Genomic DNA, 139,016 nt, shown 5'->3' on the forward strand with positions numbered 1-139,016 from the left:
GTGAATGAGGCCGGTGTCGTGTATTTTGCGCAACCAGTGGTATAAAATGTCAATATGCTTGGAGCGCTGTTGAAAGATTGGATTTGTTGCTAAGGCGATGGCACTCTGATTGTCGACAAAGATCTCGAAGCGTTTGGTATGTTTGATTGATAGACTGGTGAAGAGATATTTCAGCCATACAGATTCCTGAACTCCTTCAAACATCACCCTGTATTCTGCTTCAGTTGTTGATGTCGAGACTGGTTGCTGCTTCTTAGAACGCCATGATAGAAGGTTGCCCCCAAAGAGGGTCACGTAGCCGGAATAGGATCGACGGTTGTCGGTGCAGTTAGCAAAGTCTGCATCTGTGTAGACCGATACATCTTGCAAGTTGCTTGTTCCTTCTAGTAAAATTCCGTGAGATTTTGTGCCGGCGAGATACCTGAGCAGGTGTTGAACTGCTTTCCAGTGGGAAATCCCCGGCTTTTTGAGGTGTTGAGAAAGTTGAGAGACGGTGAATGAGATTTCCGGCCGTGTTGAGACGGCTATATAGTTGGGCAAGCCCAGCGCTTAGCAATAGTTGATTTTGAGCTGCAAGAAGGATTGATGCTGCCTGTCCAACCTTTTTACCAAGCAAGTTTTTTGAACCATGGGCGTCGAGGTTGGGTGGCAGTTCAACAGTCCGTAATTTTCCAAGATTGATTGAGTGTAGGTTTCCTGGTTGAGTAGGATGCTTGATTTCATTGGTCTTGATAGTTTGATCCCCAGAATATGCTGTGCTTCGCCAAGATCTTCCATGCAAAATTTGGCTGAAATAAGATTTTTGAATCTATTGACATCATGACTGATGATTATCATGTCGTAGTCATAGACATGAACGAAGCATTCCCATCCCTCCACTTGGGAAGTGAAAAGACAGGGATTGGCAGGACAGGGTTTGAAGTTGATGGAGACAAAAAAGGACTTCAACTCCGCGTACCATACTCTGGGCGCCTGTTTTAAACTGTAGATAGCTTTGTGTAGTTTCAGACAGTAGCCTTTGGGAATGTCCAGCCCAGGTGGAGGTTGCAGATAGACTGAATCTTTGAGTTTGCAGTTAAGGAATGCATTTTTTGCATCCATCTGGTGAATTGAGTATCCCCAAGATAGTCCAACAATGAGGGCGGCTCTCAGACTTGTAGAACAACCGGTTGGCGCATAGGTGAATCCGTAGCCTTCTTTTTGTTGAGAACCCTGCGCGCAGAGCCTTGCTTTGAATTTGAAGACAACACCTTCTGAGTTTTTCTTCTTCCTGAAGACCCAGACTGTCCCAAGTAGGGACTCGTCTCCAGGAAGAGTTTCAATGGACCATACTTTGAGATCCTTCATCGCCGCTAGTTCTGACTCCACCGCATGGGTCCAGGAGGACGCATCCAATGACAGCATTGCTTCTTTGTGAGTTTTGGGGATATTTGATGCCGCAAGGGCCATTGCGAGGTTAGCTCTTTGTTTTGTGTGAAGAATGTGGGAAGGATCAATGTTCAAGCTGATGTTTTTCGGGACAACGTTGGAGGTAAGCAGAATGTCGTATCCTGGACGAGGCGGAGGAGGCGCAATTGGTTGAGGCGGTGGGGCAGGTGGCGGATCGGTTTCTTGAAGCCTGTCAGCTTGCTTGTTGACTTCAGGGTCGTGGAAGAAGGAGTTAGCGTCTATGAATGGAGGGTCAGGGTCCAGTTTGTCTTCAGCGGATCTCCAGTCGAGGACGTCTTGCATTGCAGTTGTTGAGGGAGATTCGTTGAGAGGTGGCTCTTCAACAAGTTCATCAAAGTCTGATGGAGTGAGAGGATCAAAGTGGGAAGATGGATCAGCTGGGGAGAAGGTGGAGACTCCTGGGAAGTCTGTCACGTTGAAGGTTACGTTGTGACAGCGCTCCACTTTCCCCCCTGGGAGGAGGACATGCTGTAAGACTCAAAAGTGGTTGTGAAACCCTTTTGCTGAATGGAGCAGGGGATGAAGGAGGTGCAAGCTCTGCCCTTCTATACTACCAGCTACAAGACCCACCAAGGTAAGCTTGGCAAGTTTTAATAAGTGATAGGAGTGGTTAGCTCAAGATAAGTTTCTCGTGACACAGTATAAAAAGGTTGTTATTCAGTATGTAAGAGTTGTTATATGTAAGTGAGAGGGTTGAGTGGGTACGTAAGTGTTTTGGGTGATGGGTGAGTATAAAACTTGATGAGTAATAAACTGAGGAACTACAAATGGGGGGGAAGAGAGCTCCTTATATAGACAAATGTGAGGGATTTTGGCTCCAGGGCAGCCCCTGAGTGAGGTATTTTAGCTTGCCTGGACTGTACAACATGAGGGAGTTAAGAGTGAGTGGCTGTGTACAATTTATGCAAGGGGTGCATACATGAGGAGGGGCTGTGCCAGATGATGTCATAATTTATGCAAGGGGTGCATAAGCTGTGCAGGGAATGATCATGTGATGTAATAAGACCAAACAAAGTGGAGTTAGAAGGAACTAGAATGCGGGGAACCATTCAGTTGAAGGGGCACAGCCTGCAGGGGCAGTGCTGCATGATGTCATGTACATAACAAACAAAACCAAACCAATATATGTAGTGGGGATAGAATGGTGCGGGGAATGTGACTTGAGGCGCCTGACAGGTGGTTGACTGGGTGCTACAGGTTGTCCAGAGGGTCTAACTTCCAGTGTAGTGGGGCTCCAGTGATGCTTCCAGTGGGGAATAGGGGTTACTTTAGCCGTGGAGTCCATTTATGGTGTCGAATGGATGGTATCTTGAGGCCTTCTGTATGTACACAAGAAAAACTTTTGATTTTTTACATTTTTGCGTACCGCAACGCCAGTTGTGTGTCCCCAGCTGATAACCAACAAGTAGGCCCTTTTTTGCAGTGTCGCCAAATTTTCTGTTGCAAAGTTGTTTTGGAATATTCACGTAGGCTTGGCAACCGAAGGGTTTGAGACGTGAGATGTTGAAAGGAGAACCAAACCACAGGTTGTGGGGCGTATCCCACTTGAGTTTGCGCATGGGAGTTATATTCTCAAGTAGAACCGCCGTTGAAACTGCTTCTCCCCAGTACTCAGACGGAAGCTTCGCCTGTTTGAGCATACATCTGGCTTTCTCTGATGTCAATCTGTTCCCGCGTTCAGCAACTGAGTTTTGTTGGGGCATGTATGGAGCAGTTACTTGCACAGTGATTCCTTTTGATTTTAAGAAATTGAGGAACTCATGTAGAGACTGTAAAATGAAGATGTGTCTGGTGAGAGTCGAACTCACGACCTCAGCTATGCTGAGACACATACTAGAGTGCTGCCTTTACCAACTAGGCTACAGACGCTTGTGGCTGCCAGCTGGGTGGTTGGTTGGTAGTGCTCATGGGTCGATCCAACAGCCCTCCATACTGTGGTGATACATCATGGTAGCAGACTAACAGACAACTCAACAACTCATTTGAGTTGAATTCCCCACCACCGTCAAAGATGATAGTTTTGATGTTGCGAGAGTGATAATTTGTGACTTCTTGGTAGTATTGCATGAAAAATGAGAATGTTTTGGATTTCTTGGAAAGCAAGTACAGATGACTATATCGGGTGTAGTAGTCTGTGATTTTAAGATAGTATTCCTTGCCTCCAAACAAAGGTGGATTGATTCAACCGCTGAGGTCCATGTAGACGTACTCTAGTGGTTGTGAAGCTTCAGGAAGAGAGCCAGGGAATGGCAATCAATGAGATTTAGACAAAGAACAAGCTTCGCAGTTAATCCTTGCGGCTTGGATGTTAGGGAACATCTTTTTCAAAGCCTTGAGGTTTGGGTGGCCAGCAGATCTGTGGAGTGTGTTTGCGTCAACTGATGTTGCTTGTTTGGCGAATGCTGGATGAGGAGACTGACCTTGAACGCCAGGGGCTAGCTTGATGTTGCAAACTCCTCCTAACACTGCCGCTGAAAGAATGACAGCGTTGTTGCGAACTAGATCAAAGGTCTTTGGTCCAGTTCTTGACATGTCACAGCCTTGTTTGAAGAGTCGTCCAAAGCTGATCAGATTTCCCGCTAGATCAGGCACATGGAGCGCTTTCAGCTTGAGGGAGGAACCATCGTTGGCAATGATAGATACGTAGCCTTCACCGGCGGACTCAAGTGTATTGCTGTCGGTAAGAGAGATGAGGGTGGATCTAGTGTGGTAGTCCGTGAATCTGGATTGATCACTGAACATGTGGTGACTTGCTCCGCTGTCAAGGAAGCAGACGTCGGTTGATTTTACTGCGGCGAGGGCTTGACGGATGCACAAAAGCCCGCTGCTTGTGGTGCTGACCAAGGAAGAGTCCTTGTTGTCTTGGGGATTCGTAGAGGTTGCTGCGTTGGCAGCCGGCTTCTTCTTCTTGAGTTGGAGACACTCGGAGGCTGAGTGTTTGGTCTTTGGATTGTGGAAGCCAGGAGAACAAACCGGCCAGGAAGGTGCTTTTCCAGACGATGAGGAGGGAGCTTTTCTGGTTGATGATGCCATAAGATCTGATTCCTGTTTGATAGAAGGAGCTGTGGATGACAATGAAATTGGTGCTTGGTCTCCTTGTTTTCCTTCTAGAAGATCTTGAAGAATATCCAGAGTGAGGGGACGCTTGGTGATGAGAATGTCTTGAAGGTTAAGCAACAAGGGTAGTCGGGATAGCCGGAATTCTGACATCCATGTTTCATGGAGTGTAAATTCTACTGGAGCTTTCACGATTTTAACTCTGACGGCTTTGATGCTGCTGAGGCAATCATTGAGGTCGGTGAGGAATCCAGCGACATCGTTTAGCGTTTGAATGTGATCGAGAAGAACTCCTGTACAACCTTTGCTTGATTGTCACCTGTCTTCGCCTCGAAATGAGCTTTGATGAGGAGCCAGATGGCTCTGGGATCATTCTTGTTGGTAGGCTTGACAAACTGGGTGCAATACTTGGTTCCAAGGTAGAGAGATAAAATACCAGCTGATTTTCCCATCTCTTTGCTGTAAGTGAGTGCGGCAGTGGCTTTGGTAGGTACAACAGTTGTGTTGTTGATGTACATTTTGAGACCTTGTACTTGGAGATACGCCTTAATCTGTCCCTTCCAGGTAGAGAATGGGACGTTGTCGAGAGATTGAAGGGCATTCTTGTGTTTGGACATGATGAAGGTGTCGTTCTGTTGTTGCTCGTAATAGGTCTGGTTACGCTTCTGGGCTCATAACCTAATGGAGACTAAGCCGGGCGACCTGAGACAACAGCGTATGAGCTGTGAGCACGCGAATGAGCAGACACGACGACCAGTGGTGGATGCACACCTGAGACAACAGCGTATGAGCTGTGAGCACGCGAATGAGCAGACACAACAACCAGTGGTGGATGTACACCTGAAGAACACAAAGAATGAGATGAGAACACTAGAAACGGGGATGAGAGTGATAGAAGTGAGTGCATACCTGCAGACAACTGGGAAAGGGAGTTTGGAGTGAGTGGGTGAATGATATTGTAGAGTAGTGATGAATAGAGTACAACGTGGAGAGTGAAAGTTGAACTAAATACATCATGGTTAGGTTTACAACATCATGGTTTGCTCCGCAGTAACTAACTCCGGCGGCCGCGCCATTATGTGCCTCAATACAACTTGACCTTTTATTTTGTCGGCCCGCTTCCCTCAAATGGCGAACTCAACATGATCCTTACGTGTGTCTGCAGGGTATCGGGGCTCGCAAAGTTCATTCGGTTTGAACAGGCTGATGCACCTGAAAAAACAGCCAGCCGCTTCTTCGACAGCTGGATGACCGCATTCGGAGCTCCAACCACCTTGATATGTAACCTTGACGAAACCTGGAAATTTCGATTGTCTGAAACCCTTCTGAACAAGCATCAAGTGAAAATTCACATGTTATTGGCCCCTCCACAAGCCAACAGGTCCAAGAACGGTGGGACAACAGTCAAGAAAATTGTGCAAGACTTCACAGCCAAGCGGCAAAGCAACTGGCTAGGAACTCTACCTGCTTTAACATTTGCAATCAACACAAATATCAACCTTGCTACGGGGCTTAGCCCATTTGAGTATGCTTTTCAAAAAGAGCGATCTAAACCTCTACTGCGACCCGCCGCCGCCCCCAAACCTCCGCTCCCAAACCTCCGCCCGCCAACTCACTCGCTCCTCAACCTACCATCGCCAGCCCAACCGCTTCAGCCTCTTCACCTAGCTCGCTGAACCTCTTGACTACCTACTTACAAGCACCAAACTCCTTAGCACCAGCCTCCTCGGCCACACTGGCCGCCCCTTTGTCCAAAGACTCAGCCCGTTCAGCCTCTTCACCTAGCTCACCGAACCACTCAACTACCTACTCGCCGCCTGTACTTCCTCCGCCACGTACCCTATTGCCCATCATGGCAAAACCTGCCTCCTTGGCCGCACCGGCCACCCCTTTGTCCGTAAACCCAGTCCATTCAGCCAACCAACCCGTTCCCAACCTACCTTCCATGACAGTTGTTGTCAACTCTGACACTGCGCCATTGCCCTCCCCAGTCTCAATTTTCTCGCCTCGCCGGTGTGCCTTGCCACCATTGTCTGACTTGGCCCCTTCCTCTCCTTGGCTGTTAGCTGCTACACTGGCCATATCAGCGACCTCATCAACTCTGTGCATCCAACATCGCTCGCTGACCCGTCAAGAAGTTGGCTCACTGCCTCCCTCCTTGCTCCCATCAGTCTTCCCTTCTCCTCCATCCTTGCGCGTTGCATCCCGTCAACTTCACCCTTGCTGCCCCTCAAATCGCTTGGCCTTTGCCAGAACTTCCTCCACCGCTGCCCTTACTCCCAAAACGCCGTTGATCTCATCCACACTACCGTTGAATGGTTGCTTTTCAAAACCGTTCGCCATTTTTTCACCACTCCTACAAGCAACGGGACCGCCAAATCTTGACAAAATACCGTGTTCTCCTGATCTGCTCCCATCTGGTCTTCCAGATCCGCCCAAGCCACAGGACTTCCTTGTCACCACTGACAAGGACCGCAATACCAACCCATTGAAACCCTGCCGCACCTCAAACAGTCTGAGAAACCTTGAACAATGCCTCTTACAGATACGAATGCTCCTCGGGGACCGATTTGACCGGTGCCACCCTCCGCAAGCAGCACACACCCCACATGGTTCTTCCGCCCTTTTACCGCCAATATCTTCTGCCCCCCTGTCTCTGACCTCTTCTGCTTCACCTCCAACGGTGGGCTGATACACTAACTGTATTGTTAGTTTTTTCCACTGCACTACACAAATAATACTGTTATCCTTGATTTTATTGCAATAACAATACATCTTTTTGATGTTATTCTTTTTGGCTGTTATTGTATTGTTAGTGTAGCTGAAATATGCCAGGTTAACAATAACCAAATCCTAGTTTCATGATTGTTATCTGTTGTTATTCCTGATAACAAATACAATAACTGTTGGTTTATCTCTGCAATTAATGATAAAATTACTTTCAGTGTATTGATATTTTTGGTAGTAAAGTTGGTTTTGTGTTACAAAAAAAATAAATCTGGGACATGATGTTTTATAAATCATTTTCTAGAGGCTAAAAACCATGAAATAACAGATACTGTAGTGCAGAAGATTGTGATCCTAACTCTTATACACTAACTTTCAGGGAAATGTTGGTTATCCAAAATAAATACACTACCAGTTAGTGTATTTTGAGTGTATTCTGGATAACAATACCCAAGATCTTCAATGAGAAACTTTGGATACACTAACTTTTAGTGTATTGGGCTATAATTGGGGAGAAAAATACCCCAATTGTCTCGCCAAATAACCACGGATACACTAACAGATATTGGCCCGTAGCGTAGTGGCCCATTGTTGCTCCCTCTGCCCTTAAAATGACACAACAAACTCAACTCCATCCTGCCATTCCACACACGAGTCCCCCCTTTCCTCAATTACCCTTTTTGCCTTACCTTACCCCTTGTTTTCAACCATTTCTTTTCCCTCCTTTTTTCTTTTTTATAGGAGGGGAGACTGTGAGAACCCTCCCAAGGTGTCACACAAATATCACAAGACACAGAGCAGGACCCTTATAGTCCCGGCTCCTCCTCACCTACCTAGCTCTGCAGAGATACTGATATCTCATTGCTAGGTATGTACTCTCTCTCTCTCTTTCCCTTTCATTCTTCCATTTCCACCAGTTGTAGATACAGAGAGATACTGATCTCTCATTGCTAGCTCATCCTTATCTGCAATTCAGCATAGTTGGGCACTAGAACCTTTGAGAAGAGTTCTCTGTGCCATCCAGTCAGCCTTCAGTGAAGAGTCCAAACGGGACTCTTACAATATGTATCCAGCTTGGCTAGGGGACTCCTCTCCAGCTCATCAGGAGGTTCTTAAGCATCCGCAAGCTGGATACAATATATGTATCCAGCTCCGTGGGAGGAGTCCCCTTGGCAAGATGGATACGCCGAGAGGAATCCTCCCAGCTTACTGGGAGGCATTTGCCAAGCTGGATCTACCAAGTCCAGGCTCTCAATCCCCCGGTGTGGTAGACGGAAAAGTGAAAAATCAAAAGTTTTTTCTCATACATATATTTACTCACCCTAGGCCTCAAGATCCCACCAAATAGACCTCATAAATGGATTCTACGGCCAATTTTACCCCTAGTCACCACTGGAAGCGTCACTGGAACCCCGCAGGATTGGAAGTTACACCCTCTTGGACCCTCATGGACATGGCCAGCCTCAGTCATTAACCTGTCACACCCCTCAAGTCACCTTTCCCAGGTATACGCATACTCAGCCCCAGAAAAACACATACTCTTTTCTATCCCTCTTATCTCCACTGCATATGCAGGGGACCAACCCCATTTCTTCTGTATTTGACATGTCCCCGCTTCATTTATGCACCCCTTGCAGCTGCATGCAGTCTTCTGACCCCATTTCTGCACTCCTTGCATTAGTCTGACACCACTCATGCACCCCTTGCATGAAGTACCTCTGTATTTGACATTTCCCCGCTTTGTTTATGCACTCCTTGCATAGTATGACCTCATCTTTCATTTCTCACCCCACTTTTTGTCTGTATTTAGTATCTTCTGACACCACTTGTATGCAGCCCACCAGCTAAAATCCCTCATCCAGGGTCCCCCTTGTAGCTAAAATCCCTCACATTTGTCTATATAAGGAGCTCTCTCCCCCAGTTGTTTTTCCCTCAGTTCAGTACCCACCAGTTATACAGATATCACCCATTAGCCTTTATCATCACCCTTACACTTTATAACATTACCATATCATCCCTCTCATCTGCAATAACCACTGAGCTCACTCTCATATTCTCATACTCTCATATCTTCTGGTTGCATATCACGCACCTGTCACGAGTTACCCGGTTCTTGGTTCAACACCCAACTGAGACATATACCCTTCTCAGTCCAGACACTCCTCTCAACTTCTTATATCACCCTCTTGAGGACCTGTGTTCAACCCCCACTGGAAACATCAAGTCAACTCTCACCCTTTCTGTCATCATAAACCCTCTCAACTCTCACATACCTGTCATCAAACAACTTCATCTGGAACTAGACCAGACCTATCACTTGATTAAAACTTGCCAAGCTTAGCTTGGTGGGTCTTGTTATCTGATAGTATAGAAGGGCAGAGTTTGCACCTCCATCATCCCCTTCTCCATTCAGCAAAAAGGGTTTCACAACCACTTTTGAGTCTTACACCGGGGGGTGGGAGGTACTTGTAGGCAGTACCCGGGTACCGCACCGCTTTCCGGCCAAAACCCGGTACCTAGTACCGCACCCAGCACCGCTGCTTGGGTGCGAGGCGGGTGCAAGGGGGCACCCGCCAAGCGGTACTAGGTACCAGCCGCGGGTACCGAATGACTATCTCTACTCCTATTCTTGTATCCTTTTTTTCCTTTATCCTTTTTCTGCCTATATTTGCTGGTTTGCACTTGTGTTGGAATTTTTGTAGTCCTTAGGGGCATCCTTTATAGTTAGCTCAAGGCGTGTCTTATCTTTTTTTGGTACCTCATAGTGCGCAATGTCAAATCAAACTGCACTTTGAAAAAAACATGGTGCAGGTCCTGTTTCAGGAACTCCAAATTCAGGAAATTGGTGCAACTGCAAGACACCCACATACATGGTCCCAGTTTTACCCAAAAAACATGCAGAAATAATTCAAAAATTCTTTGTGCAGGAAATTTGTTTCCCTGGATTTGGTTTCCTGAACTGGGACCTGCGCCATGTTTGAAACCCCCTGGAAACCGCACTACAGCTTGTAACAAATTCATTGAAAATTTGGTTCAAATAAGGGGATTCATGTAAGGCTGATTCCAAGAACAGAAATCAAGCCTTGCTCAATAATGGTGGGCTGTCCATGCAGCTCAATGCAAGAAGTGCAAAACTGGGCTGCTATGCTAAAGTGGCAGTAGCAGGTGCTATCTGCTAGTTTAGTGTTGAATAGCTCCTGGCACAATACCATTAACAGGAGTGCAATGACGCTACACTATGCCAATGGTTTCTAACAGAGCTAGCTTCTTTTTTAGTGGTTAAATAGCACTGCTAGCACTGATAGCACAGTGTAGACCTATGTTGTGACACTGTCTTAGATCTCAACTGCAACACCTGCCACAGGCTTTGTACATAGATTAGATAAATCTCTTGTATCACTTCTGAGGAAAATCATCAGTTTCTCCAAGCTCACTCTCCAAAAACCTACTCAAAGGGGAGAATAGAGTGTGGAAGGGAAATTTTTAACTACACTAGTACTAATGTAAGCTATGTGAAGGATTAGAGAATGTCAAAATGGACCCGGGTATATTTTACACCGCCAGTACCCGCGTGTTTTTTTCCAAAAATAGGCACCCGGCACCGCATCCGGCACCGCCTGGCGGGTACCAGCGGTCTTTTAGGCGGGTGCCAGCGGTACCCACCAGCTTTTTTTCATCAAAAACGTCACCAAGAGGTGTCCTTGATGACCGGAATGGACGCGTCATCAAGAGGTCCTCCCCTTGATGACCGCAACAGGTCGGTCATTGAGGGGAGGACCTCTCAATGACAAGAAAAGCAATGACCAACCTGTTCCGGTCATCAAACAGGTCGGTCATGGTCATTGAGGGTGCTCCCCCAACGACCAGCACGCACTTGTCATCGAGGGGAGTGACAACTCCCCTCGATGATTGCACCAGGGACCGTCCTCAATGACCGGTCCTGGCCAATGACCAGTCTATTGTTGGTCATCAAGGGCAGCTCAGAGCGGGCCAAGGGCCGGGGGTCTGGGGGTTACCCATTTAACCCGGCGGGGGAAAGCAGTACTTGGGGGCGGTACCCGGGTACTGCACCGCTTTTTCCGAAAAAACGGGCACCCGGCACTACCGGTTGACATTCTCTATGAAGGATGCTGATATAAGAGTTGCCTTCCTGACTAATGCTGGTGGGGATGAGTGTGACATGCAGAAAGAAAAAAAATTGGATGTACTTTGCGCACTGAAAAAAACTTGTTGGGCACTGCAGAGGGCGTCCACTCAACATCCCGGCCACAGTGTGTGGTAGCGTAAAACACTTTGCGCACTGCAATACAAAAATTTTTAATTTTCAAAGTTTTTTGCTATCATCCAGCAGATGAAATTTTTCTCCTCCTTCCCTTAATTTTTAAGAATTTTTGGAGCCCTCTGTTTGATGCAAAACTAAGGGGAAAAATAATCTGAGTGCCTTAATGACGGGCTCCTGCTCCCCCAGTATCACCCCCTGGGTATCTTTAACCTGCCAAAACTCAACTGGTTGGGTATGCAGCCCCTTGAAAACAAAGTTTGAGGGGCAGAAGCTCCGGCTACACCCCAGCTGCCCGGACCGGTTGGTCATCAAGTGGAGGTTCCTCCGATGGCCAGTGTGGTAAGCCAATCCTGAACATGGCACCAAAATAAAGTCTTTTCCCCTCTGGACTATTCAAGGCCCCACCTCTCTCAAGGACCAAGGCCAGGACAACTCATACCCATCAACAGGCCCCCCATTCTCTCTGTTGAGATTTGAACTCAGCCAACTGCACAGAGAGAAGAGCTTCTGAGAACAGTGCTCAAGAGAGGGGCAGTGAGGATGGGGAGCTCACCGGATGCGGCTCAAGGTACGGCGCGGAGTGAAGAGAGGAAGAACCAATGACTGCATTGCTTTAGAGATAGTCATTTGGTACCCGCGGTGGGTACCTAGTACCGGTTGGCGGGTACCCCTTGCACCCGCGCAGCGGTGCTGGGTGCGGTACTAGGTACTGGGTTTTGGCCGGAAAGCGGTGCGGTACCCGGGTACTGCCTACAAGTACCTCCCACCCCCCGGGGGATTGAGAGCCTGAACTTGGTAGATCCAGCTTGGCGAAGGCCTCCCAGTAAGCTGGGAGGATTCCTCTCGGCGTATCCAGCTCGCCAAGGGGACTCCTCCCACGGAGCTGGATACATATATTGCATCCAGCTCCCGGCCGCCAAGGAACCTCCTGATGAGCTGGAGAGGAGTCCCCTCGCCAAGCTGGATACATATGTATCCAGCTTGCCGAGAGGAATCTTCCAAGGGATCTGGATGTGTCCAGCTTGCCGTGAGACCTCCTTAGCCGAGCTGGATATTGTGTATCCATCTCGGCGAGAGATGAGTCATCTTGGCGAGCTGGATACATATTATGTATCCAGCTCGGCGAGGGATGTCCACCCGGCGAGCTGGATGCATAACCAGCTCGCTGGGTGGACTTGCCTCTTTGACCAGAGCCATTCCTCCGGTCAAAGAGGTGTACATGCCTCCAATCAGATGGATCAATTCCTCCTCGACCGGAGGGGATTCCTCCGGTCGAAGAGGAGAGCCAGTGCTTGCCGGGAGGAGTCCCTCCCGGCAAACAGTGGCTTGTTTTCCCTCCAGCTCGTTGCAAAGGATGGCAACAAACTGAATGGATCAAGCAGGACAGCAGGACGCTGCCACACCAAAAAATATCACAGGCAGTACCCACGGTACCCGTGGTACCTCCCAGGTGGTGCCGGGTGCGGTACTAGGTACCTGGAATGGTCCCAAAAGTGGTGCGGTACCCGGGTACCGCTTGGTACCCGGGTCCAGAATGACTATCTCTAGATTGCTTGTATCAGGCTAAACTAATATAGACTAGATACAAGAAATCAATTTGTGGTTGTGACCATAATGAATATAAAAGAGATTGAATAGAAGATTCTCAAACTCTGAGAGATATCACAAATGATTCAGGACTGTCACAAGCAGAGCTTGCACACATCAGAGAATAAGGGTAATTGGGAAAGATTGATAATCTAATCTTGGCAGGGAACAAGGCCACAAGGCAAGTACAGATACAATCATGACCACTAACTCCACCAGATCATAAGATGTGATTGAACATAAGAAGTGAAAGAAGGTGAATCATATGGAATCATTTGAGAGATAACTGTGTATTGCAGAGTCCAGGCTATCGTTTCCAACTTCCCACAGGAACAATAGACCGAGTAAACCTCTTCTGTGCAAAACGTGATTCGTACTGCCAGACGCTATATTGTAAGTACCACTCAGCGAGCCAGCGTATGGGCCCGTTGAAGGATGCAGAGAAAAACATCTGGTGCATGGGAAGGAGAACGGTGAAAACCTATGCTGCAAACATTTCACAGACACAAACCCATCTTGTCCCGTCCAGGGGACGACCTGCTGCACTGCACCGACCACCGGGGCCAGTGATACCAAAGTATTCAAATATTAAGCCATTGGAGTATCAAACAAAGCAAAAGAGAAAGTTAAGAGTTGGAGCACACATTTCAAAATTTATTCATTCTCCGGCAAAGATGAAAGCTCAACTCAACCATTCTTACCGGCCGGCTCATCCTTTGGAGCCGTGTAGTTGTTGTCATATTACATACCAAACCAAAACTGCACCTGAAGGTTCAGAGATAAGGAGTGGAGAAAAGTCCTTATCCATGAATGTGAGAGTTTTTGTCCGAAAAAAAGCCATGCGTTATGTACAAGGATAATGGGCCGAGTTAATTAGTCGTGGGTTCCCTGCCCCCCAATCGATGGCCTAATTTTCTTTTAGCACTGCTCGACTATGGCTTCATGCAAGAGCTGCTAGCTGGGATTTAACTGCATGTATTGACCCCACCTGACCCCACCAAGTGGAATTCCCGCGTGCACTCATAGTCTCATCCCGAGCAATCATCCAAGTGTACGTATTTCCATGTTCATTCATCCTGATGGTCTGATCACCGCTCAGCTATAAGTTCAACCAGCTACTTACATATATGTCTGCGCGTGAGCAGCTCTGAAGGTGTTATGGCACGCGCCAAAAATATGAGTAAACCACCATCTACCCATATAAATTTTTGCAAGAGTTGCGGTGCTATGCTACTCAGCTAGCTGTCGGCGTCGATTACATATGAGACCCGTCGATAGTGGAGAACCCTCATACCTTTCAAGCCCCATGATCCTTGATTTTGGATGCAAGATCCGACTCTTGTGAGCCAGTCTGAATTGGTTCCGCAACTCATGAGAGTCTTGGCAACAGTGACAGATCACCTGTAGAGTCTACATACTCCTTCTGCAGTTCAGGAATTCAAATACACTTTAGTTTGCTTTCGGATCGGACTTTCAAAAGCTTTCAAATCATCGAAAGATATTTCTTCTTTATACTCAATTATTTCTAGGATGGACATCCGTGACGATAAGAATGCCCAGTTGGATTCCGAAACCTCAGACCACTTCATGAGGGAAGAGGAAAAGTCGCACAGTATCCCGGCCATCAAAACACCACAGCAAAAGCGCGCCTTACTGAAATTGGATCTATTGTCAGTTGGAATCCCATTCTTACAACATTTTCCATAGTGGGTTCATGGAGCCATTCTGACTTCTTTATTATTAAGTACAGGCTAATCCCTATCTTGGGTCTGTTCTACTTCCTGAGTTTCTTGGATCGATCAAATCTTGGTGTGTTCAGTTTGATTTGACTGGCTGGCTGAAAAAAAACGAAATAATCTGCAATTCACTTACAAATTTACTTACCTTGGATCGGAAAAAACTAGGCAATGTACGAATCATCGGTGCGGTACCGCTCAATCTATCAAATTCCTGTGACCTGACCGAATGCAGATTGCCGACTAACTCTTGCCACCTCATGACACTAGGCCTCCAGAAGGATCTTAAAATGACCGATTATGATTTCTCAATGGCATTGACTATAACATTCATGTGATGTTTTTTTCATTTTTATGTCCAGTGCACGATTGAAACTCCTGATGCATAACTGTATCATTTTAAGGCTCACATTTTCTTTTCTCTTTTTCCGAATGGCATAACAGACCTTACATAGTTGAGTTAATTTTTTACCTCAGATGAAGAATGAATGGTAGACTTACAGGTCTCCATTGGGCACAGCTTATCGAGCTCCCTTCAAATTTATTGGTTAGTTTGCGAAAAAAAGAAGAATCTCAAATCCTGACGTATTTTTTCCCCTGAGCTTACGTCTGAACGCTTTATGTCTGTTTGTTTTGTTTTGTTTTTGTGATACAAAAGGTAAAAAGAATTGGCGCTGGTATTCTAATCCCACTGATTGTTACCATTTGGGGACTGATAACTTGCTTACAAGGCTTGGTTACTAGGTAAGCACGAGCTAACATTGCCCTCCAGTGTTTGATTGCGATTTTCTCATGTATTTATGTCGCTGGCAATTACTTCGGCAATCAGTTATCAGGGACTTCTTGTGTCCAGGTCAGTCAGCAGTTTCAAGTTCAAGAATGAATTTCGAAGTAGTTGTGTATGATGTGGAAAGGGGAAGTAACCAAAAGAACTGTTATTTCCACTCTAGGTTCTTTTTGGGCTTGGTTGAGGGTGAGATCAGATTTAGAACAACGACCATGGCACTTGAATTCTGATATGTTTTGTACACCTTGGAAGGTGGACTGTATCCGGCTATTATACTTTACTTATCATCATTTTACACCAGGTCCGTATAGCTCTGTCTAGCCTGGGCGACTGATAAAGTTTTTCATCATCATATCGTCTTTGGAATCCTAGGACCGAGCTACAGTTTCGTATTGCCTTGTTCTGGGGTACAATCTGTATAGCTGGAGCGGCGTCAGGATTGCTGACATTTGAGATCATTAAGCTGCACGGTCGTTGGGGGCATCCTGGTTGGGCTTGGGTATTCCTGGTAAGTCTCCACAAACTGTCATCTTCGCCTGCATCTCACTCAATCTGTTCACTTGATTTGGGCAGATCGAAGGTTTTGTGACAGCGGTTTTTGGCATACTTGGATTCTTCGTTCTGCCATCACGCATTGAGAGAGTGTGGATTTTAACAGAAGCAGAAAAGGCGTCAGTTTTCATTGGTTGTTTGAAGTGGTTATACAAAGCCTCTGAAGCGTTTATCTTTATTCACAACTGCCTAGCCATCTTTTATCGAGACTAGAGACGGCCTCGTCGTCTAGTTCCAGTCTGACGCTTTCGAATTCCTTCATCGAAAATTATCCCCCCAAATCAACCGGGCGCCAGGTCTGGGAAGCTTGCAAAAGTCCTCATGTTGTCCTCCTGAATGTCGCACAATTTGCATGCGCAGGTAACATCTATAGTCTGGCTTATTTTACACCTACCAGTAAGTAAAATTGGTTTATGTTCATCAGGCAAACTCTTCAAACTCGTTGACATGCCTGGTTCATTTAAATCTTTGCAGTTGTCAATTCAGTCAGTTTCTATCGCCCAAGTCGAGAGTGTTGCCTATTGCAGACTGACTCAACAGCTTGTTTTCAATAGTTCGGTTACTCTCCCTCAGCCACTCAGTTGTTCTCGGGTATTCAAGCTCTCCCTTTGGATTTCATGACGTCAACTTCATGGAGTCCTCGACTAATGATTCTCGTTTGAAATCAAATCGCAGTCCCACCCTTTGCGGTAGCTTTCGTATTCCTCCTCGGGTTATCATACTGGGCGGACTCCCGACAGTCTCGGGGTGTCGCGTGTAACATTAGCGCAGCACTTTCAATTGTCGGGTTTGCAATCTTTTATGTTTCTGGCCACGAAAAAGTGAGGTATGGATCCTTGTTTTTATCGGTTCCCGGAGCATATGGCGTGTCACCAAGCCTGTCGGCTTGGACGGCGGACAACAGCGAACCCCACATGCGCAAAGCAACCGCTATCGCCTTAGGAACCATGGTGGGAAACTCAGGCGGACTCTTCAGCGTTTGGGCGAGTCTGCTCTTTCCTTTTTTTCCCCTTCAGGATTAGGTGGTTTAACCGCAAAAACATTTTTCACTGACTTCAATTTTCTTGTGGACGTTAGATTTTTGTTTTGGGTCACAAGCCAAGATACTACCTTCCGACAGCAATAAATCTATTCCTGTAAGTCAGACTATTCGATTAGGAATTCAATGAACAATTACGTCTTCAAATCCAGCTGATGCAGCTTGGCCGTCACGATGATACAACCAGTGGAGTGTTGATCATAGCCTGCTCCATATTGAACATGGTTTGGCTCAGTTATGCTCAAAAACAGAAAGCCGCCAGACGGAACGACATTCTTCAAAAGTTTAATTCTGGGGAGGCCGAGCCGCAAGACACAAGCGAACAGGACCTAGCAGCTGCCCAAGCATGGGACCATCTGGGTGACCAACACCCAGATTTCAAGTACACATATTGATTCAAGTGAATAATTACAACTGATGTTGGCCATTGACTGTGAATACGTGATTTTATTACAAATGTTATGCAGAAAATTGTACCACTTGAACCAACATCCACTCTCATATCTCACTTGAATTTTGTAATCGCCCTATCTTATCTCCTGCCTGTTCTGACCTGTTACTTGTCTTTTATTCAAAGTTGCTTGAAGTTGTGGGGGAACGCAAGGAAGTAGGCCCAAGGCAAGTTCTTTGCACTGACGTGCTCTCAGTATTTCATCATCCAAAGCCTTTTCAAGGCCCAAGGGCCAAGACTCAGTTTCAAAAAAGGAACAAAAAAAACAAGTTTACGAGTACGTTGTGCTCGCCATCCATCTCACTGCTTTCAAAGTTCGAAAGACCCTGGCCACCAGTCCCTATCAACTGTGAATCTATAGGGTTATTGTCTCAATGTCGCTTGAGATCCCGAACCCTTCAATTATACCATCAAAAAGACTGTTAATTACGGTTTTCAAAATTGAAAACTTCAGAAGAAGAAACGGGCTTCTTCCGACAATAAGGCAAAAACATACTGATTGGATTTTTATGACCAGAAAGTAGACCTGTGCATGAAACAAGCAAAAGTTGGATTGCTTTCAGTGTTTGACGTGATGTGACCATCAAAGTCATTGGAGTGGAAATATTTGTGTAATGTTTTATTTTCTTCAACGTAAATATGTAAATAATTGACAAATGTCTGCTCTACTTGATTCATCTTCCTTTGCTGGTATGATTCAGAGAGGAGACTGATACCTTGAACAATCCAAAGAGAAATGAACCATTTCCCTCCTCAAGGAAAATTACACGTCCAATCAAAGTGTAGCAATAGAGAAAACAATTAGAGAAATGTACCAATCCAGACGCGCTTTGTGGTATTCTGTGTCAACCTCGTAAACTCATATACATCACGTTTACCAGCGTAAATCTGTGTAAGGTCTACGGATGCATGGTAGGGAAATTGTCGGTACATTCCTCATCCATCTCATCATTTTCTGTGGACGACGAGTAATGAGCCCATGTCCCTGAGATGCGGTGAAAGGTCTCCCTTGAGGTAAAATTTTACGATGTGCAACAAGTACGTTGTAAGAGAAAAAGAAACAGGTATTTAGATATATGTGTATCATATGTATAGGGGGGTTATTCTTATTTGTTTTTGGCGAGAGCAAGTTTGTTTTAATATGTATATTAAGACCAAGCTGTGTAATAGTAACAGTATAATAGTAATATCTGATAGCGATAGGATAAAAATGGAAGCAAAAAGAACGAAGACTAATAAGACAATTTTTGTGTTTTTGATGTGCCTGTGTTTTTTATTATTCAAGAAAATTTCACAAATCATCATCATTAAGAGTAGACGAAAAAATAAAGAAACTCTGCTTGAGTCAAGTCGAGTGATGATTGGGATACTCGGGTTGCTTGAAAGAAGGGTAGAAGGGGTTAGAACCGCAAAGAACAAGGTGTAGAAAAGGATAAAGTGATGGACGAGCTGGCTACAGTCTTGCCGTACGAGCCTAGTGAAAAAGTATAAGGAGACAAGCGGACTGAGAAGGAATGGAGTCATCCACCGGCACCTTCTTCCTTTTTCATCGCGTGAGAGGAACCCATCTGACCCCAATGTGAAGCTGCTACGAGGGAAGATGGAATGGGGGTTAGGAATGATTCCCTCTTCGAGCAATACAAGGAGCGGGACGGCAGGGGTCGAGGGATGGGTGAAGAAGAATATCACTGACCTCCATTGCTATTCTCACTCATATGCAGGCCACTTCCATTGGGCCTGTTCTGACTGTTGATCCTCGGCCCACCCCGCGCCGAATCGGCACTACTGTTACTGATCTCTCCGGACAGGGTGGCCATAGCAGATCCACGGCGAGCGGGGTTGTTGAACTGATAGCTCGAGTTCGGGCTAGTCGATGCCGGGGGGTAGAGGAACGAGCCGGACTGCGTGCCAGCGGCGGAGGAGGCTTGGCCGGAAGAATTTGTAAGCGAGTTTGTCGAGTGGGACGATGAGCCGTACGCGTGGTTTTCACGCTCCGGCAGTGCAGACCCGCCGGTGGTCCCCCGGAATGTGTTGTCCGCCACCGCCGGCGAGAGATAGCCACCGTAGCTTCCACCGTGGCTGCCAGTTGCTGGTGATAATCTACTGGTTTGTGGCTGGTTGGAAGAGCCTGTGAATTGATAATCGCCAATCGTCCGTGTCCCTGTGCTCGAGGACGGCGAGCCCGGTTGGCCGCTGGCGCCGAGCCGATTGATCGATGGCAGTCCATACGAGGGTGGTGGGACTGACGACGATCGGTGTGAGTTGTTGGCCGGGTCAGTGATAGTATACTGGGTGTAGAGGCACTCACCCCCAACATTAGTCGAGGTGGCGGGTCGATAGGTCTAAGGCAAATTAAAGATTATTGGACGATCAGTATATCTTCACAGAAAGTTGTGTTGGTCTACTGGCGGCTTCTGCGCGCTAACTCACTGCTGATTCGTCATAGCCACCAACTTGCCCAACAGACTCCAGATTGCGACCGTCGTTAGCTGAAATTATGAAGTGCCCAATCAAACTTAGTCAGCACTTCAGGTTCTGAAAAAAAGAGTATCACGAAAAATCACCAACCCGATGAATCATTACGGGTATTACGATTATTGCCCGGTTGTTGGTCTGAGCCAACGAGTGGTGACGCGTGGGAGTCGGAAAGAAAGGAGTGAGTTGAATAGCCGTTGAGACCACCTGTGGTTTGATTTGGGCTGAAATAGTGCACTGAAGTCTGCTGATCGGTCATGGTACTGTTGGTCGTAGATGAAGCGGAGAGCGGCGGAGAGCGGGCGGCTCGAGGGTAAGGCTCGTATCGAGTCGAGGAGGCTCCGCTCATTGTGGATGACCGGCCAAGGGGACCGGAACCGGATGATGTGGACGTATTGTGGCTGTTGTGGACGCGAGGAAAGCTGGGTCGGCCTCCGACGGTGTTCATGACCGGGCTGCGGGGTGCAGCACCTGGGTTGTTGAGATTAGACGTAGATAGAAGAAGAAATGAATGGGGTGATGTGGGTGATGCGGCACTTGGTGAGCCGGTCGAGCTGTCCGATGAGCCTGGCCGGGAGAGCGCGGCGGAGGTGATTCCCTCTGAAGCGTCGGGGCGAGCTGGTGGATGCGTGGTGCGAATGGCCTGAGGAGGATTAGAAGAAGTCGATCCAGACGCAGGCAGGGGCAAGGCACCATGCCTGGGCACGTTGTGGAGTGACGGAGCGGCGGAACTGACGGTGCTAGGGATCGATGTGGTCTCTTCGGGGCCTTCTTCTTGGATCCATATACGCCCGTTGGACATGTAGTATTGAGGAGGGGCCCTATAAAAACTTGGGTTGAGCAAGTGCGCTACGATCTGGATGTGAAGCATACTCGCATGGGAGGTCGGGGTACGCAGGCGACCAGAAACTACGTCATCAAGCTTATAATAGCTGATCATATGCATCCCAGCAATACTGATTGTCTTCTTCACCAGACCATCCTGGCGGAATTTGTAGGTTGAAGTCAAGCTGCCGACCAGAGATCGTTCTCGTTCACGATTCATTGGGCGTTGATTTGAAGCTGGTGGATCTGAGTTTTCACCAGCTGCAGCTTGGGTTTGCTCTTGATTCTCATCCTTTGGAATGCTAGACTTGGAGTCCAAAGACGAATGTTGATTGGAATTGCGGTTTTCAGTCTGACTAGCAGAGTGGCCAGCGGGATTGGTTGAATGATGGCGGTTATACTGAGAGTTGGATTGGGATGGTCCGGCTGGATGGTGGGAAGCGGCAGAGGTGGTGGCGCTCTTGAGGTGATTGCCACTGTCTTCTTCATGTTTGGGGGCGGTATTGGTGGTTGGGGCGGAAGTGGTTGGAGGGGGGCCAGCGGTAGAGCTGGAAGGATTGCTAGCCGAGCCGCCGGGGTTATTAGTGTTGGCGGTCGGACGTTTCTGGTCGATCTCCCGATAGACCAGAAAATTGTTGAGGATTCGGGATGGGCTCCAGACCCGGCCGTCCGTCCAGCGTTTGATTCCAGCCTTGGTCTCGTCGAAGACGTAGACGGACCCCGAGCGGATGGAGCGCCGCTCGCGTTCGTGCAGCCTGCGAGAGACCATGGGGAAGTCGCCGAGATAGCAGCCGCTGAAGATGATGAGCGCATCATGGGTGCTGCCGATGTAGCCGCTGTAAGCAGGTTCTGCAGAGCTCTTATAGTGTTCAATGTTCGATCGCTGTTGCTGCTGGCGGTCTAAGGGGTCGCGTATCGGGGCGGGATTTGAGGGGTGCTGCTGATGCTGGTGGGACTGATGGGGAAGATGCGAGTGGGCAGGAAGGGTGTGAGCGGGGGGAAGGTGGGTATGGCTGTGGAGGGGATGGAGAGAGGGTTGCAGTTGGGAGACCGAGTGGGAAGTTTGATGATGCTGGTGAATTCCCGAGGGATTGTTAAGGTTAGGATTCATCGTCACACAAGATCTCGATGGGTTGACTACAGCGTGCAGCTAGTCAGAGATAGGGGGAGAATGGAGGTGTATATTTTTTGCTTGTTCTCTGTATATCAAGGTTCCAGGCCAGGGACAGAGAGAGAAGAAGAAGTCGATGATAGATCGTGTTTAGCAGATTGTAGTGTGACGAGAGTTTCTCCGACAAGAAGGTTTCCCCGCCGCCCGTCTGCTCGGTTTCTGAGGAATTTGTCGGAAGTTAGTTGAACTGAGGTATTTCTGTTAATGCAATGAGCCCAAGTAGACGACGCCGACGCGCTGGAGCAGTGGGTTTTGGTGCCCCTTTGGCCACGGTCGAGCTAAAAACAGAAAGCGGCAAAGGAGCGCGTTTGGTTAGTGATGATTGGCCAGGGAGTGGACATGAGTGAACATAAGAACCGGATCTTGAGACAGATGCGAGAAACAATGGGCGGGGGAAGATGAGAAGATTGCGGTATTCCGCGAACAGAAAACGCCGAGATTAGATGGATGTGATGAGAATTGGATGAATACGGCACAGAAAGACTATCGTATTGTATATAAATCAATATGCATCTTTATCGGCACGTACGTAGCTGATCGACCAGAGCCTGAGGTGATGGCAATGGGGGTACGTAAACACAGGAATTAGAAAGACGCTCTCTTTCGCACAACGAACACCTTCCCGGGAACACAACCTCACCGGGAGCGCAAGGCACGTCGGAGTGTAGATATATGCCCGCTGTGAAAAATGGGCAGGCTGGCTGGAGGTGGCAAAGGGAGGATGTGTGCAGAGTATGGAAATAAGATGAAATGAATATGCACAATCAACTTTATATTTTTATTGATGTACCCTCTACAAGTCTCGCAAATTGATGCAGACCTGGTTTCAATGTGCGCGCCAGTCTAAACGGTGCTGGGCTAGGAGACGTAGATCCGAGTGTTGAGGTTTGTGAGAGAGCGAATGGATCCAAACTGAGAAGACGAGACGCGATTAAAAAAAAGGGAAGATGCGGAAGTTTAAAAAAGAAGGTGCAGAAGTTTAAAGGAACAGAGAGAGAAAAAAGTCAAAGGAAGCTTCAGACGGATCGGAAGGAATTGGATGGTGGCGGAAACGATTATTGTGTGGATATGGGGAGAGAACAGTGTGACAAGCAGCTTACAGGTCCCTTTGGGAAAGGTATTAGAATTAAAGTATTACCCCAAATTATTGCCTCACTGTGGTACACTGTTCAGCCACTCTGGAGAGTCTCGAGTGTAGACAATCGGTGTTGATAGGTATTATGGATATATGTATAATAGAAATCGCGATAGGTTAGGTTATATTAATGAATCATCAGCGTGGCCGACACAAGCTCATGGAAAGTGGGGTTCTCGGGGTCTTCTCTGTGACTGTGAGGGGTAAATAAATATGTTAACGAGCACAGTCGATGATCTGGTCGATCAGCTCCAAACCCGAACCCTGGAACAGACACCATCCCATCAAATTCATCGACGCCAGTTTCCCGCAGCAACAGATATGAAGCTCCCGCCAGGGTCAGATGACAGGACTGGGTAGATGGCTATGTTCAAAATAGCTGGGAGAATCAACTGATTCGTGAAACTGATGGGTAGATACCATAGCAGCAGATGTACCGAGGACAGCAACCAAGTCGGCGTCGGTGCGAGCCGGAGGCTACGACCCAGGGTAGAGGTCCTCTTGAGGCGACGGGTATCGAGCAGATGAGGACGAACCGTATAAGATATATTCATATAAACCGAGAGAATGCGTTTGCAGAGCGGCTTGTACAAGAGAAAGGCGAAACAGTGAGAGCGACGGTAACAATCTTTGTAAATTGTAGGCCTTTGCGCAGACTCTCCGGGGCAGTTGATCAAGTCTGCATGGCAGAGGGTTGGGGCTGTACCACTCCTTGGATGTTTCAAAATCCTACACTGCAATCGATAAACTGGAGCATGCTATTGAGGATTTCTGAGACAAACTTCAGAGCATTTGCGCTCAATGTGATCTGTCTGTATCGTGGGCGAAGGCCTCGTCGAAGGGAGCTGAATCAGGCTATCGCACCGGGCGTTCCTCATGTCCATCCAATTCATATATTTAAATATATAAATATTTATTCAGACTCCCAGTCTTGTTTCAAGACCTTCAGCCAACGTCAAGTGCATGTGCGGGTGTCAATGGGGGAGGGAAAAAGGCCGGAGGGAGGCAGAGCGGCCGAGAATGGGGAGAGGGGTAAAGCTGGACTGTGCTCGACCGAAGAAGAAAAGGAAAGGGGAATTGAAATCGGACTGTTAAAAAAAACTGGTTGGCCGCCGCAGTGTTCTCGATGGCAAGACTCGCCCCGCCCTCGGGCATTTTCCGACGCATACATTCAATCATCGGCGCTCGACTTGACGTAATAGCGCCCCTTGCCAAGAATAAAAGCATCGGCAGACAAACACACAGACCCACTCCAATAAAAAAGAGAGAGACATGGGTGTGAATGGTATGTACCTTCCGCGGTAGATCCGATGTACATCTGCTTGCCGAGAGGAATCATCCGATGACCATTTGAGTGTTGAAGAGTGCACACCCAAGAGGACATCGAGGGAACCAAGTCGCTGGGCGGAGATACCAGATTGTCTGGCGTGCGTCGTCACTTGATCACTCGGCAGCGCCGACGTGGGCCTTGTGAAGTACCACACCGAGCCAGTGGCAAATTGGGAAGAGGTTGGGCGGAGAGGTTCGGGGTTGTGGATGCTGGCCAGCATGTCCTATCTAGCTGGCCTCTCCCGAGCTGGGAAGCTCTGGCTGGAGGCCGATCCTTAAAAAAGGAAATTTGCTCGATGCAGGAGAAGCCAAACAGCCCAACCAAGTTAAATCTGGTGCATGGGGTGAGGATTGGCGTGACGAGTGGGCGAGGGAGGAGTGGAAGAAGACAAGAGAAGAAAAGGAAGGATGAAGATGAACAGATGCGTGTAAATCAAGAAATATATGATAATGAAGATTGGCATATAATCAATCATGAAGACTTCAATCAACCTAATCTCTGGGCAAGAAAGTTCAGAGGAATCCTTCAATCTCTTAGGTTACAGTTTTCCTGCTTCCGGCTCAGATTCGACATGATCATCGCCACCCCGGCTGGATCAAAGTGGGCGGCATACATCCAGCGCAATGGATAGTTGCAGGATATATGCTCCAGTTTATGATCATCATCATAAATGAAGCAAGAAATTCACAAAAACAAAGGCAAGAAAGGGTATCCAAAACCGTAAAGAAGCCAAGGAAAGAGGAAATATGTAAAGAACTCTGATCAACAACTTACAATTTTTTAGATTCCGCGCGAAAAAAAAGTTTAGTAAGTGAGTCTTTCCACTTGGGTTTCGGATTAAGCTTTCCTGATCAGCACAAGGATTTCTCTGCGGCTCGGAGGCAGATCAGAACGCCGGTCAATCGATTCCAGACAGCTTCCTCGGGCGCGTTGAGATGGCCTCAAGCCGGGTGACGATTTTCTGGGAGGGTCGCTGGATGGAAGAAGGAATGGAGGGCGGAAGCAGGGAGAGACACAGACCGTCAGAAGCCGCATACACACAGAAAGAGAGATTGAAGAGCGAAGCAGAGAGAGAGAGGTACAGTGAAAGGATAAGAGGTATACGAAGACAAACAGGAATCGATGAAGCCGGACAGAGTTGAAAGCTTGAGGTTAATGGTGGTGATGGATTTGGGAAAAGGGATTTCTGGGATAAGGTATACCGTAGCGAAAGGGAAGAGAGAGAGAGATATAGTAGTATGAGAGAAGGGAAGGTTGAAATCTTGATAGCAGATGGAAACCAGCAGATATATCCACAGGAGATATACTCTGGGTCCAATTATCATGCGAAAAAAAAGAGCACCATGCAATTGAAAATTTGGGCCTTCTTTCTGGCGAACAACTATTTGGCATTTGGATTTGGATTGGCTCATCAATCTCTGGATTCTAGAAGGTATACCCCCCAATAAGCAACTGATAAAGTTGATCTTCAAAGTACCTCGAAGCTCAAACTGTGAAATCAATCACAAGATCTAGAGCGCACTTGGCCTTGCAGTGCACATTATAGGGGGACGAAATCAGGGCGAGGGCTGACTGCCTATTATATAAGCACCGCACTGCCAAAAGACTGACGTGCTGGCAAGATCCTCAGTGAACCCACCACTCGGACATTATGAGCCGCGTCCCTCCAAGATCATGAACAATCATCGTTCGCGAAAACGCAGAGATACAGCCAAAACAGGCCCCAAAGGAGTTGTGTGGGCTAGAGCGTTGTTCAGACACAGCAGCTGGGGTTGGATGCGTGGACCCCTAGAGGCTTGAGCCAAGCCCACAGAAACTAACCTGAGCTGCGATCGAAGTACGTGATTCCGGACGGCCGAAGAGCCCCAAGATGCTGGGGGAGCGGGGCGCGCTGGGGAAGATTACGCGTCGGCTCGCGCTTGCAAAGACGCGTTTATCGAAGTGCAGCGACTTCTGATTGAGTTGAGAGTATGTGTGATGAACTCAAACGGGTGATTAGTAACTAGAGTTTATCCTGGAGCTAGAGCTTATGCTGGGCGTCCAGCTCGAGTCTAATCCAATAATCATCAATGTATTTATTTACCTTTGTCCGGAGTCGTGGGTGTCTCGAAAAAGGCAGCTCTGCGGACTGGGATCAGGGTGCAGGTTGTTCGCGAGACGCCGGGGTGGGGAGGGTAGGAGGAAGCAACTTCTGGCAGGCCGAATCGAACGGGGTCCAGTGATCGAGCGGCGTCTACAGCGTTTAAGGCTGTTTGGCAGCGGCGCTTTCAGCGAGCAGCAGCTGCTGCTGCTGCTTGCGTGTTGAGTTCGAGCGACCTGCGACGGGTGTGCTGAGGATTCAAGCTTCTGACAACTCTGACAATGACGGCGACACTGGGCAAGACACACGATTCATCATCGAGAGAGGAAAACCGGCTGGAGTGTGCTCATGTCTCGGAAGCTTGGTGATCATCAAATCCCAAGGCTCTGCTCATCCTTTATAAGTCCAACGCATACAAATATTCGTTTGTGCATAAATAACGATTTATTTATTTACAAGCTATCGTTCCATTTTGGGTGTGCAAGATTGGTGGCATGCTCAAGAGGATGATGTGAGCTACGAGCAACGTTTTACCCACATTCATTCAACATGATTGTTGTAGATGTCATCTCATTACGCCACCTATCAACAAATTCTTTTCTCATAATAGCCCCTCTGCAGAACACTCCCAGTCCGTGGCCGGGCGCCCCAGCTAATTGAGAGGGAGGCCGGCGCGGCCTGGAAACAATGGCCAAAAGCGCGCTGCTGCACATGGTTTATAAACGTCACTCTGCAGAGGCACACAAATGTGAGAAAAGTCGGGCAGTCATTTAGTTATGTGAATATATGAGATGCACTCTCAGTGGGGTGGGGCCGGGCGATTGGAGCCTCGCAGCATCTCTCCTTTCATCCAACGTCGGGACTGGATCCAGAAGAGCGGTATGGATTGAGTTTTTGTTTTGTTTTCTGCCCCCTTGAAGGAATAAATTGTACAAGTCTCCATAGGAGATCAAGGCCTGGAGAGGCCGGAGTCAACAAGGCCGGGCACGCCGGACGCACGAGGACTTGAAGATAGGTGGTCTGGTTGCAAACAAACATTCGTGTGTGTCACTGTGGTGGCCGGTGCCACGAGTGATCTATGGGAGACCTAGCGATCACCTCATGAAGTCTGAATCCCAGATGTCGTTTATAGCCTGCGCATGTTGATACATAATCATCACTGAGCTGAGAGTTTTTCTAATTCGTCTACTCTGCTTCTCTGCCGGGCCACCAGTCCACGCGCGTGTTCCTCGCTCGCGCTGGCTATACAACAACAATCTTGATAGTGGTGGATTTGGGGACTGGGGTTTTAGCACACACCCTGCGCGTAGGTCCGCATCTGGATCCGGGATGCAGCCGAGGACTTGGTCGAGGACACCGATCTTGATGGATGATCGCGTTTTACGCGGTGATCGATGGCAGCCGTCGATATGTCAGGTCAGCCTTGCCGAGTTTGCCGGGCCTGTTGACGCCACTGACTCCGGGACCTCTTGGCGGTGTTCTCTCACCCTTCGATCTGCCGAAAGTCGTGGGAACCGGTGGTATCAAAGCGGCAGAGAGCGCTGGCTGGGAAGGAGAATCCAGTGAATCACAAGATCACGGAATAATGGGGCCCAGAGAATACCAAGTCGTCGATCAAGGTGTCTAACTGTCTTGCGAGTAAAACTTTGAGCCTGGGAATAGGAGGGGCGTTAACAATGAATGCGTGCCAGGGTCCTGTCCAATGTCCCGTGCCGGCGAGGCCGCGCAAACCCCTCAGCGTTGTGTCCATGTTCTTGTAGGACAGTCGTGCATGGTATACCTGAAATTTGAGGCCGAGATTCGAAAGCAAGGGCTGGGGCGCAAAAGTGTATTTGCTCTATTTCTTATGATATATTATTTATATAAAATGGGCATCAGATTATGCATACTTATTGAAGTTGACAACAAAGCGCACAAACTGGAATACCGACTTCTACTACTACTAATATAAATTGCTTACTTTTGGGGAATGTGTGAGTGTATTAGAAAGACTAGAGATAAGTGAGTGAGCAAGCAGGAAGAACTGAGAGGGGACCCAAAAAAAAAAAGAGAACGAAGATTACAAAAATAATAATAAAAAAAAGAAAGGAAATGAAAGAAGATTGCATAACATAAGGTCAATAATAATATGGTACATATTTATGCTCAACGATCACAGACAGACACACACAAACACACGGAGAGAAGAGTGGGGAAAAAAAAAGCGGAATAATCGTACAGTTAGAAAAAGGAAAAAAATGTCCATAAAGTAAAGGTAAGAGAGATAGGGAGGGGGTGGGAGGTGATTCAAGACTCAGAAGGCCCGACGGCCAATTCGACGATCAATCTACACGCACACTCCAGGAAGAGGAAAGGTGAGCTCGTCGCCCCGCCGCCCATGCTCGCCGCCCGTCTCCTATTGGCCGCAGCCTCTTCCCGGGTCGTCGCTGTTTGGGCCGAGGGTTCGATCGGCTTGTAGCCCAGATTCCTGAAATCAACGAGGTAGTTGTTCACTTCGATTTGGTATAGTTGTAAGTCCATCCTCACCTAGAAATCATTCAAAGAAAAGAGAAAAAAAAAAAAAAGAAAAACCGTGTTGAGTTAACAAATAATCAAGTTGGGGTCTGCTTAGGGTCGTGTAAAGACTGACTACGACATTGTCTAATCTGCAGCGAGTCTCGATAAAGTAAAGATCTTGAGCTTGTTTGACTTTCTCTTCCTCGGCCTTCCTTCGTCTCCTCCTTTTCTCGCCCTCGCTTTCAGCTGGAGCTTCTTCAGGCGGCTCTTCGAGCGCGCTAGAGTGGAGATCCTTGCGCTTGAATTCGAATCCGAGAGTCTGCAAGGTGCGATAGATCTCCAACATGACCGTCATTGGGGGCGACTTGGAGCGGATGCCGAAGTGCCATTTGGTCTTGGGTGCCTTCTTGACCCTCCCGCTCCCAGTCAAGGTGCGATGGGAGCTTTCGGCGACCCGATCGGTCGGCCGTTTGCTGGGCTCGGCGGGTGTGAACGGTTTATTGAGATTGTTGAGGGGCGAGGACTGGGTGTTCATTAAGCTTTGCTTCAAGCGTGAGAGGCCGTCGCCTTGTCCAGACACTGCTGTCGGCGGCAGCGTATGGGGAAGGATTCGGATATGCGAAGGTCCGGTGTCCTCAGGCAAGTCCAGGGACGCATTCAGTGGGCATTCGCCGGTCGTACTACTTTGCGACTGGGGAGCGTTGAGAGATGTCGAGAGTCCGCGGCTTCTGAGCGAGTTGGAGCGTCCCAAGGGGGCCTCGTTTGAGTGTGCGACATCGTCCATGTACGCTGTGCCTTCCTTCATTCTTCTGTAATCTCGAGCAAGCTGGTATGAAATCTTGATATTCTTGTCAAGATCGTTCATCAAGGCATTGTAGATATCATCGGCTGTGATCCTGTCGCCTATCAAGTTACAGAGGTCATTAATCACCCTCGGATCGAGGATTCCCAGTCCAGGTGCACGGATCTCATTTGAATCGATCGGGCTGGTATCTTCAGGTTCGTGTTGAGCTTGGTGGGAGGGGTCGGGCGTGTCGGAGATGCTGCTTTTCCGGGATTCGTCAAGGTTGACGATGATGGGTCGCGCGGTTTGTTTGAGATACTCTGGAAGATCCTGTTTGAACCAGTCAAGTTCGCGAATTTCGGGGATGGTGATCCGCTTGTTGACGTCGACTACTAGCATCCGACTGAGCAAATGTCTTGATCCAGATGAGAGATGAGGGGGTAGTGAGTACAGTCCACCTGTGTGTGTATACATATGTGTGTAGATTGTAGCAGATCGTTTATCAGTTGTAGCTGGGCGGGTGGGTTAGGGTCAGGGTGACGACTCAACTGTTAATTTTTTTGAACAGCATCGGGATATGGTCGTCATCAAACGGGAGCCTCCCACATAGCATGACGAACAGGATGACCCCGCAGGACCAGATGTCGATCTCGGGGCCGGCGTATAACTTGCCACTGATCACTTCGGGTGCGGCGTAGTTTGGGGAGCCACAGCTTGTCTTGAGGAAATCACCATCGCGCATGATGTTCGACAGACCAAAGTCGGCGATCTTGACGTTGAGGTTGTGATCTAGTAGCAGGCTGAACAGCAGATCCCCTGAATCAATCTTGATGGCTGATCAAGGAGGGTGTGATGAGGAGAGATCAGACCTACTTCTCAGGCTTCAAGTCGCGATGGACGATGTTGTGTAGATGGCAATATTCGACAGCACAGATGATTTGTTGAAAGAACCGCCTGGCATCGTGCTCGGGCATTTTGCCCACCTGACATAGTGCTTGCTGGTGAGCTTCTTCTTGTTTGATGTATGGCACTAGTTCAAAGACTGACATGGACAATATAATCGAACAGTTCGCCCTTGAGGTACTCGATGACCATGACGATATCCGTATTATCCTGAATGACATCGTATCTGGAGGAAGAAGAAGAAGAAGAAGGTCAGAGAGCAACTGATTTTCGGAGACTGTATGGGTGGACGAACAGCTTGATGATGTGAGGGTGCCTGAGAAAGCTGAGATACTCGATTTCTCTCTTGACCCGATCCCTCATCTCCTGGGTGAGGATCTTCTTCTTGGATAGAAACTTCATGGCGACGTTCAGCCGGGTGAGTTTGTGTTTGGCGACTGAATTTGGACAGAAGCAATCAGCCCGAGTTTCACAAGAGGGAGGGAGGGAGAGCTGAGCCTGACGCTTGACTTTTCCGAAGCTGCCATGGCCGAGTGTTTTGACGATCTCGAATTCGCCGATCGACTTGGTTGCGGCTGATTCCCTCTGGGTGGAGAGGCTCTCATGGCGCTTGCGGCTGCTGGGTGAGCGGGTGGCGGTGGTTGAGGGTGGCATTAGGAGGGCGGCGAAGGAGTATTGGGGGCACTGGCCGAGCTGGTGCTGGCTGGAGTCGAGTCGGGTGCTGGCTGATTTAGAGTTTGGGTGCAGCCGCCGGCACCGCGGGCGATTGCGCCATCGGAGATTATGTAAGCATCCACCCAGCACTCCCACACTCGTCAGCCCTCGGAGGGAAGCTCGGGGGTTAGCCCGGACACCCCTCCCGCAAACTTGCCCCCGTGCGCAGAATGAGGTTGGGCAGCGATTGGTACATATTTCTTGATCTCATTCAGATCGGAGTGGTTTGAAGAATGCTTTATGTACGGCTACCTAAATATTGAAATATTTGAAGTGTGCACAATCCTGAGTGGGGGCTGGTGCGGACTGCGCAGTGGGACACACATGGATATGCAGAGTGCGCAAGTTTTCCTCCCGAGGGTGGACAGCCCGCCGGCGGACTGAGGGCAGAGAACGCACACACCCGAGATGGACAGCCAGCTGCTCCGACCCCAGCCGATCTGGTACGACACCAGCTACCTGCCAGCACTGCCCGAGCCCAAGAACACGACCCCGATCCCAGAGGAACAGGTCCAGCTGCTCAAGAGCCGCGGCGACCATGTGCTCAGGACCATCAGCGACCACTTCGCCATCTCCATCCAACCCGCCAAACACTCCGGCCTCAAACCCAAACCAGCTTCCTTCACCGGGCTCTCCGAGTCTGACAAGGCGTTCATCCACCGCATCCTCACCTCGGGTACCTCGACCGACAAGCTCTCCGCGCTCACCCTGCTCGTCTCCTCAACCCCGCTCCACTCCAGGAACCATCTCTCAGCCCTGCTCAGCCTGGCCAAGAAGAAGAACCGCGAGGAGGCCGGCCGCACCCTCCGCTCGCTCGTCGAGTGGCTCAGAGGCCCCGGAAACCCACAGGCCGGCGGCCTCCCCGCGCGGAAGCTGAAGTACTTCAGAGACCAGCCCGGCCTGCCGGTCATCGCCCAAGCCCACGGCCTATCGAAGAGCCGGTGCAAGTTCAAGCCTGACGACGAGAGCCGCAAGGAACACGACGAGTGGCTGGCAACCTGGGCTTTCGAAGATTGGCTCAAAAACTGGTATCTCGATCTGCTGCGGGTCATCGAGGTCAGTCAGTCAGTCAGACAGACAGCCACCTCCAATCTCACCAAACCACTCACTCTTCACTTTCTCTCAGGCATTCTCACATGATCCGATCGTCAACACACGCTCTCAGAGCCTCACCCATCTATTCTATCTGCTCAAGGACAAGCCAGAACAGGAGCAGAACCTGCTCACTCTACTGGTCAACAAACTCGGCGATAGCAGCAAACTGATCTGTTCCAGATCATCACACTATCTGCTCCAATTACTCCAAGTTCATCCTTTCATCAAACCGATCGTCGCCAGAGAAATATCTGCCCTAGTCCTCAAGCCGATCATCCAGCCCTCCACTAAAGCCGCCGACAAAAAGAGTAACAACGACAAGAAGGCTTCAGACGACCCCAGCCTTCGTCATCACGACCATGCTCGCTACTACGGTACGATCACCCTCAACCAGATCCCACTCACCAAGGGAGAGCACGATGTCTCGAACAAGCTCATCCATCTCTACTTCGAGCTCTTCAACGACCTCTTGGGCAAGGCTAAAGTCGAAGAAGAAGAGAAAGCACCAGAAGATCTGAACGAGAAGAACGAAGAGGACCTCGAGGCTGAGCATCTCGAAGAGCAACAACTAGCCCAGAAACATGCCAAGGGTCGCAGCAAGAAGAAAGCTGGGAACCCAAGGCCGATGTCCGCCAAGTCAACCAAGGCGATCGCTGAAGAGGAAGCCCTTGCAGAAAAAAAAGCAAAGCTGGTCGCAGCCATCCTAACCGGCTTGAATCGTGCATTCCCATACGGATCGATCGAGAGTAACATCCTCAAAGGGTACATGGACACCCTCTTTCGAATCACGCACACCGGTGCATTTAGTGTCTCTATCCAAGCCTTGATCCTAGTTCAGCACCTCTTGAAGTCTAAACCGGATCTCACCGACAGATTCTACAGAGTGCTCTATGGCACCCTCATCGACTATCGCTTGCTGACTGCGCCATCCAAGCACGGCCTCTATCTAAACCTACTCTTCAAGTCCATCAAAGCTGATCCCAACCACTCTCGCGTCTTGAGCTTCGTCAAACGAGTCGTCCAGATCCTTCCTTACCATCAACCGCCGTTCATCTGTTCGGCTATCGTCCTACTCGGCCATGTGAGTGCCTCTCCTACTTCCGAGTACACATTTCGGTGGGTTAAACTAACTTCACCTTTTTTGCTCTTCTTAAAAAAAGCTATTCTCAACAAATACCAAGTGCAGTCAACTCTTCTCCAAACGTCCCGAAACGGAAGAATTAGCTGAAAGAGATCAGTATGATGGCCGGAAACGCGATCCGAGCTACGCTAATGCCGACAAGTCTTGCCTTTGGGAACTGGTACGTCATCCACTCTCTGCACGAAACTCGTATGAACCTCAAGCCGACAGCTTCACTTCATCTTTTAACAACTGACTCAATCAACTTGACGAACGAACAGGTGCCTTTATTGAGCCATTACCATCCGGCTGTTAGTCTGAACGCAAGCCAACTCTTATCCGGGGAGCCCATCTCATCCTCGGTCGACTTGACTCACCACACACTCTCGACCTTCCTCGATAAATTTGTCTACCGTCAGCCCAAGAAGAACGTCACCCAAAAGGGCTCTTCCATCATGCAGCCCGATCTCCATTACCGCCTCGCCGACGTCGTCAAACGTCGCGCTAACACTCAGACCTCCTCTCTCGATCAAAAAATTCCCGTGAATTCTAAGAGTTTCTTGTGTCGTAAGGAGGAAGAAATTCCCGCTGATGAGGTAAGCAGGCTCCTTTTTTTGCCCTGTGTTGTAACCGTTGGAATTGGTTCTTTGGGGATGCTCACCTGACCATTTTTCCCTGCTCAAGGTATTCTTCCACAAATTCTTCAAGAAGAAGGAGATCAACGAGCAGAAACACCAGAAGCAGAAAGAGCAACAAAAGTCGAAGAAATCAATCACGGAGGACAACGATTTTGGAGGGAAAGGTGGGTCGGACGATGGGTCATCAGAGGAAGAGGAAGAGGAAGGCTCAGTCCTTCCCGGATACGATGACGACGAGGAGGATGGATCGGGGGAGGAGAACAACGAGGATGAGGTATGGGCGGCGATGAAGTCGTCGATGGGCAAGGAGCTGAAAGCGGCGATGCCGGACGATGATGGGTCGGAGGACGACTGGTCGGGGATGGACCCGGCAGAGTTCCAAGACAGCGATGGGGACTCAGAGGAGGACGGCAAGCTGAAGCAGCTCCTGGCCGACGAAGAAGACGACGAGGTGTCGTCGTCATTCGAGAACGAGGAGATCAGCGTCTCCGGCTTAGAGGACGACGATGACGAGGAAGATGACGAGGAGGAGGAGGATGGCGACGAAGAGACCGCGAAGACGACCTCCTCTCGCAAACGTAAACCTGCCGCTTCCACCGTTCATCCCCCCTCTAAATCCGCTAAGAAATCAGACCAAGGACCGGCCGCTAAGAAACGGAAAACGTGGAAAACTTTGCCCACGTTCGCCTCTGCTGATGATTACCAGCATCTCTTGTCTGAAAATGAGTCTTTGCATTAGTATCTACACTTCAAACATTGTTGGATTTCCCGCGCGGAATATCCGGTAGCGGTCACGTGATATCCGGTAAATACCCGGAATATCTGGTCGTCTCGGATTGGGCTCCCCACTCTCACACCCATCGGGCCCTGTCTCGCACACATCTCAGATCATGGATGCAAAGCTGCCAACTCTCTTGCATCCATTGGGCCCTGTCTCGCCCGCATCTCAGATTGTGAAACTACCATAAAACCCCCAGTTGTATGTGTGACTTGCACCCAGACAACATGAAAATAAATGAAATAACAGCAGGCCATGAACGGGTTAAGGGGCTTCTTTTTTTTTTTAAGTGCAGATTTGATTTAAGATTGCGCACTATGCATATTCAACTAGCTTACAAATTTAACTACGTAGCAGAACCACACAGCCTTACAATTGAAAATAGAGGGGAGAACTTTAACAGGCTTTCTGGGAGTTTGCTTTTGAGAGGTTTTTTTTTTTTTTTTTGCTATTTATTTATTTAGAAGAGAAGAGAGAAAAAGGAGGAAAAAGATGGGTGAAAAAGGGAAGAACCTGTTGTGATGAACAAAAGTGGTCACTGCGTAGAAATGTCAGGACCCTGCCACTCCAAGATGATTCCCAGGTAAAGTCGGGTGATCTGGAGAAACTCCGCTCCAAAGCTCCGCCGTGTTGTAGGGCTCTGAGTGGGATAAATAAAGTAAAGCACATAAAATACTCTAGCTCCGCAAAAGTAAACAGTAAAATAAAGCTCCGCCGCATAAAGAAGATAACTCCTCAACAACCGCAAGAAAACAGCCGTAAAGCAAGCACAGAACTCCGCAAAGCACAACCGTAACACATAAAGCAAGTCTGCAACGTAAAAACTCCGCTCCGCAACGTACACAAAGTAAAAGAAGCACAACAATCCGCAAAGTAAAGTAAAACCGTAAAAGAGAGTCTGTGGGGAGTATGATGATAAATCCTCCCTCCCGGAAGAGAACTAAAAGATATCCCCGCCCGCCTCCCACGCACGCCATATGCTAACTCCGTTCACACACACACTTGTCATCCACCAAGTGCTATACACACGCACGTCATCCGCCAAGCTCCGCTCTCATGCCAACTCTTGTTGTCTCCGCCACTTGCCTTCGACCGCCGTCAAACTCCCCTCTCTAGCTTCCACACCCCTGTCTAGCCTATGATGTCAGGATCCCACATGCCGCCCTTCTGGCTGCCACGGCTTCCCCCAATCACCACCTCCACTATCCAGTCCGTGCTGGCCTGCTTAGTCTGAGTCCAGTTCCGCCGTTGAGCTCCGCGCGCCGCTGCTTTCAGTTGTGCGCTCCGTTCCACACCGTTTCCGCACCGTTTCCGCACCGCCTGTGCGCCGCGCTGATTGCTCTGTGGACAATTTGACACGAGTTCCGGAATTGATCACCACACCGTGGGGAGAAGTTGGGTCCAAAGAGCTGGAAGGGGGATCTCAAAGGGTATCCCCGAATTCACTTTCCCGTCGGAATTGAGGGAGTCTGGCATAGAGTTTGATGAAGGATTTTGTGGCCAGGAAGGCCAAGGGGTTGTGGAGGAGAGTTCTGGTTGTGACCGTGGTGATCCTCTTGTTGCGGTGTGGTGAGCGCAATCAACGCGCACAGCGTGCAAAATAGCCAAAAAACTTAACATTTTTAACATAAACAGGTGTAAATATACTTTATATCACTTTCACAAAGATGTTACATAATTTTCTCATAAATTTAAGCGCTTTAAAAAGGTATTTTCTGGCTATAAATATAAGAAACACTCAATATATGTAATCCTTCTGAAATAGCCACTTACATATACAAAAGTAGTATAGAAAGAGATTTACAGTAATTTTCTTTACACTTCAATCTAGTATTCACTTCTAAGAATTTTTTAACATCTTTGAGAAGTATTCCAGACTAAAAATCATTCACATATAGAAAAGCCAAGGCTCATATGTAACTACAATTTCATTACATAGTTGTAAATCTTCTAAGATTAAAAGCTAGTCTGATATTGGTTCTTTTGTCTATAAAAGAAGGCCATTTTGGATACTATTTCTCCCCATGCTTGCATTAGATAGTAATATTATAAATTACTAGCATTCATCACACTGATAATTTGAAATTGATAATTTAACTGATAAATTGAAGATAAATTGAAATTGAACCTCCTTGAAAACTTGTAATCCTCAATTCTCTTCAAGCTGCGCCATAAGAGCTCATTGATCAGAAGGTATTCAGACGTAGCAACACCAAGAAAGTTAAGAAAGTGCCACATCTTTATTTTTCTTTGTGTTACATTCTCCCAGAGTTATTCCGGAAGGCAGCCCTTCAAGCATTTTATTCCCTTCCAAGCTCATCTCCCCGCCGTGAGAAGTTCCACAGCGGAGGATCTTCCTGGCTACTGCCCTAGCCCCGGTGTACCTGGAACAAGAGACAAGGTAGTGATCCACTGTTTTGGGGACCCCACACTCCAAGCAAATTGGGTATGGAGCTCGACTGCACTTGAATTGGAAAGCTTTCAAATGAACGTGCCCTGAGTGAAGTTGATGGAATGCCGCCTGGACAAGAAAGGTCATTCGCGGGGACCCTTTCCATAGTTTCTCCTTCTGGAGCAAATTGGTCTTCTCAGCTGACACGCTGTCCCTGATCGACTCGTTGAGGAGGGAAGCTCCTCTGGCCTCCACCGCTTTTCTGTTGGCCAGCTCTTTGCCCTTGATCCCAACGTGGCCCGGGCACCATTGGACCATAATCTGTGTTGAGATTGGGATAGAGTCAGCTGTATCCTGGATTTGAGAGAGAAGGTATTGGCCTGATTTTGGAGCCCTTGGGTTCCTCAACCTTTCAATGGCCGCTTGGCTGTCCGTCAAGATGATTATTTGGGCCCTGGTTACCAGGAGCTTTGCCGTGCTGCCTATCTCCAGTCCAAGCCGGATGCCTACCAATTCACACTCGAAGTTGGAGGCTGTGCCCGGCGGACCTAAGAATGCAAGTTCAGACAGACTTCCATATATTGAGACCACCGCTGCTCCTAGCCCTTCCTCTGGGTGAGCAGAGCCGTCAGTGAAGATAACCAGGTCAGAAGCGGGGTTTACTGTTTCAAGGAATGATACCACTGATTGTTTTGCCTCCTGCTTGCTGGCCCTGTCAACAACGAGCTCCATATGTCTTTTGGGTCGCCATGGGGGCCTGCTAACGTTGACAAAATTCACCACCTTGAGCCTTTTCTCCGCGAGGCCAGCCATGAGTACCTCCCGGTTGAGGGAGGTGTGTACCGGGCTAGGGAAAGTCCTGGCCGTCCACAGCAGTTCAGTTCGAATCTGCTGCTCTATCGCCGTAGCCCTGTCAGTCACCCTAGTCAGCTTAGTCAGGTAAAAGTTTGTAATCCGGTTTATAGCGGTTGTTTTGATGCATCTGAAGGGCCGATACTTGTGGAGGTATTTGACCGGCGTGGACTTCAGAGCCCCTAACGCAAAACACACCGCCAAGCTTTCTATGAGATCATGTTTGAAACTTGCTGCCTGTTCAGGGAGGTGAACCAGACCTGCGCCCCGTAGAGAACCCTGGGCACAAGAACAGCCGGGATCAGAAGCCCGCGCTCCTGCTCCTGTATTCCCCACGCCAAGCTGCCAATCCTAAGGAGCTGGCCTAGAGTGTCATTGGCTTTTTTCCTAACCTGTGCGTGTTGCTTCCCAAAAGTCAGTTTCTCATTGAGGCAAAGGCCCAGACATTTGATGTCCCGCTGCAGGGCCAATTCCTGGTCATTAAAGAGGAAAGGGGACTTAGCCGCTTTTGAATGTGTGAAGATCACAAATTGTGCCTTCCGGCTATCGAAGATAGCCCCATGGCTCCTGCCCCGCAAGAGCAACTCCCCCCTTATCTGATTCAATTGCACCCTGGCCTCTTCTACGGTCCTTCCCGCTGAGAGGTGAACAACATCATTGATGAAGCCTAAAGACACCTCATCCCTATCAAAGTCAAATTGCCTTAGCAACAGATCAGAGTTGTAGATGATGTACAGGATGACTGATAAGGGTGAGCCCTGCGGGAGCCCCTTAACAACTTCAAACTCAGCTGATTTGCAATCCGCAAGGGGAAGTCTTGTGCGTTGACCTTCCAGGAAACGGCCTATGATCTTCCAAAAATAGGTGGGGCATCCCTTCCAACGGAGGGAATGAACCAGGCGGTAGGGGTTGACCAACAGGTAGGCCGACTTCACATCTAAGAACAGAGCTGTGACTGTCTTTCCCTCCCTCCATTTCTGCTTTACCCACATATTTAGTGCCAGCAGAGCGTCTTTGCACCCTTTACCTCAGTGTCCTCCCGAGTGTCCGTTGGGGATGATGTTCTGCAATTCTGCCCAGAAAGTAAGTCGGTCAGCAATGGTTGACTCAAAGACTTTGCTGATTGTGTTGAGCAGGGCTATTGGCCGGTACGTCCCTGGGTTGGTGTAATCTGGTTTTGCAAACTGCCTGATAATGACTGTGGTGGCGATGCGCCAGGCAGCAGGAAACCAGTTCTTGCGTATGCATCTGTTGAAAAGGGTAGCAAGAGTGTCAGCCAGCTCTGCCGCGCATATGGAGAGGATTTCATTGGGAATGTGATCTAGAGATGGCACTTGGCACCCGCCGGCGGGTCCCCGCCACACTTCAGCACATAATTATTTGCGCTTGCAGGTACCCATTGCACGCGTGCAGCTCCCTGCATATATTTTTACTAAAATAGAACCCTTGGAACCCGCCATGGACTCCTGCAGGCGCATATAATTATGTGCTGAAGTTTGACGGGTACCCGCCGGCAGGTGCCAAGTGCCATCTCTAATGCAATCAGGCCCTGACACCTTCTTCTTTGCCAGTCTACTTAGCACTTTAGTTACCTCGTCGCAGGTGACAAAGGGGTATACCACAAAAGAAGAGGCATCCACCAGGGGGACATCCAACAATTTGCAGGCACTTGATACCACTGATGTGCCTGCAAAAAGGAGCTCAGCCTGCTCCTTCTTGTTCAAGGTGAAGGTGCTATCCGGCCATCTCAGAGGAAGGATGTCCCCGCTGCTTCTGGGTTTGGTGAACTGGAGGGCCTGGAAAACTTTTGTTGTGTCGGTTGAAGCTAGGAAATCCTGCTAGTGTTGCTGCTTGAGTCGGTGAACTTCCTCCCAAAACCTGCCATTCCAGTAGTTATATCGGTCAGTGTTAGTCGGCAAGGGGGACATCACTAGGAGACGTCAACACTTGTTCCTTGCTTTCACGAGGGGACCCAAGATATCCTTGTCCCACCACTTCTTGACTTTTCCTGGATTAACACGGATCTTCTTTCCCTGGCCCTGCCAAGCACCAAAAATGCATGAAGTGAGTCATTCTTCCACTGAGTCCACATCCAGCCGCAATGATTCAAGACTTAGCTGGTTGAGCTTGCATTCCAGCACCCTCCTCAGTTTGTCTTGGTCCAACTCCGCCGGCCGAGGGGCCACTGTGCGGTATACTGGCTTCGGGGGGGAAAGCCTGAGAGCCGTAACAAGTTTCTGGTGGTCAGAGATGTGGTTATCCAAACAAGTATTTGTCCTGTGGATCAGCTGGGAAGCGAGGAGGTTTGCCCAAGTCAGGTCAATCGTCGTCCTGGTGCCCCGGCTGGAAACAAAAGTGGGAGAATCCCTTTGAGAGACCAATCTGAACCCGCGCCTTCCACACAACAAGACAAAGGACTTAGTGTCCTTGTGGACATGGGAGTAGCCCGGCGGGTTCCAGGAATGGTGATGCAGATTTGAGTCCATCCCAATGAGTGTTGCCACCTTCCTATTGTTGGCCGTATCCAGCAACCCTTGTACCTGATCCAGACCTGTTGTGGTACCTGGTGGGTTGTAAACATTTAGGGCCCGTAGATGGGCCCCGGTCAGTAGTGTCAAATCCAAACCAATAAAAAACTTACCACTGCCTCCCAGAAATTTAATATTCTGGGATGCAAGTGATTTGCGGACGTAGGAAACCACCCAGTGCTTGTCCTTGAGGTCCTTTGGCTGGTGCTTGGGGCTGTAGAAAGTCCACCATGCCTCATGGTCAGGGGGAAGACATGTCAGCAGGTTTATCCAAGGCTCCTGAATGAGAAGGGAAATTACTGAGTCCGGCTCAGTGTTAAGGATACTATACGTGGTCGCTTGGATATTGTGACAGTTCACCTGCACAATATGTTGAGTTGTCTGTTAGTCTGCTGCCATGATGTGTCACCACAGTATGGAGGGCTGTCTGATCAACCCATGAGCACTACCAACCAACCACCCAGCTGGCAGCCACAAGCGTCTGTAGCCTAGTTGGTAAAGGCAGCACTCTAGTATGTGTCTCAGCATAGCTGAGGTCGTGAGTTTGACTCTCACCAGACACATCTTCATTTTACAGTCTCTACACAATAAAGGAGGGCACAAAGTCTTCATTGCTACAAAGGGAAGAATGTTTATCTACAACAGAATTACTAGGAACATTAGGGGTTAGTGTAGGGCCTAAATTATTCATGACATAAGTGAGTTTTAGAGACAAGCCATGCCTGTTTCACCTCACACACCTTATCAAAAGGCATGTGGGTTTCCCAAATTTCCTTGCCCTTTCCTGTGTCCCTACAAATGACACATTGCTTCCCTGTTTGGTAAGCCATGGCCGGACAATCCCTTGTCTTGTGCTTCCCGCCGCATTTGCCGCACTTGGGATCCACTTGGCACCATTTTCTAAAATGGCCCATCTGCAGGCACTTGAAGCACTGTGGCGGGAGCTTCTTGAAGCATTCAACCCTGTGGAAACAACCATTCAAAAACATGCCCCGCTGCTTGACCAAGAGATCAGCTATCGCGGGTTCTGTAAGAGCTATGAAAACTGTACCAGCCTGATGGGGGTCCATGGGATCCCTGGATCCTCCCAACTAGTGCATCTTGAAAATTTTGTTTGAGAGGAAGTTGTTGTCCGACACAATGACAATCTTGCTGGCAGCCGCATCGACATTGAATGCCTGGGGGATTCCATGAGGTAGGATGGAGTAGGTGCTCAGTGACACCTCCAAATCACACTCTTATTACGGAGTGTGCTTTAAGATACAGGGTATCCTGGATTTCTTACTGGACATCCCACTCAGGGATATCTGGTAGTGGATGAAGTGCTATCATCTTTATTCTTCTGCTTCTTTTTCATTTGCAATCCATCTGTCCTCCAAAAAATCAAATAAAAGATCAATTGATAACGTTTGAGATCTCAATCAGAGGTACTGTCTGCTCAAACACTATTTGATTTTTATTTATATCTTCCCGGAATAATCTTCAGCCGTGGTTGTACTCCTGTCTGTCGCCATTGGGTCCTGGCCCAAGAGGAGCTGTCAGTCCCTCAAGCCGGGGTATTGGGCACAATAGTTGTCGCCTAAACATTTCAGATACTAAATGTTTATCTTTCTGTAATTTATATTGTGCTGGTCATACGCGCAGCATTGCTGCCGCAGATCACTTGGCGCTGGTGGGGATGAGTTTTACGCAGTCCTCAAGACGAAGACAAGCATTCACCAGGTGATTCTTTGCAAGGTTCTACGGGACCAACTCAGACTGCCGACGCAGTCGGGTCACTTTAAGAGGCTGGAATGACCAGGCTCGGGTCGAGCTTGGCATCTTCGTCGAGTGCACGAAGTGCGGGAGAATCTTAACTTTCAAAGTCCCTCAATGTGTGGACTCAGACCGTCCTCCGGCTTCCGGTCGGCGGCGCACTGCGAAGGACCGAGGTCCGACAGGGTCCGACGGAGGAAGGTGGGTGCTGCGCGCAGCACGAGTCGTCGGGCCGGCGGGAGTCCCCCGGGGGCTGAGTCGGACTCGGAAATCGCAGGCGGATGGTTGGTCTGGGCCACCACGTATTGAAGATGTCACTCCTCCAATCGATCTTCAGAATTACAACGTCGGTCAGCCACTGTCTCCGAGGAGTGGCCCATTTCCCAGACGTAGGATGTGAGTACAAACCGGTCTGGAGAGAAGAAAAAACACGAGCCGGCTCTGACGTTCTTGTTGTTACTGTTTTTTGCCAATAAATCTACTCCTAGTCGGGCTTCAGATCAGGACAGCCACGAAAAGAGCCGGTGGTTCGACAAAAAACAATCGCGGTTCGGCGGGTCGACGGTTAGGTGTCAAGAGATTTGGAGGCAAGTGTCCCGCTCAGCAGAGGCTCCGAATCGACAAGATGAATCAGCTGATTTCCGATCCTCTTTGCCTTGCCTCAGGCCAAAAGGTTGAACAGGGAGAAATCATCATTCGCCAACGTGGACAACGGTTTCATCCTGGTCAAGATGTCTACATCAGTAAAGATCATACCCTACATGCAGCAATCCCTGGCTTTGTGAAGTTTTACCAAGACCCACGTGGGGATCATGTCGGGTATAGGGCATTGAGTCTGAGGCGTCAGAGAATGAGGAAGTTTGTAGGAGTCGTCGCGAATCCAGATGAGTAAGTAATATGAAATATCATCTAAATCAACTCGTCATCAACTAACCCATCTTTGCCGTCATGATTGGCAGACAACTTCCAAGGAATTTACCAGAAGAAGGACGGGCACGATACTTCGACTTGGTCGATTTAGCTGCCAAAGAGCGGAAAGCTGCCTCCAAGCCAGCTACACCCCGAATCCCCCAAACGGCCTTTGCTCGCCCGGTGGCAATTGATCCATTTTAGCCAGTGTATATTCAGGTCTTCACTGGAGGACTTCCCTTCGATTTACACGGCCGTGTAGTCAGATCTGGCACTTGTAAAGCCAGATCTGACTCACCTTGTAATTTTTAGCTTCACAAGCTTTTCCGCAGGCTTGAGATGCCAGAATACCTGCCAGATTTACACCCCAGGTATTCCAGCAACTCGGGCCTCATCCCTCATTGTTAACCCGGTCATCGAAAATACATTCGATGCCCGGTAGAGACCGGCCATCGAGAGTACGCAACCCTCTTGATGACCAGTCAGTACCAGTCATCGAGAGGATTCAACCCTCTCGATGGCCGGTACAGACCGGTCATCGAGAGGACACAGCTCTCTCGATGACCGGCCTGTACCTCGAGAGGACACAACCCTCTCGATGGCCGGTACAGACCGGCCATCGAGAGAGAACACACCACCCTCTCGATGGCAGATCTGTGCCGGTCATCGAGAGGTGTCCTCTTGATGGCCTACCCTCTCGATGACTGGTACAGAGGACACATCTGTACCGGGCATCAAGAGGACACAACACCGGTCATCGAGAGGACTCAAACCTCTCGATGGCAGGTACCCCTCTCGATGACCGTACAGACCGGTCATCGAGAGGGGTGTGTCCTCTCGATGACCGGTCTGTACCGGCCATCGAGAGGGTTGTGTCCTCTCGATGACCGGTCTGTACTGGCCATTGAGAGGGTTGCGTACTCTCGATGGCCGGTCTCTACCGGGTATCGAGAGGGTTGCGTACGCTCAATACCCGGTAGAGACTGGCCATCGAGAGGGCTGCGTACTCTCGATGGCCGGTCTGTACCCGGCATCGAGATGGTTGTGTACTCGGGATGGCCGGTACAGACCAGCTATCGAGCGAGCTTAACAAAGCCCGCAAGCACCGCAAGTTGTGTAGGTGCAAGCAGGGCTTATGACCAAAAGGAAAGAGTTCGCATGAGGCGATCTTAAAAATAACTGTGAAGATTCTCGGTTTCCAGCTCACACCTCACCCTTATATTGTCTTTTGCTTATCGCTTGGACTTCGCGAAGAAGTTCAAGCGGTAAAGTTATGTGGTTATCGGGCACAGCACAAGTTTAAGCTGAAGGATTCTGCCCGTGCCGCCCACAGCATAGGAATGGTGACGTCATCAATACCCAGCTGTGGGGATGGCGACATCCAGGTTGGTCAACAGCCTAAATCGCCCTCCCCCCTACCGTTCCGGCTTCCTGTTGAATTATATTCAATATTGGAAGACCGACAAATCATTCTGAATACGCAGCAAAGGTCCAATTCTCACTCGCATCTTGAATATACCAAATCTTAACCTAAACCTAATCGAAATTCCCCTGCCAACAAAACCGAATCGACAAACCGAGCTTACTGGTTTCTTCTTCACGCGTTAACATTGTCAAACTTGTGAAGAAGAGACTAGTAAGTACCATCCCTTCAAAACCAATCGTCAACAATCAAAGGCCAGAACTAACAACAGTTATTTTCCTTATCTTCTATTCTCATTCCCCTCATGTTATAATATAGATCAAAAATCTCTTTGCGCGTCCTTCACCAAATCCCAACCCATCACCCAATCCACATCATCATCAATATCACTGCTTTACGCAGGTATACCTCATTGTTATTTTTTGCGATCTTTATTTTCATTCTTATCTAACTGATACATGTTCCTTCCAACTGTCCTTCCTCACCTTTTCCAAGAGCAGCAACAGTAGAAAGCAGACTTCTAGCAATTTATGGCATATGGGAGCCTATAGTGTCATCACAACCCAGTCGTGTGGTTTCTTTTCAATAACCATGGCCCATGCCAAGTTTGGACAGTTATTTTGCTTGCTAGGCAGTTCTTCCACCATATTGCAGTGCCCACGCTTTGTGAGGTCTCAAAATAAAGAGTCTCTTTTCATCCAATTCCGGTTTTTTTGACTAAACTGTGAACACTTGGTCTTGATTTCATGTGATATAAAGTGGCCAGTTGCAGCGGAGGTAATCAAAGATGGCAATTTTCATGAGACAAATATGATAAAATCAAGATAAAGTTTACTTCAAGGCTTTAATTCATGATAGAAGTGATTGGAGAAGACTGGGTAACTGTAAGGCTACAATGGGTTATCTTTTGGAAATTTAAGGCTACAATGGGTTTTTATTTTTGGAAATTTAAGGCTACAATGGGCTATTTTTTTAGGGTAAATGCTGGATGATTCTGTGAATAAGGAAAAAAGTGATAGAAATCTACTCAGAAGATTTAAATTTTTCAAACTTGTGGACATTGTTGTGCAACTGGGCAACAAAGACATCAGGTAAGCCCCATTGTCTCATTATATCTCAAGTTATATCTTTTGATTGGAAAACCTTGGGATTTGTTGCCTTGTTCTGGGTAAGAATGGCGATGATACCTTCTCTATCAGACGCCAGTATCTTGACAAATGGAAGATACTTGTTGAGGAGGTTCAATTTGAGATTGATTATGGACGCGCTGTCAGAATCGGACTCGGGGCCGGGGCTCCAGTGGGTAGACAGATTCTGGAGTTTGCTTTTTTTTGATGTGGAAAACTTCTTGAATTTAAAATCAGCAGGGGGGGTGCGAACGTCTACTCCCGCCTTCCCTTCAACCTGCAAAAGCAACCACCTGTCAGTGTTATGAAAATTGATGGGAAAAAAAGGGAAAATACGGACAATGGCATGGGCCCATTGTTGGACCATAGCAGTAGTCAGAGGTATATATCGAGTGGGATCGGTTGGGTTGATATGCACAGGCATTCTTGGTTCGTACTTCACGTTGGGTGGGTTTGCAGCAAATATCTGATTAGTGTAAAGATTGATCACATTGAAATCACCCGCCACGGTGATTGCTGAAGGATTGGATGGATTGGTGGCCTTCGACGATGAGACTGATATTGCAGCCTTTTGGGTCAAGACATGTTTCTTGATGTCAATGGCGGCCTTAGCTTGCTTCTTGGCGGTCTTGGGGTTGATCATGAGAAGTTCCAATGACACCTTTGTGCGGTCCCGGTGTGGTACGCAAAAATGTGAAAAATCAAAAGTTTTTCTCATGTACATACAGAAGGCCTCAAGATACCATACATTGGACACCATAAATGGACTACACGGCTAAATTAACCCCTATTCTCCACTGGAAGCATCACTGGAGCCCCACTACACTGGAAGTTAGACCCTCTGGACAACCTGTAGCACCCAGTCAACCACCTGTCAGGCGCCTCAAGTCACATTCCCCGCACCATTCTATCCCCACTACATATATTGGTTTGGGTTTGTTTTTTATGTACATGACATCATGCAGAACTGCCCCTGCAGGCTGTGCCCCTTCAACTGAATGGTTCCCCACATTCTAGTTCCTTCTAACTCCACTTTGTTTGGTCTTATTACATCACATGATCATTCCCTGCACAGCTTATGCACCCCTTGCATAAATTATGACATCATCTGGCACAGCCCCTCCTCATGTATGCACCCCTTGCATAAATTGTACACAGCCACTCCCTCTTAACTCCCTCATGTTGTACAGCCCAGGCCAGCTAAAATATCTCACGCAGGGGCTTCCCTGGAGCCAAAATCCCTCACATTTGTCTATATAAGGAGCTCTCTCCCCCCATTTGTAGTTCCTCAGTTTATTACTCATCAAGTTTTATACTCACCCATCACCCAAAACACTTACGTACCCACTCAACCCTCTTACTTACATATAACAACTCTTACATACTGAATAACAACCTTTTTTATACTGTGTCGCGAGAAACTTATCTTGAGCTAACCACTCCTATCACTTATTAAAACTTGCCAAGCTTACCTTGGTGGGTCTTGTAGCTGGTAGTATAGAAGGGCAGAGCTTGCACCTCCTTCATCCCCTTCTCCATTCAGCAAAAGGGTTTCACAACCACTTTTGAGTCTTACACCGGCCAGTCAAAATGACGGCAGCAGTCCAGTAATCGAATGAAGACTCATCCGTGATTCAGTAGTCAGCGGACTTCTTGAACTCGTCGCCATCATCAATATTCATCAAGACTTTCCACTCAATCCGTGGTGATCCTTTGATAATGGCGTTTTGAATGAGATCGCCGGCGCCGTCAAACTGATCATTGCACTTGCTTGGAACAAACTCTTGGAAATCCTTGAGGGTTGACAAAGCGAGGAATTCAATTGGGAAAAGTTTTGGCTTCTTGGATTTAAGCATCGCCCACGTTGACTTGTTAGTTGATGAAAACTTTTCGTAGAACAACCTGAAACTAGTGTTGCAGTTAATCACCTGAGGCTGAAGACCAGAAAGGTGTTTCAGTATCACTTTGATCTAGAGACAAAAAAAAAACTTACGGTCAATTGCGCCGGTTGGGGACCAAGACTGCAAATCCGCCACAATTCAGAGGCTGAGAAGTAACCTGCGGGAGGATTTTCCCTATTGAAAAGGTCAAGTCCAAACCGGGACATGTTGTTAGCAATAATGAAAGGAAAAAACTGAAGTCAATTGAAGGATGACTTCAAATGACTGGATTGTTAGGCAGAATCCTTCCGAATGGTGGGACAGGCCACAGCATCCTGAATGGTAGAACTAGGCACAGCCTTCTTGGCTGCCGAGGCCGAAGTGGAAATGATCAAGATGATCTGTATTTCACAACACAAGGAAAAAAAAAAAACAATAAATACAAATCATGGAATGCCATGATTTTTTCACAGCAAGCAGGACCATCCGTCCAAGCTTTCTGCAAAAGACAATATGTACTTCGGTTCTTACTCTACGCCAGCTAAGCGCTGGCATCTCAGCTATCTTTTTGTCTGCTCAGCTTCTCTCTAACCCTTTTCGTATTTTTTCTATCTTTTTTTGAAATCAACGACTTCTTCAAGTCTTGTAGGCCCTTTACCGTTTTTTTGCTTTTTGCACCTAGGGTTTTGGCAGGAAGTTGAGGTAACTGACCACTGCCAACCAGATGAAAAACCACAATACAAAGTTTGGAAAGCTCAATTGGGAATTATGGAGAGGGAGTGGATAAATTCTGAGTTGGCAGAATTCACAAGACTATACTCAAGAACCACTGGCCAGGAGGAAAAATGAAATTGGTTCAGACTGTGAGCGCTGTGGTGGAATAACATCCTTCACCACCAAAAATGGTGAATGCTCTCACACCAACGTGTGCTGATAATTCATAAGTCCCCTCCACACCGGAGAGATCACAAGTGCTCACATCTCTCCCCGGCCAAGCCGCAGTGGGGACGGTGTGGTAGACAGAAAAGTGGAAAAATAAAAAGTTTTTTCTATGCCACATAATTACTCATAATAGGCCTCAAGATACCATCAAATGGACCAAATAAATGGATTTCACGGCCAATTTAACCCCTAGTCCCCACTGGAAGCACCCCTGGACCCCCTCTAGTGTGGAAGTTACACCTCATGGACACCTATCACACGGCCAGCCCCAGTAACCGAGCTGTCACCTGCCTCAACCCAAGTTTCACAGTAGTACCCATACACACATCACAGGATACAAACATACATCTCTCCATCAGGCTACACTCATTACATGTTAACTACATACACTCCTTTATATACATAGTATGACATCATTTACACTGTTTCTGCAGCCTCAGACTTTGTGTATACACTAATTCCCCCTGTATGACAGTTCATGCAGTCTACTGTCACCTCATGCATGTGTTAGAATGTTCTTTTGTATATTCTGACATCATGTATGCACCCCTGGCATGTTTAGAATGTTCTGTTGTATATTCTGACACCATTCATGCACCCCTGAGGGGTTATGACATCATTTGTATCTACTCCCACCAGCCAGACCATAGCACGGTGGTATTCGACGCGGTTTTTGGGCCCGTCAAATACTGATTTGTTGAATATTTGAGTATTCACAGATATTTGACTTCAAAACTCCCAAAAATTGCCAAAAACACAAAAAAGACACTTGTGGCTTTTTTATGAGTTTCTGACAATCCAGAATTCAATTCAGACAGTTGTGCATTCAATTTAAGACGTATATTTATTCAACTTGGAGTGTATTTACTATCATGTGTAGATTTTGGAGAGGAAAAGTTCATAAACAATTGAGAAGAAAAAAAATGAAAACTATTTGTCACTTTGAATGGACTTATATGCCTTATCATGTAGCCAAGATTGCATACACATTTTAGATTCAACTGAGTCGCCGGAGAGAGAAAGCCTTTTTACAGCAACTAGATTACCTGACTGAGAGAAAACCCACTCACTTGCTGCTGAACTGGCCGGAATTTCAAGGAAGTCCTTGGCTATCATCAAGAGTGTTGGAAGCACAAACTGATTATCTTTCCACCAATTGATGATGTCATTCTTGAAAGGTGGTTCAGGCATCTGCAGATAGGTTGAAATTTCATCGGTAGGAGTCTTCTTTGATATCTTCTTGTATTTTTGTAACGGGTGGAGCTGAAGCTTGTCGTTTGTCTTTGGGGAAACCAATTCAGAAAGTGATTGATCATTTTTTGATTTCTTATTGACGGAAAACTTTGCTGAGTAATCATCAAATGCTGCTTGTAAAACTCTCATCGCTTTGTCTTTGGACTCAATCTGAGTGTTGCCATTTGTATTCATATTGTTGCTGTCAGAATCAAGTGGTTGTTTGAATAGAGTGAGCTTGAAACGTGGATCCAAAACAACGGCGAGTATTGAGTGTTGGGAGTGGACTGAATAGTAGCCTTGAAGCTTGACATTAGCGCTCTTAGCTGCCTCAATCATGACCGATCTCGATGTGCGGCGGGATTTTGTGAACTTCTTTATTGTTTTGTTGCAGTGGTCAAGCAATGCCTTGTACCACGGGATCACAACCGTCAGAGTCGCATAGAATTTGCCCTGGGTGTTGATCAATGCCTGTTGGAACTTCTCCAAGAATGAATGAATCCACTTGAAAAGGTTCCAATTGTCATCCTGGATGACTTCCTGTTACATAGAAGAAATATATTATATTAGAAAGCAAGCGGAGACTGAGTGACACCAAATAAATTGAAAATCTGAAGGAATTACTGACCAGATCTTGAGTTTTCTTATCATGAAAATCACGCACCGCATCGATGATTTGAGATTTGCCAGAGCTAGTTTTACCCTTCTTCTTTGAATTAGATTTCTTGTTTTTCTTCTTTTGACCAGATCGGTTAGTTTTCTTGCAAGAGGCGAGAAGGTTGTCAATTGCCGGTCTTTGAATAAGAGCAAGATCAAGCATGTTAAATGTTGAATTCCAGTGTGTGACACTGTTGATGATTGGCCTTGATTCTTTTACATTTTTTTCCTTGCAGAGCACCTGAAACGATCTATACACTTGATCGGACTCTTGGATATGTAAAACAACTGCTCGAATTTTAGTTAATGAAGGCTTGAAAACGCGGAGAACTTCATTCGCCGCAAGGTTGAGGATGTGGGCAAAGCATCTGATGTGAGCTTCAGGAGTGATCAGCAGTTTGGTTTCAAGGGCAGTCTAGATAAATTTATTGATGTTTGAAGCATTGTCCAAAGTGATTGATATGATTCACTTTCCGAGATAAGAGAGATCCACTTTGCCAGCGGATAGAGCTTTGTTCTCCTCAGGTTGGCTATTTTCATCTTCATTGGTATCGGATTCAGAAGCACAAGAGTTTTTGTCTGAAGTATCATCAACTTCAATCAGTTTTATTTTTTTTGAATTCAAGTAGAGATGGCAATTGGTACCCGGGTACCCGCCGCATGTCCAGGTACCGCCTGCTTTTTTGGCCCAAAACAGATACCCGTACCCGTACTTGGCACCCGCGGCGGCGGTACCCGGGTCTTTCTGGCAGGTACCAGCGGTACCCGCCAAGTTGTTTTTTGTAGATATGTGCCTGCTTGCCAAGAGGGATCCCTCTCGGGCTTCTGCGAGCTGGTATCAGTATACCTGCCGCCAAGAGAGGATTTATACCTGCTCGCCGAGAGAGATTTCTCTTGGCGAGCACTGGTATACACACACCAGCTCGCCGAGAGGCATTCCTCTTGGCGAGCTGGTGGGTGTATACCTGCTTGCCGAGAGGAATCCCTCTTGGCGAGCTGGTGTGTGCATACCTGCTCTCCGACCTCTCGGCGAGCTGGTGTGTGCATACCTGCTCTCCGACCTCTCGGCGAGCTGGTGTGTGCATACCTGCTCGCCAAGAGGAATCCCTCTTGGCGGGCTGGTGGGCGTATACCTTCTCGCCGAGAGGAATCCCTAATCCCTCTCGGCAAGCTGGTGGCGCTGCAGCCGGGGATATCACACAGGACTTGCAGGAGACTGCAAGTCCAGAAGGGGGTCGGGGACATACACAGCTGAAAAGAGGTAGCAGTATTGGCGGGTATCAAGCGGCGGTACCCGGGTACCCGCCTAAAAATCACACAAAAACCAACACCTGTACCCGTACTTGGCACCCGTAACCCTGATGATTACCCGCCGGCGGGTGCCGGGTACCGCCGCGCAGGTACCCGTTTGCCACCTCTAAATTCAAGTCATCCGCATCAAGTTTGTGCTGCCAAAAAAACTCCTCGAGGATCTGGAGGAGTTTGTTGTGGATGTTGGTGCCGGTGTGACTTTCTCGGAAGGGTTTGAAGCCAATCATGGCTGAAGTAGCCTTCCAATCTTTTGAGATGAAATGACAAGTAAGGGAGATGTACGGGGTTCCGCCAGCTGAGGACCAGATATCAGTCGTGAAAGAGAAGCGCTTGGATTTGCTTTTCAAGAAGCTAAACACTACAGGCTTACTATCTGCGTACAGAGCCTTGATTCGCCAAGCAACTGTATGTTTGCTGAAGATGGTGATGCATGGATCAATTCCTTGGATCATCTTGATGAATTTGGGGGTTTTGATTTTTGCGTAAGGTAGTTGGTCTTCAATGATCCAGTTGACGATATTAGATTCAAAGTTGGACTGCCAAGTCTTGAGCATGATTTTTTTGAGGGGTCCTTTGGCTTTAGATGTTGGGGTTGGCTGAGAAGGGGCCGGGCTACCAGAACTGGGGGGAGGTTCAATGCCGTCTTTGGCAATTTCAGATGCCTCCAGTGCAAGTTTCCATTTGCCAGGGTGCTTATGAGCTATATGGTTCACAAAATTCACCTTAGTTGTATTGTTTGCCACTAGCGCATCGCCACAGTTCTCAATCAAGCAGGTACGTTTTCCTTTCAAATCAGGTGGACTGAAAAAAGAACTGGCTGTCTCTGATTGGCTAACTCTGATGGATTTACGTCTTGATTGCGGATTTTTTGGGGTGGGATCGTTTTCATTTGCCATGATTCTGCAGCTGCTAGTGTAATTTGTCAAATCATTATCAGTCATTGATCAGGATCTGCAGGGATCAGAAAAAAATCTACTCTTATGCTTCAGAAGCACCTGGTGGGCAGGAACCAATGTTGGCCAAGGTCCAACAGTTGATGGTGTTATGTAGTTGGTGGCGACTGGCAGACGCGGTGGCAGCGGTCTGATGCCCAGGATATGTGATATCAGCAGCCCCAGCTCCGGGTTATGTATGTATATAGTATATAGTATATATTCCGGTGCTGTATAGGGGCCCCCAGACCCATAGCGGGCCTATGCAAGCTCCTCCGGGGCCCAGATAGATATGTATGGAAATCTGAGAGACTATTTGATTTCATGTGAATATTTGACATAAAATCTACTCCACCATTATTCAAATCGAATCAAATACAAATACAAATACTCGAATTGATTCGATTGAAAGTGCTATGGTCTGCCACCAGCTAAAATCCCTCACCCTGTTGTCTAGATTAGCTGAAACCCTAACCCACAAGCCCCTTTGGGGCTCCACTTTTGTCTATAAAAGGAGCTCTCTCCACCCCCAGTGGTCTGCTCCTCAGTTCCTCACCCAGAACTCACAAGTCACCCAACACTCATCCACACTCAAATCCTAAAACCCTTATAACAATAAATCAACCCTTATAACAACAATTCAACCCTTATAACAAAGTAATTAAAACACTTACACGTTGCCAGTCAAACAGATTTCATCTGGAACAGACCAGACCTATCACTTAATAAAACTTGCCAAGCTGAGCTTGGTGGGTCTTGTTGACTGAGAACAGAAGGGCAGAGCTTGCAACTCCATCATACCCTTCACCATTCAGCAAAAGGGTTTCATTACCACTTTTGAGTCTTACAACGGGGGCTTAGTTAAGTTTGGCTATCAAGAGGGTTGTGTACTCTTGATGACCAGTCTTTACCGGCCATTGAGAGGGATGTCCTGGTTTAATCTAGCCACTGAAAAGTGCGTGTAAAACCAGGGTGTAAAAATCTGGCTTTAGAAGTGCCAGATCTGACTTTACACGGCCGTGTAAATCAAAGGGAAGTCCTCCACTTTTGGAGATTCTGATAAATTTGCGCCCGTAAATCTTTTTCACATAATGGTACTGGATGTAATCCTGTCCTGCTGTCCTTGTTAGTGTAGGGCGTCAGATTCAAGATTACAAACCCATAGTCATGTACTTAGACATCTAACCTAGTTAGTGAGACCGGGGATTTTCCCCCGGTTAGGGCTTGTTGCATGTACTTAGCCTGGTCGATCCCGCGCCCCGGCTCCAATCTCTTTCCTCACCGAGATTGGAACCGGGATTCGTCAGAGCCGACAGCTGACCCGCGACGGGACTGTATCGACCAGGTATGTGTTTTTTTTTATTGTTTGTTTGGCAATCCTCACCGAGATTGGAACCGGGATTCGTCAGAGCCGACAGCTGACCCGCGACGGGACTGTATCGACCAGATCCCATTTGCCTTATCAAATTTGGCATCTTATAGGTTAAAAGCCTGCTTACTGAGCTCTGCACCGTCTCCCCGCGTTTTCATTCCGGTCGTTTGATGAACTGGATCGAAAAGAAGAAAGAACAATTGAAGAAAATTGAAGAAGAACAACGATTGAAGAATCGAGAAAACCAAATCAATCAGAGAAGAACTGAACTCCTGAATCAACCACAACCCCAACCCCAACCATCTTCCTCGTCCTCTTTTACTATCCCTCCATCACCGTCGACAAGCGAAAACATGGACGATGATCTTACCCCGGCTCAGGCCCGTCAAATCTTTGCGGACCTTTGTGAGGAAATTGCGGCGCTTCGGAACACCCAGTTCCAGAATCAAAATGTCCAGCAGCCGGTGTTCCAACAACATCGCCCCCGTACCCGACAAGAGCTCATCATGGAGAATTTTGTGAAGAATCCTTTGCAAGTTCACTACCAGCTGAACCCTCGTAAACCAGTTCTCCTTTACGAGGGCACTAACTTCCCCGTCTGGGAAGCCGCGCTGGATCGGACCCTCCGTCATATCTTGGTCCGACAAGAACCTTTCACCGACAAACCGGTGAACTTCGACACCCTTACGATGGACGAAGCATCGACCGTTGCGAGTCTCATCCGCAACACAGTTGCAGACGGCCTTGGTGATATCCTGGACAGCTCTCATCTCACTTCGCCTAAGGAGATCTTTGTCCTCCTCCAAACGAAGTGCTCCAGATCTGATCGTCGCCGGAAGATCGAACTCCTCAATGAAGTTGTGACCCTCCTCAACAACAGAGCCCCGGCGACCGAGACAACCTTGTCAGTCTGGGCGAAACTTAAGTCTGAATTATCCCAGCTCAAGATCACCTGGGATGAAGCGTTCGGGATCTTCCTTCAGACTCGGTAATTTGTCCCTCCTGCCAATGTCGAGCCGATGACTTTTGAGTTCACCATCAGCCAACAGCTCAACAACAAGGAAGCGCCGCCGTTTGATGATGTCTCGACCATCATCCAGTTTGCGGCGAATCAACTTCGCAATAAGTCTGGTGTGCTAGCTCCCTCGCTCCCTGCCCCAACTGCCGATCCCATGGCGATGGAATTGGACCGGATCCAAGCGGTTCAGTCTCAGTCTCGCTATGTCACCCCCCATCGCCGTCTAGTCCAACCTCCTCGACCTCAACCAGCCCTTTCTGTTGATCGAGCTGCCCATTTCAAGGGTAAAGGCCAGTCTGAAGCTATGGTCGCCAAACATGGCAGCCACTGTATCTACTGTGGTGACGATGGCCATTGGTACTGCGACTGCGTCCATTTCTGGCGTGATGTTGCAAACGGGAAGATCAGTCCTCCAGACCCGGACTACAAGACTAAAGGTTCAAAATATCGTCCACCCCCTCGCCCTGAAGGCTCGGCCAATTGCATCCGCCAAGTCAACATTCCCAACGTGACCGACGGTGTCCTACTCGACTCTGGGGCATCGGCGCATGCAAGCGGCGACTCTCCTCTCTTCCAAGTCGACAAGAAGCTGACAACTCCTTGTACCTTCTACTTGGCTGTCTCGGATTGCAACATCACCGTTTCTGAAATCGGAAGTGTGACGATCCCGACTCCGAAGGGTCCGCTCACGATTAACGATGTGTACCACTGCCCTGGTGTGGACGGGATTATTTTGTTGACTGGCCGCCTGCTATCGGAGGGATGGAGACTGGTTTATAATGGCACTCAAGCTACACTTTACGACCCTTGTAATAGTAGCTACGAGACAGTATTTCACAACTACTGCTGGTCACTTAAAACTAGTGCCATCTTGCAATCAAAAAAAGTTTCCGAGTCTCCCTCTTTTGAGTCCTACATCTGGCATGTTCGCCTTGGACACGTCTCGGATCAAGTTGTCAAGAATTTTCTCCGGACGAATTATCCTGAAAAGAAGTTTACTTGGAAATCCTTCTTTTGTGAGCAATGCGCGAAGTCTAAAAGTATGGATAAGAAGTCCTTGGGTATGGAGACACAAATCCCTCGCGACAACCCCCTAGATTTCTGTGTCTCCGATGTGATTGGACCCCTCAACCTCGACATTAACGGATGCCGGTATCTTGTTACTCTGCGCGATCATGCAAGCACCTACACATTCTGTGCTCCGATGGCTAACAGGAGTGAAGTCCCCACTAAGATTATGGCATGGATCCGACATCTGAAGACTGTTTTGGGTAAAGCTCCATCGTACCTACGCTGCGACAACGCACTCGAATACACGAAGAGCCTGAAACCGCAACTTGAAGCAATTGAAACAACTCTGGCTCCTGTCACGCCTTATTCACCTTCTCAGAATGGCGAAGCGGAACGTGTTAACCGAACCCTCGGCGACATGGCTCGCACCATGCTTCACTCCAGTGAACTTCCCAGTATCTGGTGGAGTTTTGCGTACTCTACGGCGGCGCATCTCCATAATCGGCTTCCTAATTCAAGGACTGGTGATAAAACCCCCTTAGAAATACTCTACAAAGTCCGACCAATACCAGAGACGCTGTATCCTTTTGGGGCGCGCGCAATAATCCACATTCCGAAAGAGAAACGCAAGAAGCTTGACGAGCGTGCTCGAGAAGGTCAACTCCTCGGTTACCCGGCTTCTGGTGCAGGTTGGATTTTTTGGGTGCCTAGTGAGAAGCGTATGGTTCATTCGACAGCAGTTAAGTTTCCGGATTTCCAAAAGCTCCCGGTTGAAAAATCCTCTGCACAGACGGCGCCTGATCTTATTGCGGTTCCGGATGAGCAAGAATCTCGTGTCGATTTAATACTGAAGCAAATCATGCTCCGGCTCGGTGAAGAAAAGACTTCAGAGATAGCGGAGGAAGAAAGACGACAAATGGGCCTTCTATCTACCGCTGAAGAACATAATCTGCCGAAGACGATCAAGCAAGCTCTGTCGGGGCCTGATGCTCATCTTTGGCGCGCAGCGGCCGAGTATGAAATGCTGAAGTTTGGTCAACTCGAGGTATGGATCCCTGCAACGGCACCGAAAGGCTGCAAAGCTTTGGGTGCGCGCTGGGTCTTCTCAATCAAGAGAAAACCGGATGGATCGGTCGATAAATATCGGGTGCGCTATGTGGCGAAAGGCTTTAATCAACAACTCGGCCTTGACTACAATGAGACTTACGCGCCGACGGCTTCCTTGAACACGCTTCGCCTCCTCATATCGATCGCTATATCCCATAACTGGCCAACCGCGACCTTTGATGTAAGCTCCGCTTATCTATACAGCCCCATAGAGGAAGAGGTGTATATCCAACCCCCGGTTGAGATCACTCCCTCACTCAAAGGGAAGGTAATGCTCCTGAAGAAGGCGCTTTATGGTACGAAGCAGGCGGCGCGATGCTGGTGGAAATTTTTCCAGAAGACCGTCCAATCCCTTGGTTTCGAGGCGAGCGAGATGGAACCTTCGCTGTACCTGTTCAGGCGCCAGGGTGACTTCATCATCATCTGGCTTCACGTGGATGATGGGTTCGCGCTATCCTCAAATAGATCTCTGTTGAATGAACTGCGACGCGGGATGGAAGGCCAACTGGAAATCAAATGGTCGGATAACGTGCAACGACTGGTGGGCATCGACTTTGTCTGGGATGGAGCGCATCTCAGGCTCAACCAATCAATTATGGCGAAGCAAATTGTGGAGTCATACCAGCGGAAAATTCACGGCCATCATTGCCCTCTGCCGGAACTCGATCTAGAGACGTCGATGAGCGACCCCATTGATCAGACCAGCTTCAGGTCAACTATTGGGTCACTCATGTACCTGGCATGTGGTACCAGGCCGGACCTGGCGTACGCGGTTAATCTCCTGGCGCGTTTCTGCTCGGCTCCTTCGGCAACTCACTGGATGGCACTCGATTGGTTGATTGGATACTTGGATCGGACGACGGCGAAGGCGCTGGTGTACACGGCGGGGACAGGCGGTTTGAAACTGTGGACGGATGCGAATTGGGGTGGCGAGCATGAAAGGTCGACGACGGGTTATCTGCTCACCCATGACGGAAACAGCATCGCATGGGGTTCGAAGAGGCAGACGGTGGTGGCGATGTCGACGTGTGCGGCGGAATACCTGGCGTTGTCGGAAGGAGCCCAACAATTGGCTCACCTGCTGAATATCTTTGAGGAGATCGGGTATCAACCGAAATTGTCGATGCACTGCGACAATGAAGCCGCAATTCTCATCGCGACGGACAACACATCCAAAAAGAAGACCAAATATCTCCGTCGGGCTTTTTATTTCGTCAATGACTTAATTCGGGAAAACAAAATCAATGTCACGTGGACAAGTACACATGATCAACTAGCGGATGTGCTGACAAAAAGACTCGGGCCAACAAAGATGATAGGCGCGCTCAATCAATTAGGCGTAGGCGGGTAGTGTTTGCAATCTTGGGGGGGGGTGTTAGTGTAGGGCGTCAGATTCAAGATTACAAACCCATAGTCATGTACTTAGACATCTAACCTAGTTAGTGAGACCGGGGATTTTCCCCCGGTTAGGGCTTGTTGCATGTACTTAGCCTGGTTGATCCCGCGCCCCAGCTCCAATCTCTTTCCTCACCGAGATTGGAACCGGGATTCGTCAGAGCCGACAGCTGACCCGCGACGGGACTGTATCGACCAGGTATGTGTTTTTTTTTATTGTTTGTTTGGCAATCCTCACCGAGATTGGAACCGGGATTCGTCAGAGCCGACAGCTGACCCGCGACGGGACTGTATCGACCAGATCCCATTTGCCTTATCAAATTTGGCATCTTATAGTCCTCCACCCCCCTCGGCAGAATCTGGAACTGCACAAGTTCGGCCCAGGCTGCAAGCACTCATGCCAAAGATATGCACTGCAGTCACAACAAATGAAAATGATACAGTCAAAACAATGTTGCAGGAGCAACAACTTTGTGAAAGAACTTGATGTCACTGCCCAGTTCCGTTTAATGTACGTGGACAGAAAGCGACGCATACAAGAGCTCTTTCTGCTTGTGAAACTCACGTTTACCTTCTGATCATGATGCCTTTTTCTTAATAACACCAACATTTTTTTTTTTTTTTTGTGATCATCTGAACCAACAGCAACAGCACAAGGTCTGCCCAAACTGATTCTGAATCAGGTTGCAGTGACGGGACTGCTTTGTAATCAAGTCATGTTTCCGCTCCTGCGGGACGCCGTCTGGCCGGCGACCTGGATTCACGGGTGCGCACGCACACCCACGACTCTGAACTGGGCAGCCATGGACACAGTGTGATGGGGTGTTTCCACTCCGATCGAACGGTGTCTGGCCGGGACCTGGATTCATGCGTGCTTGCGTACGCCCACGAATCTCAGCCGGGCAGTCATGAACTCGGTTTGATAAGGATATTTGCGAACTTGCTGACGTGTACGCTGCTGAGTTCGATGAGGTGCTGTCGTTTGGCAGCTTAAAATCAAGGACCCCTTTTGCATTTTCAAAATCAATTGATCATCCCTTCATTCCGCTTCAAAAACATAAACAGAAAATTGTTTATAAAATGATAATTGGTTCCGCCTTTCTACGCCTCGGGTGTATCCTCTTTCTCTTACCCTATTTCTCTCGGGCCGACTTTCTTCGCAAGTCTCTGTCAGATTGTGATGATCATGTCGAATTAGAGGCCTCTGTGCCTCTAGCTGGACATAAGCGCCCTTGTTCATCCCTCGGGGAATCATCTAGTTCACAAAGGTTCCCCATTCCATCCCAGAACCAGTTGACAGCCTCCAATTCACCATTCCACAGTGCAGATCATATGTTGTTGGACAAGTCTAGGTTGAGTACCTGGCATTTAACTTCCCAAGTTCAGGATCTAACAAATAAAAACAAATTGTATTCTTGCAGAATTTCGGGAGCAGCACGAGAAGTCGGAGCGGGATCACAGAACTATAACCATCGCGGGTCAGAGAGCATCCAGTTGACAGGTCCGATTCCCGTAATTGACCTAACGGGTAACCGTGACCTTGGTCACAGTGGTAAGTTATACTAATACTGACCTCGTACTTAATTATGAGGTGGATAATAATCTGACTCAGGATGTAAGCAGCTTCTCACATGAGTTTATTCAGTAACAAGAAAACTCCCCAGTTAGTGGACTTAACCGCCACGGGTGGCAGTGACTCGGGTCACACGAATCGGGATGTAATCGACCTAACGAATGAGGATATAATTGACCTAACCGGTCGAGAGGACAGTGAGTTGGGTGACAATGGTAAGTCCCACTAACCTCGCACTTTGGGCAATTATTTGACTTGGCACATGAGTGGCTTACCTTATGGAAAATTTGCGGACAATACGAAGCAAACGACTCAAATGTCGTGATTGACTTAAGGGATCAGGATAACAGTGAGTTGGGTCACACTGGTGAGTTCTACTGATCCGGCACTTTGTGAGGTGGAAAATAATCTGACTTGAGGTGTTAACAGCTTCTCATCATAAAGGCTCATCCAGCAACTTAGACGGCAGAGTCGATGGGCAAGTGGAACACCGACATACAGTCATTGACACATCCGCGCACTCTGGTATTTTGAGAGAGATGCGAAGTGAAGAACCATTGGCGAAAAAGATGCACTTGGGAGGTTCATCGATGGAGGCGCCCATTGAACACTCACTCGTCGGGAAGGACCCAAGAAAAGAGTCGGCCCAAATAGGCTTGGGACGGATAGCGACTGAGACACCTTCAACGGAGCCCCACCAGGAGCACCGACTTCGTAAGCAAACCGCAATGTATTTTGATTGCTCCAACATACATCTTCTATTTTCCAACTTCTACTCCTATTGATCTTTCAATTTTCCTCTGCAGGACCAGAAAGCTCGGGGAATGTTTCTTCTAAGGATAGTGGGCTGCAACCTAATCTTTCACCGGAAATCATAATCGAAAAAAAATCAAGATCACCTCAGGAAGAGTCTAGTAACGGCGGGCCTGTCCTTGCCTTGAGTGCTCCTGTGGCTAAACTTAACGCAGTCCAGGCAATTGAACCAGAGAGAAACACTGAGCCAATCAATTCATTTCAAATGAGAAATGACAAAAAAACAAGACACTCAGCAATGGTACAGTTGGAAATGGAGAGATTTGTAAAGGATTGGCACGGAAATCTGTATCTTGTTAGCAAGACGAAAGGTATCATCACGAAAAGAGAGAAGTTAAATGACAGGTTGTTAGCCTGTGCCGCAATGATTTGGGAAGATGTTCCAGGAGAAGTAATCAACGAGGCATTGGAAAGTGGAAAAACATTTGCATCTGCCTTGGAGGATGCTATTGCATCCAGGAATTTGCCATTGCACACTGAACAAGATTATAACCTTTTCCATCCTGAATCTACTTTAGTCCCACTTGTCCGTCCGCTGGAGGAATTTTCAAATGCCCTCTGGTGCATCAATTCCCATGTTTTGGGTTTCTGGGGTGCTGGAAGTGGCAAAGATATTCATATCCAAGAACAAAAAGCAGTGCAAGATTGGGTTTTAAAGATTTTATCAGCAGATGAAGATGATGCAGTGATAGAATGTTTTGATGAAGGTCGCCTTCAATCTCACACTACACCAAAAACAACAGGCATCAGAGATTTACTTCTTCAATATGTCCTTTCTAGTGAAAGCCATGTGCGTTATCAAGTGCCGAGTAGAAATTCCAAAGACTTGGCTTTTGAAGTTTCTGAAAAGGATATTGCTCTGATTCAAACTGTGGAGAAGATATTAATTCATTATTACAAGACCCAAAACCGGGGAAGATGGCTGAATGTTTTCCAAGATGATGATTCCTTTTTAATTGAAATTATAACAATCAAAACAAACCCAGAAAATGATTTACCCAACCCTGCATTAAATCTCATGCCATGGAAAATCCCAAAAGAATCAAGCAATTTAAGCATTGATTCTCCCCGACAAGAATCAAGAAACTTGTTGCTACTGGAAAAATTGAAAGGTAATGTTAAGCAGCCTGGAAGTCTCACAAGTAAACAGTTTTTACCTCTTAGAGTTGGAAATATAAAAGTCTTTTGTATGGATGTCTTAAATTCAAAACTTTGGGAAGATATAACCAAAATTAAAACTCATAAACTGAAATTGAAGAAGGAAGAAGAGGAATTCAAAAAACAATTATGGGAGAAAAATATGTTACCATATCTGAGAAACAATTTGAGAGTTCTCCCAAATACAGAATGTGTGCTTTTGAAGTCCCTGATTGAGAATGTTAAGGAATTTTCAAATCTACTTTGGACATTAAATTCAAGAAGGTTGAGTCTTTGTGGAGCTAAATCACTTCATTCTTATCTTGCAGAACAGCAGGGCCTCCAAGAATACTTGTTAAATCTCTTTGAGAAGAAAAAATACTGGATAATATTGGATGACCACAGAAAAGCGGGTACAATTGCTATTGAAGATTCTGAGAAACTTTACAAAGATTTTGTTATAAACTCAATTGTATCAAGCAGGAGAGAGCCAATCTATGTGCGTGTCAAGTTTGCACGGAAGTCCAGGGTACAACAACAAAGAGCAAGGTTTTCACAACGGGATGTCAGGATGAGTCAAGCAGCAATTTACCTCATTGGATCATACTCTAAGATGAGAAACCCAGGAGAATGGAAAGACACCTTTAAGGAGGATCCCAAGTTTTTGGAACAATTCATCAAAATAGAACAGTTGCTATATTCAAGATCAAAAATCCTGAAACAAAAAGAAGCTCAACTCAATGAATTTGATGGCATTGAAAAAGGATCTTCATCACGAATCAGCCACTCAGGATAGTACAATCAATTCTCACATTTTATCTGCATCAAATCATTCAAAACAGATGACTGTTACTTGAAAATTGTTTTTGTTGATGTTTCTCACATTTTTCCCAGATGAGTGATCAAATAATCTTACTTTTTAAATACAAATGCTACACAAAAAAACAAATTATCATTCTTTTAATATTTTATTGCTGCTTCTTATCTCGTTTTTCACTCTCTTATCATATTCTTAGGATCTAGCATAGTAAGCAAATAAATTATGCTACCCCAAAACTTTCACCAAAGATACATGATACAAATCAAGTTCTGGAAATAATTTTTACTTCTTCAGTTTTTGGATCTTTCTTCAATAATCAAGCCCTATTCCTCTAGTATTGCCTTTTTTTCCTTCCCATGTTTATCACTTTTCTGTTCTGGCTTTTTTATCTCTTATCCCAGATATTTTTTGTGTGAAGCACGGTGACTTCCATTAAAAAAAATCTTTTCCAAGAAATTAAATGGGTTGTCAACAGCAGTGAAACTGATATTTCATGCAATGTGTATTGTGCAGTACCATATTGAAATGCACATATTTTTTTGTGTATTTGGTATCCAATACTTATACAATACACATTATTTTGGTTTGGACTGCTCAACCCTGTGTAATTCACTGTGTATTGGGGCAAATACACGTGTGTTGTTATTGTAATGTGTTCTGATACATTTAGCTCCCAATACAATACACAGTTTTGGGAAACTGTGTACTGCCAATACAGATAAAATTAAAATAATACATGTATTGTATCTCTTTCACCATTTTTGTTAACCAAAGTTCTTGCCTAACTTCCTGATTTTGAGGGATTTTTATCCCTCTTTTGAAAAGTTTAAAACTGCCACATGGTGATGTTTAATGCTGGTGAAATCAAGAAAATAGAATAAAATTAATTGTTGGTGCAAATGTTGTTCCCTACACCAACAGTCATAATGACTCGTCAATTTTGGTATGAATACAGTGACCCTGCCATGTAATCATTCACGATGTAAGCATAATCACAATGTAAGCATAGCATAAACATAGATTTCCTGGGAACATTCTGTTGGTTTTGCTGGGAGTTTACCTTGATAAGAAGCATACCGCGATGTAAGCATAGGATTTTTGTCCACCATCCTTAATACGCTTAGATGGCAGGGTCACCGTAGATGCATTTTGGTCCACTTGATTGACCTTTCAAAATAATGGGCTATAAATCAGTCCATTGTGAATGTTTTTGGAGTTTGGGGTGGTCAAACTGTACATTGGGAGTATGCAGGAGTCAAGAAGTTGGGGAGGAGCAATGTCAAGGCAAGCATTCTCAAGAATTCCAGCTAAAAGAAATTTCATTCTGTGACTGGACCAATCACTGCATAAAACCCAACTTAACACAAGTCCCTCAATTCAGAGGGCCGCGTGGTACAGCCTGAGCTGATGCAAAGCGCAACCTTCAAAGGAGGGACTGGCTAATTTTCCCAAACTGGCATGAGAGATTATGATCTTCCAAAGTTTTTTCCTGGGGTTACTGTTCCTTTCAAATTGCTTGACCATGTTCCCAAAGGGCCTGTGAATTCCGTTTGAACCATGAGACTCGTCTCACTCTTCCTTATGTTTTGCCACTACACATGTTCCTGGAAGTCAGATAATTCTTGTCCCATGAAACTCCAAAATTGTAGTTTTTGGGTTATTCTGGGCTGTATGACCTGTGTATATTGGACTGACTGCCAAAAACAGTATGCTAATTCAATTCAATTCCACAGGAGCCAAGCTCTGGTTAAGATGCCTTGGCCAATCCAGATCGTGCACCCTCTTATCATTATGAGGACAGGGGCTTGAAGCCAAGATGGTCAGCTGTCTCTACTCTTCAGGGCTTTGGCAGAGGCTGGCTAGTTTTTGCTATGTGAAGGGCAAAAGGAAAAAAGGGCATAAAAATCCACAAACGCCCTAACCTCTCAGGAAAAAAGTATGAAAGAAGTCAGAAGCCTTCCCCACAGAGATACCCCTTGGGACTCTGTTCCCCCTTTTCAAGAGGTTTAGTTAGGCTAGGCATAAAACCTACTGCAGACTGCTTGAACAAGATTGCCTGAGCAGCTGTTGGACACTTTTTTTCCCAGGAGTTCAAGTCAACTTTCATACAATGATGATACCATGAAATAATAAAATTATAAGCTGAAAAAAATATGTACCACCCAAACACTCAAATTAAAGCAGCATTTCTAGAATGGTACATACCAGATCATCACTTGAAAGTTTTATGATTTTATGATTTTATGTATTGAAAATTTTATGATTTCAAATTTGAACACCTTAATTGAGCAGATGTTGAGGCAATTCACTGAAACAAAAGGACACAGTGTGAATTTCAAGTTTGTGGAAGCATGGGGAAAGTAATTTTCCAACTGCTGCTCCACAACTACTGTACATGTGACATGTCACAACCAATGAAATGGAACTGAAATGTGACAAGCAAAAAAAGGCCAAAGACCTCAAATACAGGTTGACAGCAGAGTGCAGAAATTGTTGCACAAATTATGCTTAGAAGCCTCTTGGAATAGACTACCAAAGCAATCAATTTCTGAAGTGGAAGTGGATTTTTGGTTCAGTACTTGGCCCAACTTGTCTCTCTCTCTTATCCCAGAGGCCAGAGTCCCTCATGGTGCAGCTCTCCTATTACATAGTGGATCTTGGGTGTGGCAACAGTGAAAAAATACAATACAGGACCAGTATTGGCCAATACTACGTATAGTATTGTTTTTTTGATACATCAGAATTCAATACCATGTATTCTATTGAAAAAAAGATACAATATGGTGGTATTGTATCTAAAAAAACAACACCTTTTCTGGGCAATTGGCGCTAAATCCAATGGCCCCTCCCAGTAATACACTTTTATTATATTGTATCAGAATGTATTGGCAATACAATACCATGGATTGTATTGGTTTGGTGACTTGATCCAATACCAATACAGTGTGTTGGACCCAAAAAAAAAAACCAATACATGTACCATACTGTTTTGCCGTTGGGTGTGGGACAAATAGGACCAATACACTCCTCCAAACAGACATTCACAAGTAGTCAATACTTAAAAGTCACAGTGCTATTGGTTAGACCATTCACATTGGTTCCTTTGAAATTCATGTTAGAAAACCTGGGTTAGAAGTCTGGGTTAGATAACCTATAGTACTATAGTGTCAAACACATTTTTCTAGGTTAAATTCTGGGTTAACAAATCCAAGAGGGCTATTGGCCCACCAGTAACCTGGAATCAGGTTTGGTGGTTGGGTTAACTTGACTTAACCCAGCAATTTAAACCAACCAATGCAAATGCTCTTACTGGTAAGATTTTTCTGCTAATTGAATTAAAATCCCTTTGGCTTGAGTTGTATCTTTTGTTTCTTGAAAGGAAAAGCCTATCAGAATCTCCAAGAAGAAAAAAGTACCTTTGAAGTTTGCACACACAACAGGCAAAAAATTTATTCCCACAGTTTGCATTGAACATGTTACAATCAGCGCTTTTCTCAATGCTGATCCTCTTTGTTTTATTTCATCTCAACATGTCAGAGGAGATGTGTATCACTTGGCCTATTTCTTGTGCTACTGTCACTGCAAAAAAAACTGTGTCAACTGTGAGCAGTTGACATGCGGTAACTCTGAGGAAGCTTGTGGTGTTACACCAGCCTTACCCAAGGTTTGACTCAACCAAAGCGTCAATGCACAGTCACTGTGCACCTTGCACAGTGACTGTGCCAACAAAGGCACTTGTGCATTCAGGTGGAGTTACAATGGTAGCTTGGCTTGAGTATCCTGCATGTCAACTGCAAGCAGTTGACCAAGTTTTTTTTGCAGTGTGTATTTGGCAACCAAGAAAAAAGAAGACAGGACAGAAGGAGCAAAGAATTGAGTACAACCTCAGAATCCCCTCCCAAGAAACAAACACAATCAGAAGCAAAGAAGTTCAAAAAAGCCAGTGTATACATAATTATGCATTTATATATTTATCCAGGTTTCTTTCTTTTAATTTTTTTGAACCTTTATATGTCGTCTTTTGTTTTGGTCATGTGTGATCAAAAGCAAGGAAGGAAGAAAGAAAGAAAAAATACAAAATTTCATGTTTCTTAGTTTTTGAGGAGACCAGATAGTACCATATATAGGGGATTAGAAGATGAGAAGACGCGCCAGAAAAAGAAGGAGATACATGAATAGATTGCCTGCGTTTCCGCTCCTTCTTTAAGCCCTTGATTTTCTATCATTTTGATTGTCGAGAGAATTTTGAAGAGCGGAGTTCATGATCAGTATTTGTCAGTGTATGTGAACAGATGATCGGAGGATGGTGATATTTCGGGCGCAGAGAAGGAGTCAGAAAGGATGCGGAGTCAGCCTACCGGAACTCAGCTTCTGCCGTCACAGCGGCATCTTCAACTTCGCCGATCAAACCCTGGAGCGCATCACTGGCGGCCAAATGATAGGCTTGCTGAGCTTTGACAAGTTGGGCAATAGCCCTGATAGGTTCGGGCTAAACGGGCCAATGGAAAGGTCGGATCAGTTCGTGCGCGTATGGATTGACAGGTGAACAAAGAGCTTACGTCGTCCAGGACTCGCTTCATTAACTCGATCGCTTCTTCTGTCGCTGCCACTAGCTTCTCTTCCGCGTTGTCCACTTCTATACGTGCCTGCTCTTTCTTAGGTCCCTCGGGGGCATTCTTTTGAGCTAACCGAGCCGCGTCGAGCGCCAATCTGTCAAGCGATGTAAGATATAACGTCAGTTGACCCTCGCCTAAACGTGTGGGACATGAATCATTCATCTGGGACCAAAAAAAAACACATATGTGGGTCTTTGAGTTGGTGTTGGATTTGACGATGTACCTAGCACTTCGGACATTCTGACGACTTTTCATGGCCGCTTGTAGGCCGAGATTGAGGCTGGTTTGCCAGGGCTGCAAGAAGCCAGTTTGGATAGCGCCATCCTGAGCCAATCGTTCGTCGCCGATACGAGCTTGAACCATCGCGTATGATTTGAGGACCTTGGCCATCAGGCCAGTGATGTTTCCGCCAGAGTTGTCTGCAGCATTGAGATTCGAGGACCCAGGCGAACCCAGCTCGAGAGCGCCGGAGGTGGCCGCGCGGGAGAGCGCATGAGACAAGGTTTTGTGTTCGGTTGGGACCTTCTCGGGTACTTCGATCGGCGGTAAATTAGTGCCTGATCATCGGGGGGTTTTTTTTGGAGGCAGGCATGTCAGTCAACCCTGGACTGGAAGTAAAAGAAGCAACACAGATAGACAGAGGAAAAAAGAGGCGCGACTGGTTGTACCTTTGGTCGCGGCAGCAGCCCAGCTAGTCAGAGTGTGGGAAATGTTGGTGGCAGTTTCGGTTAAAGATTCGTTGATTTGAGTCGGATAATCGTACGGCTCGCTTTCTATGAATAGAGAGGCCCCAGGTTCAGATGGCTGAGACTCTCCCTTCTACACATTGGACTGACCATAGACCTTCGCGACACGAAGTAGGGAGGAATGAGTATTGCGCAATGCGTCCACTCGGCGTTCCAAGTCCTTGTATTCTTCGGGGAGCTCTGTTGATCGACAAAAGGACGGGGAAGAAGTGATGAGACAGGCGAATGGAAGGCTTGAACACACAAGATAAGGATGGTGTTGGGCTGTTACCTGTCACATCATCCTGGTCCAAAGTACCGAGACGCTCGCGCGCAGTTTGGCTAAATTCCTGTGATACGCACGTAGGAGCGAGATGGAAGATATCAAAATCAACAAAACACGCCCGCTAGCAAGGTGGGGAAAGATTAACTGACGGCAAAGCTTTTCGAGAGTTTGCCTGTTTGTTGGGTGATATTTAATCCAGCAACCCCTTGTTGCACGTTTTGGCCGAGGTTGCCCAAGGTGGATTGGATGGTCTGGAAGAAGAATGCCATCGATCGGTTCGAGGAGAATGATCAATCTAGGCTGGTCTGATTGGAGGGAAGCGACTGGGCTGACCTTCCAAGACATCTTCCTGTGTTCTTTATGTGTAGTTTGTTCCTGTTGGAATTTCTTGATGGTTGGTTCGAAGGCTGTGAAGGTCATCAAGTGGCTGCGGAAAGCTGCCTGCCATTTTGGACACCCGCCCCTGCGGGATTATGTAAGCCGCGCCAACATCCACCTCGGCCCTGCTCCGTCTCACTGGGGCTGGAAACACACTCGATCGGATTCATCGAAGCGGCGAGGACACGGAAACAGAAGCTGACTGATAGACCAAGGGCTGGAATCCATGAGGGCTTCAGAAAAAGGATGCTGGAAAAACAAACCAAGGAGCAAGAGTTCTGAGAGCTTGCCGCTTTTCATCTTGCCTTTAACGTTTACATATCCTGACAAGTCTGACGGAAAGGCGGACGCCAGCTCACCCGATAACCGAACTCTTTTGATGTTGTCTAGCGAGATATGTTCCTCGTGGCTACCGATTGTATCTCGCCATTCAACCACGGGATGAAGAACGTAAAGTGGAATGTTAAATCACCCTGGTATGCGATTTTAAGAGCGAATCGCCCGACAATTGTTCCATATTATGATCAAAAACACCATCCTTTTTCGCCCGTTCACTCATATGGAAACAAACTGGCGATTTTGGCCAATCTTAATGGGCAATGTCAGGAATCAGGAGCGGTACACATGTGCATATTTACATACTTGTTTTTTATTGTTGCAGCCGAGAATCCAGCTTAACAAGTAAATACGTAGAGTTGAGATGCCCACCGATGGAAGCTGAGAATGAGATCGCAGAACTCGAGGAGTGTGTATTTACAGCCCTTCCAAAAAAGGATGGCGCTCGAGAGGAATTACCGCCCCTCGCTTGTGCAAATCCTTGCACTTCGTGATCCAGGTAAGTTTGCAGTGGAGCTTAAGCTTAACCATGTAGCCACATGCGATGTCCGACCGGACCAATTCCCCCCCCCCCCCCCCTCCAGCAGCCGCCAGATCCTGCTTCCCCCCTCAATTCCATCTCTCCCGGATCCTCGAATGGCTGAACCCTTTTCCACCCACCCTCTCCTCGCTCCGCGGAACTCGGCAAAAGGCGACTCCCGATCTACAGGAAGACAAATTGGACCGCGAAATCGGCGGAAAATTGTAGGTCTCTGACGAGTTGTTGATTCTGATGCCAGAAAGATTGAATGGAAGAAAAGAGCCGTCGGAAAGAATCTGATGATTGTTGGTGATCAAGCCATCGCCGGGAGTGATAGGAATTTTTCAGGTGCGAATAAATCCCTGTTAATGAAGCCCTAGTCAGCTTTGTTTGCCTCAGCCCTAACAAATTTCATCAGGGATTTATGTCTACGTATCACCATGCAGCAGGCTTGAAGGGATATCAAAAAATATTCCGGCCGATTTCGTCGCATAAGGCCTCCTTCTCTGGGGCCCCGTACTACCTCTCAAAATGACACAAGAAGCTCAACTCCAAAAAAGCTCAAATTATCATTGATGGTTTTATGGGCCTCTAATTTTCGTTAATTTTTAGGCTTTTTCTGACTTACATGCAAGGAAAAATCAATGTAAAAGTTTTAATCAAACTCCTTATTATTAATGCTGTCATGTTTGTTTTTTGAATATCATCTCTGGGCAAACATTTTTTTTCGAAAGCATGCAATAAAATAAGGCTATTCTCCTTCTTAATATCAAAGAGTGCTCTCGCTCAAAATAGAACCATGATTGACGAACAACCTGGTTCCTGTTAGGCTGTTGTTCACATGGTTTTGGTTAAGCTTATTTGCGCTATACAAGAATGAAGAACCCTTCGCAGTATTCAGTGAAGAAAATCCTTCAGGGAATACTAAAACATGTCGCGACTTGTCTAGCCTATTAGAAAACCTCAGCTGGTGTGGTTCCGACGAAGAAAAAAAAACTAGATCATTCCCAATTCTCCTTTTGGAGGAGTGCTAGGGCTACAGTTTTCACAAGGCGTGATAACCAGATTCGCCTGGACCTGACACATTTAGAGCAAACAGGCTCATTGGTGGCACATATTTTCCCAGTGAAAAGAAACAAGATTACCTTTCACTGCAGATTGCTGATATCCTACCAGAATTACGATTGAATGGATGAATGGAAATGATCATTGAGTTCTGAAGAGGGCCTTTCTCTTTACAGCAATCAAATACAATTGTAAAATACTGATGATGAAAAGAAAACTATTTCTCAAACTTGCTTTCAATTTTGATAAGGCTGGAACAAAAAGAGCAACAATATATGGCTATAAAGCAGAAGAAGAAAGTGAGAGTACAGAGACCATCGCCGTCCAAGGCTTATCGCAAAGTGTTGGAAGACGCGAAGAATATCAGTGTGAAATTAAACCGAATAGATTGGAATATAGTGCCTTACCTTCTTTTCTATTGAGATACTTGGTGTTCAGGCATATTCAGGACCAATCATGGCATGACAACTGATGTTAGTGGAAAATAAGGCAGGCAAACGGTTTCTAGCGATCTTCTTTGAGCCGGGGGAGGTGGAATTGAGGGCGGAAGCGGCCGCTGCTGGAGGGGGCGAATTGGTCCGGTCGGACATCGCATGTGGCTACATGGTTAAGCTTAAGCTCCACTGCAAACTTACCTGGATCACGAAGTGCAAGGATTTGCACAAGCTGCGAGGGGCGGTAATTCCTCTCGAGCGCCATCCTTTTTTGGAAGGGCTGTATGGTGTTCAAAATTGCATAAGATGTGTTTACATAACAGCATAACATGTGATTTTGGCTGGGAGATGTCAGCGTACAGCTAACCCAGGAGAGCTTGCAACTTGGCGCGCAAACTCCGAGACTTTGTGCCGCAGCGGCCAGACTTGTCCGCAGCTCCAGACATCCGTGCGCGCGGACCGTGCCCGGGGGAACCCGGGGGAGGAGCCTGCAGGAGAGCTGCCTGCCGCCGACCCAAACCCTGCCTGCCGCCACCACCAACCCACCACCCACCACCGCCGAATCGACTGCCAAGCGACGCCAGCCTGCCACCGCCACCAATTTCATCCATCCCCGTTGTCCATTCCATCCACCGCCGCTGTCGAATCCAGCCACCACCACCATCATCAAACCCAGCAGTCGCCACTGACATTGCAGCTTGGATTCTCTCACAGGTATGTTCCTATTTGATTTCCCTTGAATGTCACAAAGCTGATCCCTCCTCTAGACACCATGTTTGTCAAGTATTCAGCCTCCTTCAAATTCATCGTTGTTCGGGCAGCCCTTGATGGAAAACCACTCGCCGAAATCAACGCGGCAAATGGATCTGAGGTTAGTTCTGATTCCCTCCAACGGTGGTGTGTTCTATACAAAAAGACTCGTTCGGTTGTCGTCGATCCCAAAACGTACGAAAAAAGGGGGCGCCCTTTGGCTCTCAGTGAAGAAGAACGATTGTTTCTCTTGGAGCTAGTCACCGACAACCCAACGATCTACCTACAAGAAATTCAGCAGGCACTATCCACCGAATGCAACCTCCAAATCTCAGTCCAAACCATCTCAAACGAGCTTCATGGACGCCTCCAAATGAGTCAAAAAACTATGCGTAAGGTAAATCCGAATCAAGACCGGACTCAACGAGCCAAGTACCTCCTTTTGATGGCCAACTTTGAGCCTGAATGCCTCGTCTTCACTGGTCAGTTTTATTTCTTCTCTCTCTGAATTTTTATTTGTATATAGTAGCTAACACCCTCCCTCTCTGAAAGATGAAAGCGGGGTATGTTTGGATGCAGTGATCCGCACTCGGGGTTGGGCTCAAGTGGGTGAGAGGACATCACGGCTCCCGGTAGCGCGGGCTACCCACCGCTTCAATTTAATCCCAGCAGTGGCCCTGAGCGGGCTGGTTGCAGTGATGATACAGTCTGAAACTGTCAAGCGAATCGATTTCGAGACATACTTAGAGCATGTGTTGGTGAGTAGCTTGATGGATTCTGCGCGCGGCATCCTAACTGACCACTTTTTTTTTTGAAGCTTCCAAATATGAATCCATACCCAGGACCCCAAAGCATCGTTGTGATGGATAATGCGCAAATCCATCACAACGGGAACATCGAACGCATAGTCGAGGATCACGGCTGTCTGCTGATCTATCTTCCGGCCTACTCCCCCGACCTGAACCCAATTGAAAAGGGTTTTAGTGTGTTAAAATCATCACTCAGACAATATGGCGAACTTGATGGGGGCGAAACCAATGGGGAGGCAATCGAGGCCTTTGCAAGGCTTGTTTTCACCGACGAACTCATGCGAGGCCTGTTCCGAGGGTCTGGTTACACCAATTAATGGATCCCCGGACTACCGGCTGCCTGTTTTTTTGTATTGATAAACAACTTGCTCAATTCTTTATAACATTACTTTGTAATCAATGTGCTCGATTCTTTGACTTAACATTTGGTTTTTCTGCATATTTATCTGACTCCGGATGTAATTAACCACAAGATTGAGACTTCATTGGGAAAACGGGTCTGCTGAGATCCACCACAAGATTGAGACTTCATTGGGAAAACGGGTCTGCTGAGATCCTCCCGTTCCAAGAGCCTCCCATTCCAAGAGACCCATGTGATGCGCAAACTCATCTTGGACCAATCAAATGGACTATTGATTGCTCCTTCAAATGGACTATCGATTATAACAACGTTAACCAGTTTTATTTACAAAAAGAGATGGTCGGAAGGAGGTTAGAATTTACATAAAGAGATGGTCGGAAGGAGGCTAGAATGCTGGAGCTACAATGTATTGATGACTTTGAAACAATAAGGAAAAGGAGTACATAAGAATGGATCGGGGGAGTAAGATACTTATTGGTTTCTAGAACCCTGGTTTCTAGAAACCTTCATTAAGTGATGCGCATATTTCTTTGCAGATGAGACAATGGATCGGGCGGGGCCTTTGGGGATACCTCTGCTGGCAAGCTCGTCAGAACTGAAGGACTTGAACATAGTCCAGTGAGTGATCCCAAGGGTTCCGATCCCCTCAATGACTCCGGGGGAATCTGGATTGACGTGTGCAAATTCGAGGAAATCCTCGAGGCTGTGGTCCTCGCCGCTTGGAGGGGTTATTGGTGACAAAGCCCGGGTGGGATGTTCTGGGGTGCTGGGGCCGGTCGGGCCGGTCATTGAGTTCGAGGCGGCCAGTTGCGAGGCGGCCAGTTGCATTGGGTTCAAGAACACTCCCGGAGGCATTGAAAATCCAAACTGTGTTGGATATTGGAATCCGGCCGACGTTGTTGGATACTGAAACGCGGCCGAAACGGGAGCTGGAAGTGTGGGGTGAACTGGAGCTTGAGGCGGCGGTACATCCTCCTTGGTCTGAAATTGAAAGCTGTCCGATTTTGGGGGAACACGGAGGGTGACTTGGCCGGGGTTGGTCTTCTATGAATCTCATGAGCAGTCAGATCAGATCCTCAGCCATACATCCCAAGGGAATAAAGGGAATAGAACACACTCACAATCGCTTTGGCCCACATAGCAATTCGCTTGGGAGTCATCTTGAAAAACTCGTTGGGGTTCTCGGGATTGATGAACACGCCGACCTCGTGACTTCTAGTCAGGTGTTCAGCGGGTTCGTGGATACAGCCAAGTTGCTGCACCAAGTCCGTGAGGGAAGCCGCTTCCTGTGCACCTGCGGAGGGCCCATCGGATGGAGTTTCTTCAGAGCTGGGACCGGCATGCATGGTCCTGAGGTGTTTGTAGGCAGATTCTTTCTAAAATATCACACAAAATGAGGTCAATGAGACATTCCGACTGGGTTGAGGTGGACAGGAAAAAGCCACTTACCTGAGCTACAACTATCGGATCTTTCTGGACCAAGCGACATATAATCTGGCGGCTTTCCGGAGTGCCCTCGGCAACCAGGAGGAACTGGGTGAATATCTCATCGGAATCAATTCTTTTTTTTTGGGCTGCTGAAAACACGCGTCCATTTGGGATAATCACATTCCAAAAAATGTTACCTTTTAGAGCTTGGGCTCGGGCAAAGAATCCAAGCCCCTCGTCTTCGCTGTGTTCAATCTCATTGATTGCCGCAGCTTTGAAACTCTCGAGATCGTAGTTGTGAGTGTCCCAGTTGATCATCAGCTTGCCAGGTTCCGATTCGACTTTATTGTATTGGGGGCCAATGGAACCAGCTAGGCTTCGTCGCTTGCGGGGGTTTGCAGCAGGAGGTTTGGGAAGGGGCGTAAATAGGATGAACTTGATACTTATGGGAACCTCAGGGCGGCCCGAAGTGGATCCTGCACGATTGGGAAGTGCCTGGCTGTGTTGTTGAGAGTTGGTAGCCAATGATTGAGATAGTATCAAGTCGCTCGATTGGCTGGTGGCTGCGCTCAATCGGCTGGAGGTAAGCCCGAGAGTGATGGGTCGACGTGAGACGGTCTTTGCTGGCTTCGTATGAAGGCGTCCCGGCGGCGGTTGCGATCCGCGACCAAGTGAGCAGTGCCATCAAAAAGCGAGGGCACGTGTCTGTCGGCAGGCGGCGTCAGTGGGTGGTGGAACCATTCGCGGTATTCGGACGGTGAAACTGAACGATAACGGGAGTTATTGTCCATCCCAAACCTGCTACTTTTACGGAAATGATCAATTGCGGCATAGAAATTAGTTCGTGGTGAGAAAAGGCCCACACATGATGATGATAAACCAAAATAACTCACGCGTGTTGGATTGTTCCCCAATGGCACAATGGTTCCAAAGGACCGTTGTAAGACTCAAAAGTGGTAATGAAACCCTTTTGCTGAATGGTGAAGGGTATGATGGAGTTGCAAGCTCTGCCCTTCTGTTATCAGTCAACAAGACCCACCAAGCTCAGCTTGGCAAGTTTTATTAAGTGATAGGTCTGGTCTGTTCCAGATGAAATCTGTTTGACTGGCAACGTGTAAGTGTTTCAATTACTTTGTTATAAGGGTTGAAATGTTGTTATAAGGGTTGATTTATTGTTATAAGGGTTTTAGGATTTGAGTGTGGATGAGTGTTGGGTGACTTGTGAGTTCTGGGTGAGGAACTGGGGAGCAGGCCACTGGGGGTGGAGAGAGCTCCTTTTATAGACAAAATGGGAGCCCCTGAGGGGCTTGTGGGTTAGGGTTTCAGCTAATCTAGACAACAGGGTGAGGGATTTTAGCTGGTGGGAGTAGATACAAATGATGTCATAACCCCTCGCACATGAATGGTGTCAGAATATACAACAGAACATTCTAATGCATGCATGAGGTAACAGTAGACTGCATGAGCTGTCATACAGGGGGAATTAGTGTATACACAAAGTCTGAGGCTGCAGAAACAGTGTAAATGATGTCATACTATGTATATAAAGGAGTGTATGTAGTTAATATGTAATGAGTGTAGCCTGACAGGGAGATGTATGTTTGTATCCTGTGATATGTATAAGTGTACTACTGTGAAACTTGGGTTGGGGCAGATGACAGCTGGGTTACTGGGGCTGGCCGTGTGATATGTGTCCATGAGGTGTAACTTCCACACTAGAGGGGGTCCAGGGGTGCTTCCAGTGATGGCTAGGGGTGAAATTGGCCGTAGAATCCATTTCTGGGGTCCATTTGATGGTATCTTGAGGCCTATTATGAGTAATTATGTGGCATAGAAAAAACTTTTTATTTTTCCACTTTTCCGTCTACCACATCCTCCCCCAACTTATTGTCTGTCCCCAGACAATTTTGACGTGAAAAGTGCTTTCTGTCAAATTTTGAACCTGTGACATGGTGAATTTACGTGGTGATTTGCATGATCCTTGGAGAATTGGCCATTTTGACGTCTTCTGGGCCACGTGGCTTGAGAGGCTGTGCAGGGTGAAAATTGGCCAAAAATTTGATATTTGTCAATTTTAGGGTTTTTCTTGACAAGAACTTTTTGTTGGTTCTGGGGGTCGAAGTGCTGCGCGCAGTCCGCAGTCCGCAGTTGCGCAGTTGTGCTGCTTGTGCTGTGGTGGCGGCCGCAGCTGTTGCTCTAGCGCCTTAGGGTGCGCGCTATTGAAGCCGCGGGCCTCGGGTGTCGAGTAGTGATCGGGGACTCGACCCCGCCTCTGATGATTGGCTGGTCGGGCTTGGGGCCCGGGTACACAGTGCTGATGGTGCCCGCCCGTCCAAGCTCTCGTTCGGTCTCGAGTGTCTTACCCCGCCACGGGGTATGTGTATGTTGTCGACCTTACCCCATAGGGGGGATCGATCTGGATCAATATGTTCTCTGCCAGCAACCAGCCCTTCGACTTCGCCGATCTTCCGACCTCTTCGACTACGTCACCGGCGCTCAATGTCAACTCAGTCTTTCCGTGGACTCGTTCTCGCCTCGGACCACTTCTTGGAAGTGGGTTCTTTCTCTTTTTCTGTTCAGGCAGTTCTTTGATTTGGGAGCGCCCTCTCGACCTTGGTTCCAAAGAAAAGAAGACGAAAAAAGAAAAAAATCCCTTTGTGTATACAAGATCTGACAGCTGACAGCCCGATTTTGCTTCAACAGCACGCGTCGTACTACCGCCGCTGACCGTCGAACGATTGCTTGCTCAAGACCCTCCACCTGATCATATTGTCTAGAACCTGCTGGTGAGCAGGGCTGTGGATGGTGAGTATTTATACTAAACTTGCTGCAGAGTTGCCTATTTCGCGATCTGCAGCTGTCAGGTTCATTAACAGCCCCACTCGTACCACCGATTTGACAGCTTTGACATCATTTATGGACGTTCTTGATTGAAGTATGTACATCAAGAGATCCTCCTTTCTATTTTTACATTAGCCGGTGATAAGGCGGCGAGACTGACGACCGTCTCTTTGTCTTTATTTCCTTTGGCTCGGTTCCATCTTGGATTGTTACAGCCGGGTCGAACGACATGCTCGCCTTCTAAATGAGCAGACCGTTCGTTTCATTTTGGCGAGTCTGGAAGTGGGCCCAAGTGCCCTACATATGGACCGGTAGGTGCCCGCAGAACCCGGTCGAGTATAAAAGAGCTCCCTCCCCTCCTGATTTTTCTACCATCAACCACCTTCTCACTCTCATTCATTCTACAGTATACCTGAGTTCCTTTAGACTATCCTCTGAGGAACCGAGGAGTATCCAACGAAACGTTGGCTCGTGTGAGCCTTTGTTGTCTGTGTAGCTACACATTTAGCTTCCTTAGCCACTGTGTCGCTGACCCGTTTGTTTGTTTTTACTGTTTGCTAGCTGGGATTCTCCATCCACAATCCCATCCTGATCATGGATGGATCAATATATCGAGGAGGGACTATCACCCCTGCTTGGTTTCAGTGGACCAGTCAGTGAATGGAGTCCGTTAATCACACGGACCTCGGTTCTGTGCCGAACGAACTTGAGAGGATCGAGCTGCTGGAGATAGGGCTGCTCCAACCGAGCACCCATTCACTGTCGACCGAGGCGGTCGCTGAAGTGGCAGAGTTTGACTTTGCCGGTAGATTATCACCCCAGGTCACCGTCCGGGTTCCCAGGTCATCGCCTTGACTCCGTCCCCGTCTTGGGTTAAACAAAATAAGTCTTTCATCTTTTATCCGATCTTGTCGGCTCCTGGCTGATCCGGATATCTGGTCCGTAGCTACTGGGTACTGGGAACGCTCCCCCGGCTCCGTCAAAGTTTGAACCAGGGTTGTTCAGCTTGAGCCATTGCTCTGCAGCCTATTATCTATGGCATTAGTACTCTTAGACCTGAGTATCATGAGCTCCCTGGTTGTTTGTTATGTACAATGTAAGATCATCGCTCCGATTCCAAAATAGTTGGTTCAAGAGTGATCCACGTTAACCAAAAGAGCCCAATCCGAGTCGAAAAAACTAAGAATCTGATCCAAGATGAGAACAGGGTTATTGATTGTCCCAGTGCCGCAGTTGAGTCTGTTGTGAAGTTTTGTGATGATCCAGCCAAAAAAATCTGAACCCAAAAATGAAATGAGAGCCCCCTCCCCCAACTTAGAAGGTTGTCCTCAACCTCAAAGAAAGTGAGTTATTTGTAAGCAAGAAAAGAAAAAAGAAAGTAAAAAAAAGAGTGTAGTTTTCAAAAACGAGTGTGGATAAGCCGTTTAAACTCTTGCTGAGGAGGTAGATTTAGTGGAAGGTTTCCATAGACTTTTGAGATATTCTGAATTGTGGCAAGTAATACTGTGAGATTGATGGTGGGAGGATGGTGATAAAAGAGTGACTTTTTGAAAGAATGTGAGTTCCTCCCCCAACTTGAAAGATTCAAGCCCCAAGAGTTTCAGAATTTAGAGCTGATATCTGTTTGTGATGATTTAGAAAAGAGAAAAATGATAATTGTTTAACCAATTCCAACAAGGAGCCTTGGGCGGTTGAAGTGTGTCTGAAGTTGTCCAAAGCGGTCGGGCGGAATCTCCAGTGACAGTTGAACCAGGAGCTTCCTGAGTGAGTAAAATAAGTAAATAAATTGATTCCTTTGTGATTCAAGATGATATAGATCATTGATTGATCTTTTCAATTCTTGTTTAGTTTCTGAATGGTCTTCATTGAGTTTGCTACTTGAATTTGTTGTTGTTGAGTTAATATCTGGTGGAACCGGCGCAGGCGGCAAGATAAAAATGTCTTCAGACGGTGTACTGATTGGATTTTGTGAGTCTGTTGGGTTGAGATCTGTAGTAGTACTAATACTTGGGTTGCATATACTGATAGTCTTGCCTTCATTTTCTCCAGGGTCTGTATCTGTGGGTCCTGGGGCTTGAAGGGACAGTTTGTTGAAAATTTCTTCTTGTTGATCCAAGTGAGGTTTAAAGAGGTGCTTGTTGAAAATCTTGCTTCCTGGTTTGTTGATATCTTCAATCAAAGCTATAGTCGGGATGTGAGAAAATTGAGGATCCTGAACTGTTGTTTCTGTAAGGATAGAATCTTCAATTTGTGAGTCATGGGTGTTAAGTTGATGTGTCTGACAATCCACAGTTTGGTTTTGTTGACTAGATTGATCCAAAATTCCTTCCTGATCCATGCTGATTGCCATATCCACATCATTGGAGCCAGATTCTGGTATGTCAATAACAAAGTGTTTAAGCTCCATTGGTGTATCCATTAAGTTTGACACTGTTTTCTGGTTTACCACTATATCCTGTAGATGAATTGTTGAGGCCGCTTGTTCAAAAACCAATTCCTGAGAGTAAGTTTCTGTTTCCGTAATAGGTTCTGAATTATCTGTTATTGGTTCCAAAACATCCATAACAGGTTGTGTGATTTTCATGGCTGGTTCATGTTCACTTGGTTCTTCTGTGAATTTGAGTTGCTGGTTGTAATCTGGAGGTAAGTCTAGTGCCTTTGCTTGTTTTTGGAGTTCCAAAAGTTCTTGCTGCAGAGTTTCAATTTTTCTCAAGAAGTATTCCTCTATCTGTATAACTTCCATTTCCGCAGCGGCAACCAGGTGATTCCATTCAGTAACTTCATATTTCCCACTTTTCCCTTTTTGAAGCTGGCCGTTATTGAATAAGGTTTGTTTGATGTTGTCCTGACTTTCTCTTGAAAAGGAACTTAAGAATAAAAAACTGGCTTCTTCTTTCTTCCAAACCTGGTAGGATTCCATCATGTAATCAAGTATTGTGTTGAATTTTCCAAGATATCTTCTGTAAGCCTGGTAGGTTAAAATTCCTTGTTGCGCCTGTTGTTCTGCTACCTTGAATAGATCCTTCTTGGTGTACAAAACTGAAGCATCAAATTCTCCCCAGGTGTCAATCATTGCCGTACGCAGGGTATCCCAGTTGCATTCTTTGTAACCGTCCATGTCCTCGATTTGGCACTTCAGTTCCTCTGTTTGTATGAATCGTCCAATCTGAAGAGCTCTTTGAAATTTTGTTGAACCAAACCAATCTGCTGCCCTTTCGTATCTCCATAGGAATTCAAAGAATCGATTTAATCCATCGTAGAATAATTCATAGTCATCAATGATTCCTGGTGGATAATCGGATTCTTGGTATGATAGACTTGGTTGTTGATAAGGTATTGGTTGATGTTGATAATATGTTGTTTGTTGATATTGATGATGTTCTGGATGTTGTCTTTGTTGAAATTGGGGTTGATCTTGATATTTAGGTTCTTGAATGGCTTCTTTCTTGTTGATTCCATAAGCAAAACGTTGTTGATGTGACACAGTGCCTCTGAGTGGAATATTCCGGTTTTGTTGAGTTTCATCTGAGTCACGTAAGTGTTCTTCAGAAGGATCTCTGAATTGATTCTCTCGTCCTTTCCCTTTGTCTTTCCTTGGCCAAGTTGACATTGTATTTTCCATATTCCTACTCATAGCAGGAGTCCCCGTGAAAGGTCTTGTCCTTGAAGTGGTTCTTGAATTAATTGTATCTTCAAAATCTGGTACGCCAAATGCTATATTCATGTTGATTCTTGTTGATTCCATAGTTTCATTATACGTTCGATCCTTGGTAACTGTTACTGTGCTCTGAAAAAGAAACAATAATATCTGGTCTCTGGTCTCTTTACCAGGGCAAATTGGGGGGGTTTTTAATATTGATATAAATAACTTTACCGTGCTGGGAGGGTTCTTCAAACAATATCCTAATTATCTGAATCCTTAGGTACTACACACCGTCTTTCAGTATATAATTGGCTGTTTCCTTTGAGTGGGCTCCAGAGTTTTCTTCTAACAGTATCTAATTATCCGGATCCTTGGGTACTACACACCGTCTTCCAGTATATAAATAGCTGCTTCCTTCAAAACACTCCTTTCAGGTTTGGTAGTTATGTGTTCCTTTCAGAGGTTTGTAGTTGGTTCCTTAGATGGTTCCTAATAGTCGACTAGTTGTCCAACAGAATAACTGAATATGCCGTTGATTGTTCTAGATTTGTTAATAAATTTGATTCTTTTCTCCGCTAGAAGTTCAGATCCTTTGGCAAGTCCTTCTGGTTTGAGTTGAAATTGGTTCCTGGGATGGTTCAAAAGTTGACTAGTTGTCCAACGGAATAAATGAATATGCCACTGTCCGTACTAGAGTTGTTGATGGATTGATCCTTTTTCACTAGCACAATTGTGATCCCTTCGATGATTACTTTGGGTTGAATTGAAGTTCGTTACACGTGGTTGATCAAACAAGATTATCCAATCACGTTGGGAACTCCCTTGTAAGACTCAAAAGTGGTAATGAAACCCTTTTGCTGAATGGTGAAGGGTATGATGGAGTTGCAAGCTCTGCCCTTCTGTTATCAGTCAACAAGACCCACCAAGCTCAGCTTGGCAAGTTTTATTAAGTGATAGGTCTGGTCTGTTCCAGATGAAATCTGTTTGACTGGCAACGTGTAAGTGTTTCAATTACTTTGTTATAAGGGTTGAAATGTTGTTATAAGGGTTGATTTATTGTTATAAGGGTTTTAGGATTTGAGTGTGGATGAGTGTTGGGTGACTTGTGAGTTCTGGGTGAGGAACTGGGGAGCAGGCCACTGGGGGTGGAGAGAGCTCCTTTTATAGACAAAATGGGAGCCCCTGAGGGGCTTGTGGGTTAGGGTTTCAGCTAATCTAGACAACAGGGTGAGGGATTTTAGCTGGTGGGAGTAGATACAAATGATGTCATAACCCCTCGCACATGAATGGTGTCAGAATATACAACAGAACATTCTAATGCATGCATGAGGTAACAGTAGACTGCATGAGCTGTCATACAGGGGGAATTAGTGTATACACAAAGTCTGAGGCTGCAGAAACAGTGTAAATGATGTCATACTATGTATATAAAGGAGTGTATGTAGTTAATATGTAATGAGTGTAGCCTGACAGGGAGATGTATGTTTGTATCCTGTGATATGTATAAGTGTACTACTGTGAAACTTGGGTTGGGGCAGATGACAGCTGGGTTACTGGGGCTGGCCGTGTGATATGTGTCCATGAGGTGTAACTTCCACACTAGAGGGGGTCCAGGGGTGCTTCCAGTGATGGCTAGGGGTGAAATTGGCCGTAGAATCCATTTCTGGGGTCCATTTGATGGTATCTTGAGGCCTAGTATGAGTAATTATGTGGCATAGAAAAAACTTTTTATTTTTCCACTTTTCCGTCTACCACACCGTTGGGGTTGATTTTACTGGGGGTGGCGGTGGCGGGGTTGATGGATTCGGCGGTGGTGGGTGGTGGGTTGGTGGTGGCGGCAGGCAGGGTTTGGGTCGGCGGCAGGCAGCTCTCCTGCAGGCTCCTCCCCCGGGTTCCCCCGGGCACGGTCCGCGCGCACGGATGTCTGGAGCTGCGGACAAGTCTGGCCGCTGCGGCACAAAGTCTCGGAGTTTGCGCGCCAAGTTGCAAGCTCTCCTGGGTTAGCTGTACATAAAACTTAAAGTGACATCTCCCAGCCAAAATTGCAGCTTATGCTGTTATGTAAAAAAATCTTATGCAATTTTGAACACCATAATTCTTCGATTGACATAGCAGAGCCTGCGACACCCTGCGTTCGGGGTTGAGCACCCAGCAAGAATATTTCCACAGCAGCTTCACGACATCCCCGACGATGAGAACGGACAAAGTCAGGATAGCAATCTGTCAATTCGACTCTCACCAACCAACGGCTGCCTCATGTTCACCAGAGAGCCTCGAGCCATCCCCGTCGTTTGCCGAACATGAGATCAAGAACTTAGCCAAGGCCAAGGAATTCATCGCTCGAGCTGTTCACGACCGGGCCGATCTGATCATCTTTCCTGAGTTAAGAGCTCCATCTTCTCATTCAACTAAATTTTATCAGCAGAAGAGACTAATTGAAGTTGAAGTATGACGTCATATACAGATATTTTATTACCGGAGTAATCGAAGACCATTTACATCTAGCCTCCAAAGAATCCAAATGGATCAAGGAGTTCCAAAGCTTAGCCATCGAGCACCAGATCGACATCATCCCGGGCACGATTGTGGAAGAAGCAGAACAGGAAGAGGCCGTCGATCGACGCGACTTATTCAACTCGTATGTCATCAAGCATTTACGCCCTCCCTTCTGAAACCTGATGTGGTTTGGAGTGATGTGAATCACCTCATGACAAGCTTGCAGACTCCAGCAGACTCCAGTGTCTAGCGAGCTGGCGCCTAACCCAGTAACTGGTTTACCCAAGCCCGGGCTCTGAACTGAACCTCCGTTTCTCATCTTTCCTGGCTCGGTAGGGCTTATTACGTCGATAAATCGGGCCAGATCCTCGGAAAATATCGAAAGAAGAACCTGTGGTATGTGATCCTGATCATGCGTATGCAATATTTTAGTGAGCTTGCACTGATAGACTTCTCCCCTTCAAGGCACGCGTTAGTTCTGGATTCCTACACGTTTTGTTTCAGCCAGATCCCTTCTCACACATGCTTGTCGATTTCGGACCCACGGCCTTAAAACACACACACAGAGAGAAGGTAAGTTTGTGTCATCATTCGAGGATTTCTTTCCTATAACTTGCGAAAAAAGTAGAACATTTGTCGAAAACATACTAAAACATTTCCTGCTGCTCGGTTGTCCCATATATCGTGCCAAAGTACCTCACGCCGTGTCCTAAGACCAATCAAGTATTCGAAGCGCTAGGCGGCTTAAGAATTGGGATGCTAATCTGTAAGCTTTCTCTTGACAAGAAAACGGCGAAGATATGAATAAAAATAATTATTTTGATATGATTGTTGCAACGCGTGTAGGTTGGGATTTGGCGTGGCCAGAAGCGTTTCGCGATGTACGTCCCGGTTATTTTTTGTCGTTTGGAATACGAAAAAGAGAAAAGGGTTGATGTTTGTAGAGATTGGTGTGCATAGTTGATGAAACAAGATGTGGACATGATCATTGTCCCAAGTTTTTGGACTCTAGACCAACCGGAGTCCAAGATGATCAAACATGACCCGACGGGCGTCCACGAGGCCAATCTCATCGACGGATTAGTGACCAGTAGGGCTCTTGAATCCGAGGCTTGTGTTGTTTTTGTCAAGTTGAATTGTTATTCCATATCTCAACCTCATTCTTCTTCCATATCTCAACCTCTCTCTCTCTCTCTCTCTCTCTCTCTCTCTCTCTCTCTCTCTCTCTCTCTTCTCTCTCTCTCTCTCTCTCTCTCTCTCTCTCTCTCTCTCTCTCTTTCTGTAACTAACCTCCTGAATACTAACACTGTTTTTTGGCGGTAGTTGTGGGGGTAAGAAAGAGGAAGGCTTTTTAGGAAGATCGTCGATAAGTTTACCCTTGAAAGGACACCTGGTCAACTTTGTCGAACCAGACGAAGAGCTTCGGATAGTTGACGTGGACCTCTCCGTCCTAAAAGTTTAGTTTAAAATCACTCTTCCCCTACCCTTCCTTACATACTTTACTTCAAGCTGCGAGGCTAATTCATCCAACCCACCCGCCCCCTGTTGCGTTTGTTTTTGCGTAGGATGCCAGGAAAGTTTATAAAGTTCGAGAGGAGTACTATTCCAAGTCCTTTTGAGAGTTCATTCAAGTTTTCCATATGTATATCAGCTTGGAGAAGCTTGGAAACAAATACAACTGATGTGCCATGATAGTATAATAAAATATTATGTAGAAGAGAGCAAGAAAGGACCATTACACAACCATTTAAAGGAAACAGTGGGCGGAAGCTCATGACATTCTATTGCCTGGTGACTTATCAGGAATCTTTGCATGGAGAGAGGGGGGGCGGGGACCAAACGAAAAAAGGATGTGCTTTACTTGGTGGTATTTTTGTGCCTACCATTTCAGGGTTTGGCCACAAAGTTCATACATTTTGCTTAGATAGGGGACCTCAGCTTTCCAGAGGGCCCTGTATGTGTGTCTATTTCTGCTTATTTCTGTTTTGGAATGATGACGAAACCAACTTCATCCTTTATTTTCATGTACCTCTATTTACAGTTTTACCAAGATAATAAAATCTTGTTATTGAGAATTGAATTGTACCTAAGTAGTTGCCCGACAGTGCAAGCTCAATCTTGCCTGCCATTGAGTAAGACAGCTGCCGATGGCCAGTGATGCTTGTTTTGTCCAACAAGCTGGCCTTTCCCCATCGGCATCCTCAGTCTTGTTCATATGTATTTAAACATGTAAACACAAGCGAGAGGCTTGAGTCGATTCCCCGCCCCTCTCCGGTCGATTCGATCCCCGCAGTCACTCTCTGGATCGAAATCTATCGAAATACACCTGCAAGGCTGTCACCCCCCCTGTCACAGCTCTCGGCCCCTTGCCCCTATAAAAAGCCCCAGGACTACTTGGCTGGGGAGTTGTCCCCCGGCGAGAAAGACGAAACGATGAACAGCCAACCTATCATCCAACAGATACTCAACACCACCTCAGCACTGCTACCTTCGCTACAGTCCTGGGAACAGTTCAGGCTTGAAAACAAGATCGAACAGAGCCATCTCTACTCGGGCTCAAACCTCGATTCCCTGTCGATCTTCGAGCAGCTCTGGTTGAGATGGTACCTCTACTTCCCCAACCCGATCATCGCAACCGGAGTCATGAGCTTCCTCATCCACGAGGCTAGTAGTCCCTATATCCTAAGGCCGTCCGCCCCAAAGGACAACAAAAAATTGACACACTGCACATCCATATCATACAGACATGCTACTTTGGTCGTTGTATTCCCTGGATGATCGTCGGCAAAATCAGAGCATTCGATAAATACAAGTTACAACCCAATAAAATGGCCAGTCGAGAAGATCAATGGAAATGCATCAAATACGTCCTCTGGACACATTTCACAGTTGAAATCGGACAGGTATCTAGTCAAATATTCCCTCTTCAATACAAACATGGAAATCCTGGATCATGTTTTATTTACTGCGGTTTTTGCTTTTTTTTTAGATCTGGGGTTTTCATCCTCTGGCAGAATACTTTGGTATGGCCACTCACTCGGTCCCGTTCCCGTCGATCTCCACGATGGCCTATCAAATCATATTGTTCTTTGTCTTTGAAGAGTTAAGCATTCTCCCATTTCCCCATCAGCTTTCATCTCCATTCCCACTTTCTGACCCCTTCCCATGTCCGACCCGTATTTTTCATCCTCTCCAGTTTCTTCCACTATTGGGCCCATCGAGCATTACATACTGGTCAACTGTACAAAAAGATCCACAAACTTCACCACGAGTTCTCAGCCCCATTCGGTCTGGCTGCTGAATATGCACATCCACTCGAGATCCTCATCCTGGGTATCGGGACAATCGGAGGCCCGTTACTCTGGTGCGTACTCACGAAAGGAAACCTCCACATTTTGACGATGTACATTTGGGTTATCCTTCGGTTGTTCCGTAAGTACTGCTTTGTTCATCCCATCGGGGAATTCTACCTCGATTTTCATTCAGAAGCTAGAAAGGAATAGCCCCCCTCTGATCAATCTTGTCCTTCTTTCTTGGCGAAACCTCGTTTTCAGAGGCTGTGGATGCTCATTCGGGCTACGATTTCCCCTGGTCATTACGCAACATCTTGCCCTTCTGGTCTGGGGCCGACCATCACGATTACCATCACGAAAAGTTCGTCGGATGTTACTCAACAAGCTTCAGGTGGATGGACCACTTCTTCGGCACCGACAAGGGATATCACGAATATCGCAAAAAACAAAAACTTGCTAAACTTAATAAGGAGAAAACTCAATGATGATGCTTTCCTTGGCCCTTTTATCTGGTCAAAAGAACTTATACCGCACTTTCCCTATCCCTTTTTTCTCCCTGCACAATAGAAACTATAAAAAAACAAGTATCCCTGCTCAAGTTATTATCTAGATTTTCATATCGAGAATCAACGTTTCAGTGCATGTGTCACAAATATATATCTATAATCTTTTTCCCTTTTTCTAATTGATTGATCCGTATTGGTTCGTTCTTAAAACTAGAGAGGGTGAGTGTAACGGTTCAAACAGCCCCTAACTGATTGCCAGCAAGGTGAAATAATACTGGAATCTATGTACATAGAGTGGGTAGACAATTGTACACACCACACCATTTTTAGACCATAGAAACTCAACCACTTCCCATCAATCTAGCCCCACAATCTATGCATGGCATGCATGTTTTTCAGAATTCTTTTCAGTCCTGTGTATAGAAAGAAAGATGCATAATGCTGGCCCACCTTGACTTCCTTGTTTGCGCGTTTGAGCTGGACGCGGAGGTTCTTGAAATTGAAAGTTGCAAAGTCGTCGGAGGGGCTGGTGGTGCGAGCGTTCAAGTTCTGGGTGGTTTGAGCGGAGCTTTGTACTATTGGCAATGGACAGTAGAAAGTACTTTTGGAGTTTGTTGGTGTACAGGCTGGATACGCAACAAAATCAACACAGCAGGTAAGAACAATACACATTGGGTATCTTGTTGGATGCAGTAGTATCATGTTCCCGGCGGGCCGGGCACAGACTCGCAGTACACACTATGAAAAAAACTCAAGAAACTGGTGTCAGTTGACATGCAGTACACTGGAGTTCAGTCCCCCTTGAAACCAGCCTGATACAAAACAAATCCCAGGGTGGTGCAACCTGGAATATTTGGAAGTTGCTCAACAGCCCAGGCTAAGCAGTATTTTAAGACTCTACTTAGATCAGTTGTCCGGGAGGGATCCCTCCCGGTTGACTATTGTATGAACCTCTTGACCGGGAGGGATGCCTCCCAGACAAATATTCCCTATATCAGTTGAACGGGAGGGATCCCTCCCGGACAACTGACACATATAATAGTTGACCAGGAGGGATCCCTCCCAATTGACTGCTCCACACAACAGTTGTCTGGAAGGGATCCCTTCCGGACAACTGTTCTATGTATCAGCCGTCCGGGAGGGATCCCTCCCGGACAACAGGTTCATACAATAGTCCACCGGGAGGGATCCCTCCCGGACAACTGATACATACAATAGTCGACCGGGAGGGATCCCTCCCGGTCGGCTGATAGGTCAACATGGGCTGGTCAACATGAGTGCCCTTTCATCTAGCCTTGTCGACCCTGCCTAGGACAGGAGGGATTACTACTAGTTGACATGGGCACATATTCTGGTTGACCTGGTGGAATTCCCTCCAAGGGCTAGTCAACAAGGGCTTGTATTATGTGTATGGAAATACATCCCCTTGTTGATGACCAATGAGCACCAGTACAGCTCAGGAGCTTGGCACATGCAAATACTGAGCAACAATGCTGAGCTAGCTGAGCTGCCCTGTGATTAATCAAGGAATGAACATGGATGTCCTGGAAGTCTCACTCTGGATTGCGCATGTCAACTGACAGTGCTTTCTTGAGTTTTTTTCACAGTGACATATATCAGGTCAACCTTTCAGTGAGACACATTGTGCATAATGGAGTCCTGAGTTGTTGAAAACTCAGAACTGTTTATGATAGCATATGCAACTTTATTTGAACTGATCAATGGCAGCCTGACAAACATATGTAGGAAATGGAGAATCTAAAACGTATTTGGCGAACTAAGATGTTGCAATCCAAATCGTATTCGGCGAACCAAAAGAAGATTCCAAGGGCAGGATTTTGCAAAAAAAAAAAATGCAAGTGAGACCAAAGTGGAGCAAGTTTCTGGTCCAGTGTGCAGGGTACTCACAGCCGAGCGCGCGTAGTCAATATTGTACTGCAACCCTGAGCTCCGTGGCACATGCGATTCATATGAGTGGTGAAGGCAATGGTGGCGCAGCCAATGATCCCAAGACAGTGCTAGTGGCGTGGATTGGGCGGGCAACAGATGTCAGTGGAGACGAGGTCAGCTGAAGACGGATATGAGCTGATGCAAGGCATGCGGGTGGATGGGTATTTAATGGAGGGAGGGATGGGCAGTGCAGGGTACTCACAGCCGAGCGCGCGTAGTCAATATTGTACTGCAACCCTGAGCTCCGTGGCACATGCGATTCATATGAGTGGTGAAGGCAATGGTGGCGCAGCCAATGATCCCAAGACAGTGCTAGTGGCGTGGATTGGGCGGGCAACAGATGTCAGTGGAGACGAGGTCAGCTGAAGACAGATATGAGCTGATGCAAGGCATGCGGGTGGATGGGTATTTAATGGAGGGAGGGATGGGCAAGTTCCCCCCCCCCCCCCCCCCAGGGGATCCAGTTTTGTCCGCCCCCTCCCTGGAAGCCCCCTAGTTGCTTGATTAGGCCCCTCCTTGACAGCTCTTTCACAGAGTTTTTCACAACCGGCCCTTTTTTGCTTGTTGCTTTGGCACAGCTGGAGGGTCATCCATAGGGCCTTTGGGTCTTTGGGGATATTTTCAATGGCTGTGTGTATTGTTTAAATTGTGTGCTCTTCTGTTGTGTTATTTTTTAATTGAAAATACGCCAAAACTTAGATCTAGATTTCCACGTTTGTGTGGATTTAATAAACTTGGATTGTTGCCTTCTGTCTATTCACTTTTCTCTGAAAAAAAGAATTAAGCTTGCAAGAAAAACTTGCTTTTTTCTAAAGAAAAAATTGAAAAATCACAACTTTGTTTTTTCATTTTTATTTTTCATATTCATCTTTGGAAGCCTAGTTTGAACAATCTAACCAAAAGGAATGACTTGAAGTAGGTGGGGGGAGATTCTAGAGCCCAAAACAGTGTGGTGGATACAATTTTCTACCCATTGTACAGTGCCCAGAAGAAAGTTTTCATTACTTTTTTTTGGCTAGAAAACTTATAAACTATGTAAAGGGAGGACTTCCCGTCAATCTTCAGCCCCCTGAAGAGCCAGATCTGCAGCCAGAAAACCTTAATTTTTGCGGGGAAATGCTGTCCCAGGGACTGCAGGGTCTGTAGATCTTGATGGGAAGTCCTCCAATCTCCTCAGTCATGAGTTTTTAAATACATCTGCAGGCTGCTTACATGATGTAAAGCCCCCAGTCAGAGTACAGCAAGTGGTGCCATCAAAACTGAGCACTTTGAAAGTCTTATGATGATATAAAAAAATGGTGAGAAGGTTCAAAAATGATCATACATATCCTAAAAGATGCAGGAGAAGGAATGGGTCATTTGGCTCAACGGAAAATTCATGCTATTCCTCGCGACTGAGGAGGTACAAGCAATAGAATGGAAAACAGTAAAAAAAAGAGTAGGGCAAGCACTGGCACATAGTGTATAATTCCCTCTTTTGGAGGGTCCCTGCGGGACGGCTTCCTCCCTCCACACAGAGAGGGTCTCAGTTAAGCTAGGCAATAGGGCCAGTCCCTATTGGGCTATATATATACAACTCAAAAGGGACTTTTAACTGTTGTCCCTATTTTGGGCCCCACATAGGGACTATGGCGGCTGTGGTTTTGGTACCCACGGTCCCTATTTGGTTGTGTAGGGACCTGAATAGGGACCAGGTCTGCGGTGTAGATGGTTCAATTACCCAGCCTGCGCCATTGGAAACCATATGCACAAAAGGTCTGTACATAGTGAATAATAGAACCTTCAAAAGAATAAAAATAAACTAAAGATTAGAAAGCAAACAACAAGTTAAATGAGGGTAAAGAAACAAGTTGGAAAAGGATTGTTGTATTCAAAAAACCCCTTGGGGATACATTGCTCCGCCCCACCCTCCTCTTGACAACTCTACACTCCAAATGTGGAGTTTGCACACCCCACTCCACTACAAGGATCTATGAACCACATGTTGTTGAAGCTGAAGATATTTAAGGACACCTAGCCCTTGACTATTTCTGTTCTCCAGTACAACATCAATCACAACCTAGAGGCTTAAAATGAATCTCTTCATTGCAAATATTATAGCATTCATGACATCAGCTGTTCCACTGGAAATACCTATAGTAGTTGCACCTGATACCTTTAGCCTGAAAACCCAACAACTGCCAATGTTGCTAATCTTTTCCTTCACACCCTCACTCACGCCCTCACAACCACATCTTATTCATCCTTGAAAACCTCAAAAGTGCTGAAACTACGGATCCGTTGTGTGTTATCCTTTCCCTCTGACAACGGTGGGTAGTTACGGTACGGTTATCGGTAACGTACCGATGTCGTAATGGTTTTTCTCTCGTTACCGTTACCGTTAACCATAACGGAAGTGCGTTACGATATCACACACCCAGGATGCTTGAAATTTGAAATCCGTTACAATATCTGCCCGCACGGAGGGGTAGATATCGGACTGAATATGATCCAGAGGGGGCCATTTGCCCCTCTTTATCTCGTTAACCGGTGGTTAACGCGTTACGCTACTAGTAACGCGAGTAATGCGAGAATTTGAGGCGAAACTAAAGGTGTACATTTCAGCAAAAGAACAGGAAAAGAACATGAAAGACAATGAGACAGAAGAAGGAAGAAATGTACCTAAAGGATCGGATAGAGCAACGAAGAACAACGGTGGAAAGAAAGAAAACAGAACAAAACAAAAACAGAAACACTGGAGCAAGAGACTGAAAGGGGAGAGAAGTCAGCAGATAGACAAGGAGAGGAAACAAAGGATAACAAGACAGGAAATGATGGGGGTAGTCACCACTACTCTTGAATCCTAATACTGATGATCCCGCGACAACGACGATGGAGCTGATGATGGTTGATGTACCGTCCTATCTTTTGTTGAGTGTGTTCGGTTGTTGGTGGTTCCGAGCGGGATGAGGAGAACAGGAATGGTTTGCAGGGGGGCGAACTTTGATTCAGGGATGGCTGCGCAGATGCGGGGCACAGGGGCGTTGAGTCATCACGGAGAGCGCAAGACCGGAGCGCGAGGATTCTTCCTGATATTCTGACACACCCCCATGCTCAAAGCCGCTCAGGCGATGAGCACAGAAGCTGAAGAGCCCTGAGCGCCCGTTTTATTGACGCTTTTCCGACCGCTTTAGTCAGAAAATCCGCTAGCATTTGATTGGTTGGAATGTACTGAAGCGTGATTGACTTGACTTGAATTTCCCTTCGAATAAAGTGATGCCGAAGAGACATGTGCTTGGTCTTGTAGTTTGAATGATTTGACGTGTTGTTGGCAAGGGCGATGGCACCTTGATTGTCTTCAAATATCTGTGTCGGCCCAGGGATCTTGATGTTGAATATTTTCTTGAGGAGAGTTTTAATCCACATTATTTCTTTTGTGATGTTGCCAACGGATTTGTATTCAGCCTCGGTTGAAGACAAGGATAGAGTGGTTTGCTTCTTTGACTTCCAGGAGACGATGTTTCCATCGAGTAAAATAAGATTGCCGGAAACTGACCGACGAGACTCGGGGCATGACGCCCAATCCGCGTCCGCATATCCCACTAAGTTGTCCAACGCTGCTGTTGGTTTAACAAATCGCAGGCCCACATCTCTGGTACCTTTTAGATAGCGGAACACCTGCACCCCCGCGTCCCAGTGACAAGTTCCCGGGTTGTTAAGGAACTGAGACAACGAGCTGACTGCGAACGTGATATCAGGCCTGGTCGTGACACTGAGATAGTTGAGTGCACCGACCAGCGACCGGTAGTTGTTTCCCGATTCAAGATGCGCAAGCCGCTCTTCGCGTGATGCCCGGACCAGATGTCCTCCCGGTTTCATGGGAGTTGATGCCGGAAAGAGGTCTTGAAGACCAAACCGCTTGAGTTGACTGTCGATGTAGTGCCGTTGCAACAGAGTAACCGCCTCCGGCTCCTGTTTCACATTCATTCCCAAGAGAAGGCTTGACTCCCCTAGATCCTTGATTCGAAACCTTGACCGTACTTGGTCCTTGAACTCCTCTGGATCCTTGCTGAAAATCGCTAAGTCGTTCACGTGTAGGTAGAGAAAAGTCCCCTTCCTCCAGAACACGCATGGTTCCGCGTCGCACCTGTTGAACCCTACTTGAAAGAGCCACTTCGTAAGAGTGTCATGCCAAGCGTTTGGAGCCTGCTTAAGGCCGTATATCGCTTTTTGGAGCTTCAGGACATGATTGGCCGGTACTTCTACTCCCGGCGGCGGGTTAAGATATAGTTCTTCTTTGAGTGGCGCGTTGAGAAAGGCGCTCTTGATGTCAATTTGATGGAAAAGTAGGCCCCGCTTGAGCGCAAAGATTATAAGGATTCTCAGTGACACCATTTTTCCCGTTGGTGCGTAAGTGTCCAGATAGTCGTACCCCTTCTTCTGTTGGAAACCTTTCGCACATAGACGAGCCTTGTACTCTTGAGGGATGTTAAGCTGATCTTTCTTGACTTTAAACACCCAGGTACAGTTAATTCTCTTCTGACCATCTTCCTTTTTAACGATGATCCAGACGTCGTGATCTTCCATGTTGGAGATTTCTTTGTCTATGGCCTTCTTCCAGAAGGAGGACTTTGACGAGTTGATTGCTTGAACATAGGAGGTAGGAGTGTCATCATCGAGGTTTTCGGTGAGATAAACAAGAATGGCTCTTCCCCTGCGGTCCACAGACAGTATGTTGTCCTGCGAGATTGAGCTGTCGATGTTATGTCGAGCCACTGGAGCAGGAGTTGGACTGTCGAGCACTGGCATATTTGCTGTGTCCTCTGTTTCGGGTGTAGGGATTGAAGGGGGCGGCAGTGTTTCGTGAACCTCTTTGGCGAACGGTACCTTCGATTCCTCAGGACCTTCTTCCAATTTGAAAAGTTCCTCATCCTTGTCTGGGGTGTGACCTTTCAGACCCGGGAAGACAGATTCATCAAATTTGACGTTTCGAATTCGAAAGACTTTCTTTTCCAAGGGTTTGTAGATTCGGTATGTTGAGAAGTCATTTTCATACCCAAGCATTATGCCTCGTTCCACCGTGGGGAATAGCTTGAATTGCTGTTTTTCCTTTGGGATGAGCGAGTAGGTTGCGCACCCAAACGGTCGAAGCACATCAAGATTGACTGATCGTCCTGTCCATGTCTCATAGGGTATTTTCATTGCCCTGGTAGCGGAGGGGGCCAGATTTGACAGTTGCGCCGCCGTGTTGACGGCTTCGGCCCAGAAAGACTTGGGGAGATTTGATTGGAAAAGTAGACAGCTTGCTTTCTCCAGAATGGTTTGATTTGCCCTCTCAGCCATTCCGTTATTCTGAGGGTTGTAGGCCGGAGAGATGTGGTGTTCAATGCCTTCCGATATACAGAGATCCTTGAACCGTTTGTTGACAAATTCACCTCCACCGTTGGAAATGAGAGACTTGATTTGTTGCCCCGTTTGATTTTCGGCACGCAGTTTGAATTTGAGAAATTTTTCAAAGGCTTCATCCTTTGATTTCAAGAATTTGACCGTCTTAAATCCGCTTAGTTGGTCTACTAGGGTTAGAAAATAGGAAAACCCTGCCGTCGATCGTGTAGAGAAGGGTCCAACCAGGTCCATGTGAATGGACTCAAGAACACAGCTGACTTCTTTGAATTTGCTCCCAAATGGCAAAGCCTTCAGCTTGCACATTTGACAAATGTCACAGGTCGATGTAGCTGATCCCGGAACAAGTGCCTTTTGGTACTTAGGATTTGGATGACCAAGACGCACGTGCCAGTCTGGTGAGACTGGACCTGAGAGCAGATACGATGAGGCAGGAGTGTTGATTACAGCAAAGTGGGAGGAGGACAACTCTAATAGATTATTTTTAGAAGTACTGTGTAGGTTGAAATCCCCATCTATTACCACTGACACTTCGTCATCGCCATTTTTGGTGAGAGTGAGAGTGTTCTTGAAGAGTCGAGTCACTGAGAGAAGCGATTGATTGAGGCTCGGCACCAACAGCACATTGTCGAGAGTCATCTTGTCTCCGTCCTGGTTGACCAATACGGCAGATCCCATCGCCGTGGCGGACAGGAAGTTCTTGTGTCCCCCAGTTGAGATTTTGAGGTTGGTTTTGGAGACAGGCACGAAGATCGTTTCGTCGTTGACCATGTGATGTGTAGCTCCGGTGTCGAGAACGATTGGTTTGGCTTTCTCGGCTCCAGTGAGCAGGAGTGACGCTTCAGACTCGTGGTCGTCATCGGCTTCGACGAGTTGGGTGGCGGGATTGACATCAGGACGAAGACTCGGGTGAACTTGCCAGCAGTGTGCCTCGTCATGCAAGGTAGCAGCAGGGTTGTGTTTTCCTGGCTTGCCGTCTTTGCCGGGTTCGCAAAAATTGCCGGTGCGCTTGGGTTTCTTCTTTCCTTTCTTTGAGGAGGTCTCGTGCATCAAGGCAGAGGCTCCTTCGGTAGCGCTCTCCGACTCCTTGGAGATAATCTTCTTTGAGGATTTGGCGGCTCGAGATTCTTCTAGATAGACGACTTCCTGAAGCTTCACCAGGACCGCGTTTGGATTTTCGCATATCACTTTGTTCATGATTATGTTGTCGACGATGTTATACATGTCCTCATTTAGCTTCGCAAGAATAGAGAAGCTGAGGACGTTATCTGGAACCCCGAGACTGACAAGCAAGATTTCATTGAGCATTTTCTGCATGTCGGATATGAAGTCCTTCAGAGTTCCGCGATACTTGTAGCGCATGAATTTGAGCCACACTCGCCCCTTGTTGTTGACGGAGGCGGATGCGAATCGATTGAGAATGCTGGTCCAGACGCGATGAGGGTCTTCGGCGTTGTCAGTGTTGACGACGGTTTCAAAGACTCCTTCACTGATGAACTGAAAGAGAAAGTCGATTGTCTCGGCATGTTTCTTTGCTACTGCTTCAGCCGCAGCTCCACTTAGTCCGGCCCCAGTCGGCTGCAAGATGTATTTGAGAAGGCCTTTGTTCTTGAGGAAAGCCTTGAGCCTAATCGACCATTGAAGAAAGTTGACTTCGGTCAAGGGAGGGATGTTGGGCTTGGAGTTTGCGTTGTTGTCGGCCATCGCGATCCTTTAGATGTTTCGGTGCTGTCGAGACTGTAAATCTGCGAGAATTTGAGGCGAAACTAAAGGTGTACATTTCAGCAAAAGAACAGGAAAAGAACATGAAAGACAATGAGACAGAAGAAGGAAGAAATGTACCTAAAGGATCGGATAGAGCAACAAAGAACAACGGTGGAAAGAAAGAAAACAGAACAAAACAAAAACAGAAACACTGGAGCAAGAGACTGAAAGGGGAGAGAAGTCAGCAGATAGACAAGGAGAGGAAACAAAGGATAACAAGACAGGAAATGATGGGGGTAGTCACCACTACTCTTGAATCCTAATACTGATGATCCCGCGACAACGACGATGGAGCTGATGATGGTTGATGTACCGTCCTATCTTTCGTTGAGTGTGTTCGGTTGTTGGTGGTTCCGAGTGGGATGAGGAGAACAGGAATGGTTTGCAGGGGGGCGAACTTTGATTCAGGGATGGCTGCGCAGATGCGGGGCACAGGGGCGTTGAGTCATCACGGAGAGCGCAAGACCGGAGCGCAAGGATTCTTCCTGATATTCTGACAAGTAACACACCAAAAAAATCAGGCCCGGGCTTACAACTGGTCGTTACTATTAGTGCTAACGCCTGAGAGCAGTAACGGCAAGCGTTACGCTACGCAGATAACGGCGGTTATTGTAGCGTATCGTAACTACCCACCGCTGCCTCTGAGAATTCAGTCTTCATGCAGGATTGCCTGGGCCACCCGGCTTCAGGAAGACTGCATAAGCCTCTTCAAAACCTTCCAAGATTCTGATCAGTACACATTGCTGACCTTGTTGAGATCCTTATACTTAGTGTATGCTTCTATCCAAACTACACATTGTATTTAGTCTATGTTGCCTCAGATCCAAGGCGCTCTCCTCACTGAATCAGAACCACTTTATCTTTGTGTCCAGTCACTGTCACAAGACCCAGCGTCTGTGACTTTCAGTCCTCTCTTAGCCTGGTCCACCTCAACAGGTTATGAGACCCATTGTCGCTCCGCTCCTCCTCGACTTTGGATTTCAACTACTCGACCCATCGACCAGTTCAATCATCAACTTCCTCACTTCCAACATGCCATCCAGACAAATAAACAATCCCTCTCCCTTGATACCTTCAGTCCCAGTACTCGATGGAAACTCGGTAACTTTCCCAGCTTGGCGTTCTCGGCTCCAGAACGTTCTCACCATACAAGGTGTTATCGATATCGTCAATAAGTCCCTCCCTCGTCCGAATAACACTGATACAAAGGATGGAAAGTCTCTTGTTCGATCCCCCGAACAACGTGGCTACAACCCTGAAGACTATGGCGCCGACTGGGACACGCTGTCCGACATGGCGATCTCAACAATCTCACTCACTCTTTCGGTCGATCTCTCTATTTGATACGAAGGCGTCAAACCGGCTCATAAGCTTTTCTCGACGATCTGTGATGCATACAAGAAGAACACCCGGGCCCAACGTCTTCAGCTTGAAGATGCGTTCTGGACAGCCCGTCAAGATCCCTCTCAGCCTATTGCTAAATGGATCGCTCAGGTTCGTATTGCCGCCACCAACCTCGCCAGTGTAAAGCTTACTCCAGCTGATCAACAAATTTGCGATCGGCTTCTCTGTGGCCTTGACGAGTCGTGGAAAGCCATTCGGGACCATCTCGTTTATTTGCCAACTGAGATATCTCTTGACGATGCCATCGGCGCACTCGAGGCTCACGAAATATCCACATCAACCACACTTGACTTTGCCTCCTCCGAGCCCATTCACGCCGCAGCGGCGGCCGCGAAATCAAGAACAGACTCAGATGCTACAAGTGCGGCGGAAAAGGACACCACTCGACTGACTGTCCCAATCAATCAAGCAAGTTTAAGTTCAAGGGTGCCTCCAAGTCAACGGAGGCTCGCGCTGGTGCCACCTCAGTCGCCACACTTGGAAATCAACAAGATGAATATGAAGTAGAAGAAGAAGACGACTTCGATGACGAAATCTCTGTCTGGGGTTGAAGGACTCGGAAGTCTCCGCTATTTTCATTCGTAGTACGCGCAACTCCGGCGCACGCTTATGGTTAATTTCTATTGTCTGCTTGTTTTTGAGTACAGATTCTGTCGTGGTTTCTCCCTTCTCCCTGCATACTTAGAATCTCTGACCTGGTTATACTTAGTTTTTCTGTCCCCTCAAGAGATTTTTTTTTTCACACTATGAGACTCAAATAGTAGAATTTTTTTATCTCTGATTTTACTACAGTAGTTTGTCATCAGCAAGGGGGTGTGTTGAGATCCTTATACTTAGTGTATGCTTCTATCCAAACTACACATTGTATTTAGTCTATGTTGCCTCAGATCCAAGGCGCTCTCCTCACTGAATCAGAACCACTTTATCTTTGTGTCCAGTCACTGTCACAAGACCCAGCGTCTGTGACTTTCAGTCCTCTCTTAGCCTGGTCCACCTCAACAGACCTTGGTTTATTTTCTGCAGCTAGAACACTAAGGTTCCACCACCATAAGTAGTATAAGCCTCCAACAGTACCTGACACACCAGACATGTACCCACCTACAGGCAACGGGTACCCACCAACTGGTACCCAGAGCCATCCCTGTTATGAGCTGCACGCGCGCCGTACTCTATGTTACACCTGGGACATGTTTTATCTAGTACAAGTCACAGCTCTCCACCTCAAGGGAGAGCGGAGGAGAGATCCCCAAACTCTCCTCATCTAGCAATCTACATAGTTTGCCACTCAAAGACTCGACCCGGTCTTCCTTCCTTAGCTTGATCATAACATATTGCTAGATCACATCAAAAGAGGAACAAGGACCAACCGAAACCGAAAACCAGACCAGAAACCGAACTAGAAGAAACCGACTCGTTGGACTCAGACAGAACCAACCGAACAGATACGAACCAAGAAACCAACCTGAAACCTCGTGAACAAGATGGACGCCGCCGCAGCCGCCGCATTACAACAGCAACTGGCCGACTTGATGGCTGTCGTCAATGAGGAACGTGGTCTCCGCCAACGAGCAGAAGCCGCCAGACAGGAAGCCGAGAACGCCCGCCAAGTGGCCAAGGCAGCCCGTCAGCAAGCCAAGAACGCGCAACCACCACCCGATACCCAGGCCCCAGCCATCAATCCAGTAGCCCAACAACCTGTACAAGCCCCAAAGATTGGAGTACCAGACAAATACGACGGCACCAGGGGCGTCAAGGCAGAGGTCTACGCGAGTCAAGTGAGCCTGTATATTCTGGCAAATGTCGCCGCATTCCCAGACGACAGATCGAGGATCATATTTGCACTCTCGTACCTGACTGGACAAGCAAGTAGTTGGGCTCAGCCTTGGATGCACAAGGTCTGCAATAACCAAGCGACCACCTACGCCGAATTCACGGCGGCGTTTGAAAGTATGTGTTACGACACTGAAAAACAGACTAAGGCCGAACGTTCCCTGAGAAACTTGAAGCAAACGAAGACGGTGGGCCAATACACCCATCAATTCCTCCTCTACGCTCACGACACGGGATGGGAGCCAAGAACACTTGTCGGCCTCTACACCCAGGGTCTGAAGAAAGAAGTCCGCGTGGCGCTAGTACTATCGCGCGCTCAATTTACAACCCTGGCAGCAGTCTCGAACATGGCACTCAAAATCGACAACAAATTGAACGGGGTCGAGTCCAGCAATGTCCCCTCGACCTCTGCGGCGGATCCGGATGCGATGGACATATCAGCAATACGAGGCCAACTGTCCGAATCCGAGAGAAGCCGGATGATGCGGGAGGGGTTATGTTTTAGGTGCGGGAAATAAGGCCACCGATCTCGCGAGTGTCCGGACAAAAGCAAGGGGAAGGGGGCGGCACACATCGCCGAAATGGAGGAACTGAACCAGTGGAGGAGCGGGGCGAAGAGGTTTGGAGAGGAGGGCGTCGCAGAAGGGTCAAAAAAAGGCAAAGCTCGGGACTGATGGGTATGCCCATCCCAAGCTCAAACAAGGAGTTGTTAATTAGTGTTGGCGTTAGCGATATGGTTGATAGTAATGCATTTGACCCTCGACTGTTCATTTCTCTTGACATTGCGCCATACACTCTCCTTGAGCATACCACGACCCCCACTCCTCATCCAACCAAATTCCTGGTGGACTCTGGAGCTACACATAATGTGCTGAGCCTATCCTTCGCGGCTAGGACTGGGCTATTAGCCCTGGCGTCCTCGTGCACGAGGACGATCGCGGGATTTGATGGATTGACAAAGAAATCGTTGTACGAGCTGGAGCTTAGGCTTGATAGGATGGCCCAGCCGTCCAGGTTCATTGTTACAAAACTGAAGGATACATACGACGGCATATTGGGCATGCCGTGGATCCAGTTATTCGGACACCTCATCAATTGGAAAAAGCGCTCACTTCTACGGGAGGATGGCTGCATTGCCACCGCCGAGACGGTGTCGTCTTATCCAACAAAAGCCTCATTAGACGGGAAGGAGCCCGAGAGGCAAGCGAGGATAATTGACGAGGGGGTGTGTGCTTCATGCACGTTAGCACCCCCGCAATGTAAGCTCGATTTCTCTCCCCTCCACGCCATATCAGAATCAACTGGCAAGCAGGATCCTCTTCTAGGATGCCATCTTCACAGGACATCAATGGACAGGTCACAACGGGACGACAGCTGCGTTGCGACCGCGATTGCGGTATTGTCTTATCCGACAAAAGCCTCAGCTGACGGGATGGTGCCCGTGAGGCAAGTGAGGATAATGGACAAGGGAGTGTGTGCTTCGTGCACGTTAGCACTCCCGCAATGTAAGCTCGATTTCTCATCTCCAGACATCCCGAAAGAATCAACTGGCAATTAGCAGGATCCTCTCCTGGAAAGCTGTAACCACAGGACACCAATGGACTGCACCACCACATTGGACAGGACGGAACAAGCCGGGAGCATTGTGGTCGCTGGTGCGACATCGTCTTATCCGACAAAAACCTTGTTAGACGGGGGGGAGCCCGTGAGGCAAGCAAGGATAATTGAAGAGGGGGTGCGCACTTTTAGTGGGATAACACCCCCGCAATGTGAGTCCCTAGCACGCCACTCCATGGATCTTAGTGAAACGGCTGGCAAGTGTTTACCCATAATAGGACATGCAACGGCGGCGATCATCCACACGGCCAAGGCGTCGTGGTCCACATCGGCCAGACTGGCAGCAGAGGCACGTCAGACGGGGCCAACAAAGACAGTGGAGGAGATGGTCCCACGGGCATACCATAAATACCTTCACTTATTTCAGAAGATTGGTGCCCAGAGACTCCCACCGAGGCGGCAATATGACTTCCGGGTAGATTTGATACCGGGCGCAACTCCACAGGCCAGCAGGATCATCCCCTTATCACCCGCGGAGAATGAGGCCATGGACACACGGATTCGAGAGGGCCTGCAACACGGGAACATTAGACGGACAACATCTCTGTGGGCGGCGCCTGTGTTGTTCACTGGAAAAAAAGACGGTAACCTCAGACCTTGTTTTGACTATCGAAAGCTTAACGCAGTTACCGTGAAGAACAAGTACCCACTGCCTTTGACCATGGATCTTGTCGACAGTCTCCTGGACGCAGACCGGTTTACAAAACTTGACCTGCGGAACGCGTACGGCAACTTGCGTGTGGCCAAAGGGGATGAGGACAAACTCGCATTTATATGCAAAGCCGGGCAGTTTGCGCCGTTGACTATGCCGTTTGGCCCGACTGGAGCGCCAGGATTCTTCCAGTTTTTTATTCAGGACATACTTCTGGGACGCATCGGGAAGGATGTGGCGGCTTACCTAGACGATATTATGATCTACACGCAGAAGGGGTCCAACCATGAAGAGGCGGTCCGAGGAGTGCTGGAAACATTGGGCAAGCATCAGTTGTGGCTCAAACCAGAGAAGTGCGAGTTTGGGAGGGACGAAGTTGAATACTTAGGACTTCTGATTTCATGCAATCGACTACGCATGGACCCGGCGAAGGTCACCGCTGTAACCGAATGGCCAGCACCCAACAACGTCACCAAACTCCAACAATTCATTGGGTTCGCCAATTTTTACAGATGATTCATTGATCATTTCTCAGGAACCACACGGCCCTTGCATGACTTGACAAAGGGGGACCGTACCTTCCAGTGGGACAACAGTTGCGAACAGGCGTTCAAGCGATTGAAGATAGCCTTTACTACAGCGCCGGTTTTAAAGATCGCCGACCCATATCGGCCGTTTATACTTGAATGCGACTGTTCAGACTTCGCGCTAGGCGCCGTATTGTCGCAGGTGTGCGCAAAGGATGGCGAGCTACACCCAGTAGCGCTCCTATCCCGGTCCTTGATTCAGGCTGAGCGTAACTACGAGATTTTCGATAAAGAATTACTGGCAATAGTGGCGTCATTCAAGGAATGGAGGCACTATCTGGAGGGCAACCCGCACAGACTGGAGGCAATCGTGTACACCGACCACCGTAACCTAGAAAGTTTCATGACAACAAAGAAACTCACTAGGCGACAGGCTCAATGGGCGGAAACACTTGGATGTTTCGATTTTGAAATCATTTTCAGACCCGGCAGACAGGCCGCTAAGCCAGACGCGCTGTCCAGACGCCCGGATCTTGCCCCGACAAAGGAGGACAAGTTGTCGTTTGGCCAACTACTTCAACCGGAAAACATCACTCCTAACACGTTCGCGGAGGTCGCAGAAGTTGACTGCTATTTTGTAGACGAGTCATTCGAGGCCGAGGAGGCGGCAAAGTGGTTCGAAATTGACGTGCTAGGGGTCGAAGAACCGGAAGAACTGGAAGAGGGAGCGGACCCCATACCATCAGACACAGAATTGCTAAGTCTTATCAGAACTGCTACCACTAAGGACCCAAGATTAGCGGAACTAATAAAGGATGCGACGGCCCATTCGGATCAGTGTAAATTGACATTCGTGGAGGGCCTAGTGTATAGTCAAGGAAGGATTGAAGTGCCAGCAAATGACGACATCAAAACCGCAATACTACGGAGCCGGCACGACAGCCTACTGGCAGGCCACCCCGGGAGAGCCAAAACACTAGCGCTGGTCAGACGCTGCTTCACCTGGCCGTCGCTAAAGCGATTTGTAAATTGTTACGTGGACGGATGTAGTTCATGCCAGCGTGTGAAGCCCTCACTGCTGAAGCCCTACGGTACTCTAGAACCGTTACCCATACCTACGGGCCCATGGACTGACATTTCCTACGACCTGATCACGGATTTGCCGGTGTCAAATGGCAACGACTGTATTCTGACGGTAGTCGATCAATTGACTAAGATGGCACATTTCATCGCGTGCAAGAAGTCAACATCAGCAATCCAATTGGCAGACCTCATGACGCGACACGTGTGGAAGTTGCACGGTACACCCAGGACAATTGTGTCCGACAGGGGGAGTATCTTTGTGTCCCAGATCACAAGAGAGCTGAGCAAACGGCTAGGTATACGTCTCTGCCCATCCACGGCATATCACCCTTGGACCGATGGCCAGTCGGAGATAGTTAATAAAGCCGTGGAGCAGTATTTACGGCACTTTGTCACCTATCAGCAGGACAACTGGGACAACCTATTGCCAACAGCTGAATTTGCTTACAATAACAATGAGCACGTGTCCATTGGAATGTCCCCGTTCAAAGCCAACTACGGGTTCGAGCCAACATTTGCGGGAATAGCTTCTCCGGATCAATGTCTACCACAAGTAGAGACGAGGTTGCGGGGACTAGCAAAAGTCCAAGAAGAACTAGCCGCCGGGTTGGAAAGCGCTCAAGAAGCTATGAGGATCCAGTTTGACCGGGGCGTCTGCAAGACACCACAGTGGAAGGTCGGAGACTTTGTGTGGCTCAACGGCCGGAATATCTCAACGACGCGACCTAGCCCAAAATTGGATCACAGATGGCTAGGCCCTTTTCCAATAATTAAGATAATATCATCTTCAACGTATGAACTGATACTACCCCCTTCAATGAGAGGGGTGCACCCAGTTTTTCATGTCTCTGTCCTTAGGAAACTGGAACCGGACGAGATCGTGGGCCGACAAGTGGCACATCCGACACCGGTGGTAGTGGAAGGCGAACAGGAATGGGAGGTGGAGGACATCTTGGATTGCAGGAAAAGGGGAAAGAGGTGGGAGTATCTAATCAGCTGGAAGGGATACAAGCCGCAACATAACTCGTGGGAACCGGAGGACCATCTAAAAAATTCAAAACAACTTTTGGACGAATTCAACAGGAAATTTCCGAAAGCGGCGGCTCGACACAGGACAAGGAGGAGATTATGAGGGTTAAGCTTTTTTACCCATGAGGTTTTTTTTAATGCTGCCCGGTGTGGTAACCCTGTTCCTGTTCATACTATCACCCTCATATCACCTAAACCCTTCATAAATACCTCATTATTACTTCATATTCAGATTCTACACCCCATTTTACCCCTAGTCACCCACTCATTTCACCTAGGATTTCCAAATGGATCAGCAGTTATTGGCATGTATAGTTTTGGCAGGTATTTTCTTCATACATATCCTTAGCATTATTACATACATCATTCATTAGTATCATAGCTACATAGGACTGCAGATCTTACATAACTTCATTACTCATTTTTCTCTTCATATGATATCAGCAGTACATTCCTTCATAGCTCTTGTAGTTATTATCAAATGCTCATCATTATTTCATCTTCTACATAGTTACCCTTCATGTACTCTCCTTGGTCATTGCACCTTCATCATTACTGCTCATCTTCAGATATTGTTACTATGTGCTCATCATGTATCACCCCCCTGTAGTACTTCTCACATATATAAACACCCCTCTAGATGTTGTATCCCCATCATGCACTTTCTACTACATCCCCTCTGTAGCACCTTTTAAACATCACCCTTATATGCACTTTCTACTACATCCCCTCTGTAGCACCTTTACACATCACACTTAGATACACTTTCATCACCATAGAAATATATCCCCCAGCATATATCTCATTACCCATCTCAGAGTGACTCCCAAGAGCTTCTGCTTTTCCCCTTCTCACTTCTCCTCTCTCACTCAGTAGGATTGATACACCTCAGACTCATAAAGTGTTAAAGCCATCTAAGTCAAAGAGAATCATCAGCCACACCCTTTTCTTTTTCTTAGTGTAACCCTTTCTCCATCAGCATTAGTCTAGAGGGCAGCCTCACCAGCACCTGTAGCCTCTCCTACATTATTAGTAGTGTAGTTGACTATTTCCCCTCACAGCTCTTTCCTGATCTTTTAGGAGTTCCACACCGGGGAAGAGAACGCAGAGCCGGGGGCTTGGGCGTTAAAGGCGGGATAGTGTTATGAGCTGCACGCGCGCCGTACTCTATGTTACGCCTGGGACATGTTGTATCTAGTACATGTCACAGCTCTCCACCTCAAGGGAGAGCGGAGGAGAGATCCCCAAACTCTCCTCATCTAGCAATCTACATAGTTTGCCACTCAAAGCCTCGACCCGGTCTTCCTTCCTTAGCTTGATCGTAACAATCCCTACCCTGTAGGTATGGCACTTTGCACCCAGGTAACTGCCTGAAATTTTAAAGATATTGGAAACCCACGCCCAGCACCCATTTCTGGGGAACCTTCTTTTGAAAACGGGTACCTACTAGAGATGGCACTTGGCACCCGCAGGCGGGTACCTGCCACACTTCAGCGCATAATTCTATGCGCTTGCAGGTACCCATTGCGCCCGTGCAGCTCCCTGCATGTATTTTTGCTAAAATGGATCCCCTGGCACCTGCCATGATCGCCTGCAGGCGCATAGAATTATGTGCTGAAGTGTGACGGGTACCCGCCGGCGGGTGCCAAGTGCCATCTCTAGTACCTGCAAATGGGTAGTGCCAAGTGGGTACCTGATGCCATCTTTGTAATGAAAGCTTTCTTCTGTGAGCTGTACAAGCAGTTTAGATAAGAAAGATCAATCCAATCATTAATTTGGTGCCTTTTTCTTGCAGTGTACTTATTCTCATCCTTTGAAAAATTTTGATAGTCAAATTGTGAGACTAGAACTGTAAGAATGTGTCCAACATGTTTGGATGGCCTAATGGCTCAATCACATCTCTTTGAGACATAATCCTATTCCAATCAACCACACATCACATGCTCTGTAAAATATGTAACAATTTACCTCAAGATTTGGCTTCATATCTCTTCCCAAACCCGCCCAAACTCTTTGATACATAATCCAAACTTATATGTGGATTGAGAGAGTTGAACTGCAGAGCAAAAGGTTTTCTATTTTGACAGTTTGACAATAATTTTATATTATCTAGTCAAGCTTAAACAAATCTACTGGGGCATGTGTGTACATGTTAGCAATGTATCTAATGATAGCAGGGAATTCATTCTTGCAAAGCTCCAATGCTGTTTGTCAGCAAGTAGAACACTGAAGAACATGCGTTTATGTTTTTTTTGTCAGATGGAAATGCATTATACATATTGATGAGTAATTGAAGATGATGAAAAAAGCATCCTGGGAAAGACAAACACAAACAAGTGATCAGAGGATAAATAGGCCTGCTGATTAGAAAACATTATTTTTTTATTTTGTGAAATGCCCAGTTTTAAATTTAGAAACGCTAATTACTAAATTTGAAGAAAATTCATCATTCATGCGCCACCCCTCCCACAACATCTTACCACTATCTGTCTAGGGGACGGAAAAGTCCATTTGGTCAATTCTGACTAACTTAGTCTTATGATAAATTTTCCTATGATCCATTGCAATAACACACGGTGCACTTATTAATGGGGTTTTCTTGCCTGACTAAGCATGTTGCAAGGTGCTCACCAGAAAAGATAGGTAAAGGCAAATATTGGTAATGTGATGTATGCTCCAATGAAAGAGCCCCAAGACCTGTAAAAGAAATCAAATGAGCCTGGATCATAATGTCCCGATATCTTGGTTGGTGCTTGCCATTGTCCTTTCAAAAACACCTTGAAGCCACTCATTAGGATAATTGCAGCCAGCATCACGACTCCATAGTACGACAGATATGGCTGGAATGGGGCCTTATAGTCAAAGCTATCTCGATCCACTCCTCGGGCTTTCAAACCTTTATGAAACCTAATGTAGGTCTTGAAAAAATACATGATCGCCTTCAGGAATTTAAACCGGCATACTAGGATCATTCTTCCGCAGCATTTGATAAGAGAAAACAACTCACAAGACAGACACTCCACCAGGTAAAGATTCCACCCATCGCCGAGATATTGACTAGCCATAGAAAGACTGAGCTTGACTTTTCGGACAAGTTCATGTATGCTAACAGGCCTGGTATCGCACTAGCAACCAGAGCATTGACCGGGTTACCGCTAGAGTTTACTTTTCCAAAGATTTTGGGGGCCATCCCATCGATAACCAGACCGTGTAAAACGCGGCTTCCGCAGTCTGAGTGAAATTGATAAACCGTCAGATCATAACCATCATCAACTGATCGCAATCGCGCGTTACCAGGTTTACAGCATCTGGCTGATTTACTTACATACTTCAGAGCTAGTAGCCGAATAAGCTGAAACTAGCACAACCGCGTTGATGAAATCCGGTAGGATTTTGATCTTGGATCGATTGATTGCAATCACAAAAGGTGAAGACGAAGCATCTCCAGTCCCACCTAGAAGCTGTGGGTCGTTGAAGGGAACAACAATCCCGATGACAAAAGCACTCGCCACGTAGAAAAGTAAAAGACTGCCGTTGGTATCAAACAGGTCAAATGAAAAAAATATGTCAGCGAGAGGATTATTTGATTTTGGTTGTAGAGACACATCTATTTACCGATAAAACACGGTTCTAATTGCTCTTGGGACTGTCTTCCTAGGGTTCTCAGTTTCGGCTGCTGCCAACGCGACTGTTTCTGTACCCAGAAAGCTATACGCTGCCTGAATAAATACTGACCTGAATTTGCATGACAGTGAGCCCGCTCTGGTTTACCGTTTGGGCTTGTGTCGTCGTGAGTAAAACCATGCAAATAACGTACCAGAAAGCCAAAAAGCGGCCTGTTGCTCCAGGGATATCGTTTAGCTGTCTGAAAAGACCCGGATCTTTCCAGTACCTGGGTTTCAATCAACATCGAATTTAGTGGTGATTTTGGCTCCCGACAACGGCGTTTACCGCTCTGAAATAATTATAAAGCACCCAAAGGTAAAATGATAATCGAGGTAACACACTTCAATCCAATAAACTCATGCGTCGGCCCCCCTCCTTCGAATCGAGTATTTCCACAAGCAAGCAAACGTTTATAACGCGGTACAGTAAAAAAAGAGACAGGAAGGAAATGACTCTAACCTAAATTCAACACCAATCCTAGAACCACTAGACTGGTGATAGCGAATACTTTCACTGCGGCTAACAAGAAGAATGAAACAAATCAGGAATGTGACTCAAGCTCACGTAAGGTCTCAGGCAATTATAACCTACCAAAAACAGATTCAAACTAGTTTTGATGGAACCATATCTCAACGGTCAATAAATACAGCTTGGTGAAAGTAAGATTCCAGTGAAGACTTTACCTCTCCGTAGCATTTCACTCCAAAAAAGTTGATAGCACATGCTGTCAAAAAAAACTTTTTGAGGTTTGGGATATCATCAGCATCTAAAGTAAAGGATGATCTGGAAATCGGTCAAAAAATTCACAATCGTAATCCATACTCCCTGGTTCACGGGTGCTTTCCAATAGTCAACCACAATCGCGGCTGCGGTCACTTCACCCGCTACGCAAATCGCAAATGAATACCTGAAACAGCAACATAAATATGACGTGTCGATAAAAACGCCTCGAGAAGCAGATATCATTCCGATCGAGTATTGGGTCATGAGATTTACCAGTAATTCCATCCAACTGAGAAGATTGTCAGTTCCAATCTATTTAGCTTGATTGATCTTGTTCTGCAAATAAATCATTCAAAGTTTCTCACCGGAAAATCCTAAGGCTGGATCAACAAACCGAGCAGGAAAAGTTGTTAAAGCACCATGACATGGCATGTACGTTATCATTTCTCCCTGTTTTATGATAGATGATTGAGACGAATGGTTAGTGTGAACAAAACCCGAGAGGTTCTGATCTTTAATTTCGAGAACTGACTAAGGCCATCTGCACGCTACACACAACCGTACCCCTGAGGAAGAGATACAGAAAACTCAGTTTGCCACACAGGCAGAAAAACTGCTAATGCGCTGATTGACTCACATGATAAGATAGCCCAGCAAAAGTCCCATGGGGCCGCCGTCATTCAAAGAGCTTCCCATCCCTAAGAATAATCCAGTGCCAATGGTCCCTCCAATAGACATCATTGTCAATTGCCGTTCCTTGAGCTTCCGGTGCATGGCTCCTGGAGGGCCACGCTCGGGATCGGGATCACGCTTGACTTTCTCCGGTAAGTATCCGAGATTTTTCCCATCATTGAAGATTTCATCAAAATCCTTTAGTTGAAGATCAGGAGGTGGGTTGAGCGTTACTTCGTTACCATACTTCTCATGAGTCATCTTGATTTTATTCTAGGGTTGAACTTGAGAAAAGGCGCTGTCCTGGACCGCCGAAGATCTGATTACCGATGTGACTATCAAATCTGGAAGAAAAGGAAAGTAGTCGCCTTGAGAATCACTGTTCATGGGCACCCCTCAAGACGAGATGAGAAAGATGCTTTGAAAGAGAGCATCGAGGTCGTTTTTATTCCCGTTATCTCGTGTTAGAAACTTTTTTTAGTCAGTGAGATGTACATGTTTGACCGAAGAATTTACATATATCTGTGACTCCAAAATAAAAAATGTTTCATCGCCGGTGATTCAAGTCAATGATCATCTGATTTGTATCATCGGCGCTTTTTGCGGAAGTTCCAGGGCACCCCACCATCTTGGAAGCTTGAAATGTGCGTCATGTATCCGAAATTGTTCGCAATAGCACTGTATTCTTAAGTTACACTTGGCGTGATTACTTGCGTCTTGCTCCCCACAAGTGTCTCGGATCATCCCGAACGCTTGTATGGATGCGAACGCTTGTATGGATGTATACCCTCCTGATTGCACTGATGGCATTTTCGTAACGAAGTGCGCGATTTGGTCAGCGAATTGTTTTGTCAAACGCTTGATCAGGTTCAAACTCCGCGAGCAATAAGCTTCTACCGAGATACTAGTAAGATGGTAATGCCGATCCTAGTATGATGAATCTATCGCACCAGTCCCTCACTCAGATCCACACGGCGTATACATAGGACTCGTCGAACAAAATCAGCCGGGGGTGTGATCATTGGACCAGTCAACCCAAACTTTCAGTCGTTTAATTCAGAGGTGGCGGGCGGGCACCCCTGGGGCGAAGCGCGAGCCTCCGAGGGAGAGCTAGAGGGCTCTTGCACAGAGAGACATAGCTATGCTCGAGTTAAACCGTCCTTGTAGCATCGGAGCCTTGTCAAGTTGTGCCAGGAGTAAGACTCTTCATGTGCAGGATCTCGAACTCATCGGCCAACGTCTGAAGCGTGACCCCCCATCGGCGATAACCTGATCAGCCAGGGTTTGAACAAAACCCCGGGAATCCTTTTGACGGTCCCGGGCGAACACCACATTTTAGTAGTCCCGGAAGGCTTTTCCAGTGAGACGACAAGCCGGCGACACGCGCCAAAGGGCTGGATGCGCCTGATAATCGTCGAGAAGGACGGACAGCACGAGTCGCCAACTCACCACGGTGCTGATCAGCCACCAAGAGATGAACGTGGGCAAAGTGCACCGTAGCTGGCCAAACAGGGATTGTTCGAAATTCAGGGTAGGGTCCTCCTTGACACCGGCGCTGGCTCGTCGTGTGTATCTCTAAGCTTTGTTTTAGATCGTGCCTTATTAATATTTCTTTCTTTCGGGTCTTTTAGAATTACCGGGGCTTGTTGTGGATGACAGGTTGGCAAAAGGGAAGTGTTACCTAGTGAGGGTTAAGTTCACTATGATTTGCCGATTGGCGCCGTTGCCCAGTTACGACGCTATTATAGTTCGGAATTGGATTTCAGCCAGTATAGCCTCGACTGACTGGAATTCCGACAGCTGGCAAGATGATCATCGCATCAATGCAGTCCCTTTCAGCATAACGTCGTCGTGCGCATGTAGTACCATGAATTACGAATTGTCGGCGATGATTGAGGACGACGAGGTGTTCCTTGCTAAGAGTATTAGACTCCACGAGGTCTTGAAGGGCACTCGCGAGTCGTTTATCTGTCTGATAGCAAGGTTTTCATCCCATGGAAAACAAATGAGCGACGTCGACGTTCCGAAAACATTGTCTGGCACCAAGTATGGCCACTATGAATGGTTAGACATGCCCGTTGGGTTATTCAGCGCGCCGAATACATTCCAGAGAATGATGGCGCAGATCCTTCGCGAGTTTGTTGACGTGCTCGTCGAGGTCTACCTGTATGACATCCTCATCTAGCCTCTAGGTCCGTCATGTTAAGGCGGTCTACGAGGTCCTGCGTAGGGAGGAATTCAAGGGCAGTGCCCTCATTTTGAGAAAGATCGAGTACATCGGGTATGTTTTCGGGCTTGACTTGATCCGTCCTATGTAGGAGAAAATAGCGTGCTTTCGAGATTGGCCGAGAGCCCAGGCGGTCTTCGATGACGGATCGTTCCTCTACAGGGCTTTGTATGCTTTATCGGCGATGCGTGCCGGGCGTCGCCAATCGCCGAGGTAGCCGGACGGTTACGTGACCTGAGCGTGTCGAGTGACGAAACGGCCGGTACACCCGAGCTTAACAAAGCCTCTCCGAGGAGGCGCGGAGCGTCTCCGAAGGAGAGGCGTACCTCTAAAGTCACACGGCCCTACAGACTCGAGAATTTCTGGCAAAAAAACACATATTCTATTTTCAAAATGTTTTTAAAAATGTAGTTTTTAGTTTAAAAAAAATCTGAGTAGACAGACTTGTAGCCTGCAATCTCAGCTTCCATTTCACTGTTTTTTACCTAGCTGACACACATAATTACTAGCCCACTCCACCTACTGTGAAGTGGTTCTGGAGAGGTGATCCAGCGGTTTTTGAGCTCAAAATTTGAAATTCCCTGAGCCCGCGCGGGCTCAAAGGGGGGGATTGGGTACAGAAATCCACCATGTAACAACATTTACAGGATGTTTCTTACAAGGGGGGATGGATACAGGGGAGTTTGAAGTGGGGGAAAATAAGCTGCAGCCATGCCGGAAAAGCTTGCCCTCTTGGCCAGGATTTTCCACCGGAAAATCCTGCTGGATTTGCCAAAACTGCGGGAACTGTGCAGATACTATCTGCACAGTTCTCATACGTGCATGGCTAGCACGCAATCACCAGCAAGCCTAGGCAAGGCCCCACGAACCGTCCAATGGCCAAGCCGTGGGTCCGTTCGATGCCACCCGCCAGTCCTCATTTGGACGGATCAGGAACAATCAACATTCAATCACTCAATCCACATTTCAATCAACAATCAATTGCTTCGGCCCTTCTCTTCTTTGTCTTGACTCAACAGGATCAAAGCCTTCCAGCTTGTATATTTCCCTGGTGGAGGAATCTTGCTGTTGGACTGTCGATCTAGAACCAAACGGCTCCTCTTCCCCAATCTAGTCTCAGGGACCGATTGAACGGCCCCTTTCCTTTCTCTCTCAATCCAACAGGATTAGGACGATCACCTCAGCTCCTCACTCCCGCCTGCCACCAGGATCAACCCAGTCGGCTCGTTCCATCCCCCTCCCATCATCCGCCGGTGTAAGACTCAAAAGTGGTTGTGAAACCCTTTTGCTGAATGGAGAAGGGGATGAAGGAGTTGCAAGCTCTGCCCTTCTATACTACCAGCTACAAGACCCACCAAGCTCAGCTTGGCAAGCTTTAATTAGGTGATAGGAGTGAATGCTCAAGATGAGTTTATTCGATACACTTTATAAAGATTTGTTATTGATATATAAGGGTTGTTATGAGTATAGTTGTAAGTGTGGAGAGTACAAGGTGGTGAGTGAATCACTGATGAGTAATAAACTGAGGAGCTACAAATGAGGGGGAGAGAGCCCCTTATATAGACAAATGTGAGGGATTTTAGCTCCAGGGCAGCCCCAGTGAGGGATTTTAGCTGGCCTGCGCTGTGTACAATTTATGCGAGGGGTGCATGCATGATGCAGGGAACAATGGCATGTGATGCAATAAAACCAAACAAAAGTGGAGGTGAAAGTTCTAGAATGCGGAGAACAATGGCACAGACTGCAGTGGCAGTGCTGGATGATGTCATGCAGCTAGAAAACAAAGGCAAAATAATATATGCAGTGGAGATACCATGGAGTAGGGAAAGGTGGCTTGAGGTGCGTGACAGGGGTCAACAGGGTGCTACAGGTTGTCCGGAGGGTCTAACTTCCAGTGCAGTGGGGCTACAGTTACACTTTCAGTGGAGACTAGGGGGTAATTTGGCCGTAGATTCCATTTCTGGGGTCCATATGGTCGTACCATGAGGCATTATATGACTAATTACGCAAATGAGAGAAAAACTTTTGATTTTTCCCATTTTGTATACCACATTCTCCCCCAACTTATTGTCTGTCCCCAGACAATTCGCCGTGAAAAAGTGCCCCGTTTAGATTTTTGAAAGCTTGAAAGTTGAGTTTGCACAGCTGTCATTCCAGAATTCTGGAATATTGGCTTTCTTTTGTCGCTGGAGTACCATGGAGTGAAGTTTGCACAAAAATTGGATTTTGTGATTTTTGAGGTGCTTTGTGAGCTGGAAAATTTTTCATGTCTGGGAGTCAAAGTGCTGCGCGCAGTCCGCAGCTGCGCAGTTGCGCAGCGCCGCAGCATGTGACTTCGTGTCGCCGTTGTACGTAGTTGCCGCGCTAGAGCTCCAGAGTGCGCGCGCTTGAAGCCGCGAGCCCGGATCAACGAGTATTGATCGGGGACCCGTACGCTGTTCCTGAGTAAACGGGCCATGGGCCCGGGTGCTCTGTGTTGATCGCGCCCGCCCGTTCTGTTGTCGAGTAGTGATCGGGGGCGCGCGCTACCCGTCCAGTCTGTCTGATCCCCCCGTCTGCGATGCCGGCCGATCGTGTTTGGCTCCGACCATACCTGAGGTCCGACTCGGATCATAGATAATCCTCCTGACACATAGTTCGTTGCCCACGATTCATCAAGCTGTCTTCGCCTCCACCACCGCTAGCCTCAGGAACGAATTCGAGCTCGCTTCTGCAGTCTCGAGCTGCATGGGACCAAACTTCGCGACCTTCCGGCGTCTTCTCGATCCAAACGACCTCCAAACAACTCACAAGCCAACTTCGCCGACCACCTCCTCCATCTCCCGGGGCGGATTCCTTTGAGGCGCACTCAGTGCCTCAGAGCCAATCCGTCGATTTCGCCGCCTCCTGCCGCCGTCACCAGCCTTCAGGATTGAACTCGAGCTTGCTTCTGCGGCCTTGAGCTGCAGGAATTCGATCCCCGCTTCGTTCTTCCGGACAGCCAAAGCTGAGCCCATAAGGTATGTAATGTTATTTGTTTATATTAAGTTTATATTGCTTCAGCTGCATTGTCTTCCAGCTGAAGCCCTTTCATCCTTTACTCAGTACGTTATGCTCCGGTTGGGACGTCCGGGTCATGACCGGCTTCATGACGGGTGCGTTTGGTTATATTACCTCGGCCATCGCCCGCCGAGCCGTGATCAAAGGATCCGAACAATGAGGCAGGGCCCTCAAGCCTTTGTTGTCGCCAGGCAGCCAGGTAAGTCGTCTACTCGCATCCTGATTCCTGGTGATGTCCGGCCATACGGGCAAGGCTGATAGGCTATCTGAAGGGTATAAAACAAGCCTTCTCTCCGTTGATTCAGGTTTCCTCCCCATCATCTCCTCAGCGTCCAACCACCCTTTTGCATTAGTTCCTTCAATCCCCATCGACCCTGTTATGACTACCTCCTCTAGCCAACCTTCACACCCTTATTATTTACGTCCTCGTGTGAGTTCTGCTGCAAAACAGGTGCGTCCTCCCTTCTTCAGATTCAACTTTCATCCTTGCTAACGATGCTCTCTTCTGTAGATGAATTCCTCGGTCCTTGATACCATGGGTTTCGATCGAAACCTCTTAAACCACCACCCTCTTGGGCAGCCATTCCCCAAGGTAGGTTTTCTTTCCCTGTATCTCTGATGTTTTATTATTTCAAGGGAAACTGATCGTTGTGTTCGCCAGACGCCTCGTGCTGATGCGCCTGCTGAGCCGCCAACCCATTCTTCACTTGATCACATGAACTGGACCCAGGACCAGCGTGACTATCTCTCAAACTCGCTGATGATGTCTGACATCTGTCTTGAGTCCCCGGTGGCTCTTCGACCGTTCATTGTTGGCGATGCAACCATGCAGACTTTAGAGACGGTAAGGTATTTTCTTTAGTCATCTTTGCCCATACTGCCATCTGACCCTATCTTGTGTAGTTCTTGGGTTCTAATAACAGTGATCGGGCCCCTCCGAACGTCCAAACTCTCCTTGGCTCGACTTCCTCTGCAGCTGAGGTCGCAGCCCCGGCAATCCCTCCCGGTTTGGTTGGGCTTCACCCCCGATTCAGAACTCCAACACCGTATCCAACTTCTAGCCCGCCTGAGGGTATTAATCCTGTTGCCGGATCGCCGGTCTACTGCCCTCGAACCCCAGATCGCTTGCCTAACCCTGACTCGCCCATCTTCCATCCAAGAGCCCCTGACAGTTCCCCAGCGCCGGTAAGTTACTCTTTTGATTCTTTTCTCAGCGCAGAACTGTGCTGATGCCCATTGAGTTGTATATCTACATAGGTCTTATTGTCCAACCGAGTTGCTCTTGAAGACTCCTGGACACCGCTACCCGCTTGGACAGTTCGTCCTCGCGGCCTTCCATTGCAGCCCAAAACTCAGCAGGCTATCGAGGTGGATGAGTTGGCTTCTACTGAGAACGAGCCGGCCCATCCCAGATCCGAAATCGATGAACTTTCTGACCACGATAATGAACCCATTGAGGGCTTCCCGCGCATCCCTTCGCCGTCTGTTCGCGGTGATTATGGTATAACGGAATTTCCCTTCCTTCGCCCTCATCAAATCGAAGCGCTTCTTACCCGCCAACACGGTATTGTCCCAACGACTCCCGCCACGGTTGAACCAGCTATCCTTTTTCATTTCTATGTCGGAATGGTCGAGGACTTTGTTGCGTTCTCTAACCGCAACCCTTCTCCGAATGGATTCGACCACATGGAACGTATCGACCTTTTTCAGGCCTGGGCCCATCGATATCTGACCACCGACCATCTTGTTTGTCAAGCCAATTGACCAAAAGTGAGTTTCTATCTATCTTTTTTTTTTTTTATGCATTATTATTTTTATACTAATTATTTTTGCTTTGCTTTTTCTTTTAGTCGCCTATGCTGCGTGTTTCCTGGGGTAAAATCGTCACAAAACCAAAAAAATCAATAGATAATAGAAAAAAAAATAAAAAAAACTTATATGAGGTAAAACTAAAAAATGTATTATTCTTTTCTTTTTATCTCTTGTACAGTAGGCTAGTCTCTTTTTATCTTTTGATTATTAGCCTGAAATATATATACCAACACCCCTCCCCCAACTTAAACAGGTTGTCCTCAACCTTGCTTGAGAAGTGAGTTTTTAATGTTCTGAATGACTTCAACATAGAGAAAATGTGTTGTTCAAGAATAACCCAAAGAGAAAAATTTCAATTTTAAATATAATACTTTTGCTAGGGAGAAAAACATTCTCAAATAGAATGTTGTTTTCTCCCCCAACTTGGAGATGGGCACCAATTCAGATTGTTGTCCAGTTCTTCATCAGAATCTTCATGCAAATTTTCACCAGTGTCGTCCTCATCCGACAAATCAGGTTGATCTGGATCCTCGTCTTGTTGGATCTCCTCAAGTTCACGTCCACGTGGGTAAAAGCGTTTGATATGAGAAGCTGCGTAAGCCCTTTTAAGTTCCACACCATCCAATTCCTCCAAGATATACGACCCCTTTGGATTCTAAAAGGACCATTCCATTGGTTAAGAAAAAGCTTTCCCCATTGGTCCTCCAAGCTTTTATTGTAAATTAAAACTAGTTCGCCAGGATCAAGAGGGTTTCGGAGTCTTGCTGCCATTTTTCGGTCCCAGTACCGAACAGAGGATTCTCTAGCTTTCATTAGTTTCTCGTGAGCTATTTCCAGAATTTCGTTCCTCCTTTCTAATTGCTTTGTTCGAGCTTCTAACAGCTGTTCTGTAGTTTTGATTTCCGTCCAATCAATTCCTAGATAGGTGTCCATTTCTAGATCCACAGGTAGCACCGCTTTTTGTCCAAAAACAAGTTCAAATGGTGAGTAACCTGTTGTACGTTTTGTCGAAATCCTGTCTGAAAAAAGCACTAGAGGTAGATATTCTCTCCATTTTCCTCCAGACTCGCCGCACATCTTGATCAATGTGTCTTTAATTGGCCGGTGTCCTCTTTCTATCATGCCGTTGGCCTCCGGATAATAAGGTGTAGGCGGTTTGAAAGTTGCACCAATCTTTTCCACAGCTTTGATAAATTCATTTTTGAATTCGGGTCCATTGTCCGCCGTAACCGTCTTGATTACCCCATACCGATAAACCCATTCCTCCAAGAGAAATTTTCCAATTGTTGCCGCTGTGAGTTTGACCAAAGGAGCTGCCTCTACCCATCCTGATAAGTCATCTCGAGCCACAAGTAAATATTTATATCTTCCAGCCTTGATGTGGCAGACATCCAACGCTACTCGTCCGAATAAAGTGTTTTCACCAGTTGGGTTTCGAATTTCCCTAGGTACCAGTGGGTCCCTTTTTTGACATGGTTCACAGCTTTTTACCCATAAGCGAACCTTTTTCTTCAGACTTGGCCACCAAAATCGGCAGACTAGGCGTTGGTATGTTTCTTCAAGTCCTCGATGACCGAGTTCCTCGTGAACCTTCCGTAAGAGCTTACTTTGATACGAGATGTTAGAAATTACTAGTTGCGCCATTGGAGAGTGCCGGCGCATCAGTCGTCCATCCTGAATAAAATAATTTGCTGATTTTCGTTTGAGTTTCTGAAATTCTTCAGGATCCAATCCTTGTGGTTTACGCAGGGTTTGTAAATAGTCCTTGAGATCTTTCCAAAATCCAGATGATTCCCATTCTAGAATACTTGTGGACATTGAGCATGTTCTAAATCGGGAGCAGACTTTAATCAGTGGTTCCTCTTCATCAAAGTCGTCTGAATCGTTATAAAACTTGTCCTCGTCATCGCTTATAGGTCTTCTCGACAATGCATCTGGTAAAGTAAATGTCTTCCCTGGCTTATGTACCATATCAAATGAGAATAGCTGAATGAAAGCCACCCATCTGGTCATAGGTGCATTGGGAAGCGAAGGAGAGTTGATCATTTGGATTAGGGATTGAGCATCGACTTGTAACTCAAAGTGTTGACCCCAAAGAAGTGTCTGTAATTTCTTGAGGATCCTAGCTACGCCACAGAGCTCTAACTTTGGCTGGGAATATTTCAATTCCACCGGTGAGAAGACAACTGATTTGTAGAGAACTGGTCGAATAAGTCCTGTTTGTAGTTCTTGCTGAGAAAGTACTCCTCCTGCCGCGATGAAGCTGGAATCCACGGCTAAGATAATAAGTCCGGCATCTTCAGAATAGTCAAGGCTTTTCAAGGTGATGTCTTCTCCAATGATCTTTTTGAGAAGGTTGAAAGCTTGATCACAGTCCTTGTCCCAGGCCCATTCGACATCCTTTCGTGTGAGTTTCCTGAGAGGTGCAGCAATCTCTGACAGATTTTTAATAAAAATTCTGACATAGGTTACTATTCCCATGAAGCCTCGGAGTTCTGTGACATTATTTGGAGTAGGCCAGGTTGAGATTTTGTTTTTCTTCTGGGATGACACACGCCTTCCTCCTCTGCAAACCACATGTCCAACAATGTCCAAAGCTGGTACACAACACGCAAACTTCTTTCCTGAGATGGTAAGTCCTGCTTCTTCAATCCGAAATAAAACTCTTTCAAGAGTTTGAGCGTAATCCCAAATAAACCGCCGAATTCCCGGATTTTCTTCTAGTGCCTCGTTGTTGTATGTTGAAACAGGTCCTTTTATACCACCATTGTCAATAAATACGCCTACGTGTTCCGGTATCTCGTCCTGGAGGATCCACATCATTTGAGCTTGGTAAACCGCCACAGAATTTGTTGCTCCTTGGGGAAGTCTTGTAAGTTGGAATCTTCCTAGTGGTGTATCAAATGTGGTTAAGGGTCTTGATTCTGGGGCCAATTCTCTTTCGTCGTAGCCGCCCATGATGTCGCCTAGTCCGTAACAGGCGCGTCCTGCAAAGGATTCCACAAATTCTTCTGTTGCAGGAGGTAGCCCAGCATCCTTGATGGTAACCTTGTTCATTTCTTGTAAGTCGTGAACTATTCTTAGTTTTCCATCATGCTTTAGGACACAGAAAACTGGACTAGAATAGCTGGATGTTGATTGTTTGTAAAGTTTGTTTCGTATACGTTCCCGTACTTGTTCCACATATTCGTCCTTAATTGCCGCAGGTATTGGAATTGGCTTCTTCTGCCAAGGTTGGTGATCCACTACTGGTATAATATAAGGCAAACCGTAGGAATGCTTCAAAAGCCCTCTTTCTTCTGGGGTGAATGCTATAGCCTTCTCTCGAATTATAATTAAGTGCTTGAAGAGCTTCAATTCTTCTTCCCAAAGCCATCCTTCCGGTCCAAAATTGACTACCTTTAGGCGTTCTTCTGTAATCCTGGCGGTGGGTTTGAATTCTGGAGGATTTGGTGTGAGTGGTGTCTTGTACGGATCTCGTGAGAGTGGTGGTCGTTGAAGAGGCGGGTTTAGCGTTTGCGGAATAGGTTCATTAATGGGCCGAATTTTCTTTGCTACTGGTTTGTATTTGGTCATACACCATAGACTTCCATCCTTCCAACTTTGACATAACTTTGCTTGAAATGCCAAGCCCAAACCCTTTTCGAATAGCTTCCCAACTCTATTGTTGGTAGGTTGGTGTGAAGCTAATAATTTTACACTATTGATAGACGGAATACATTTGAGAAACTTGGTTGATTCAGCTGTCCCATTAGTCCTTGTTAGTCCCGGTTTGATGGATAGAATCTTCGAGAAATATTTTATAGTTTGTTTTTGTAGTTTCTCCAATAAGTACAGAAAGGATGTTTCGAGCCAGTCTAAAAAACCCAGTGTTCAAGACATAGCCTGCTCGACCAGCTGTAGCAAGCTATTCCCTAAGTGAACACCGGTGATCATAAAAAAGATTGAGTAGGTTTCTTTGAAAACATCCGATGTTCTTCACCTCCTTCTCCTGTAGACCCGTGTTCAGTGGCTGGCATAAGTATGTTTGTGCTCAGATCCTTCCGATTATTCCAGCCTTTCCCTTGTCCAATTCTAGCCAAGGGTACAGAAACTCTTCTGCCTTTTGATCCTTGGAAAGAGAGTGTCTCGCCGGTTTCGTGGTATTCCAACGTACATTCGTAGTCAAAAAGAAATGGTCTTCCAAGAATGCATTCTTGTGCTTTAGGTGAAACAAATAGGTGAGCAGGTCCGGAGAATCGACCAATTGCTAACGAGCAGTTTTCCGCCACACCGTTTATGTCACATCTAGCACCGCCAACTCCTTTCATGGGTATGTCTACTGAAACCAATTCCAAATCCAAGTCTTCTGCAACTGATCGGGGTATGACATTTACCATAGATCCGGAATCAACCATGAAGTCTACTTTTGCTCCCCCCACTTCGGCAGTTACATATCCCAGAGCACAACTATAATAACACGGGTCTGAGATATCTTCGTCTTTCTGGGGTGTAGTCATTGCAGCTGAAACTTTGGTGGATTCCGTAGCAATGTAGGTAGCACTGTTTTTACCCGGAAGGCGTCCTTGAAGTTTGGCAATGACTTGTTCCGTGTATGATGGTGAAATAGCCGTAAGCTGGGCAAAAGTTGTCGGAATTTTTACTTGGTCTAAATCTTGTAGTAGTGATTCCTCCGGAGAATTTTTCTTGATACTGATAGGTGCCCTTTCTTGACTCCATATTTTCTCCGGTGCCTTTCTAGGATTTTCCTGTTGAATTTCTGCTAATTCGTCCTCCACATCAATGTCCATGCCGTCTTTTTCTGGTTCTTGGATCCTCACGCTACGCCGACCTTTCTGAGCTTCAGATCTTGTAATTGCATGAGTTCTCAGATAGTTTTCTGCACCAAGTTGAGGTGGTTCCCATTCGACAGTCTGAGCTGAGCTTTGCATCATGGGAGTGCTTCCGTTATTTTGTCTTGATTCAGCTAAGTTTCTAATTGCATCTTGCATGGCGGGATCTGCCAAAGCACTTGCCACTACTGAACGGATTGGCCGAGATGGGTTCCAAGGAATGTGTTGTCCATTTGGTAAGTACCACTCTTTCCCCTCTCTCTTCACCAATCCTTGACTCTTGTCTTTAATGAATTCTGGGCATTGTCCGGTAGAGTGCCCTTCCCGTTTACAATAGTAGCAGATTGTAGATTCATATAGTGGGGTGGATGGTCTTGGCGCTTCGCGAGAAAATTCTTGTCTCTCCACTGGTCCCTTTTGATAAACTGGTGCCGTGTTTTTAAGCTGCTGCTTAAGCGATGCCAACTCCTGTTGGACTTCATTTAACTTCTGTTCTACTGCTTTGTCATTTGGGGTTTCTTGTAACATTTGTTCTCGCCGTTTCCCGTCACCTTTCCTAGCCTCTAGATTTTTCTGCATAGCTTGATTTGACTCGGAAAAGCTTGAGAAATTGACATAGCCTTTGTTAATTCGGATTTCAGTTTCTGCCGCTGTCACAAGGTCATCCCATTTAGGTGCCTTATTGCTTCCATCCTTGGCTTTTGGAAGTTGTCCCTTGTTGACTAGAGTCCGTTTGATGCTTCTTTGACTTTCATTTGAAAAGGCACTTAGGAATAGCAGGGCCGCGTCCTCCTCCTTGCTAATGTGATCATTTTTAATAAGGTACTTGAGAATTGAGGTGAACTTCCCAAGATAGGTCTTGTAGTCTCAATAATTTGTGACTCCGTTCTTGGCTTGCTGTTTTGCCACTTTGATTAAATCATCGGTGGTGTACATAATAGTATTATCTAATTCGCCCCATGTTTTGACCATTTCTTTCCGTAATTTTTTCCAGTCGCAGTCATCGTATCCGTCCATCTCCTCGAGTTCGCTCTTGAGTTCCTCTGTCCGCACAAATCGTCCAATCTGAAGCGCCTTATCGTAATCCGTTGCTTGGAAAGCGTTGGCCGTTCTTTCGAAACGCTTTAAGAACTTCATGAATTGGTTGCCATCATAGAAGAGTCCAGGCTCTTTAATAATGACTGGTTTGACTTGGTGGAACTGTGGGGGTTGGTAGTACTGTGGATAAAAAGCTTGTGGATGCTGAATGGGTGGTTGTTGAACCGGTGGGGGTGGAATTGGCTGTTGTCGTTGTTGAAACTGAGGTTGATACATAGTTTCTCGAATATTTTCCGTGTTGTGAATTCCGTACCCTGATATAGGTTGATGTGGAGTATTGTTACGTTGCGGTAAGTTTGTGTTTTGAGGAGTTTCATCCGAATCTGATAATTCATCTCCGTATTGGTCTCTGAGTTGAAGGTCAATTCCCTTTCCTTTGTCTTTTCTGGGTGGTGCAGGTGGGTTTGTTGTATCCGGATTCCAATTCAAGGCTGAAGTTCCGGCCGCAGGTCTGTTCCTAAAAGAGGTTGATGGAGGAGCAAATCCATTCTCCAAATCTGGTGCGCTAAACGGTAAACTCATTTTGTTCTTGTTGAATCCTAGTTTTGTAATATCACAATCTTTTGCTAACGGTTACTGTGCTCTGAAAAAGAAACAATAATATCTGGTCTCTGGTCTCTTTACCAGGGCTAATTGGGGCTTTTTCTTTAATAATTGATATAAATAACTTTACCGTACTGGGAGTGTTCTTCAAACAGTATCCTAATTATCTGAATTCTTTGGTACAACAACCGTCTTTCAGTATATAATTGGCTGTTTCCTTCGAGTGGACTCCAGAGTTTTCTTCTAGCAGTATCTGATTATCCAGATCCTTTGGTACGACACACCGTCTTCCAGTATATAATCAGCCGCTTTCTTCGAAATTCTCCTTTCAGGTCTGGTGGTTACACGTTCTCTTCAGAGGCTTGTAATCCGTTTCGTAAATGATGTTTTAGTATTCGACTGGTTTTCCAACAGAATAAGTGAATATGCCGTGGAGTTTGTAGATTTTGTTGAAGAATTTGATCCTTTCGCCGCTAGAAGTAGGTATCCTTCGACGTTATTCCAAGTTGTTGAAATCGGTAATCTGGTGTTGATCGAACAAATTTATCCTAATCACGTTGGGGACTCCCTTGTAAGACTCAAAAGTGGTTGTGAAACCCTTTTGCTGAATGGAGAAGGGGATGAAGGAGTTGCAAGCTCTGCCCTTCTATACTACCAGCTACAAGACCCACCAAGCTCAGCTTGGCAAGCTTTAATTAGGTGATAGGAGTGAATGCTCAAGATGAGTTTATTCGATACACTTTATAAAGATTTGTTATTGATATATAAGGGTTGTTATGAGTATAGTTGTAAGTGTGGAGAGTACAAGGTGGTGAGTGAATCACTGATGAGTAATAAACTGAGGAGCTACAAATGAGGGGGAGAGAGCCCCTTATATAGACAAATGTGAGGGATTTTAGCTCCAGGGCAGCCCCAGTGAGGGATTTTAGCTGGCCTGCGCTGTGTACAATTTATGCGAGGGGTGCATGCATGATGCAGGGAACAATGGCATGTGATGCAATAAAACCAAACAAAAGTGGAGGTGAAAGTTCTAGAATGCGGAGAATAATGGCACAGACTGCAGTGGCAGTGCTGGATGATGTCATGCAGCTAGAAAACAAAGGCAAAATAATATATGCAGTGGAGATACCATGGAGTAGGGAAAGGTGGCTTGAGGTGCGTGACAGGGGTCAACAGGGTGCTACAGGTTGTCCGGAGGGTCTAACTTCCAGTGCAGTGGGGCTACAGTTACACTTTCAGTGGAGACTAGGGGGTAATTTGGCCGTAGATTCCATTTCTGGGGTCCATATGGTCGTACCATGAGGCATTATATGACTAATTACGCAAATGAGAGAAAAACTTTTGATTTTTCCCATTTTGTATACCACACCGGTCAATTCAGCAATCAGGGAACATTTGATTCAGCCAGGTTAGTCCATTATTTCTCTTTCCCTCCCTCGGCTCTCCTCAAACAAACAATTCAATCACCTGATTCTCTCTCTCTTGGTCTTTAGTCTTGTCAGCCAGATTCTATCCCCAGCAGACCCTCCAGAATCAATCCAAGCCAGTATCCACAGTCCTCCTGTTCAGCCAGGTTAGTATGTAAAAAGTCTTCTTTCTTCCTCGTGCCCCTCCTCAAGTCTTCTAATGTCCTGATTAATTTTTTTTGGATGATTTTTCCTCACTTCAGCTCCAATGGTTTTTGTTAAGTATGCACCGGAACTGAAGGCAGTAGCAGTCAAGCTGATTTTGCGGGGAAAAGGTTGGGACAAAGTCAACGACCTGCTCGACACCCGGATCTCGCCCAAATCGTTCCGACGCTGGAAGCACCTCTTCCTGACCACTACCAATGTGGTCCAAGACCCGGCATTATACCTTCAACGGGGAAGGCCTCTTGAAGTCGATCCGGATCAAAGGGAGTTCATATTGGACATCCTTTCAGCTGACCCAACCCTCTATTTAGACGAAATCCAGAAGGCCGTTGAAGACGCAACTGGTATTTGCATTGCCCTGTCAACCATTTACGACGATCTTCGCCTACGACTTGGAATGACCAAGAAGAATATAAGGACGGTTCACCCCTCTCAGTGCGAGATCAAACGGGTCGACTTCATTGGGAAGGTGGCCGATCTACCTCCTGAATACTTGGTTTTTACAGGTGAGCTGCTCACTTGTTTCCTTTTGTGTTCATTTTTTGGTTCACCAGCAGTAAACTGACACTCGTGCATGCATGCAGATGAATCTGCTATCTGTGTAGATGAATTACAACGACAACGTGGGTGGGCCGTCAAAGGGCAGCGAACCAAGCAAATCGAACACACCCACGATTCGCCTCGACTCAGTCTTTTGCCAGCAGTCTCCTTGGATGGAGTTCTGGGGGTCATAGCTCAACCGGGATCAATCCAGAGAATCGATTTTGAGTACTTTCTTGAGGAAGTCCTCGTGAGTAAATTTGGTTCTTGCTTGATCATTTATCATGTACCGGGGCAAGAAAATGACTTCAATCATCTCTTAGTTGCCTACAATGAACCCATTCCCAGGAAGAAACAGTGTGCTGATCATGGATAACGCATGCATCCACCACAACGGGCGAATCATGGAGATATGTGATAATCACCAAATCCTGCTCATCTACCTCCCGCCTTACTCGCCTGATTTCAACCCCATTGAAAAGGTGTTTTCAGTCATCAAAAGCCATCTCCGCCGGGAATTAATACTTACTGGGGACGAGGAGGAAGATGTTGATATGCTCAAGGTATACATCAACGAACTGGTCACCCCCAGCTTGATGGCTGCGGAGTTCCGTTCTTGTGGCTACATTTCAGAGATTGATGATTAAGTGATTGACTACGTTTTTTTATTACTTGTTCTTTTTATTTTTTTTCTCCTTTTTTCTTTCTTGTGTGCAAGTTGTGTGCGAGTCCAATAAAATGTGATGCGAGATGACGACCTATTTTTATTACATGTTCTTTTTATTTATTTCTCCTTATTTCTTTCTTGTGTGCGAGACCAGTAAAATGCGAGACCTGCCCAAATGTACAAAGAAGCCCTGCCGCCAAGCAGGCAAACTGTGAGACCTGCAGATCCGCCCAAAAAGGGCACAAGTACTTGCTTTTCGACTCAGACCATATCGAAAAGCAAGGGCTTGGTCAAAAAAATGACTGCTGCCGAGCAGCCGAGCCGTGAGGTCTACAGATCCACCCCAAAAGGGCACAAGTGCTCGCTTTTGGGCTCGGACAAGGGCACAAGTCCTCACTTTTCAACTCAGGCCATACTGAAAAGCGAGGACTTGGTCAAAAAAATGACTGCCGCCAAGTCAGGATGCAAACGGGTCGGGTTCGGGTCGGAAAACAGTGCCCAAACCCGAACCCGATTAAGTGTTGGGTTGGGTCGGGTCGGGGCAGAATTTCCAAAAGACTGCCCAAACCCGAACGCGACTAAGGAGCAGATGGGTCGGGTCGGGTCCGGGTTGGGTCAAGCTTGACCCGGTAATTTTGAGTGATAGAACATGAGAGAGGAACAATTTGAAAAGAAATAGACAAAAAACAAAATTTGTCGCTGATTTTCATGTATGATAGAGAAGGAAAAAATTCAACAACCAAATTAAACTAAATATTGGATGTGTTATCCAACTCGTCATCGACATCATCCATAATTATCCCCTTGTCTGTGCGGATCCAGTTTTGTGCGCATACAAGCGCCTCGAGAGTGCTCGGTTTCATTCGGGTTCGATAACTGCTGAGCACTCGTCCACCTGTGGAGAATGCCGAATCCAATGCAATAGAAGTCATTGGAGTCATCAGGATTGATCGCGCCAGTATTGCCAGGGTTGGGAATTGTTTGCTGTGGGTGCTCCACCAGGAGAGGACTGAAAAGTTCGTTGATTCAGTGATGATTGGGGGTTCCTGGAGATACAGATCAAGTTCAGCGGTGGTCAAGACTGATTGGGAAACATTCTTCTGCTTGAGATATTGCTCGAATCGCTGGTCATCTTCATCAAAATTAACCACTTTCTTCGCAACGGTTGGGTTGTTTTGTTCGGGATCTGGGCTCGGGCGATCATTTGAGAGTGATTTGTTTTTGTTACAAATCACTTCGGCAAACCAGGTGGAAAGGGTATTCTTGAATCTATTGATGCTGATTGTTGCTTGCTCGTCACCAAGTTCTTCAGACAGAATAAATTCCACACGCTGGAACTTGCATCGCGGATCAAAGACTTGGCTGATTGCCGCAAAGTCTTCCATCGGTATCCAATATTTGTCGAACTTATCCTGCATCGGCTTGATCATCTCGTATATGTGAGGCGAGCCGCTGCGTAGCGAGGATTTGAGCTGCTTATCAATCTTCTTCATGGTTTTGTAGGCGAGGTGCGCAGTTGGGTATTGAGTCATTCCTAGTGTTAAAGTAGCTTCAATAAATAATAGTGAGTGAAATGTCAGTCAATTGAATGTACATTGAATGCAGACAAGAAAAGAAGAAAAGACTTACCCGAGTGAAAGACAGACAAGAATTCCTTTATAGTATCAATCTCCTCCCACTTGGTTGAGTCAGGACAACTGGAATAGTTTGCATCTTGAATGGCTAGCTGATCGAACGCTTCCTTATACGGCAGGGCCCATTTAAGCCTGAGGAATGTTGAGTTCCAGCGAGTGGGAACATCCACCAATGGGAGTGCTTGCTGATGCATTCCAATGAGATCAATCGCCTCCTTGAAGGACTGTTTACGCAAAGGGGTGCTCTTGATATAACGGACACTTTCCCGAATCTTGTCAATGGCTTCAGAGAAGATCTTGAGGCCATCCTTCACAACAAGGTTGATGACATGTGCAAGGCATCGGACATGGAAATAATTGCCCTTCATTTCGAGAGGCACATTGCTCCAAGCTGAAATAACTGATATTAATCGACTGATTGCAGAGTCGTTAGATGTTGCATTATCCACAGTGATAGACGCCACCTTTTCGAATATCTTCCACTCGACCATGGTAGTTACAAGTTGATCGGCAATTGCTACACCGGTGTGAGGAGGCGGAAGCTCTTTGAAAGAAATGATCCGAGTGTTCAGGGTCCAGTTAGAAGAGACGAAGTGCGCTGAGACTACCATAAATGGTGTCTGGTTTGAAGAGGTCCAGAGATCGGTCGTTAAGCCAATCCGATTGATTTCAGAAAGATCGACTGCTAGCTTTTCCTTCATGGAGTTGTACAGCGCCATGATGTTGGTCTTGAGTGTTGTACGAGAAAAATTTTTGAACTGGGGTTGCAAAGACGCAACAAATGCTCGGAAAAGTGGTTGTTCAACAAAAACAAACGGCTGCTCGTGCGCAATGATGAGTTTGGCTAAGATTTCGCGAGAGATTGTCGGAGAAAAGACCCAATTCATTGGCAATTTTGCTGACGAGGTTGAGGGCTTCAGTAATTTCTGCTTGCTTGCGCTGATGTAAGAGTTGCATTGCTCAAGGTGGCGCCATAAGTGCTTTGTCCCGTTGCTGCTCTTGCCATCCAGTTGTTGTTGGCAGTGTCGACATTGAGCTTTGGTAGCCTCACCTTTAAAAAGAAGAGTCAAAAACGGGTCAATTGTCAGTAAATGAGAACATATTAATATGATCTAGGTTCTAGATATTTCAAGGGAAATTGATACTTGCCAGTTCCTTTCTTTGTGAATTGCTCCCAAATGTTGCTGGTGGTCTTTCGCTTCTTTGATACTTGGGTTTCGCTTGATTCTTGTGTGCCAAACGGTTGTTTTTCACTCTGCTGAGTGCTTGCTTGAGCGGGAGCCGTATCCTTGGTGGTACAAATTACCTCAATGGGGGAATCTTCATCAGACAAAGGGGAAATCACAGCGGTGGGTTGTTTGCGTTTGGAGCGTGGCATTGTTGGACCGCCAACCGTCTTGAACGTCGATGTTGGGGCAGAATAAGATGGGATGATTGTTGATACAGGTGGTGATTGGACAATTGGCAGCAGTGGTGATTCAACAACAGTCGGCGGTGGGTTGGTGGTGGCGGCAGGCAGGGCTTGGGTCCGCTGCAGGCGGCCGGCAGTTGAGGTTGATTGCGACGGATTTGCTCTGAGTCACCGCGGGCGTCTCAAAGGAATCCGCCCCTTGTTGTGTTGGCAGGTGGCAGTGGCGGCGTTGATGGACTCGGCAGCGGTGGATCAATGGATTGCGGCCGGCAGTTGAGGGTGATTGCGACGGATTTGCTCTGAGTCACCGCGGGCGTCTCAAAGGAATCCGCCCCTTGTTGTGTTGGCAGGTGGTGGTGGTGGAGTTGATGGACTCGGCAGCAGTGGATCAATGGATTTGGCGGTGGTGGGTGGTGGGTTGGTGGTGGCAGGCTGGATGTGGATCGGCGGCAGGCCGCCTTCCTGCGGCCCCCCCGGGGATTCCCCGAGCACGGCCCGCGCTTGCACAACAATAAGAGACATGTCAAGAAATGTCACAAGTCACAGCTCCTAATTGGGTCATAGCCGGGTCTTCGGGCCGACCCGAAATGATAAACACGTGCCCGAACCCGAACCCGATTAGTCCTCGGGTCGGGGCGGGTTGGGTCAAAATCACAAATTGGCTACCCGAACCCGCCCGGAGACCCGACGGGTCTCGGGTCGGTGTCGGGTCGACCCAACCCACTTGCATCCTGACCGCCAAGCAGCCGAGCCGTGAGAGCTACAGATCCGCTCAAAAAGGGCACATGTCCTCGCCTAAATGCAAGGACTTGGTCAAAAGGGCACTGCCGCCGAAAAACTGAGCTGTGAGACGTATGTATGTATGTATTGCGCACTTCGAGATATCTCATGGGAAACAGTTTTTGGATGGACAGATTTGGTTGGCGCACTTTGAGATATCATGGGAAACAAAACAGTTTTTGGATGGACAGATTTGGTTGGTTTTCTAGGGGATAGATAGATCAGGCAACAATCAATAAATCAGTCAGGGGAAGATAACACATTTTGTTGGTTTTTTAGTGGATAGATAGATAGATCAGGTGACAATCAATAAATCAGTCAGCGGAAGGAAGGTTGAGATAACAGTAGATACTAATCAGATTGCAAGTGGTCTTCCTGGGACTCGGGGGAAGGAGAGATCTCTCCGCAGCGCTGAAACAAGCGTGGCACGCCTTCCCAAAGGGAGCGGGCGACCCCCGAAGTAAATCCCAACTGGATAAGTTGAAGCTCGCTTGATGCCCTGAAATATGTCCAGTTGCGAATCCCGTGGAGCTCCAAGCGGAGGCGGGTCGCGCGGTTGTCATGTGGGATGTTTGCCTCAGATAGGAATGTCTCCAGGCTGATGTTCTCCATTGCGGGACTTTCAGGGACAAGCGGGGCTGGAACAGATGGGAAAGTGGAGTAGTGGGACCGGATGGGCGAAGGCTGGATACTTAAAGCAAATGGAAAGGATTCGGCGCCACCAATGGTCAAAGGTAGAGGGGTATCCGGATGGGCGTTTGGGTAGCTTGTACAAGGACGGGGGCTTGCCACGTTTGGGAGGACCTCGATCTCATCATCTGCATCGCCATTCAACCGAGCAGACGGGGATCAACTAATGCCAACCAAGATGGAGTTGCTGGAGATTGAAGACCCAAAGGATGCGACTCGCTTTGGCGGTTTCAGGGCAAGGGAGTCATTCGGACCTCGCTTGGCAAGGGGGGGCTTGATATCGCTCTTGTCAAGCCGGCCTGAGGGGCCCACCGGGACGGATTTCTTGATTGATCGCCACACAAAGAGTTCCGATGTTGGGGGGTGGTCGTAATCAACACTGGGTTTGTTATTGACAATGGCTTGGGCCCATGCCCACAGCTGTTTGAATGGAAGGAGCATTGTGCGGGTCGGGTCCTCTGGGCAGGTAAAAACCAGGGCTTGGGCCTCTTTGCCCCCAGCTGCATGTGCGACGCACTTCGATCGGATCTTGGCCACCACGGGGCTGATCGGGTCTATATCTGCTTTCGGCTGGTAGGGTGGTAAAGTGATAAACCAAATCAGCTCATGCCAAAAGCAAATGTAAGTGCATGTACTTACATTCGCAGCTAGGCGGCGCTGTTCCCACTCCAGAATTGCACGTTGCTCAGGAGGTCCATACTTCATCATCAGTGCCGTGTCAATTTGGGCTTCCTGTTGACCGCACAATATTTCAGTATGTTAGGCAAAGGAATAAATCAGCTCACTAACCTTTGCACTATACTTCTGATCTTCACAGGGGTCGACCATTGTTAGTTTGAAACCAACCTTCTTGTTGGGGGCAGCGGCGGATGCCTTAGTGATCTCACTGAAGTCGCTGGCGTTCTTGACCTGAAAAAGGTGGGAGACGCCATACGTTGCGTGTCCGTAAACCAAACCGTACCAAGTAATCTTGCCGAGGGCATTCGCTTCGTCTAGGAACTTCGCCATGTGTTCCTTGTTTCCACAGATGTGGACAATAACCTGGTTTTGGAAGAAGCGCCACGTACACGCCTCCAAATTGATAGCCGAGGGGCCTAGATTGGGTTTTTGGACCATTTTGTTCCATTGCTTGGCCGGTTGGGAGGTGGGTCGACCGCGGCTGTTCGGTGGTGGTTGATAGGCGGGATTCTCGACGTAAAGCACATAGTCAATGAGCACGGGTGTAAGTCGGCTAGGTGGCGCTGGTGGCAGCGCCTCTTGTGTCTTGGGGACCAACTCGAGGCCAGGGTCTGTCAACAGGGCTTCAGCGTTGGGGAGGTCTTCTGGGGGATGATGAAGCAGATCAGATCAGCGACTGATGGAGGCGAAGGGGAAAAATGGAGAACTTACCCATGGTGCTTTGCTTGCTGAATTGACCGGGATGATAGTGGGAGAGGGATGGAACAAACCGGAGGGAAAAGAACACCGATTCGACCGGCGGATGGTGGGAGGGGGATGGAACAAACCTGAAGGGGAGGAGAAAAAACCAGCCGCAATATCGTTGATATTGAAGGCCGTGGGGCATTTCCGGTTCGGAATTGGCTGGCTGGGGTGATCCTGGTGGCGGCATCAATTGGACCCACGGCTTGGACATTGGACGGTTTGTGGGGCCTTGCCTAGGCTTGCTGGTGATTGCGTGCTAGCCTACATATGTAAATATGTACGTATGAGAACTGTGCAGATAGTATCTGCACAGTTCCCGCAGTTTTGGCAAATCCAGCAGGCCTTTCCGGTGGAAAATCCTGGCCAAGAGGGCAAGCTTTTCCGGCATGGCTGTAAGAAGCTTGCCATTCCAATGGTGCAAAGGGCGCGGGATGAATCAAAAGGAAACAGGGAGATATTGGGGAAAATGGGGAAGCGTAGGGTCCTCCCTGCCATTTGTCTCAATCCTGTAGGGCAAGACATGCGAATTTAGAGGCAAGTCCCTCCTTCGGAGGTCGCTACGCTCCCCCGAGGAGGGTACGCTTGTGTTAAGTTCGCAGTACACCAGGGGTTCATTTCCTGGGATGCATTGCGTTGGCTTGGCCGAGGGGTCTGAAGCAGGGCAGGCTGGACCTGTCTGCCCGTAATAAATTACAGTGGGTAGTTACAATAACAGTTACTATCAGTTTTTTTTCTCCTTCAGTCTTTAATTTAAAATTCAGAACCACCTAATGATTTTTATCAGCTAGATCAAGAAGTCATAGCTCTCCTCTAATAATTGGTGAAATAATTTTCCATTTTTGTAAAAAGAATGCCTGGATATCCTTGATTACACTTCCAGTTTTTAGTTACTGGTTTTAGTTACTAGTAACTGCAAAATTTGACACAGAATAAGGGATATCAATTTATTCTTTTGACAAAAATGGAAAATTCTTTCACCAATTTTTAGAGGAGAGCTCTGACTTCTTGATCTAGCTGACAGAACATTTTATTTGGTTCCTAATTTTAAATTGGAGACCAAAGAAGAGGATTCATGGTTATTGTAACTACCCACCGTGGGCCGTATCTGACAGCGGAGGTTGGCCGACAGCAGCAATGGGTCAGACATACGTTTGTCTGACCCAAAGTGTCATGCCAACACAACCAACATACTTTGGCATCGCACTTGGGTCAGCCAGGGTCATCTTACCCAGCCAACACCATGCGGCCTTGGGGAGTATTGCAGCAGAGTCAGTGTGGTAAGCCAATCCTGAATATGTTGCACCCAATATCTAGCTTAACTAAGGCCCTGTTTGGCACCGATATAATTATAGGTGATATAATTGCTGATTAATTCAATAAAAAATAGAAAATTCAACATAAAGCCTCCAAATTTTTTTTGTGGGCAACCTACAGTGCTTTTCTCTTTAACTGATTCAGCCATCTTCAGCACCATAATACCATTATATCACTTTTGACCAACATGAAGCAATATAATGGTATTATGGTGCTGAAGATGGCTGGATAAGTTGATTCTGGGTTCACAGTTAAAGAGATCAGCACTGTAGGTTGCCTACAAAAAAAATTTGGAGGCTTTATGTTGAATTTTCTATTTTTTATTGAATTAACCGGTGATTATATCACCTATATTTATATCAGTGCCAAACGGGGCCTATTAAGCCTCTCGAACGGAGGGTCTAGGAGACCCCGCCCAGAGGGCTCTCTGTAGGAGAGGCTTACTGGCTATCCCCTCAATTTTGGCAGGAGCAGAATGGATATTTAGTGCAAAAAAAACAAAAAACAATCCTATCAAGTGTAATAAAAAAAATATAAGAAAACTGAATAGACAGTCTTTTAGCCTTTCTGTTTGCGCACATTTTGACATCTATGCCAACCTCTCAAACAAAAAACTTCAATCCCTAGTGGCAAAAGTATCCTGGACTCTATTTTGAGGTAGCAAAACAAAATTCAAAACCATGTATTGGGTTCTGAAGATCCATCTGTGGATGCGCATTTGCTGACATGGAATTTCTGGCCATTGCCAAGTTTGTTTGTTCCACCCACAAGGTGTACACAAATTGATACGGAGTTGTGACAAGAGAGGGGTTGATCTTCGTTGATGGAATGCTTCTTTCCCTGACTCAGACCTAACCAGAAGCTTTTGGACCTCGGAAACAATTAAAACTGGTGCTTCAAAGATGTCCGGCCAGAGCTGGCCAGAGCGGAGCAGGGTGATCTCAGGATACTAAATATCAAAGATCTACAACCTGGAAAGCCTGCAAATTGATGGATCCGCAGGAACTACAAGCAATGCAGGCTTGTGAATCCTTGTGCAGGTCCAGTTTTTGAAAGGCTATTGTTTGAAAAATTATGAAAAATAAATCAATGGCAATAGAAAAATTCTGACCTGACAGGATTGTAGAAGAGATGCTAAAGGTTCAGAAAGCTGTGGCTCAGAACTATAGAGGGCTGGGGACAGAGCTATTAAAAAGCTAAAAAACCTTACAGCCAAATTGTACTTTCTGCTCCCGCTTGAAATCTGAGATAATCCGCAAGTTCCTCCCTGCGGGGGGGCCGCTTCACGGCCAGCACAGCGAGCCTCCCACCAGGTGGGACTTGTGTTAAGTTAGCTTCAATATAACATCCTCTGGACTACTCAAGCCCCCACCTCCCTCAAGGATCAATACTAGGACAACTCACACCAAGGACAGACCCCATTTCAAGGGTAAAAGCGCTGCGCTTCAAAAAGCGCAGCACAGCGGTTTTGGTGGCCGCTGCGCTGCGCTGAAAGTAGCAGCCCCGCCCGCTGCACTGCCGCTTTTTGGGTCTGGCAAGAAGCAGGGACCCGCTACTTTCAGCGGTAGCGCAGCAGAACCATTGCTGCACTACTGCTTTTTGAGCTGGCCGCGTAGCGCTCCCCCGCTGCCAGCCAAAAAAGTGCAGCGCAGCTGTTTTGGTGGCCGCTGTGCGGCGCTGAAAGGAGTGGCCCCACCCGCTGCGCTACCACTTTTTGGGTTGGGAAAAAAGCGGGACCCCACTATTTTCAGCGGTAGCGCAGCGGGACTGGCGCTGCGCTACCGCTTTTTGGGCTGACCGCGCAGCGGTTCCCCGCTGCGCTGCGCTGAAAGACCGCTTTTTTGTAGCGCAGCGCAGCGTTTCAGCCTTGCCCATTTCCTGTTTCTCCCTTTTCCCACCTCCTGGATACCCACCTACACCAATTCAATATTCCTCAATCAGCTCCCAGCTAGGCACAAGTAGAAGAAAGTCACCCATCAGACAGAGCCAGCCTATTAGGAAAGACCCTGGATATTCATCATCTTTTACTCCCTTCCCAATCCAGCATAACAACCCCATCTTGTCATTAGCCACACATGTAATAACCATAGAGATCCCATCTTGGTTACTCCCTGTCCCCTTTTGGTTTCAGCCCTTCCCTTTTTAGTGCATCATATGATATGTAATCTCTTTCTTCTGATGTTTCATTGTCTCTCCACATTCCAGCCTCTTTCCAGAAATTTCCATCCCCAAAGCAATTTCAGCCTCAGTCCCTTGGTTGAGAATTTTCCCCGTTTCATCTTTTCTTTCAACCACAACTCAGCCCCATAATATTTTGTATATAGTCTGACCTCTTTGGCTTTACCTTCTGTTCCTCATCAGATCTTGCCACAGAAATTCAGATAACTGGTCACTATTCATTAGGCTAGCATATGCCAGTAACTCAGATAGGACAAGCTTGTTACATCCTTGATTCCTACTATTAGATTGGTATACATATTAAAGTAAACCCTACAGACATACCTCAAGAATTCAATAGCCACAATTTTCCTCAAGAGTCCATATTCTTATATTCTTTTTCTTGTTCCCCTGAGATCAAGCACCAAATCCCTCTCAAGCTCTATTCTTCCCTCAGAGTAGTTCCACAAGTGGTGTTCCAACAGTGGCTGAAGATATTTAGTTTCAGTCCTTACTTTTATTTCCTAGTCTAATGTAGGTACAGGATTAGCTAGTGAGCTCATAAGACCTTATACTTAACAAAGTGCTTACCTTAACACTTAATCACATACCTTTAACACGTAAGCCCCCATTCCTGGAGTCTTACAAGAACCTATCACAAGACCACCCCAGCTTGTGACACTTCCTGCCCACTTAGTTCAAGTCCGTTTTCCCCTTCCTAGCCGCTAGAGATCCTGTTCCCCACATCTCTCCGGCTAGGTAAGACTTTTCCCTTTCCCTTCTTCTCCTTCAGTTCCCTGGTTGTACATACTGAGAGATCCTGTTCCCCACATCTCTCCGGCTAGCCTCTCTTTCCCTCATCTGCAAAGAAGCCACCTGTGAACTAGATTTCCTCCAGAGACTCAAGTCTTGCCCCTCCAAGCCCCTTTCTCCTGTCAACAGTGAAGGACTCATCTCAAGTCCTTACAAACACCACCTTACAACACTACCACCTTACACAAATTTCCTTCAACAACTTATTCTGAACTATCCTTTAGGCAATGCTGAAACAAATACAATACATGGAGTGTATCTGGTAAACGTTTTTCCATTGAAGATGAAGACCTACATGTCCTATCTTTTGTTTTTAGCAATTATTGTATATATGATGGCTGAAAACAAAAAATAGGATGTCTAGGTCTCCATCTTCAATGAAAAATGTTTACCAGATACACTCCATGTATTGTATTTGTTTCAGCGTTGATAGGCTATCTACTTTTAACAACCAAATACTCAGCTTACAGAGCACCTCCTCACCTGCTTCTATCCATTCACTTAAAAATTGACCCTTGAATATGAATAGACACTTTAGATAACTCTCAGTCTCATTATCTACCTAGAACAATATTGGAGTCAGCTATAGAAAAATTTGTTGTGCCCTCATTTGTTGGATTTTCAAGAGAGACCAACCTTGTGAAAATACCTACTACTGGAGAACTTGGACCTAACACTTTGGAACCTGGAGAACAACCCAACCTTGGATCAGCTCAAATCAACCCTGGATACACAGGACAACCTCAGCAAGAAACCCATGTGGCATGGACCCACCCACTTTGGAGTAAATTACTAAAACACTTTCTACCTGGAATGCTCAAAAACCTTCACCATTCTTTTCCAAAAGCCATTTCCCTTATAAGCCAGCTCAGCAAGATAGGGATTGGACCACTGTCAAATACAACTACTGTCATCAAATGGGCCACTCTTTCTCTAGGTACAACCAGGCCAACTTGGATGAGATAAATGGAAGGTTCAAGAAGGAAGGTAACAATGTAAGGTTGCCTCATGGAACCATAATACCCTGGGAAAGAAACAGAGCTTACAAGTTTGCAGTAGATCAATACTACCAAGACCAAAAGCAACCTGGAATTATCAACCTACCTCCCAGAAATCTTAAAATTGGACCAAACTCTGAACCTCAGACCTCTCTTGGACAACTGGAAGAAATAGACCCCGCTGAAGATCTCTCCACCTATGAATCTGAAGTTGGAAAAAGGACCACAAGTGGAAAGGAATATTGGTGGAGAGATCTTCATTGGGGTCTCTTTCTTCCAATTGTCCAAGAGAGGTCTGAGGCTCAGAGGTTGGTCCAGTTTTATGAGTTCCAGGAGGTAGGTTGATAATTCCAGTTTGCTTTTGGTCTTGGTGGTATTGATCTACTAGCTCTGTTTCTTTCACAGGGTACCATAGCTCAATCAGGCAACCTTACATTATTATCTTCCTTCTTGAATCTTCCATTTAGCTCATCCAAGTTGACCTGGTTTCACAAAGAGAAAGAGTGGCCCATTTGATGACAGTAGTTGCATTTGACAGTGGTCCAATCCCTATCTTGCTGAGCTGGCTTATAAGCAAAATGTCTTTTGGAAAAGAATGGTGAAGGTTTTTGAGCATTCCAGGTAGAGAGTGTTTTAGTAAGCTCTTCCACTTCTGTTCTGACTGTTGGGTTTATTAGGGGTGGAAGTAGGATTTTCTGGAATATTATACTCCATACCTGTCCAGGATTTTCTTGTTTCCATGGCTGATCTTGATTCTACTTCCTTGCTATTATATTCCAGGATGACTTGATTGCTAGGTCAGATTACTCCACCATCCTTGGAAGATATCATTTGGCTGTCCTTCATAAGATACCTAGTGATATTCTACTCCAGGTCTTCATGTAGATATTCCAAGAGGAGGTCCTAGGTTTCTTCCAAGCTAGATGCATAGCCCATCCTGACCAGGTAGTGAGTGATTATTGTAAACTAGGGTTTAAGGGCGGCTCCGCCGCCCTGTGACCACTAATTCTGTGTCAACTGCAGAGCTTATCTAGAAAGTCCCGACATATTTGCATATCACTATGGGAACAATTTGAGAAAGGTCAAATGAAGTCGCTGCTTTGTGACCCCGGGGGGAGCCTGGTGTAGTACTCATGTCAACACTAAAAAAAGTGTTGGTGCCTCAATTCCAAACTCCCAGCACACTACTGAGAGAAACATTTAATTATGCACAATAAAGATCTA

General features: G+C 46.9%; 12 protein-coding genes across 12 annotated transcripts; 7 read left to right on the forward strand and 5 right to left on the reverse strand.

Moving 5' to 3' along the window:
- Positions 1–14,632: 14,632 nt before the first annotated feature.
- On the forward strand, positions 14,633–17,611 carry PtA15_5A32 (uncharacterized protein; the record flags this gene model as incomplete). Its single annotated transcript, XM_053169079.1, has 18 exons — positions 14,633–14,772; positions 14,853–14,911; positions 15,007–15,024; positions 15,109–15,172; positions 15,283–15,292; positions 15,359–15,385; positions 15,497–15,582; positions 15,668–15,691; positions 15,789–15,811; positions 15,878–15,926; positions 15,998–16,133; positions 16,199–16,296; positions 16,371–16,573; positions 16,652–16,662; positions 16,732–16,768; positions 16,853–17,160; positions 17,255–17,313; positions 17,404–17,611. The coding sequence occupies 18 exons, from the start codon at positions 14,633–14,635 to the stop codon at positions 17,609–17,611; spliced, it is 1,560 nt and encodes a 519-aa protein (XP_053020017.1).
- Positions 17,612–19,187: 1,576 nt separating this feature from the next.
- On the reverse strand, positions 19,188–22,078 carry PtA15_5A33 (uncharacterized protein; the record flags this gene model as incomplete). The annotated part of the gene is made up of 4 exons (XM_053169090.1): positions 19,188–19,252; positions 19,361–20,009; positions 20,098–20,156; positions 20,236–22,078. The coding sequence occupies 4 exons, from the start codon at positions 22,076–22,078 to the stop codon at positions 19,188–19,190; spliced, it is 2,616 nt and encodes an 871-aa protein (XP_053020018.1).
- A 5,985-nt stretch (positions 22,079–28,063) lies between these two features.
- PtA15_5A34 (uncharacterized protein) lies at positions 28,064–28,433 on the reverse strand (the record flags this gene model as incomplete). Its single annotated transcript, XM_053169101.1, has 2 exons — positions 28,064–28,228; positions 28,287–28,433. 2 exons carry the CDS (start codon positions 28,431–28,433, stop codon positions 28,064–28,066), a joined length of 312 nt encoding a protein of 103 aa, XP_053020019.1.
- A 536-nt stretch (positions 28,434–28,969) lies between these two features.
- PtA15_5A35 (uncharacterized protein) lies at positions 28,970–31,641 on the reverse strand (the record flags this gene model as incomplete). Its single annotated transcript, XM_053169112.1, has 8 exons — positions 28,970–29,209; positions 29,313–30,421; positions 30,513–30,763; positions 30,837–30,946; positions 31,011–31,092; positions 31,162–31,303; positions 31,370–31,451; positions 31,624–31,641. 8 exons carry the CDS (start codon positions 31,639–31,641, stop codon positions 28,970–28,972), a joined length of 2,034 nt encoding a protein of 677 aa, XP_053020020.1.
- A 347-nt stretch (positions 31,642–31,988) lies between these two features.
- Positions 31,989–35,172, forward strand: PtA15_5A36 (uncharacterized protein; the record flags this gene model as incomplete). The annotated part of the gene is made up of 6 exons (XM_053169123.1): positions 31,989–32,627; positions 32,707–33,756; positions 33,836–33,976; positions 34,077–34,391; positions 34,480–34,917; positions 35,059–35,172. The coding sequence occupies 6 exons, from the start codon at positions 31,989–31,991 to the stop codon at positions 35,170–35,172; spliced, it is 2,697 nt and encodes an 898-aa protein (XP_053020021.1).
- Positions 35,173–43,019: 7,847 nt separating this feature from the next.
- PtA15_5A37 (uncharacterized protein) lies at positions 43,020–43,851 on the forward strand (the record flags this gene model as incomplete). Its single annotated transcript, XM_053169134.1, has 4 exons — positions 43,020–43,134; positions 43,227–43,325; positions 43,404–43,626; positions 43,698–43,851. The coding sequence occupies 4 exons, from the start codon at positions 43,020–43,022 to the stop codon at positions 43,849–43,851; spliced, it is 591 nt and encodes a 196-aa protein (XP_053020022.1).
- A 16,835-nt stretch (positions 43,852–60,686) lies between these two features.
- Positions 60,687–62,937, forward strand: PtA15_5A38 (uncharacterized protein; the record flags this gene model as incomplete). Its single annotated transcript, XM_053169145.1, has 5 exons — positions 60,687–60,843; positions 60,933–60,995; positions 61,058–61,342; positions 61,435–61,595; positions 62,908–62,937. The coding sequence occupies 5 exons, from the start codon at positions 60,687–60,689 to the stop codon at positions 62,935–62,937; spliced, it is 696 nt and encodes a 231-aa protein (XP_053020023.1).
- A 4,815-nt stretch (positions 62,938–67,752) lies between these two features.
- Positions 67,753–69,445, reverse strand: PtA15_5A39 (uncharacterized protein; the record flags this gene model as incomplete). The annotated part of the gene is made up of 8 exons (XM_053169156.1): positions 67,753–67,887; positions 67,958–68,108; positions 68,238–68,571; positions 68,683–68,787; positions 68,851–68,940; positions 69,032–69,089; positions 69,175–69,276; positions 69,359–69,445. 8 exons carry the CDS (start codon positions 69,443–69,445, stop codon positions 67,753–67,755), a joined length of 1,062 nt encoding a protein of 353 aa, XP_053020024.1.
- A 732-nt stretch (positions 69,446–70,177) lies between these two features.
- On the forward strand, positions 70,178–70,487 carry PtA15_5A40 (uncharacterized protein; the record flags this gene model as incomplete). Its single annotated transcript, XM_053169168.1, has 2 exons — positions 70,178–70,238; positions 70,327–70,487. The coding sequence occupies 2 exons, from the start codon at positions 70,178–70,180 to the stop codon at positions 70,485–70,487; spliced, it is 222 nt and encodes a 73-aa protein (XP_053020025.1).
- Positions 70,488–83,781: 13,294 nt separating this feature from the next.
- PtA15_5A41 (uncharacterized protein) lies at positions 83,782–85,548 on the forward strand (the record flags this gene model as incomplete). The annotated part of the gene is made up of 9 exons (XM_053169179.1): positions 83,782–83,972; positions 84,055–84,228; positions 84,423–84,482; positions 84,552–84,557; positions 84,653–84,659; positions 84,780–84,852; positions 84,933–84,967; positions 85,047–85,216; positions 85,410–85,548. The coding sequence occupies 9 exons, from the start codon at positions 83,782–83,784 to the stop codon at positions 85,546–85,548; spliced, it is 855 nt and encodes a 284-aa protein (XP_053020026.1).
- A 695-nt stretch (positions 85,549–86,243) lies between these two features.
- PtA15_5A42 (uncharacterized protein) lies at positions 86,244–87,864 on the forward strand (the record flags this gene model as incomplete). The annotated part of the gene is made up of 5 exons (XM_053169190.1): positions 86,244–86,776; positions 86,881–86,989; positions 87,076–87,188; positions 87,283–87,518; positions 87,641–87,864. 5 exons carry the CDS (start codon positions 86,244–86,246, stop codon positions 87,862–87,864), a joined length of 1,215 nt encoding a protein of 404 aa, XP_053020027.1.
- Positions 87,865–107,613: 19,749 nt separating this feature from the next.
- PtA15_5A43 (uncharacterized protein) lies at positions 107,614–110,445 on the reverse strand (the record flags this gene model as incomplete). The annotated part of the gene is made up of 15 exons (XM_053169201.1): positions 107,614–107,674; positions 107,755–107,820; positions 107,881–108,041; positions 108,131–108,354; positions 108,449–108,651; positions 108,739–108,858; positions 108,941–109,015; positions 109,131–109,164; positions 109,249–109,308; positions 109,424–109,526; positions 109,597–109,696; positions 109,786–109,801; positions 109,878–109,962; positions 110,045–110,078; positions 110,150–110,445. The coding sequence occupies 15 exons, from the start codon at positions 110,443–110,445 to the stop codon at positions 107,614–107,616; spliced, it is 1,638 nt and encodes a 545-aa protein (XP_053020028.1).
- Between the last annotated feature and the right edge of the window lie 28,571 nt (positions 110,446–139,016).

The sequence above is a fragment of the Puccinia triticina genome, chromosome 5A (assembly GCF_026914185.1).
Source record: "Puccinia triticina chromosome 5A, complete sequence".
Classification (NCBI taxonomy): Eukaryota; Fungi; Basidiomycota; class Pucciniomycetes; order Pucciniales; family Pucciniaceae; genus Puccinia; species Puccinia triticina.